General features: G+C 43.5%; 4 protein-coding genes and 1 pseudogene across 7 annotated transcripts; 4 read left to right on the plus strand and 1 right to left on the minus strand.

Annotated features, from left to right (window-relative positions):
- The first annotated feature begins 17,509 nt into the window (after positions 1–17,509).
- Positions 17,510–22,635, plus strand: LOC117716454 (alpha-1,3-mannosyl-glycoprotein 4-beta-N-acetylglucosaminyltransferase-like protein MGAT4E). The gene is made up of 4 exons (XM_034513496.2): positions 17,510–17,785; positions 19,412–19,539; positions 20,333–20,489; positions 21,354–22,635. The coding sequence occupies exons 2-4, from the start codon at positions 19,426–19,428 to the stop codon at positions 22,478–22,480; spliced, it is 1,398 nt and encodes a 465-aa protein (XP_034369387.1). The 5' UTR covers positions 17,510–17,785; positions 19,412–19,425; the 3' UTR covers positions 22,481–22,635.
- Positions 22,636–36,003: 13,368 nt separating this feature from the next.
- Positions 36,004–41,759, plus strand: Cyb5r1 (cytochrome b5 reductase 1). Its single transcript, XM_034513533.2, has 9 exons — positions 36,004–36,153; positions 36,413–36,562; positions 36,707–36,779; positions 37,165–37,271; positions 37,746–37,875; positions 38,744–38,827; positions 39,969–40,054; positions 40,909–41,008; positions 41,326–41,759. The coding sequence occupies exons 1-9, from the start codon at positions 36,139–36,141 to the stop codon at positions 41,496–41,498; spliced, it is 918 nt and encodes a 305-aa protein (XP_034369424.1). The 5' UTR covers positions 36,004–36,138; the 3' UTR covers positions 41,499–41,759.
- A 3,674-nt stretch (positions 41,760–45,433) lies between these two features.
- Adipor1 (adiponectin receptor 1) lies at positions 45,434–64,007 on the plus strand. 2 transcript variants are annotated; one of them, XM_034512966.2, is made up of 8 exons: positions 45,434–45,578; positions 53,114–53,348; positions 55,641–55,757; positions 56,396–56,567; positions 57,568–57,754; positions 59,411–59,598; positions 62,727–62,920; positions 63,206–64,007. In XM_034512966.2, exons 2-8 carry the CDS (start codon positions 53,208–53,210, stop codon positions 63,332–63,334), a joined length of 1,128 nt encoding a protein of 375 aa, XP_034368857.1. In that variant the 5' UTR covers positions 45,434–45,578; positions 53,114–53,207; the 3' UTR covers positions 63,335–64,007. The 2 variants fall into 2 exon arrangements, with proteins under 2 accessions (XP_034368857.1, XP_034368858.1); XM_034512967.3 differs by having other exon boundaries at positions 45,471–45,981.
- A 21,418-nt stretch (positions 64,008–85,425) lies between these two features.
- Positions 85,426–119,814, plus strand: Klhl12 (kelch like family member 12). 3 transcript variants are annotated; one of them, XM_034513154.2, is made up of 12 exons: positions 85,426–85,613; positions 88,557–88,778; positions 94,571–94,724; positions 97,740–97,957; positions 102,990–103,139; positions 106,286–106,400; positions 112,887–112,993; positions 114,246–114,441; positions 116,107–116,265; positions 116,557–116,655; positions 117,918–118,104; positions 118,283–119,814. In XM_034513154.2, the coding sequence occupies exons 1-12, from the start codon at positions 85,440–85,442 to the stop codon at positions 118,407–118,409; spliced, it is 1,908 nt and encodes a 635-aa protein (XP_034369045.1). In that variant the 5' UTR covers positions 85,426–85,439; the 3' UTR covers positions 118,410–119,814. The 3 variants fall into 3 exon arrangements, with proteins under 3 accessions (XP_034369045.1, XP_034369046.1, XP_076797348.1); XM_034513155.2 differs by having other exon boundaries at positions 85,450–85,613; positions 88,557–88,757; XM_076941233.1 differs by lacking the exon at positions 94,571–94,724 and having other exon boundaries at positions 85,470–85,613; positions 88,557–88,757.
- Positions 92,645–93,510, minus strand: LOC117716198 (large ribosomal subunit protein eL6 pseudogene; annotated as a pseudogene).
- Positions 119,815–121,814: the final 2,000 nt, after the last annotated feature.

Below are 121,814 nucleotides of genomic sequence, written 5' to 3' on the forward strand. Positions count from 1 at the left end.
GGTTATGGTAGTGGCTATGGGGACACACTGGGGATGTGGACACAGGCTAATCCCTAGGGCTTACTGACAGCACCACACACACACAAACTTCAATTGATTGCATTAATGATCAAACCCAATTTTACAGGTTCTTTCTCAAAAGATAAAGTGTAAAGTTACCCAAGTTACTATTGTATTTAAATGGAAGTTACTTAACCTAGCTATTAGGGGGAAAGCAAGTCTTTTTCAACCAAGTGGAAAATGTAAGGACAATATGTAAAAAGGAAAAGAATATGTTCTATCTTTCTAGATTATGTCCAGAATACTCCTGGCATTACATTGTAACTTTATTTTGTACTAATAGTAAATATTAACTCATGTGCCTTTTAAGATCCTTTCTTAAAACCCTATACTGGTTCTTTACAGAATCTTTGGTCAGAACAACGTTCTATTGGAGGCAGTCCAGTAACATGAAAATTAAAAGAAGCTCTCTTCAGTGTCTTACTTTTCAAAAGAAAGAATACAGCCAGGAGTGGCGGCACAGGCCTTCAATCCTAGCATCAGCAAGCAGAGGCAAGGGACTTCTCTGAGTTTGAGGAAACCTGCCCTACTGCAGCAAGTCCCAAGCTAGAACTTAACAAGAGCTTTCTCAAAAATAAAAATAAATTTAAACAAAGTATAGATTGTGAAGTTAAACTTGCTTGGGTAAAAATCTATAGGTGCAGAACACATTTGTAAGCCCAGCATTTCTGAGGCAGAGGCAGAAGGTCATGAGCTTAAGGCCAAGCTGGATGAGACCTTGTCTCAAAAAGCCAAGGGCTGGAAGAGGAGACTCAATGGTAGAGTATTTGCTTAGCATATGACCTGGGTTTGAGCCTCAGAACTGAATTTTATTTTAAAGGTTTATTCATTTTATTTATATGAGTACATTGTAGCTGTCAGGCACACCAGAAGAGGGCATCAGATCCCATTACAGATGGTTGTGAGCCACCATGTGAATGCTGGGAATTGAACTCAGGACCTCTGGAAGAGCAACCAATGCTCTTAACCTCTGAGGCATCTCTCCAGCCACTTATTATATATGTAACTTTATCCTTTACCTACATAATGGAAGTAATACCGTCTGCTTGGCAAGATAACTAAATGATCACATCAACTCATAAAAAAAAAACATTTAAAATAGCATACAGCAAGTACCCAGTAAACACCAGCTATTACTGTGGTGGTGGTGGTAGCAATGATAGTTGAGTTGTAGCTGCTGTTATTTTGTTTTGTTTTTTTCAAGACAGAGTTTCTCTGTGCAGCCTTCACTGTCCTAGAACTCACTCTGTAAACCAGGCTGGCCTCAAACTCACAAAAATCCACCAGCCTCTCCCTCTGGAGTGCTAGGATTAAAAGCATGTGCCACCACTATCCAGCCTGTGGCTGCTGTTATTTAAAGATATGGATGTGGACTGAGATGTCTCAGCGGGTGCTTCCCACCCAGCCTGATGACTTTTTGTCTCTACTTTAGGAAGACAGATTACAGTGCAGAGTCACAGCCAAGGCAGCCCGTCCTAGTAGAATAAAAGGCTAAGAGACCAGCCGGTGTTTCTGAAGTCCCTAGCCTGCAAGTGGCAAGATGAGACTTCAGGCAGAAGACTATCTCCCAAGCTCATATCTAAAACCAGTATACTATGTCACCCTTAAAATGAACATTAATAACCTAAAAAAATCAATATACCAAGCAAATATAGGGCCAAACAATGGTGTTTTGGAGAAACTCTGTAAGAGAGAAAACAAATGGGAAGAAAGGTTACTTAATAAATTCCCGTAATGTGTCAAAGCTATGGGCAGAATCTAAGAAGAATTTAACCCTGTGTGAGAATCTAGTGGCATCAGAAAAGTATATTAATTAAATCTAATAAAAGTGCTTGTGACTGGGTTTGTTAGCCTTATTTAAACTATATGATTTTTTTTAAAAAAATTAGTTCATTTAGTTTGATTTCATCTGCTGAATATTACAGTCAGTATAGGCACAGAACCCCCAAGACCAAGTTCTCAGCACAAAGGAAAGAAAATTTTTGGACAGAGGGACAGGGGGCAGGGAATAAGAGACAAAGACAGGAGATAGAGGATGAGGGAGAAGGGGAAGGGAACAAGGGAGAGGTGACAAGGATATTTGACCCAGTGGGGACAAAGGACTGCCTCTGGATAAAGGAAACAAATAAGGCTCTTAGTTAAATGGCAGTTTATAAAGGTACAAGGGGAAACCCTGTGTTAGGATGAGGTGTTTAATTTTAACTGGGCGTGTTAATTAGGTGGCTAAAAAAAGGGGGGCTTTCAGTTGCTGGACTTCAGGTGTTTCTAAGAATTTAGTTTGCTTGTTGTCTTAGGGTTTTCACTGCTGTGAAGAGACACCATGACCATGGCAACTGTTAACTTTGTTTGTTTGTTTGTTTTGGGGTTTTTTGTTTGTTTGTTTTGAGACAGGGTTTCTCTGGAAAGCCCTGGCTGTCCTGGAACTCACTCTTTAGACGAGGCTGGTCTCAGACTCAGAAATCCACCTGTCTCTGCCTCCCAAATGCTGGGATTAAAGGCATGTGCCACCACTGCCGGGCTAGGACTTCAATACTTTGATAGCTGGACCTTGGTAGTAAGCCTCAAAGGAAGGAAGTGGCCAGTGAGAAGCTCCACCTTGGTGGCTAGCTTTAGGAATGTAATCAAACAGGTTTTAGCAAGGCAGAAGGAATCAGGGAGAAGGGCAAGATCTACCAGAGCCATCTTTGTCATGCTCAAGCTGCCCAGAGTCTTCACTTGTGGCAGGAATTTCCTTGCCCAATATATTTAAATATTAGTTCAGTAAGAGGCCTGTGATTGGACAGGGGAAAGGGAGGCAGAGCTAAGAGTTGTGGAGAGAGGGACGTGGAGGAGAGGGGCGAAGATGGAGGCAGACATTAACCAGCGTGGCTTTAACTAGCCATAGGTAGATATGATATCAAAAGGTTAGGATAATCGAGATAACTTGTCTAATCTGTGTGGGCATCCTGTGATTTGAGTATTTGCTGAATCTAACTTGTTAATTGTAAGCTTTAAGAATTTTGATTTTACCATGTTACTAGGTATTGTGATATCTAACCATGAGGTTGGCGGTCATTGCATGGGGCTAGACCTAGTGCCGTGGAGTCTGTGAAGTTGGGTCTGCGAGATGAGAACGCCTAGCTGTGGCCATGTAGCCGCCGATGTTGGGCTCAGCGCCAGAGCAAGCCAGAGCTGGGAACACAGCAAGATCTGGCGCTGCAGGGGCTAGCTAGAGAGAGCAGCCCGATGATGGGACCACACTAAAATAAGAACAAGAAGAGTAGCCTAGTGATGGGGCCTTAGGGATATTGTCTGGGTTTGAACTATTTTCCTTCCTGTTAACAACAACTTACTCTAAGTAAGTTACTTCATCTTACTCTCTAAATATGTAAAACAGACAGAATCATAGTACCCACTTCATTGAGTCATGACAGGTAAGTGAGAAATTATCTGGGAAGTGCTTAAATTAGAATTGGTATTTAGTATGAACTCAGTAAACACCAGCTACAACTACAAGCAGTAGTATAGTATAGTATAGTATAGTATTTAAACTAACACTCTCACAAGAGAATCCTTGGTTAAGTTTTATAACAGGTAATTGATCTGGCAGAATAACAAAGATTATAGGCACCTAAACTTTTAAAATCTTGTCTCTGGGAGATGAAGAAATAGCCAAGCATTTAAGAGCAGGTTCTGTTCCCAGCACCCACATGGTGGCTCACAACTACCCACACACAACTCCAATTTCAGGGGATCTGACACTCTCTCTAACCTCCACCAGACATCAAGAATACACATGGTGTTCAGACCTGCGTGCAGACAAAACATTTGTACACATAAAATAAATCTTTTTCTTTTCATTTAAAATTCCATCTCCGGGCCAGCAAGTCAAGGAAGGGCTGCAACTCAAATATGATCTCTAACCGTAAAAAGTCTTACTTGGACACATGTGTTTGACCTATGACTACTTTCTCCTTTTGTAACTGACCCAGAGAGAGATGGTGTCAGGGTTAGGAGAGCCAGCCGGCAGCTGGCTAATTCATCTCTTCCTCAGTTAGTTATCTGTGGCTACTTTAGCTCTACAAGAGCACAAAGCAACAGCACAAGCTGGCAAGGATGGGGAGCAAGGGGAACACTCCTCCATTGCTGATGGGAGTGCAAACTCGTACAACCACTCTGGAAATCAACTTGGTGTTTTCTAGAAAATTAGGTGTCTAAGGCCAACTTCAACAGCACAGGGTGAGCCGAGGAGAGCCAAGTGTGGAGCTGGCAGTTGAGGTCGTGCTGATGCCGGTGGCCAGCACTTACAGAGCTAAGGAGAAGAGTGGTCATGATCTCCATTCTGCAGCTTTGATATTTGAGTCTTTAAAGTTTAATGTAGTCTCTCCAGAATAGCCTGTCCCTGGGGGTTGTAGGGCGTGTGAGACACTGGAAGTTAAACACCAATTTTGAAAGGCCTTAGATGTATAAACAAGAGCATTGTCCGTAGCCTCCATGGATTGCTCCATCTGACCCAAAATTTGTTCTGCCTGCAAGGAGTGCAGGGATAAAGATGGAGGAGAGACTGAAGGAATGGCCAACCAATGACTGGCCCAACTTGAGGTCCATCCCATGGGCAAGAATGCTGCTCTCTTATGTTTGTAGACAGAAGCCTAGCATAATTTTCCTACAAGAGGCTCCACCTGGCAGCTGACTGAAACAGATACAGAGATCCACAGCCAAACATTAGATGGAGCTCGGGGCGTCTTGTGGAAAAGTTGGGGGAAAGATTGAGGGACCTGGAGGGGAGAGGAACTCCACAGGAAGACCAACAGAGTCAACTAACCTGGACCTTTGGGGCTCCCAGAGACTGAACCACCAACCAAACAGCATACATAAGCTGGACCTAGCTTCCCACCTCCCACCTACCCCGACTCCCCACCCTCTGTAGTGGATGTACACTAGGTCTTCCTGTGGGTCCCCCAACAACTGGAGCAGGGAAGAGGGGCTGTCCCTGACTCTGTTGCCTACCTGTGGATCCTGTTCCCCCAGCTTGGCTATCTTGTCTGGTCTCAGTGGGAAAGGATGCATGTAGTCCGAAGAGATTTGATGTGCCAGGGTTGGGGGATACCCAGGTGGGGTCTCCACCTTCTCAGAGGAGAAGTGGGAAAGAGCCGTGGGAGGGGTGTACCGGGAGAGAGGGGGAGGCCGCAATCAGGATGTAAAGAAAATGAATAAATTAATAAATGGAGAAAAAAAAAAAAAAAAAAAAAAAAAAAAAAAAAAACACAAGACCATAAAAGCCTAGCCTAAAATACTACCGGCTCTTTACAGAAGTGTCTGGGCAGTCTGTACCACGTGGGGGCAGCAGAGCCTCATGAGAGGATTAAAATGTTAGGCCTTCATGAAATCTGACTGCAAAACTAAGCACACCAACAACTACAGAAACATGTTTTTGCCACTAAAAGTTTCTTTTTCTAACTCCCAAGGATATGATATATGGTGCTTCCCACTCCTATCCCTAAACCTGATGCACCACTCCTCCTCCTTCTCCTTGGCAGAGGAGTGTCACAAATTAATTAGAGGCCAACCTGGGCTACTTGGAAGACCCTACCTCAAACAAACAATCAATAGTACAAAGCTTGAAAAGGACGGGTTCCAGCTGGATGGGGGCGTCGCAGACGTTTAATCTCAGCATGTGGGAGGCAGAGCAGGCAGAGAGACTAGCCTGGTCTACAGAGGGAGTTCCAGAACACAGGGCAACACAGAGAAATCCGTCTTGTGATGTGTGTGTGTGTGTGTGTGTGTGTGTGTGTGTGTGTGTGTGTGTGTGTAGAATCCTAAGAGTTGTGTCTTTTCATCTTGTGTTCCTTATAATGTCTTTTTAAATAAACAAGTAAATTTAAGTAAAGAGTTTCTCTACGTTTTGTGAATGGTTAGAGCAAATTGAGAAAAGGTGTGTACCACTACACCAGGGTTTCTTGATTTTTTTGTTTGTTTGGTTGGTTGGTTTTTTTGAGACAGGGTTTCTCTGTGTAGTCCTGGCTGTCCTGGACTCACTCTGTAGACCAGGCTGGCCTCGAACTCAGAAATCCACCTGCCTCTGCCTCCCAAGTGCTGGGATTAAAGGCGTGCGCCACCACTATCCAGCGATTTTTTTTTTAACATGGTCTTGAAACTAGTGCTGTCTTTGAGCCTCTCTATTGTAGTAATTTGGGGGAGGGGCATTTATTTGGTTATTAATAGACTAGTTGGGTTACAATAGCTCAGAACCTGCCCAGCATGGTGCCAGCAGCTTGTTAAAAAAATATGATGTCTCTGTGCCATTACTTGAGACCTAAACAGGATAGAGGAGAGCATACCCCCCTCTCTTTCTCTCTCTGTTTGTTTTCAAGCTGGGATTTCTGTGTGGAGCCCTGGCTGTCCTGGAACTCATTAACCTAGGCTGGCCTGAGTCAGAGATCAGCCTGGCTCTGCCTCCTGAGTACTGGGATTAAAGACATGAGCCACCACCTCTTGTCTGCTTTGAGTCTCAAAGAGATGTTGAACTTAAAATTCTGAATAATGTTGAAACTATTTAAGACTTCAAAGACTCTTGTAGATAAACTAAATGTGATTTTTTTTTTTCATTATAAGATGGCCACGAGCCATTTCAGGGACAAACACAGAATGTTTTGATTTTGAATATGAAATGTCCCCACAGGTTCATGTAGTCAAGCTTTAGTTGCCAGAGGGTAGGCATTGGTGAGGTGGCTGAATCCTGAGAGATCTGGCTTAGCCATTATCACTTGTATGATTAATAAAAATTGATGTTTTTGCCAAGAGGTAGTGGGAAGTAAGTGGGACCTGACTGGAGGAGTTAGGTCAGTGAGCACTTGTCCTTAGGGATTTAGTTTTGTCCTGGCTGCTTCCTTTAGTCCCTTTCTCTGCTTCCTGTCAGCTATGCAGTGAGTACCCTCCATCATGTGAACCCAGAGCATGAGACTCTGTATCACTGTAGGCCCAAGTCAACAGAGCCAACTACCATGAGTAGACCCTCTGAATCCTTGGCCCCAAATAATATTTTCCTCCTTAAAGTTGTTTATGTCAGGTATGTGGTATATCAGCTATATTTACAGCAATATAAATATAATTATTACACCAAGTGACATCATTGGATGAAAATATCATATTTTATTTATGAATTTATCAGTTGATGGAAATTTGAATTGTTTTTTGGGGGGCTGCCCCAGCCCACGGGGCAGTGAACTAGGATCCAGGAGGCCTGGAAAAGAGAACTGAAGGACAGGGGACACAAAGAACGAGCGGCTTGTCTATAGGCTGATCAAACTGGTGATTTTAATTTTTTCACACAGGGGTTATATACACATAAAGGCAGGGTGTGGGGAAGGGGATGACGCAGGAGCGTAGGTGTTCAGGGGGAGTACAGATGTCTTCCAGAACAGAGTGTCGGCTGGGTGAAGAAGCAGGGAACAGGTCGCTATGACTCTGTTCATGATTCACTTGTTTCTTATCTAAGTTGGTACTTTCCACCAAGGCTACCTATCCACAAGGTCTATGACTACCCGTTCTTATCCAGGCTGGTAAATTTCCACCAATGCTGCCTGTTTGCAAGATCTTATAGACATCTATTCTAGGGTCAGTGTTTTTCCACAGAGACCAAGACTTTGTGTTAGCAGGCATGTATGTCTGACTCAGGCCTATTGCTGATTTTAGGCCTTCATAAGGCCTTGTGTATGAGTGAGGCTGCTCCCGACAGGGGGCTATTTTTATTGTCAATAATTTTTTTGAGACAAGTCTCATGTAACCCCGGCTGACCTCAAATTTGCTATATAGCTGAGGGTAGTCTTGAATTCCTGACCCTCCTGCCTCCACTTTCCAAGTATAAGAATTACAGGTCTGCACCCCCATTCTGGGCTGGGCATTGGACTGTTTTGCATAATGCTGCCTGAATATTCATGGAAATTTTGGGGTGATCATACAGTTCCGTTCTCCTGAGTACATACCAGAAGTAAAACTGATGTGGTAATGCTAACATTTGTGTTTGGTTTTGGAGATGGTCTTCCATGGAACTCTGACTGACCTTTAACTCACAAACATCTTGCCTCAGGGTCCCCAGTGCTGGAATGTCAGTCCTGTGCCATGACCTCTGACTTTATCTTTAACTTTTTTGAGTAATTGCCACACTAACTGTCACAGTTGCTGTACCATTTCAAATTCCTCCCAACCATGAAGGCATCAGATTTCCTCCAATCCCCACCAACTCTTGTTACTGTCCGTCTTTCTCATCCTAGCTATCTTAATGGGTGTGAAATCATGTCTCACTGCGGTTTGTTGTACAGGGTCTGGTATGGGTATTTGTTTGTGTCTGTGTACATGGGAAGGGTGTGTGTGTGTGTGCGTGTGTGTGTGAAGGCCAAAAGTCAACTTTGGGTGTGTTTTTTTTTTCTTTTTTCAATCTGTCTCTACCTAATTTTTAAAAGATGTGTTCTCTCACTGAACCTGGAACTTACTGATTCCACTAGGCTGACTGGCAATGAACTTCAGACATTCTCCCATCACACCGTCTCCACCCTCCCTAGCACTCCCTACCAGTCTTCGGTTTTATGTGTGTCCTGGGAATCTAAACACAGATCTTCAGGATGGCATGGCAGGTGCTTCACTGAGTCAGCGACTGTGGCCTTGTTTTCATTTTCCCCGGATGACTGGCCACCATGTTAAATCCAAGAAGCCTCCAGCAGCTGCTTCTCCATTCATTGTTCTGTCAAGGAAATATATTCTGTTTACTCCACCTAGGAAAGCCCCCTCTCACCACTGAAGGCAAATATAAGAGGAGGCCTTTACAGTGTCCCCAGTAGCTGGCACGGTCATCCCCTCCAAGCAAACTGAAGCTGCCCAGCTCTATGGGAAGCTTGAACCCAAGTGCCAAGTCCCCTGTGCCCTGGAGCTAAGGCTGAACCCACTCCTCTCAATAGGAAGCATTGGGAGAGATAAAAAGGACCAAGAAGGGGACAAGAAAAAAAGAGAAGGAAAGTGCAATCAACAAAGAAAGAAGAGGGAGGAAACTAACATTCTGAGCAAATGACTTTAGAAAAGCAATATCATCGACTGCTGAAAGATAACTCATGGCAGAATTAGTTCTTTAAAGGGAGATCGCTCCGGGGGACACTGCAACTGTAGATTCAGAAAGTGACGGGAACTTAGCAACATCACATTTTCTTTTCCGTTTGTTTGTTTGTTTGTTTGTCGAGACAGCATCTCACCATGTAGCCCTGGCTGGCCTGGAATTTACCATGTAGACTAAGCTGGCCTCAAACTCACAGAGACCTGCCTGCATCTGCCTCCCAAGTACTGGAAGTAAAGGTGTGAACCAACATGTCCAGCACCCGCTGTTTTTAGTTGGCAACTAAATGCACATGCTATCCACAGCAGTCCATGACCACTGTGTGTGCGTTTGTGGGGGGGGGGGTACTAATTATTTAGAATGGCATGGAAGATATCAAGGTACTGAGTATTTTTAGGGGAAGAAGAGAGCATGTCTGGGATACAGATGGAGGAATATCCTAGGAAACTGAAGATGACCTGTTTGTGGAGACGGACTTATCTCCCCTTTACTCCTGAGAACTGTCATATTTCGGGAATTCTGTTCCCATCTGACAGAGAGCCTCTTAGTGATGTGACCTCTCTTACCATAAACCTGGATTTCAATCCTTCCTTTTCACTGTGACCCAAGCTGTCCAGCCAGAGCTTAGCAAGTGATGTGACCTCTCTTACCATAAACCTGGATTTCAATCCTTCCTTTTCACTGTGACCCAAGCTGTCCAGCCAGAGCTTAGCAAAAGGTTGTCTCTGACACTGAGACTTTGAGCCTCCTTTGTTATTCTTTTTTTATTTATTTCAAAGTTTATAGTAAGTATATCTCATATTTTAAAGATGAGAGAGGGTGCTAGAAAGATGGCTCAGTGGCTAAGAACATGTACAGCTCTCTCAGGGGACCACAGTTCCAAACCCAGCACCCACTTAGCCACAGGACTGTTGTGGGAATCTTTCTGGACAGGCAATCTAAGACCAGTGAGAGTGGAAGAAAGGTGATGTCACTCCTAGAATAAATTCTTTTACAATGTATCCCTGACCTAAGGGTTATGACAATTGCCTGACCACTTAACTGCTGCTCTCCACTTCTGTAAACAATGTGTGCTTGCTGCAGATGTCAGTAGGTGCCTTTCTGTATACACTGTAACTGCAGGTCTTGCTTAAAAACTCCAACAAATTGAAAATGGAGGCTGGTTCCCCCTGTTCTGCCTGGGATAAACAGGTCACATAGTTTGACTGATTCAGGCTTCACATGTTGTTTTGTTTTTCAGGTACCCCATAACACTACCAGGGGTGATGGGCAAGCCAGGAAGATTTCACAAAAGCCAAAGTGGCAGCCAACAGATTGTTAAGGGCAACCACCCATGGTTTTAGCTATTTCTCCAGGTCATCCTGTTCCTGGTAGTAAGTGAAATTATGCTTGGCAAATAAGCAAGTACCAACAGTGCTTTAAGTAAATCAGTAAATAAATCAGTGTCCAGTAATTGGTCTTTGTTCTACTTCAACAACAACTTGTAACTAAAGTTCTGTGAGGATCCTATGCCTCTGGCCTCCTAAGATGACCAAACTTGTGGACAGATGCCCACATACAGTGCCCCCAGCCCCTTTCACACAGATAATTAGAGATAATAAAAAGAAAAAAAAATTGAACATGATAGCACATGCCTTCAATTCCAGCACTGGAGAGTTAAAGCCTCCTCTGCTCTCTCTTGCTCTTGCCTTCTTGCTTCTACTCTGTCCTCTCACCTGGTGGCCAGCCTCTACTATCTCTCTCTCTCTCTCTCTCTCTCTCTCTCTCTCTCTCTCTCTCTCTTCTCTCTCTCCCTTTCTCTGTCTCTACTACCCTCTCAACTCCCTTCCCCATGCCTTGAATAAACTCTGTTCTATACTATACTATTGTGTGGCTGGTCCCTCAGCATGGGCCTGTGGAGGTACCCCCTTCCCCCATATGTGGCTGCATCTCCATCAAACATATTCCTTCTCTCCTTACCTTTTTATAAACACAACAATAGCTATGATTTTTCTCAGCTACTCAACTGAGAGGACAAAACAGAAGGATGAGAGAAAGTTGGGAATGGTGACAACAGAATCAGAGGGGGTCCAGACTTTAGGTCAATAGCCAGGGATATATTGGAGTAGCTCCATTACCTCATAACACAAGCAAACACTAGAGATACAGAGAACGGACCAGCAGTGAAATCAGCTAGAAGAACCAATGGGAAAGTTGGCAGTGCACACCTGTAATCCCAGCGCCTGGAAGGCAGAGGCAGAAACATCAGGAGTTCAAGACCATCCTCAGCTACATACTGAGTTCTAGTCCAGCCTGGGCTACCTGAGACCCTGTGTCAACAAGTAAACACAAGCAAATAAACTATGGAAAAGTTGAAACTACTTACTACACCTGGAAACAAGAGGCATGCCTGAGATTCAAGTTCAGAAAGGACAAAATGACTTCCTCTCTGCATGGGGATAACTGTGCTCTGATCCCGTTAGTGAATGTAACTAGACTTGAGGAAGAAAGTAGTACTTTGTTGGCAGTTGCTCTGGTGCTGCTATGTATTCAAATGTTAAATTCTGTACCCCAAGATCTGGTTGCTCTTTCATGTACACCAAGTGATGCTATGTAAAGCCTGATCCCTCAATTTAAAGTTAACTGGTTAATAAAGGCTAAAGCCTGTGATTGGGCAATAGGGAAAGAAAGGTGGGACTTAAGGATTGAGTGACAGGTCTGAGAAGAAATGAAAGAAGGAGAGGAGGAGGCTACAATGAGAGGAGTTGCACCATGAGCTCATGGCCAGGATAAACAATAAGCGACAAAGGACATATGGCTGGGATGTAAATTAAAATAGCTCCAAAACCTGTCCAGTCTAGGCTTACAGCTTGCGAATAAAATGCCAGGACCATGTGTCATTTGTATAGGCCAGCTAGAATAAATTACAATACTTAACTAGAGATTAATGCCTCACCGAACCACACCATAAACCCTGATTAAAATCTGTTTTAGACTTATGAGTTACTAGTAGAGGGGTGGAGTAGTGGGCACTCTGGGTGGGATACTGGTTGGAGGAAGAGAGGCTTCTGGTGTCTCTCTCTCTAGAACACTGGGTGATGCTCAGACATACAAAGAAAAACAAAACCTACACAATGTTTTCTTGGCTCCAGAGTCAAAAATGTAAAGGAGTCAGTGTCCTTCCATGACTCTTCAACCACAAATAGCCACTTAAAGGTCCCTGCACATATTCATTCCTGATTCATTACCCAAGTTATCCCTCCTTATCTCCTCAGGGAAGTGTGAATGAGAACCATTCCCTACAATATGCATACAAACACTGAGTGGAAGAGATCCCGGCTTCCTGCCTTAGGTGCGATAGAGACCAGGTGAGGGCAAGCAAGTTCCTTTTAAGTTCAGCCTGATTCCTTACAGAGGTGATTCCTATTCACCGTCTAGTGTAGGAAGAGGTATGTCTGAGTCTCTTTTTAGGATCCTTTGATGGACCCCCCAGCAACCAAGGAGTAGAGGAAGAACAGACATTGAAGCCAAGCATGCTGCATATTTCTGTAAACACAGTACTCCCGAGCAGAAGGAGGGTCTCAGGTTCCAGCCGGGGCTACATAGCAAGACTCTGTCTCAAGGAGAGAAATGCAGGGAAAAGAGAATGGAAGGAGAGAGGGGGGAGAGAGAGAAACCAAACCAAACCAAACAGACAGACAGACAGACAGACAGACACTTAGGAAAGAAACTCAGAAAGCCAAGAATAGGCATTGAGCTTTACTGAGCTTCATCAGATGTTTTTCTCAGCATCAGTTCAGTTCACCACATGAGTTTCCCTCACTTACTTGATTGTGATCTTGTTTATAACCATCTTGGCATTGCCAGGGTAGGTGCTGCTATCTGATTATATGTTCTTGTAATGCTCTGGTTTGCATAAGGAATGTGGCGGTTTCCATAGGAATGGCCCCCATAGACTCATGTTTGAATGTTTAGTGTAACTTTAATTTTTTCAAAACCTATTTTTAATGATGGTTCTTAAACGCTTTAACCTCCCTGTTAGCCCACCACTCAGCAGAGGTAGTGGGCTACAGGGGAAGTGGACCTGGTTAGAAAGGTTCTTTGGAGCAACTCCTGTCTGTGTTGTCTGGAATTCAGCAGTTCTGTTCACAGGTCAGCTCGATCTACTCACTAACACTCCACGGATAGATACACTAGCAGCCCATTTCGGTAGTCAGGATACCAAACACAAATCTGCAGTGGTAGCACCACCCAGCAGAGACAACCAGGCCTCAGCCTCAGCTCAAGTCAGCAGGAGGGACCAGGAGGAACACCAGGAGAAGTTCTCGACTGCGCCTCTCTCAGAGAAGCAAAGATCAGCAAAGATTCGGACCCACAAGTGCTGCACAGTGAGCTCTAAAAGCATGCCTAGCTCAGCCTCCGTCACTGTCCTTTTATACTCTTCTCGGAACATCATGTCCTCCATGGTTTTGCCTCAGCCCATGTTTTGCTTCAGCATGTGTGTCTGTCTCAGCTGCCATCACTCTGCCAATCAGCCGGAATCCACAGAAGTGGCAAGAAACTGCAGCACACCACCAGAAGTTTTTTGGTGCGTCTCTCTCTATGGAGTCCCAGCAAATGTAGCTCAACTACTCAGTGTAAGGTGGACCAAAACATGCGTGTTGTTGTCAAAGAATTTTTTATCGTGTGTTCTTTCACGTGCTTACTTTAGCAAAACATCCTCTCTCTCTCTCTCTCTCTCTGAATTTTTTTTTCTTTTTTCTTTTTTTCAAGACAGGGTTTCTCTGTATAGCCCTGGCTGTCCTGGAACTCACTCTGTAGACCAGGCTGGCCTCAAACTCAGAGATCCACCTATTTCTGCCTTCTGAATGCTGGGATTATAGGCGTAAACCACCATGCCCGGTTTGGTTTGGTTGTTTTATTTTGTGTTTTAGTCTTTTTTTAATTCACTGCCAAGGATTGAAAGCAGGGCCTCCTACACATGCTGGTTAAACTGGGTACCACTGAGCTATATCCCAGCACTTCCACCCTGTTTTGCTTTACTTTTTATTTAAGATAAGGATTCACTGCGTTTTCCAGACTGGCCTGGAACTCGTGACCCTCCTACATGGTTTCTGGTAGCTCCTGCCTTAGGCCACACTCTTTCATTTAGGATTATCAGAATGAGAACACTCCCAATAGGAGTGACTTTGGGTATTTTACTAATATTCTTATTATAGCCTAGCCACAAAACATTTTTATTTAAGTTTTAGAGAGGAGTTTATTATAGGTTTATTTGTGGGGCCTTAAGCAGGCAGAGACCTGTCTCCCGAAGATGGGGTACCCTGACACCTTTATTCTCAGAAGTCTGAGCTCTAAACCCAGGGCTCTATTAATATGCACAATCAGGACAGAAATTTTCTTGTTTTATTTAGTGTGTATATGTGTGTGTGGTATGTGTCCTTGTTCCAGTATTTGTGCACCTGTGCATCAGGTGCCCGTAAACCTGCGGTGAGTGCGGATGTCTATGGAAACTGGAGGCCAACTCTAGGTGTTTTCCTCTATTGGGTTCTTCTTTGTACAGTCATTCCCACCATTCCCACAACGCATTTATTTATTTATTTATTTATTTATTTATTTATTTATATTTGTATGGTGTTTTGTCTGTGTGTATGTCTATACACCACATGCTGCATGCACGGTGCCTATAGAAGTCAGGAAAGGCATCATATCTCCTGGAACTGAAGTTGTAGATAGTTGTGAGCCACCATGTGGGTGCTGAGAATCAAACCTCTTGGTGACAGACCACCTCAAGCTTTTGCCACTCTGATTTACCCTTGAACTGTGAGCCAAAATAAACAATTCCTTTCTTTAATTGCTTTGTTAACTAATTTTGTTCCAGCAGCATGTAAGATAACTAATACAACCATAAATAAATAAATAAAGAGGCTTAGAACCTTAAAGTGCCTTCTATATAAAAATTCAGCCTACACATCTGTAAGAAGAATGCAGAGAAACCAACCACCATTACAACTGTAGAAACTTAAGATTAGTAAAAAGCTCCAATTTCGGTTTTAAACTCAAATATTAACTTCCCCCAGGGACACATCCTGGGAGAAGCACATTTCAAAGACTCAAACAAACATTCCAGGAAGAAAGACCCAAGATAGGCGTTTATGAGCCCTTAACACAGTAAACCTGGGTAAACAGAAGCTACTTAAGCTGACCTTCTTTGTTGTAAAAAGATAAGGTACAAATGTGAATTACTTAGCAACAGGGCCTGGGAATGGCTGTTGAAGTCAGACTTTGTAGTTATTGATTAAGACGTAAAACTGCCCTTATGAGCCCTGTGAATATGGTATAAAAACTGCTCCCAACTTTAATTCAGGGTTCTTCTTGCTGGCATGCAAGGGAACCCTAGTGCACTGGTTTTTATCAATTTATCAATTTATCAATAAACCTCACGTTATTGCAGGGAATGCTATCCGTGAGTGTCTCTGAGGGAGTGTGTCCCCTGGTTTTGAATCTTTAGAGTCCAACACAATCTTGGAGGGGGGAGCAAAGATAGTGTGTATAACAGTAAAGATAAATAATTCAGAGAAACTAAAAAAGACACAGACATATTCAGTTAACATATATTACAAGAATTTAAAGAGTCTTTCCACAGTGGTACTGGAAGAATGGGATATCAGTTAAAAAAACAAACAAACAAAAAACAAAAAAAAACTTCAGCACCTACCTCATTTCATACATGTAAAGTATTTTGAGATGATTATAAGGCTGAAGGTAAAAATGAATCCTTTGAGGAAGGACCAGGAGGAGAAAAGGAAGAGGAGGTAGAAGAAAAGGAAAAGGAGGAAGAAAAAGAAGATGAAGAGGAAGGTAGGAGAAGGATAAGGAGTGTCTTAGCTACTTCTCTACTGCTGTCATAGACACTATGAAGATAGAAGAAAGACTTTGCTGGCCTACCATTGAAATGTCTTACCACTTTAGAGGGTTAGAGTCTATGACCATCACGGTGGAGAGCATGGCAGCAGGTCTACAAGCATGGCACTGGAGCAGTAGCTGAGTGCTCACATCTTGAGACATAACCACAAAGCAGAGACCCTGAGGATTGTAGTGGGATGTCCCCCCTACCCCCAACACCTTCTATACTTGCAATAAAGCTCGGTAACTGAGGTGGAACTAATGTGGGAGGAGCAAAGAGTGGAAAGGAGAAGGAAGGGGAGGGGAGAGAGGGGGAGATGGCAACCATGGAGGCAGACAAATTGGTCGAGGGCAGTCCTGGGTAGCAATTTATATCTAAAGATTAGGTATTGGGTGACAACTCTAATTGTGTGGGCATCTTATTAATTGGGCATTTCCAAATATATAAAATCCTTTGGATAATCTTTAAGCATTAAGAGTCTTCATTCTACTGGAACCGTGAGCATGGCGGGTATCATCTGGGGCTTAGCAGAGAACCATGAGGGTAACGAGGTTGGCCCAAAACCTATGCTTTGGGCCATGGTCTCTATCTCGTGGGGTGCTCTTGGTGGGCAGCCCAGATAGCTAGCAGAGTGGGACCCAGCAGCGGGTTTTCTAAATATTGCCCACAACAGAGGATGGCACCAGTGTTTTGAAACCTCAAAGCCCAACCCCCCCAGTGACACCCCCCTCAAGTGACACACCTCCCCCAACAAGGCCATACCTCCTGATCCTTCCCAAACAGTTCCACCAACAGGGGGCTAAGTATTTGAACATAAACCTATATGGGGCATTCTCATTCAGATTACCACTAGGAAGAAGAAGCAATACTATTGGAAATACAATCTCAGCAGTGAAAAAGAACAGATAAAAAGAAAGAAGGGGCCGGGCAGTGGTGGTGCACGCCTTTAACCCCAGCACTTGGGAGGCAGAGGCAGGCGGATTTCTGAGTTCGAGGCCAGCCTGGTCTACCAAGTGAGTTCCAGGACAGCCAAGGCTATACAGAGAAACCCTGTCTCAAAAAAAAAAAAAAAAACCAAAAAAAAAAAAAAAAAAAAAAAAAAAAAAAGAAAAGAAAGAAGGGGAAACTTCAGGAAGGCCACTGGACACTTCTAAGCACAAAGGAGAACTGGATATTTGAGAACAATTTTACGGTGATCTACCAGGCAGCACAGAGCATCGACTAGCCCATGGAGCCCTCTGATAAGGAAAGGACAGCTCAGCATCCACACTTGTTGACTCAAACTAGCAGGTAATATTCAAATTTCAAGTCACAAGACTGAAGGCTGGTTTTGAAACTATGTTTCCACCTCACCTCAGCAAGTAGGTGCTTGACAAAAGGCAGGATTGACACATGGCACCCATTCAGGCTGAACAATGGTTGTTGGGTGGGGTTTCCTGGGAGGGGTGACTAACTTTAGCAGCCTCAGAGAAGCCACTCTGGGGCTGCATCCCTCGTCATTAAGTTGTTTTCTTCTTGTTTTCAGAGAAAATCCTGTTCCAGTAAAGCTTCAAACAGCATTTTCTACTAGCCAGAAAGACTTCTATGGATATTATACCCAAAATATATTGACAATGTGGTCCTGTTTAGGAATTTCTGGTTTCTTTCAGGTTTCTACGGATCTTAGCAGTCCACAATGAAGAAAGCATACCACGTCCTTTTGTGTTTATTCAAAACCTTGTAATCTACCTAACATAATCGCGGGATCAGGCACAAAAGTAAGTATGGATTTGAGAGATGAGATCTAATTCATATATCACTGACCCCCTACCAGAAGATGTTGGTTTGAATTTAATACTTAACCCTAAATTTCCTTTTCATTAAAAAAAAAAAATATTATTATGGGAACTAGACAGTCTCAGTGGTTAAGAGCATTGGCTGTTCTTCCAGAAGACCCAGGTTTAATTCCCTGCACCCACCCAGTGGCTCACAACCGTCTATAACTACAGTTCCAGGGGATTCAACACTCTCTTCTGGCCTCTGCATGCACCAGACACATGTAGCACACAGACTTACATGCAGGTAAAATGCCTCCGTCTGTGTGTGTGTGTGTGTGTGTAATCACAACCTTCCAGTGACCATGGCCAAGGAATTGAAATTGAATTTGAGATTTAACAGAACTAGAGTGTTGTAGAAATTATTTAAATCCTGGCTCGAGGTTTCTACCCAGCCTTGGCTATTTAAGTTCCCAGACAAAAGACATACACGACCTTCATATTTACAATAAGCTTAAATAGTTGGGCGAATACCTACTCTCCGTGCTGTTAGAATCTATTTTCCTATCATAACCCTGAGTTATTACTTACTGTGTTTCATCTGGGTTACTCTTAACTCCAACTGGCCAGCACTCAGGGTCCTGTCTGTTCTTATGACTCATGGTGACTTCTCCTTCCTCCTCCTCCTGCACTCTCTTTCCTCATAGTCCTCAAGCCCAGAAATTTAAGCCCTGCCTGCATCTCTTCTGCCCAGCCATTGGCTGTTGGCATCTTTATTTACCAATCAGAAATAACTTGGGGGCAGAGTCACTCAGCCTTTTAGGTGGGGACTATTTCTGGGGGCAACCAGTCTAGGGGGCCCCAAATTAGCATTAGAATACAAGCAGTATCAGGCCAGCCCACTACAGTAGAGGACTCTAAGGTAGTGCCCTTCTGTGAAACTTTTATTCCAGATAGCTCACAGAGAAACAAAGACAAACATACTCAGTATTTCTCATCACTATCACAGATGTGCCCAGGATCCAGATGGCAAAATGGGGTTGTTTACATAATGTCCTGGGCACACTAAGCTGCATTGCTGAGGAGGGAAGGAACATCTTGCTCAGGTCATTCCAACCAGGGGTGTAAGTAAACAAAGATATCTGGGAACAGAGTTCACACAGAAGGATCACGTATGGAAGTCAGTCATATAACATGTTACACGTATTTATTTAAGTCTGTGTGTAGACATATGTGGCCGCATGTACAGAATGGAATTGGTTCTCTCCTTCCACCATACAGATCCTAAGGATAGAACTGAGACATTGGGCTTGGTGGCAAGAGCTGCAAACTACTGACCCATCTCTATAGCCTCCTTATTTTCTTCTTGGCAACATAGCCCTTCCAGTTCACCGGGGAGCCAAGAGCAGGAGCTTCACAGAATCAAGCCGTTGCTGGTTGTCTTTTCTGAGATGGCTAAAAGCAGGAGCAGGAGAAAATTTAGGAGGAAAAGATTAAGATAATAATCAGGCATTGGGAAAGCTCTGTCCGGGAAGGGTGGGCTCCGGATGTGGCATGCTAGCGGGGAGGGCACCATGCTCTCTGAGAGGAAACCCTCGGGATCTGCTGCTGCTCATGTTCTTTCCACAGCTGCTGCTGATGCCATGCGAGGCCGCCTGTGGAGGTGCATCAGAGTCCTGACATCCCTAGTCATCCTGGGGTTCTTTCTTCATGAGAATATAGCAGCACGTGAGGAGCAGCAATATAACACATTGCTGGTGAGCTCCAGGGGTAGAGGCTTCACCACCCATCACAGAAAAGGGGGCTTTCCTGCTTGGCCTCTAGGCTCAGCATGTGAACACTAAAAGGAGAGCAGCCGAGGAAGCCAGACAGTGTCACAGAGGGCATTACCTTTGCACTGGCTTGAGAGAGAGAGGATTTGGAGAGGGAAGGAAGAGGAGCAGGTGTTCCAGGCATAAAGAGGAGGTGAAGCACAGCTACCTGTAGAGGAGGTGCTGACCAACAGGACACAGGGGCCTCCTCACTGCACCTGCCACTGGCCAATAATATTCCTGCTCTTTCTCAGATGAGAAACCGGAAGTGACGTCTCCCAGTGTAACCCTCAGCACACACACAGGGTAGCAGAGGCTTTCGGTGGCTTAGTTCTGTGTAGTAAGACTAAACAAGTAAAAGGACTTTCAGGCTGAGCCAGTGTGGGGAAGACCTTAAAAGCAGGGTCAGGCTCTGTCTTTCAGAACTTAGCAGAGGCCTGAGCTCAGTTAGAGCACAGTGCTAGCCTGACCTTGATAAAGCAATGCCAGGTGGGTAGTGGCTTGGCAGGCAGGTCCTCCCTCCCTCTATAGGATTCCAGGGCCATGTGGCAATGGCTAGAAAGCTCTGTGGAGGCTCATGACCAGGTGGGGAGAGCAGCACGCTAAGCTCTGACAGATTGTATGTAATGGTTCCTAGGGCTCGTCCAATCTCCCCTAAAGAGGACATGCCCCCGCCCCAGTTGTCTCCAGGGGATCTAAGAATCACCCCTGGGGCTGATAATATATCACTTGTACTCAGAGTGAAAAGAAGAAAATGATACAGCAGATAGCTCAAGAGGAAATCAGCTCTGAAATCACGAACCATTTGAAATACTTCACAGAGATGCAGAAAAGCGCCCATGTTCTCCAGCATGCCACTTACACAGTTCTGGTGGGAGCCGCTCTCCAGGCAAAGAGTGAGTATGTGGGAGAAGCCATTAGACTTGGCAAAGGCCAGACACAACTGACCTTTCTCTCTCTCTCTCTCTCTCTCTCTCTCTCTCTCTCTCTCTCTCTCTCTCAAAAATGACAGGGTTTCTCTGAGTAGCCCTGCCTATCCTGGAACTCACTTTGTACACCAAGCTGTCCTTGAACTCAGAGACCAGCTTGCTTCTGCCTCCTGAGTGTTTGGCTTAAAGGCACGAGCCACCGCCGCCAGGCTAAGTAAGGTCTTTCATTCAGACAAAGAGAATGGGGTCTGAAGAGCTGAGCTGATCCCACCTGATCCCCCTTGAATATCCAGCAAGACCAAAAGGCCAGAGTAACTCTGTGAGAGAGCCTGGGGTGATACTCTTTCATGCCCAGCTTCTGAGACTGGGAAGATAGATAGAAAAGGAGCCAGGGGTACCCGGGACAGAAGTGGGTAGACAGAAAAGAAGGTAGTGGAAACTTATGGGTCACTGAACTACACAACCCAGTGAACTGGACTAGCCAGCCATGAGGTTTTAAAGGGTCTTGGAGATCTTCTAGTCCAGGGCTGGGTAGTCTGTAGTAATTGAGATAACTCCGAAGGCCAAAGCCAGGCTAAGATAATTTGCTTACACGGCAGTAGCTACATAGTTCCATTCTAAAGAGAACCTTATTGGCATGAAGCTTCTCCCACTGAGCCTTTTCAAAGTATTAAAATGTATAGCTTTGAGAAAGGTATTCAACTCCCATAACCCCAGGAGACGTTATGAGCCTGGCTTGGGAAGTGGCATTTGGTGAGGGGCCGGGAAGAAAGCCCTGGGATCCATCCACCTTACTGAATGAAGTACTGAGGGTGTCTCTGTGTTCCTTAGGGCTGCTGACAGTGGGGATCTCAGTGCAGCATAAAAACAGGACGTACCTCTTGGACACCATTACATCCTTATTCCAAGCTTCTTCAGAACAGGACCTGGAGTATATGCTGATATTGGTCCTCCTGTCAGATACTGACCCCAAATGGCTCAACCAAACAGTTGCTAACATTTCAGGTCTTTTCATGCCTCACATTGAATCTGGGAGGTTGCTGGTGGTCCATGGTCTGCTGGGTGGCTCCAGAGCAAAGAGCAGAAATCATACCTCCCCCTGTGGAAAACTATATTCTAGGCAGAAAACAAGTTTTGCCCTTCTTATGAATTTTGCCCTCAACCTCTCTGAATACTTCCTGTTGCTAGGGGATAATGTACAGAGCACCCCCAGGTTTCTATCTGACATCTTCTGGGTCTTGGAAGCCTGGAACCAGCTCCCTTGGGTGATCCTAGACTTCTCCAGCATGGCAATCTCTGGGAAGGTTTTCCATACTGAGGACCTCTCCCGCCTCGTCTCCTTCCTGCTCCTCTTCCCCAAGGACATTTCCACTCACTTGCTTCTCTCTGAGTTCAGGCTTCTCTTATCTCAAAATGTCCCTATCCGCCTCAATCCCTCCATCTTCTACCGAATGACAAGTGACTCTGAGTTTGAAGACACATGCTTTCCTGTGGAGCAAGACAAAGACTTGGGCGAACCAGACAACCCCACTGCTACTGTCTTTACGGACATGCTCTCACTTTGGAATACGCATGCACCGTATGCCTACATTCTCAATGGTGACAGCTTCTGGGTCTTGGACGCTCTAAAACACAACTACTTGCTGGTGGTTCTAGATAAGCCACAAAAAGTCATCAAGGTAGCAGTGGAGACAGGCTCTAATGAGAATAAGTTGAACTTATTAAAATATGGGCAACTCTTGCTGGGCTACAGCCCCATGGATTACCCCAAACGCTGTGCTCATTATAACTTGGTAGGACCATTGGTGAGAGGTCAGTTGGATCAGATGGTATTCTATGAAGAAGATTCTGTGAAGGAGATTAGTTGTATAAAGTTGCTGGTGACAGCATCTCATGACTACCCCATCAAGATCACGCAGATCAAAGTCTGGACTGAAGTGGAGGAAGAAGAGTATTAGAAGGTTGCATGAGATGTCTCTACAACTGGGTCCAGGAAGGGAGAAATAAATCCATCGAATGACCAAGAATGTCCCTTCCTTGTGAATACAGTGATCATGGAATGTATTCTCCAAAATGAACCCTATGACGGTTGATTCCTGTCAACTTGACACAAAGCTAGGTAAAACTGAGAGGAGGGAACCTCCATAACATTGGCATGTAGGTAAGTAAGTCTGTGGGGCATGTTCTGAATCAGGGATTGATGTCTCAGACAAGTCAAGTGTTCCTAAAGAACATTACAACAGTTTATTCTCTGGCTTCCTAATGTGCACTCACATTACACATATACAAACATACACATACAAACATATGCATACACAAACAACATATACATAAATACACATACACACAAAAATATACACAAACACACACATATAAACATTCATACAAACATCACAAACACACATATATGCAAACACACACACAAACACATCACAAGCACATACACACAAACATATACAAACATACACCCACACAAATACACATACACACAAATATCACAAATACATACATAAACACACACAAATACACATACACACAAATATCACAAATACATACATAAACACACACAAATACACACATACAAACATCACACACTCAAACACACATACATCATATACAAACACAGACAAACACACAAACACATAACAAACACATATACACACATCACAAACATACACAAACACACACAAACACACAAACACATAAACACATATACACACATCACAAACATACACAAACACACACAAACATCACACACTCAAACACACATACATCATATACAAACACAGACAAACACACAAACACATAACAAACACATATACACACATCACAAACATACACAAACACACAAACATCACACACTCAAACACATACATCATATACAAACACAGACAAACACACAAACACATAACAAACACATATACACACATCACAAACATACACAAACACACAAACATCACACACTCAAATACACATACATCATATACAAACACAGACAAACACACAAACACATAACAAACACATATACACACATCACAAACATACACAAACACACACATAGACATACACACAAATACACGTACACATACAAAAACATACACACACATATAAACATATATACAAGCACATCAGAACCACACAAATATATACTCATAAAGACATCACACACACAAGACACATCACAAACACACACACACTCACAAACACACATACACACACAAATATAAACATACATACATACACAAACACACACAAATGCATATAGACACAAACGCATATTCATCACAAACATACATACATCCAAACACATATCACAAACACACACACAACATACATCTCACACACATATATCACACACACATCACAAACACATACATAAACACACACATGAACACACATCACACACACAAGCTGTACTAGGAAGCCAGGTGTCCAAGGGCTATTACATGGAACCCTGTCTTAAAAAAAAAAAAAGATCTAAATAATGTGGTGGTACAAGCCTTTAATCCCAGCACTGGGGAGGCAGAGTCAAGAGGACCTGTTTAAGTTCAAGGCCAGCCTGGTATATAGAGCTTGTTCCAAGACAGCCAGGGCTGCATAGAAAGACTGTCTCAAAAAAGAAAGAGAGAAAGAAAGAAAGAAAGAAAGAAAGAAAGAAAGAAAGAAAGGAAGGAGACAGGAAGGAAGAAGAACGGAAAAAAGAAAGCAGGAAGAAAAGATGACATAATGAATAAAACAGATAAAAAAAACTCAATAAAATGCAAATGAGAGTGTTTTTACATTGTTCACTTTTTTATTTATATAGCGTATTCTGATCATGTTTTCCCTCCCCTCATCTCCTCATTCCCCACTATCCCAGCCTTACAACTCCTCTCTCTCTCTCTCTCTCTCTCTCTCTCTCTCTCTCTCTCTCTCTCTCAATCAAGGAACCAAATAAACAACCCAGAATAAAACAGACAAAAAGAAAAAGCAGAAGAAACACATATACATACACACATATAAAATTCATAAAAACACAAAATCAGAGACCATAACAAATATGCAAAAGACAAGTAAAGACAAAAACTAAACCTTGCTAACCCTCTGGCTTTTTTAGTTTACTTTTTAAATTTAGATTTAGTTTTAGTTTTTGTTTTTGAGACAGGGTCTCTCTGTGTATGCGTTGTAGACCAGACTGGCTTCAAACTCCTAGAGCTCCATCTGCCTGCTTCTGTTTCCAAGTGCTAGGATTAAAGGCATGTGTCTCCACCATGTGGTTTTTTTATTTAGATTTTAAAAAACATTCTTAATCATGTGTCTGCTTGTATGTGTCTGCATATTGGTGTCAGCACATTCTCATGAGTGCATGTCCCAGCAAAGACCTGAGGCCTCAGATCACTCTGGAAAAGAATTAAGAGCATTTGTGAACCTCCTGACATGGCTGCTTGAAAACAGAACCTGAACTTAGGTCCTCTGCAAGAGCAGTCCACACTCTGACCATTGAGCCACCTCCAACTTCCGCCCCATACCCATACCCCACTCCATCCCACCCCCAGGCTGTAAACAACCCTAGAAACTAATGTCTTCTCCAGGGCACAGGGCAGGTTTGTTTATAAAGACCATGACTCCCTCTTCTGAGATTTAGAGGCTACCTCACCAGTGATATTATAGCTCAGGGAGAATTCTCTTTCCTCCCTAGAGAAGATTTGTTTGTTCCCTAACCAGAATAATAAAGGTAATGTCTCCCTGTGAGGCAGACGTTGGGCAAGTTTGACAGTGGTCCCCTTGTAAAATCAGAGCTTAGGTTAGCATGTCTCAGCCATGACGCAGGTCCTCTGTGTGTGTGTAGCATCCACCCAAGGATCAGTGAGTCATTCCTCACTAGACTTCCCCGGGGACTAGAGGGCAAGGGGAAGTGTGGCTACATGAAGTTCAGAATGTCTGCTTCACCAGGGAGGTCTGGCATGTCTGCTAAGCAGCTAGCTCCCTAGTGTTCAGGGAGTGCATTGACTTCTTCTCTTAGCAGCAGAAGCCATTACATTTTCTTTTGTGCATTTTTTTTTCTCAGAGCCCTTTCTTACTTCTTTCATTATTTGCACTGTTCAAGGCACTTAGGACATGTCAGTAAACAGACAGACTCTTACCCCAGGAGCCTGTGCACGGAGGCAGAAGCAGAGGGGGAAGACATATACATGAGTGTATGGCAGACACTGCGGAGGCGTTCTATCAGGAAGATGGACGATAGGCTAAGGTCAGAGAAGGAAGCCAGCCCCAGCACTCTAGGAAGTTCCAGGCCAACCTGGGCTACATGGTGAGTTCTAGGTCACCCAAGGCTACATAGTGAGAGTGTCTCTCTCTCTCTCTCTCTCTCTCTCTCTCTCTCTCTCTCTCTCTCTCTCTTTCTTCCCCCCGCCCCGCCTGTGTGTGTGTGTATGTGTGAAGGTTTTGTAACTACTTTGTTAAATTTATTCTTCAGGAACTAGAAAGGTGGCTCAATAGTTAAGAACACTAACTAGTCTTCAATTCCCAGCAACCACATAGCAGCTCACAACTATCTGTAACTCCAGTTCCAGGGGATCCAATACCCTCACTCAGACATACATGCAGGCAAAACACCAATGCACATAAAATAATTTATTTAAAAGTATGTTTTAAAAAATGTATTCCTCCGTATTTCATGGTATCTGTTGGTATTGATATATTAATTTTACTGGAAAACACCAGAGGGATGGTTCAGTGGTTAAGAGCACCTAGCACTTTTTCGGCAGATACAGGTTAAGTTCTCAGGACCCACATGGTGGCTTACGACCATTTTGAACTCCAGTTACAGGGAATCTGATGCCCTTTGGTGGCCTTTGCAAAACACCCATATGTGGATTGCTGTCTGTATGCAGGTGAGGACAGGCACAAGATAAGGCTAGAGCCTATGACTCTAGTGGATAAAGAAGGCAGACTGAGAGTTTTAGAGCCAGGGGAGATAGGGACACACAGGGAGAAGGAAGGAAGATGGAGGAAGAGAAAAATGAACCTGATCTATGTGGCTTTAAATAGCCACAGCTAGCTATGAATATCATATAAGAGATGGATAATTGCAGGACAATCTGTCTTATCTGGGTAGGCAGTTCATATCAATATCAGTTGGCTTTGAGTTCATTGTGTGGATGTTTTGTGGGTTGGGAATTGACTGATATAAATCTGACTTATAAATTACAAGCCTCTAGAGTTTTGATTTTACTGGGTTATGGGGATGTGGAACAGCTAACCAGAGGGGGTGTCTAACGCGCCCCCCTGGCGCTTTTGCGTCCGCGGAGAAATCACGAGACGCAGAGAACAGGTAGTTACTGTAAACGAGGCTTTTAATCTTTATCACCCACGTGGAGAAACGTGGAGAGACGCGGAAGGAAGGGGGGAGGGGAGAGAGAGAGAGAGAGAGAGAGAGAGAGAGAGAGAGAGAGAGTCAGAGAGCGAGAGCGCTGAGGAAGGGGTCCCCGCTTAAGTGCAGTCTAGAGTGACGTATTCACTTTTGATTGGCTGTTCGCTCACCACCCAATATGCCTCGGGATTGGCAGTGGCTAAGGCACGCCTATCTGCCTAGCAACTGCGCAGCTAAATGTTTACATCTGGCGAAACATGTGGCCAGGGCCAATCTTGGAAATTCAAACGTGTAGCCACTGAAACAGCAGCTCTCTACATCTCTCCCTGTTTAAATTATTAATATGAAACAGCCTTTTGCCGATTAAATGTAGTACCAAATAAGATTCGAACTCAAACCCGATCAAGCAAACTCCATCTTGGGGGGGAGTAAGCGATCAAGAGCTTATAGCCCGAAGATTTTTCCTTACCCTTCCAGGTGCCATGGAAACCAGTCCTCTGGGTGCACGGGCTAAGGAAATATAAAGAGAATTGACACCCATCCCTGTGCAATGGAGTATATATAGCTCCCAGGAGTGCGAGGGCTGTCAACCTATTATCAGGTACCACAATTATTTAGGCAAGAGCTGACTGGACAAGACCTCTCATCTACCCAGTGCAAATGAGCTGAGCTCTTGGGGTGCATAGACTGAGAGTGTGTCTCTGTCATAGGCTATTTTTTAGCCTAGATCGTCAAATTTCAGGGAGGGATGCTTGCTCCAAGGTTTGCAAGTGCTTAGGCTATAAGCTACCTTGTCACTTATATTGCTGGGCTTTGAGCTTACAAACCAACCATTTATGAATACTAATTCACATCATAGAGCTGTATATCAAGCAGGCCTATTCCCGCTCTTTAGAAAGAAAGAAAGAAAGAAAGAAAGAAAGAAAGAAAGAAAGAAAGAAAAGGCAGAAGAAATTTATTTTTAAGAAGTAAAATATCCACGGGAAACAGGCTCCATCCACACTCCATCAAGGCTGGAAATCCGGATTTGCAATGGCTGCTGTATCTGGTCCAATTTCCCATTTCACTTTCCTTTTAAATAAGCAGAAAGATCATGGCTTTAAGTAAATGCATCATTCACAAATCTTAGAGGTGTAACACCTGGATGTGGGGCTGTTGACACAGCTTATTTGAGCCACATCTGTGAGCCCCTTCACATGGGCTAGAGCCAATCAACTCTCTGATTGACCAAAGTCTATTTTAAGTCTCCATAACGATGTACTGAGATGGGCACAAAGGTAGGCACATGCACAACCAAGGCTAGGTCTAGTGATCCATTCTAGCCTTGTGCTAAAAAGCATGTAACATTTTTACAATCCAAGATATCAGAATTATTCTGAAGGTTGGATAACATAAGGAAAAATGAAGGGTCTACACACACCAACACCGGTTGTGCAGATGTATTTTTAAACACCTTATTAAATTTAATGTCATTTAAATGGCTAGAGATATTAAATCTTGTAGCCGAAACATTTTGTACTTTATGAAACATATTTAACAAGACAAAGGCAGATATACCCCTTTTTTAACATTTAAACAGTGACTACAACACATAAATTGTGTTGAAGCAAGATAAACTCAAGAAAATATATATATGATTTTATTTTGGACTTGTATCTCTTTGAAAACATTAAACAGAGGTTTTAAATCCTCTTATGGTAAGCTTAAAATGAGGTTTTAGTCAAATAATATCTCTTAACAACCTTTAAAAATTATTAAGAGTAATTTAAGATTAAAGTAAACTATTTTTCTTTGCATGTACACTCATAGGCCAGAAGATGGCGTTAGATCCTCACCACAAATGGTTGTGAGACACCACGTGGCCGCTGGGAGTTTAGCCTTTATATTTTAAATTAAGTCCAGCCTTAATGGCTGAGTTATTTCTAAAGTCAAATTGACTCAAACATTGAAAGACACTGTCTTTGAATACTTTTTTGAAGTAACAAGTATTTTAAAAATTTTAAAAGCTCGCTATATTGAAGCGATAGCTTGTAGAAAAAATTTTCTTTAGAGAAATCCACTGGTAAAATATAATATACACCAAAGGATTTAACCTCTTATCCTTTTTGTATTAAGGCAACAAAATTTGTACATATATGTAAAATATAAAACATTACCCATTTTCTGAAGCAATTATTTTTTAACAAATATTGTTTCATGGGCTCTTAAACATTATGAATAAATTTATTACCTATAAACCTTTTACCTTTACCAAAAATGTAAAGGAATGGTATAAAAATATTTTTTATGTAAACATTTATTGAAATGGTAGCTGGATAAGACAAGTTAGGTTGTATAAAACTTAAATTTGAACTTTATTTTGGATTAATTTAATAACCAATCTTTTTTGTCTCATGAGAATTTCGGATAAAAGCCAATTTTATTCTCTAATGATTGTAACACATATTAAAGGAATCTAAGGCATCTTATTTTTAACAACTTTGAATATAAGTTATCTTGTTAGGATCTGGTCTTTAGACTCAGAACGAAAACTGCTTCTGGCCGTAGCCTGCGTGTCTTAATTCAAATGTAAATGTACTTAACCTCCCTCTGCCTGCCTGCCTGCCAGTTTAGGCGCAGTTCTGAACTGAGAGATTTTGCTTTTATTTAAAACCTTAAATTTGAACTAAAAACCTCTGGAATAATTTAAGATTTTATTAAATCCCACATCGATATACTCAGCCACAATGGCAGGAGAGTCAGCCGAGATCTTGTAATCCAGCTTCCTTCTTTGTGATCTTCCCCGCTTCTGTAGCTTCTGTAGAAGGTTCCCGCTTCTGTAGCTGCGTCTGCACCACGGGGGGCCAGCGGCTCCAGGCCGCGCTCCGCTGTCTCGAGCGCGCCCGCACTGCCATGTGCCACGGGCCGAATTAGATTGTTTTCGCCTGTGAAAGAAACACAAAAAAGACCCTCTCCCCGGCCGCAAAATGCGCCCAGACAATTTTTTAGGCTTCCCTTCCCACGAGAAGCAGCTACATGTTTCACCGCTGCCGTTGCGCCTGTGCGCGATTCTGTCTCAGTGGCCGCGGCTGTGCGCGGTTTTAAAATCCTTTGTTTCACTATTAAAGGCGTGCGTCGCCACCGCCCGGCTTCCTCTGTCCGCCGGATTCTCTTTTGCACCCACTTTTTCCCACCTGCCGGTGGTTCCATGGACTCTGCAGTAGTCCTAGTTACCTTTGAGCACCCCATTTCTCCAGGCTCCTTGGCCTGCCGCCGGCTTAAACTAACACACTCTGGTTCTGATAGCTTGGAACGGACCTCTCGTGAAACCTTTTGACTTGCCCTAATAGCTGAAAGCAACGCAAACAAGAAGCTAGCTATTGCGGTGGCAATGGGAGAATATCCACCCGCGACGAGGGTTTCTATCCCAAGCATACCTTCCGGAGGTGACCCCGCATCCACAATCTTTTAACCGTCCTCAAAGCTCAGGATTCTTCCACTAACGCGTATAGATTTCTGCCGCGTGGGAAAACCGCGCGTGGAATCACCCGGGTTTCGGCACCAGATCTAAGGCGCCCCCCTGGCGCTTTTGCGTCCGCGGAGAAATCACGAGACGCAGAGAACAGGTAGTTACTGTAAACGAGGCTTTTAATCTTTATCACCCACGTGGAGAAACGTGGAGAGACGCGGAAGGAAGGGAGGGAGGGAGAGACAGAGAGAGAGAGAGAGAGAGAGAGAGAGAGAGAGAGAGAGAGCGAGAGCGCTGAGGAAGGGGTCCCCGCTTAAGTGCAGTCTAGAGTGACGTATTCACTTTTGATTGGCTGTTCGCTCACCACCCAATATGCCTCGGGATTGGCAGTGGCTAAGGCACGCCTATCTGCCTAACAACTGCGCAGCTAAATGTTTACATCTGGCGAAACATGTGGCCAGGGCCAATCTTGGAAATGCAAACGTGTAGCCACTGAAACAGCAGCTCTCTACAGGGGTGGATGGCTGAGAACGTGAGTAGGATCCTCCACGGGAGAACAGTGAGTTGAGCATGGAGAGCCTGATGGTGGGAAAGCCGCATTACTAGATCATAGCCAGTACTAGAATAGCTGCACTTTTCTTTATATTCCATGCGGCACCATACACATGAAATGAAAAGAAATCTTTTAGAAAAGATAAATCATTGGAGCTAGAGAGATGTCTCAGTGGTTAAAGGCACTAGCTTCTCTTCCAAAGAACCCAGACTTTGATTCCCAGCATCCATGTGGCAGTTCAGAACTGTCTATAACTCCAGTCCTAGGGGATCTGGTGCCCTCTTCTGACCACCCTGGGCATTGTATACATGAGTTGCACAGACATACATGAAGACAAAAAACCCCATACCCACAACAATAAATAATAATTAAATTTAAAGATAAACTATTACTATAACAATATCTTATGCTGCCAGCAAAATGAGTTGTTTTGTATTTTTTAAATTGGCAGATATAATTACGTGTTTATCTTATACAAAATAAAGTATACATATATGTATATATACACACATACATATATAGAATTGAATAACTATCTCACTAACATATGCATTACACACAAAGTTACTATCTATAAAGAACAAAAGATTGAGATTATAAAGTAAAAAAAAAAAACAAGGAAGCTTTGGAGGTGACAAAATTAGTCCTATATCTTGATTGTGGTAATTATGCAAATCAATACATGCTCTAAAATTCATACAACTATACATCAAAAGCTTACTTTAATGCATAACAACTTACAAAATAAAATTAGCAATTATTGGCAATTATTTTATTGTAACAGTGGTATTATGGCTCTTTTTAAGAATTTATCTTTTCAAGGTATACACTAAAATATTTAAGGATATATATACATATATACATATATATATAAACATAGAGTTTGCTTAAAACTAATACTGGAAAGAGCCAGGCAGTGGTCACACACGCCTTTAATCTCAGCATTGGGGAGGCAGAGGAAGGCAGATTTCTGAGCACAAGGGTAACCTGGTCTACAAAGTGAGTTTTAAGATAGCCAGGGACACACAGAAAAACAATCAAACAGACAAATAAACTAGAAGGTCTGAGCAAATTGGACTGCTCAATGGAAAAGTGCTTGTGTTCAGATCACCTGCAGCCATGGGACAAGATGGGTGTGGTAGTGTGTACCTACTATTTCAGCTTTAGGAAGGGAAGTTGAGAAGATCCTGAGGCTTATAAGCCAGCTGGTACAGGCAATCAATGAGCTCCAGGTTCAGTGACTGACCTTCATCCCCAAAAGTATGGAAGATGTTGGGTATAGCAGTAAACTCAGGAATTTTAATCCCAGCACTCAGGAAGCAGAGGTGCATGGATCTCTGAGTTTGAGGCCAGCCTAGTCTATACAGTGAGTTCCGGAACAGCCAGAGCAACTTAAAGAGATCCTATCTCAAACATAAGTGATTAAGTAAATGAAATATGATAGAGTATAGAAGAGGATACCTGATGTCAAACTCTGGCCTCCAACGGGCATGTGCACGCGTGCTCACGAGCACACACACACCCACACACACACACCTCAGAGTAGAAAAGTGTTTGGGGAGACATATATTAAAAAAAAAAAAAAAAAAAAAAAACACAAGCCTGGTCCTGAGTTAACAATTGCTGAAGTTTCATGATTGATATAAGAAACTTTGTTACACTATCCTACTTTGGAATATATTATGTAATTTGCATAGAGAAATACATTTTAAGAGAGTGTAGAGCTGCTAGCCTTCTAGATCAGACCCCTGTATATGCTAGGAGACTTTTTTTTTTTTTTGACACTTAGTGGATCTTGGCAAATTATTTGTTTATCTTCCATTTCATTCAATCTGGTCATAAGTGGAGAATATTACCGATACAGTATCCATCTTGTGGCTTATTGTCCTGGAAGATGTGAAAAGCAGGTCCTTGGGATGTTGCACCTGCTCAGTAAGTGTCAACTGCTTTGTCATTGTTACTTTTCCCAGTCTCTAGACCATGTCTTAGCACAACCAGGATTTCTTTTTTTGTACCCTATGATGCCCCAACAGGACTTGTGTATCTAATTCTCTATTGAAGACCATGAAACACATCCTCCGTAGTCCACTTCTTCCTCATATTACACTTTATGTTCTATTTTCCCCTTTATGTGTAGGAGGCTGGAGAGATGATTCAAGGGTTAAGAATGCCTGCTCTTTTTGCTTAGGACCTGAGTCTGATTCTTAACACCACATCCTGTGATTCACAACTGCTTAGAACTCCACCTCCAGGGGACCCAGTGCCACCTGTATTACATTCACATACACATACGTAAAAAATTTTTTTTTAAATATTTAAAGCTGTGTATGGCAGCTGGGCAGGGTGGTGCACTCCTTTAATCCCGGCACTTGGGAGGCAGAGACAGGCGGATTTCTGAGTTCGAGGCCAGCCTGATCTACAGAGTGAGTTCCAGGACAGCCAGGGCTACACAGAGAAACCCTATCTCGAAAAACAAAAAAAAAACAAAAACAAACAAAAACAAACAAACAAAAAGCTGTGTGTGGTGGCAATCTTACAATCTCAGAACCAGGGAAGGTGATATAATGTGAGTTACGAGGACTCACTGGCTAGTCAGTCTGGCCTAATCAGGATGTCTTGGTCAGTGAAAGACCTTGACTCAAAGAACAAGGTGGACTTTTGAGGAGCAATATTACAGACTGACCTCTCACCCCCATGGGTATATATATATCTATGTACAAATGTGAGCACATAGAAATACACACACACAGGGTGGGGGTAGGGATTAAGCTAGATAAAAATCCAGAAATACATCTCTTCTTTCAGAGGAGTAAAGAGCAAATGACTGAGTCCCAGAAAGGTGGAATTTATCTTCTTGGATGGTATCGTGGGGACCACAGACTCTGAGCCCAGAAAGACCTTCAGGTCACACAGCAGCCTCTTTCCACCATGCCTAATGGGCCTCATTTTTAGAACTAAACGGCACAGTCAGTGTTGTGGATATTTTAGGTAAGTGGGGGGTGGTTCATGAGGTGCTGAGTCAAACCATTCTTTAAGCCAGTAGGATGGGGTGGGGGTAGTGAAGTAAAGCTTCAGTTCACCCTTCCATACTACATAAGTGGTTTCTTTTTAAGGCTCCTTCAGAGGAGGAAGAGAAGGGGAGCAGAGGTACACCACCAGAGCAGTGACCTGCAGAATGACCTGTGGGGTATACAGCTGTTAATATGTGACATTAGGCTGCAACGCCTGAAAGCCATGGCGGCTGGGCATGTTTTTGTCAGCCCTCTGTGGTTATGGTCTACTTATCTGAAAGGCTTTTCCTGTCTATGTGACATGACAGTTGAGACCACACAGTATCCAGGTTAAGCCAGTCTCACATACCTGGTCCTGTGGTTCCTGGAGATGAACTCTAATTGTGTGCCCTGTAAGTATTCCCTCCTGCCACATTCCACCCAGTAGAAGGAGGAGAACCTAGAACCTGACAGAACCAGGCAGTAGAAAGGTCAGCGGGTATGGCTTCTTAGCTTCAGCAAGGTGGGGGAAGCTCCAGAACATAATCCCTCGGGTCTCTCAAAACAGAAAGGAAGAAGGATGGTTGTGGTGGTGCACACCAGTAGGATATGCTGAAGAGGCAGAGGCAAGAGGCTCATGAATTCATGGCCAGGTGACTTACAACCATCTGCAACTCCGGTTCTTCTGACCTCTTTGGGCACAAGGTATACACATACATACATACATACATACACACACACACACACACACACACACACACACACACAGGCAAGGCATTCACACACATAAAATAGAGAATAATTTAAAATTAAAAAAGAAAGGAAGAGATCTGTGCCCCTCCCACTTTCTTTTTTTTTCATTTTATTTTATTTACATTTAAGATGCCATCCCCTTTCCCCATTTCCCCTCCCTAGAAAACCCCTGTCCCAAGCCCCCTTTTCCTTTTTGCTTTTATACAATTTTTAAAAAATGTTAATCAAAGGATTTATAAGTTTGGTAATGCTCAGCCCCTCCCACTTTCAACCTTCTGTACATTGATGGGCAACTAACCACACCCTATCACAATCTGACTTTCTCTTAGATGGTGTTCTAGCTGCTCTGAAAATTCTGACAAGAATGTGGCCAGATCTGAGTTACATTTTCAGCTAGCCCAGAAAAAGAAAACAAAGTCTTTCTTAGATCACTCACAGTTGTCTGAAAACCAAGGTGCCATGTATGGACCTTTCATCCACCACTGTATCTCAAATAGGAAATATCCCTCTGTTTGGGAAGTGTGTGCGAGACAGCATAGTCATCTTGGCAAACGTGTGGTCCCGGTGGCTTATGTCTATTACTTCCAGTTTCCGTATCCATAATGGAGTTGCTGGCTTCTGAGCTCTAGTAGTAGCTGTTATCTATTTACTGTTTTGCTCTTTGAAAGGCATTACACTAAATAAGAGAACACCTCACTAGGGCTCAGAATAACCCAAGGAGCCAAGGATTATGATGTATATTCGCCTATTGATAAGCAAATGCAGAGGAACGGAGTAAGTTGTCTGTCTCAGGTCACAAGGTCACTAAGGACTAGAGACATTCTTGTGTAGTGCTATTGTAGTTCTATGTATGTGCACCATGTGTGTGTAGTGCCTGAGGATGCCAGAAGAGGGCACTAGAACCCCTAGAACTTGAGTGCCCATCTCAAGTGGCTATATAGGTGCTGGGAACCGAGCCAGGCTCCTCCACAAGAGCAGTAAGCTCTCTACGAAGCCATCTCTCCAACCACTCTGACTGATTCTGATGAACTAATACTGTAAGCAAAATCAGTTGTTTTGTTTGACTAGGAAATGAAGTTGTCCTGACACTCTTCCTGAAAGAGACATTGCTAGGCATTGCAATTGTCTGGCAAAGCAGCATGCTGGGAAAAAACAAGAACTGCCATCTGAAAGCTTCCTGTTATATTTTAAGTTCAGCACTCCACTTTCCGTGAGACTCTCAAACTGGCTAGAAGATTTCTCATCACGCTAATTAGCCTGGCTCCATGTCAGACAAAACTGTCATCCTTTGGGGTAGGTCTAAGAGGCAGAGAGGAGAAAGAAAGAGTTGGGACTGCCAAGATACCCACGCTCTTGGACCACCTAGTCTGCAGGGAAGAGGCGGGGCACAGTCCCGCTAGTCCTGCCTCGGTCAGACCCTCCTCCATAGACCACGCCCCGGAGAGCTCCGCCCCCGGGCCCGCCCCGCGGCGCATTGTGGGATCTGTCCGCCCCACCGGAGCGGTACGCGGCGCTAGGTCATGGGGATCCAGCCGGTAAGACCCTCGTTCTGTGCCCTGAGCCCGGAGTCACCACCTCAGCTGGTTCTGGGCAGTCTGCCCTATGGGGCTGTGCTATACCCACCTTGGATGCTGGAGTCTCGCTGCACCGGTTACGATCTGGGTTCGCTGCTCCGCCCGCTTCTGCGGTTTTGGCATGCTTTCTCGCTGGAGCTCAGGATCCCCACCCCTGCTCCCGCACCCACTCCCTGGCTCTTCCTAAGCGTGGCGATCACGCTTCCTCCTCTATCCACAGAGCCCGGTCTTGCTAGCCTCTCTGGGGGTGGGGCTGCTTACTCTGCTCGGCCTGGCTCTGGGTACCTACTTGGTTCGAAGATCCCGCCGGCCGCAGGTTACTCTTCAGGACCCGGATGAGAAGTACCTGCTGAGATTGCTAGACAAGACGGTAAGTTGTGAAGAAGGGGGCTAGGGTGGAGAGTGGACCGAAGTTCTCCTAGTTTGAGGGCTAGCATTCAAGGTGGTTGGATTGCTCCAAGAGACTTGGCAGGCCAGACCTGCTTGATGAAACATCTTGTCATCTATCCTCTAGACAGTGAGCCACAACACCAGGAGGTTCCGCTTTGCCCTGCCCACCGCCCACCACATTCTGGGGCTGCCTGTGGGTAAGGAAAAGGGAGTGGGCTTCTCTCCTTGGCATCCTGTGAGGGCGAGTCACTGCTAAGATGTTTTGCCTGTTGCCCTTCCTCAATCCTTCAGCCTGTTGAGGGGCCACTCCTTTAGGGTGTGGCTTCTGTGCCCCTAGGCATCTCTAACCTCCAGTCATTTTCCCTCTTTCCTTAAAACTTACTATAACCTGACTCATATCCCAGAAAACACTAAATTTCTTCCCATTATGCAAATCCTCTGCTCACCTGCTGCTGCTAAGGTCCTGACAGTAGATGACAGATGAGGGAGTTTCAAAGGTGGGAGGAGGCAAGAGATACTGCTGAGGCATCCTCTCTGTGGGACAGTTATGTGAACCCACATAACTCTCCCCATGGTTCCCAGGGAAGCACGTCTACCTCTCTGCCCGAATTGATGGCAGTCTGGTCATCAGGCCTTACACTCCTGTCACCAGTGATGAAGACCAGGGCTATGTAGACCTTGTCATCAAGGTAAGTGTATGGAAAGGAAATCTCGGGGCTGGGTTGTTGGGTAAAGTATTTGCCATACAAGTCTCAGTTTGGACCCATGCAAAAGTTGAAATCTCAGCATGCCTCTCCTGGAAATGGGTACCTGAGAATTACCAGAAACTCAGTTTGGGGGAAGCTAACCTTTCAAGAACAAGAAAGATCCTGTCTCAAACAAGATGAAAGACACAGACCAACATCTGAGGTTGTGGATGAGCACACACACATATTACATACATGTACACATGCATGCATACATGTGCATACACACACACCAAAGGAAAAGGAATCTAGAGACTCTGGGATTTTTAGAAGGTTCCTAGATTCCTCTGACAATCGGAAGTAATGAATTCTTTGTGGGTCTAAGGGAAGGGAGAAAAGATTTTTGGGTGTAATAAGTTCTGATTTGGTTTTCATTACATCTCAAATGTGGCATTTTCTTCCTTCCTGCCTCATCAGGTTTATCTGAAAGGTGTGCACCCCAAATTTCCTGAAGGAGGGAAGATGTCTCAGTACCTGGATAGCTTAAAGATTGGGGATGTGGTGGAGTTCCGGGGGCCCAGTGGGTTGCTCAGTTATGCTGGGAAAGGTGAGTATCTGTCCTTTCCTTCCTTCTCCTGTTCCTACAGTTCCAGGTCCCCAGGCCCAGTCCCATCCTCAACCTCCCTGTCCCATCCCCCACCAAAATCTGCATTTGTGCATGGGTGTACCTGTGCAAAGTCCCCTGAAGCACCCATGCTACAGAAAAGCTGGGTTTCACCTTGTGGCGATTACCAAAGTAAACCTATGCCTCTCCTTCCTCCACCTAAGATTCTTCCCTTTGGCTAAAAACCAAAAGAGAAAGCTTTTTGACTGTTCCCAAGGAAACAACTGGGTACTGTGCCTTGTCTCTGGTGATGCTCTGAACCACTAGGGAAACAAAATTCACCCTGGCCCCAAGCCTACCACCCTTGCCAGGGAGCAATCCTCTGCCACAGGTCTTTGTTCCACACACCTCCCTTACCCTCCCTGGCTCTGACTCTTCCAGGCTGTGTGGGATCACTGGGCTTTTTTGTTTGTTTGTTTGTTTGTTTGTCTTTGTTTTTCGAGACAGGGTTTCTCTATGTAGCCCTGGCTATCCTGAAACTCACTTTATAGACCAGTCTGGCCTCAAACTCAGAAATCCACCTGGCTCTGCCTCCCAAGTGCTGGGATTAAAGGTGTGCGCCACCACTGCCCAGTGACCACTGGCCTCTTAGGTGTGGCTTCTGTGCCCCCACTGTGTCCAAGCAGACAGCCCAGCGCCATTGTCCTTTCTGAGTAATTGTCCAGGTCTGTTTAACCTCCACCCAAGCTGAAGTCCCAAGATCAGATTTCATAGCAGCTGCTAAAACAGCCTAGGGCATGCTTTCCTCCTGTTTGTTTACTTAGTTCCTGTTTTGAATTGACTCTAACTCTTGACTTGTTAAAATTCCCAGGGAATTTTAACATTCAGCCTAACAAAAAATCTCCACCTGAACTGCGAGTGGCGAAGAAACTGGGAATGATTGCTGGTGGGACAGGTCTGTATGGCTTGAGGGACATTTTTGCTTAGCACTCTTGGGGTTTGCGCTGCAGGTTCCTTCTCAGGTTTAGTAATAGAAGACAAGTCGTTAATCTAGGGACCAGCACTGCCTACACTTCCCCTATAGCTGAAATTGTAAAGAAGTAGACAGAACAGAAACAAAAATTCACCCATAGAAGGAGAGCAGTAAATCAGGAGGATCTCCCTCAAACTGAGTGGATTTAATGACTTTGAGAGAGTCAACCAAGTATGAATAACTGAGAAGGAAAAAGCCAGGCCTGGTGGTGCAGGCCTGTAGTTCTGGGGATTGGAGTTTGAAGCGGGAAGACCACAAGTTTAGAGTCAGCCTGGGCTGCATACATAAATATTCTAACCAAGCCTGGACAGTTTAGTGAGCACAATGGGAGAGCACCTACCTAGCATGTTCAATCCTCGATAGCACAGAAGAAAAAGAATACTATATATAGCAGGACTATCTGTTAGATACCTACTACCCTGTAAATAGGTATGTGAAATGTGAGCCTTTCCCATCTGCAAATGAGGGAATGGAGATTCCTAGCTAGTGCTTTGGTTTCTATAGGGTTATTTAATTAGTAAAGGCCACAGGCAGGATTCAAACTTGATTCTGCCTGATTCTGAAGAACATGCTCTTACTCTCTCTAAGCAGTGTTCCAGAACTCAGAAGGAACGTTAAGAATATATGTGTGACTTTGTTTTGGTTTGTTTTTTTTTTTTTGTTTGTTTGTTTGTTTTTGAGGCAGGATCTTGTTATGTAGCTCTGGTTGGCTCAGAACTCTGTCCTCACAGAAATATGACAGCTTTTGCGTCCCAAGTGCTAGAAATTAAAGGCATGCATCATCAGGCCGAATCTATAATGTTTGAGAGCCTACCTCCAAGGGACCCTCAGAGCAAGTGCCTTAGATGAACTCTTTAGAAGGAATTCTACACTGTCTTCTTATGTGACTCTTAAGGTTCAGAAAAGTTGGTCCTGGTGAACATGCAGGCGGGGGTCAGAGGATTGGCTACAGCAGAACACACACAGTGTGATGATAAACTCTGAGGTGACAGGATTGGTCAGTGAAGGAGCGCGACACAGAGAGAAAGCATAGTACATCTCACTATGGGGTATCCTCATGCAGGAATCACCCCAATGCTGCAGCTGATCCGGGCCATCTTGAAAGTCCCTGAAGATCCAACCCAGTGCTTTCTTCTTTTTGCCAACCAGGTTGGTTTGCTTTTCTGAGAGCCAGCACTTCGAGTTGGCTGTGTGAATAGATGGGCTGAGACAGACAGAACTGGCTCAGCGCCTATTCTAGCATCTATCTAGAAGCCCCTCTGTGAATCCAGGATCCTTTATCACAATAAAGAATGAGGGGGATCAAGGAGAGGACCAGGATTTGGTTTCTAGCCCCCACAATGGCAGCTTACACCTTTCTTTAACTCCAGTTACAAGAGATCTGCCACTCTCTTCTGGGCTCCAGGAGCAATAGACACTCATGCAATGCATTTATATACACGCAGGCAAAACACTCGTAAAATAAAAGTGAGTAAAGTAGAGGGGCTGGAGAGATGGCTCAGCTCTTAAGATCACTGAGTGCTCTTCCAGAGGTCCTGAGTTTAGTTCCCAGCAACCACATGGTGGCTCACAACCATCTGTAATGGGATCGATGCCCTCTTCTGATGTGTCTGAAGACAGGGATAGTGTACTTACTTAAAACAAATGAATGAATCTTTAAAACAAAAAAAAAAAAAGTGAAGAAGGAGAAAGGAAGGACCTAGTGTTAAGCCTCAGAAGCGAGAGAAGATGGAGGTGTCTCACGCTTACCGTAGGCCCTTGGACCTTCATGGGCAAATATTAAATATTCCTTTATAATGTGAATGAAGAATGTAATGTGAATAAAATGAAGGCCACTTCCTGGTCCTCAGCACCCTAAACATACTGCAAGTCTGGCCTCTCCCTAGAACTTGAGCATGCCTTTGGTATTCCTTTCCTTCTCTGTTGAAAGGTTGTCATAGCAAAAGACTTTGCTGGTATGGACCTGAGGGTTCTAAGTTTCTGCTTCCCCATTTGCATTTCAGACTGAAAAGGACATAATCCTACGAGAGGACCTAGAGGAACTGCAGGCCCAATACCCTAATCGCTTTAAGCTCTGGTTCACTCTGGACTATCCTCCCAAAGGTATCTTGCCATTTCTAAATATCTAGATAGTCCCTCATTATCAAAATCAAGGCCTTGCCCCTCTGTGAGTTCTGGTTTCAGCAAAACAGATCCCCCTGACATTGCCAGAATTCCAAATCCAGGTGCACAAATTGATCCTGCTGCATCAGGATCCTGTTTTCAGGTGGGTGGCAGGGATGCGGCTGTAGTTGCTATTCCAGCCTGAGGCCTTCTCAGGGTCCCTTCCGGGTCTTCCCAAGAGTCTGTCCTGCAGGCAGCACACTCCCTTGCTGCTATAGCCCCGAAGCACATGTCGTATTCTCTTCCCTATCCTCCAGACTGGACATACAGCAAGGGCTTTGTTACTGCTGACATGATCCAGGAGCACCTGCCCGCCCCAGCAGAAGATGTCCTGCTGCTGCTCTGCGGGCCACCACCTATGGTCCAGCTGGCCTGCCACCCTAACCTGGATAAGCTGGGCTATTCACAAAAGATGCGATTCACCTACTGAGCATTGAGAAGCCGCCCTAACTGATCTCATGTGTGCAGTTGTCCCTAGTCAATTCTTGAACGCCAAGAGGCCTAGGATCTTTGCTGAGAGCATCAGCCTTTGTCATCCCAGAATCTGGATGCTTGCAGAAACAACACTCCCTCAGCTATGGTAGATGCAGGTCAAAGCTAAATCACTCCCTCGAAGCTTCCTTTAGCCTAATCTCCTTACAATAAAAGGTCCAGATGAGGCTCAAGGAGCAGTCTCTAGGGCCAGAAAGAAGGGAGCATGTACATTTGTTATAAGGCTGCCTAGATTTTGAGAGCATCATGGGCACCTCTGTGTCTGTGAGGAAATGAATGGCCTGGGCAATACATTTTGCTCCATATTCAGCACCTCATCCACTACTTGTATGAGTACAGATTGAGTGGGCTTATAGACACAGTTCTACAGAAACTGTAGGAAAGGAATTATTTTCCTGAATTCTAAACCTCAGAGAAAGGAGGCTGACATACGTGTGTGTGTATGTGTGTGTGTGTGTGTGTCAGCCCCTGCCCAAGCTGGAGTGAAATGGTTACCCACAACTTAAGATTGCTGCTTATATAAGGAGTATCTATCTGGCTGTTCAAATAAATGGAGCTGAGGCCCTGATGATCTCAAGGAGTCATTGTGCCTGGGGTCCTTGTCTCCTAATGCCTAAGGACATTGGAAGGGAAGGGCTCCCAGCACAGAATCTCCTGGGTGTTTTGAAGAGCTTCTTAGGAGTTGTGCCATATGCTGAAATGTGAGCTGTCACCAGACCCAGGGCTCGTTTCTGCAGCTGTTCTGCAGAGCCAGAGCCCAACTCCTCCCTGGAGGCTTTAGAGGTAGAGAGAAGAAAACACAGTTAGAGGGGGGCTTTTAAAGTATGGATATATCCCTCCCTGTGGTCCCATAACTTGGTCAGTCTTCCCCTTTCTGTTTACCCTTCTTCACATTATTCATCCTTCAGGATACTGGGCATACAAAACAAAGAGTTGCCTTTCCATTTGGAAGGGATGTCTTTAAAAAGTAACCTGACATCACCAGCTCTGAACAGATTTGGTGACTGGACCGAGTTGGCCTCTGTCATGCCCATGAGTCCTAAATAGCTATCTAAGTTAGAGAACTCCTGATCCAGTCTACTCAGTTCTCCCAGGATAGGACTGAAAGGCGTGGCTTCCTTGTTGGTCTCATTGGGAGAAAACAATGCTTTGGATTCATTAGGAAGATCTTTTTGGTTTTACTTTTCATCTTATTTTGTATGCATGGGTGTTTTGCCTGCATGCATGTCTATGCACCACATACATGCAGTACTCGAGAATGCCAGAAGATGGCATCAGATCCCATGGATCTTCAGTTACAGGCATTGGAAAACTGCCATGTGGGCACTGAGAATTGAACACTGGACCTCTGCAAGAGCAGCCAGTGATCTTAACTGCTGAGCCATCTCTCCAGGCTCTCAACATTTTTTTTTTTTTGTTTGTATTTGTTTTTGTATGGAGCTGCGTTTCTGTCTCTGGAGTCCCTGACAGAAGGTTTATGGGACCCTCAGAATTCATACACACACACCCCAGTGACAACTGAACAGGTTCTTCAGTAAATTCTCTTGGGTGTCAGTCCATTTAATATTAATCTTGATCAACTGGTATGTGTAAGCCACTGCTCTGACCTACCTTACCCTCAGGGAAGAAATTCTTAGGATTGTTGAACTTGCTGAAGCATCCCAGCAGAGACTGTCCTGTATTGGATGCTTACTAGTCCTTGTTTTGTGAAGAAATGATTGCACACATTTATTAAGGATCTATCATGTGGGCAAGCATGTATCCTGAAGTAACCAGCATGTGTCCTGAAGGATAGCTGGTATTAGGCTTTCTCTCCCAAACCCCTTTAGTCTAAGATCACAGCACACAGTGATCAACACCACTGCAGAGCTGGGTCCTAGGACACTAGGGGCCTGATAGGAAGGGCCTGAGAAAGAGGAAGAATTTACATCGTTAGCAGACTTGGATTTTGCCCACATTGCACAATATAATATGCTAATCCTGTGAGTTGAAGACTAAGGATGTGTGAGAAGTGCTGCTGGTCAGTGGTTGGCAGAGCCTGAAGCTAAATTTAGAATTATCTGCAGCCAAAGCCAAAACAAACCTAGAACTGAGCATTGTAAACTGCTTGGATCTTTTGGAAACCTGTGAGGGAGGAGGACCAGGGTGCAAACGCCATCGGGATGAGAGAGAAGTAGAGATTTACTGAGGTCCAAGACACCAAAGGAAGATGGAAGAAGATGAGACCCTGAGAGTAGCGTAAAGCCAGCTTGCCAAGGGCCATGCTGTGGGTGGCGGTGGTGCACACATGGCCCTGTCAGTGTGAGGCCAGCCTGGTCTACAGAGTTCCAGGAGAGCAAGCTCTATCCAGAGAAACTGTCTCCAAGAAACAAACAACCAAAAAGATTTTTTAAAAGCTAAAATAGCCAGGCGGTGGTGGCGCACGCCTTTAATCCCAGCACTTGGGGGGAGGCAGATTTCTGAGTTCGAGGCCAGCCTGGTCTACAGAGTGAGTTCCAGGACAGCCAGGGCTACACAGAGAAACCCTGTCTCGAACCCCCCCCCCAAAAAAAATATATAAATAAATAAATAAATAAATAAAAAGCTAAAATAATTTCAATTAAAACTTTTTTAAAAGGGGGGAGGGTATGCGGAAGAAATGTGAGCTCAGTCAGAAGTTTCCAGGCTTTGTACAGCAGGTAATATATTAGTAATAGCTAGTTGTTAGGAAGCACTAACCGTTTGCCAGGCATCATGCAGACATTGCCATGGACTGTCCTTAATCATGACAGACCTGATGAAGTAGCACTATTTCCCTTCACTTCCAGATTAAGTCATGATTTGGAAGGATTCAGTAATGTATACAGATGAGCTGGGTAGGAAAGGAAACGATCTACAGGCATTCACAGCCCATGTTTTTACCCAGAACAAAGGTGACTTCACTCTCCTGCGGCATCCATCTTGTATGGTTCAGCTCCAGCAGCGAAGCACACTCTAGACTGTCCTGTAAGATGTGCTCTCTGGGTCACATGGGAACATGGGCTGGTGCAGAAAACTGTCAAGCTAAGCTTGTTTAAAACAACTTCTCCCTTACTGATAAATAACAGGAACCAAAAGTCAAATCCAGTTGAGTGCTAGATTCATAGTAGTCGTTACATAAATAGCATACCAAAGAGAGGGAGGGATTAGCAGATGAGTTTCGGAGCTGTGTATGGTAGCACACGTTTGCAATCCCAGCATTCCAGAGGCTGAGACAGGATGGCCCCCAGTACAAGGCTAACCTGGGTTGCAAATTAAATCCGTTCTCAAACAAAAATAAAAGTATGGATTGTCGTTGTTGGCACACACCTTTAATCCTGGCACTTGAGAGGCAGGAGGCGAATCTCAGTTTGAGGCCTGCCCGGTCTACAGAGCGAGTTCCAGGACAGCCAGGGATACACAGAGAAACCCTGTCTTGGAAAAAAGGGGAAAAAGTGTTTCGGTACTAGAGCTATAGTGGCTTGTAGAATTCCCAGTACCGAGAGAAGAAAAAAAGTGTTTCAGTACTAGAAATACAGTGGCTTGCCTAGAGGTACAATTCCCAGTAGTCAGAAAAGGGGGTGGGGAGGAGTGTTTCGGAGCTGAAAAGCGAGGCCATGTGGTGGGAAATTCTGCTTTCCTTCCCAGCGTCTGATCTAATTCTCCCGGCTCCCTTTTCCATCACGCGCCCAGTGTACGCCTGGAGAAGAGGCTTTTTCAGTCCACCAGTGTGAGGCCAAGCTGGGACAGCCAGAGCCAGCGATTGGTCAGATCAGAGGCGAGGCGGGGCGAGCGCGAGCGCGCCCAGATGATTGGCACGCGCAGGAATGCCTGGATCGGAGGGGGCGAGGTAGCGCCGGGAAGGTGACGCGGCTGCGGAGGTGACGCCGTGCGGTCGCGCGGCCCTTCCGGCGCGGGCAGGGCGCTGAAGATCGGGCGCCCCTCGGCCACAGGCCGCCTCCAGCGCCGCGGGATGTAGCGCCCGGGCCCGCGGCTCCCAGCAGAGGCAGCCAGCCAGGCCGTAAGTGTCCTGGGGTGGGCGGGGCGCGGGTCCTGCAGGTTCCGGAGGGGACAGCGCGGGAGTGGCCCGCCCCTGGATCTCCGCTCGCCGCCCGGCCCTCCGAAAGGTCCTCCGTAAACATTTCCGGCCCCTCCCACCGCGCACCGTCTGGGTTCGGGGGGCTGCTCGCGGCCGTCGGGACTCGGCAGTCCGCGAGTGTGTCTCCGCAGCCGCGCGGGAGACGGCTGTGTTGCAGCCTTGCTGGCGATCCCCGAAGTTGAGCCTGCGAGTTGGGTGCGGGAGCACCGGCCCTGGGTGGCCGGGAACCCTAAGGCTCCCCACCGCGATCGGCTGGTCAGACGTGACGGGGCTCCCTCCTGGATAGGGTCGGCGGGGAGGTTGATGGAGAGTCGACAGGCCTAAGGTAATACTCAGCTAGAATGTAAACAAGATGCCGAAGTGTTGGGAAGGACCAGATTTTTCAGAAATCTAGGGTTGATGGATGCTGGCTTGTTTGAGAATTTGGATCTTGCACTTGGTTTTAAGAAAGTGGCTCGCCGTCAATTTCTGGCGCTTCGTAGCTGAAGAAGAAGCTGAACGAATTTCAGTCTACATAGTTTCAGATGTCAGCGGAGCACTAAGAGACCATGGGATCTGCTATAATAATCAGATTGTTTACCTCGAGTATTTAGCCGACGGACCAGAAAAAAACAGCAATTGCAGTTGTGTGGTAAATCAAACGAAGATGGCAATGGGTGTTTCTTTTCCAAACCGAAGTCATGCTAGGATGTACTCTACTTTTTTTCTTTTGATAGTTCAGGGCAGGTTGCGATGGTGCAGTCGCTGTTCCTGGGAGTTTATAGCATCAGTACACTGCCAGGAACTCAGGATGGAGCTAAGTGGATTACAATGTCAGGGTTCCCGGCCTGCAGCCACTGCATTTCTTTATTACAGAAGTAGTTTCTGTGTAAATTTTTTTGTGAAAGATTTTTAAGAAGTCAGTGTTAAAAAGCTGGTGTTATCAGTAAAGCTTTGGACACTGGTGTGGATCTTCAAACACTGCACTTAACTCGCACAGGAGAATCTCGAGCTGATGTGTTCACAGTAGCCCAGAAACGAGATTTCTAAGGACGAAGTAAATAAGTGATTTTATCTGCTTGAAAGAGAAAATCCAGCCGGGCAGTGGTGGCGCACGCCTTTAATCCCAGCACTTGGGAGGCAGAGGCAGGCGGATTTCTGAGTTCGAGGCCAGCCTGGACTACAGAGTGAGTTCCAGGACAGCCAGGGCTACACAGAGAAACCCTGTCTCGAAAAACAAAAAAAAGAAAGAGAAAATCCTAGGAAGCAGCCTTAATTTCGTAGCCCCACCCCCCAGCACCCCTTCCCCCCTGCCATGGACAGACTACAGCACTTTAAAATGATAGGCTAAGTTGTATCACTTCAGAGTGACCCCATTTTTTTTAAGCTTCCAGATGGAAAATGCATTGTTCACTGCTCTGGGTCACCATGCTACCATGTAAACACGTTTACACAGCTGTGCCCCTGGAATGCCCTGCCTCAGATGTCCATACCTATCAAATCTTAAGGTAGATCTATGAAGCCTTCTAGATCATTTCGACTGAAGTGAAGCTTTTCTCCGGCCCTCCAGCACCTGTTAGCTCTTAGCATCATAATGATGCTATTAGAAAACAAATTATCCCCCCTAGGTGGTAGGGGCGCACACTTTTAATCTTTAATCTCAGCACTTGGAAGGGAGAGGCAGGTGGATCTCTGAGTTTGAAGCCAGTCTGGTCTACAGAGTAAGTTCCAGGACAGCCAGGGCTACACAGAGAAACCCTGTGTGTGTGTGTGTGTGGGGGGGGGGGGGGGTGAAGCAGAAAAGGAGGAAGAGGAGGAGAAAGAAAAGAAATTATTCAATAAACACCCTTAAGATTTTTTAAAAATGTGTTCAACTGTTTGGTCTGTATGTGCATGCCTGTTGCCCACTGAAGATGGGTTGGCTTCCTCAAAACAGCTCATGTGAATGCTAGGTATTAAAGCAGGATCCCCTGGAAAAGCAGCCAGTGTTTTTAGCCATTCGGCCAACACTCCAGCAGCCCTCAGCAGCCCCCTTTTGGTTGTTGTTTTGTTTTTTTTCTAGACAGAATTTCTCTGGGTAGGCCTACCTGTCCTGGAATTCTGTAGATCAGGCTGGTCTAGAACTCAGAGATTCACCTGCCTCCGCCTCCCAAATGCTAGGATCAAAGGCATCCGCAACCACGGAAAGCACTGCCCAGCTTAGCAACACCTTCTTAAGGACATCACCAACCATTCCAAGCTTCTTACCCTGCTTTGCCTTCTCCCTGTAGCAACAGCCAGAACTGCACGTTTTATAGTACTCAATAGATGCTCTCAGATGAAAGGACAGAATTTACCCTGTTGTAGGCAGGTACATTTGTTCCCTGCTTCTGTAGGAAGTAATGTAAAGCCAAGTTGAAGCTCTCTGACACACCCGGCTACATTATCCTGCCGTCTGCTTGGCACTGTGAGGAGCTGTGTGGTCACCTTCACATCTAGGAGCTTTCTTGAGTAATATGGTGCTTTTTTTGTTTGGTACTGGTCTTCGTCAAACTTGTTACATTTTGTCTTTAATGTTTCTTTGTCCCCAGTCTGCCCATCAGACAGTTCTTACCATTCTGAACTTCGCCCCATTCGGCTGCTTAGAAATGGGGGTATGACTAATGTTTATATTTGTAGCAAACTTTATAACTCTGCAAATTGAATCGCAAAGATACTCTCTAGTCAAACCAGTTTTAAGCAAGTATCTACCAGTTTCCTTGTGCTTCAGGGAGACTTTGGAGCTGCACGGTTTAAAGTGAGTTTGGGGATAAATAGTTTTAAAGTGAATTTGGGGGTACACAGTTTACTGTGAGTGCTATACTGTGCAACTATATTGACCAAATATTTGTAATGTGCTTGGTTTTTTTTAAAGCAGCTTGCAGGGCATGAGACATACCTGTAAGCCCAGCATTTGGGAGTCTGAGGCAGTAGGATGATTACCAGAGTTTCTAGACCAATTTAGGTTACTTAGGATACCCCAAGCCAGGCAGGACAGCATAGCAGTACCCTGTCTCAAAAAGAGCTGAGGTAATGACATGAAAAATCCATCCTGTTTGTCCTCTTCTTCCTCCTCCTCTTCCTCCTCCTCCTTTCTGTGGGTCTGGCCATAGGGACGTTTGCCTGCCTGTGAGATTAAAAAGACCTATTCTCTTCTGTTGAGATAGGAGAGCCTCAAAGGAAGTTAGATTGTGATTTGTCTCCCCTCAGAATCTGAGGCAGTGACACTTGGTTTCAAGTAAAGTAGTGTGGGAATGTCAAACATAGACCTTTGCCTTGACTCATTTTTCCCCAGTGGAGCAATGAAATCAACCTCCTAACAGGCTGGGTAGAGGAGAAAATGGGTCTTTGTCTGGACTGCTAGGCTGGTCTTTACAATAATGAGAATCCAGCTGCATAGATAGACCCCCAAACTCACCCACACACTCTTTAAAGTGCCTGGAACCTTAGATCAAATCTAGAAGCTCTTCGTCTTAGACTCCAGGGAAAGTATGTGTCATAGCCTGGAAAACTTGGAAACTGCTTCAGAGAATAAATTATCTTCAAACCTCTAAGGGCAACTCTCCAGCTAATTGGCTGGTGATTAAAACTCAACTTTTTCTCCAAGTTTGGTGCAGGATTATCTTATTCGTAGGAACCCAAATGCCCCTCCTTCTCCACAGCTTTAGTGTATAACAGCTTACACTTATCCAGCTGGGAAGCTTAGTGGTAAAAGTTTATTAGCTTGAGTAGAAGAAATCCCAACAAAAATGCCCTCTTGAGTTTGGCCCAGTTATATTTGCTGTGCTGGGTGTGGCCCATTTAAGAGAAAAGATGTTTCCTCTGAAATGCATAAGGATTTAGAGGCAGGCACAGAGTGTAATGGTGTCTCTTAGAATCAGTCTCACACCTTAGGGCTTTGTGTTGATTTAAATGAGCAGCCTAAGATGGTTGTAATTTCCGGTTGGTGAGTGGTCCACGATATAGAAGTGATATTTTCAGGCCTAATGTTACTGCTCTTTTCTTTGCCAGGTTCCTCTCTCTTCTTTTCCTGTCTCAACTTTCTGGTCAGTTAAAGAAACTAACAAAAATACCAACTTGGATTCTGTTTCTGGTCTTTGAACTCTTATTGTACAACCTGAAGTTTGTGCCATCCTTGTGCCTCTGGTAGAATATTTAAACAGTGTGTGACCATTCTGTTTAGAGTTCTCTTCCTGCACGGTCCTGCCGGAGCAGTGAGATCATGTCACAAGTTAACTTACCCGTCTAATTTATTCCAAAGACAGGAACAGAACGTGTTCCGATTCTGTGTTGCAGAGGGCCTTATAGAACTAACTGCATCGTTAAGTATTCAGTGAATGAGTTGGCTTTACTCTGGGGGAAAGGATGAGAGAAAGCCCCACGGTGGAAAAAAGGGGCACCAACCTTGACCAGTTAGGCATGGTGATAAATCATGCTTGCTGGCTGGCATGTGCCCCATTCAGTCACTTTGAAATCCAGATTCAGACCAAAACTGTGGGTCTGAGGCATTTAGGATGAACATACTCTTGTGCTCCAGAACTTGAGTGCCTGTGTGTAGTCTTTCCCCTGTTGCCTGCTTTGAGTAACTGGAAGTTTAGTGTGCCTTTCTTGTTAGACTTCTCAAAGATGACCAAAGCTCTTTGCTTACATGTTTGTTTGTTGCTCAGTGTTATGAATTAATCTCTGTGAACTGTTTATTCAGTAAGACTTCCTTTTGAGGAAGGATGTTTTGAGATCAGCTGTTAAGATTTCCCAATATCGCTTCTCACGTGAGTTGCTTATCCGCTGGGCTTTCCAGGGGCCTCCAGTTTCCTGTTCTTCTTGAGCTCAAGAGTTGAGTGTGACTGTGTGTGTTGGCAAATGTCTTGTCCCAGTCTTGCGCACTAAAAGGAGGAGGAACTGGCTGTGTAGACATAAAGGTATACTAGGTAATGAGTTATTGTTTATGTCTCTCTGGGAATTAGACTTGACTCAGCTCTGTGTGTGTGTGAGTGTGTGAGTGTGTGTGTGTGTGTGTGTGTGAGAGAGAGAGAGAGAGAGAGAGAGAGAGAGAGAGAGAAGCATAGGATGATGCATGACTTGTATGAGGATTGCCTTCACCTGAGGGAAGATTAAGATATTAAGTTAGGCATCTTCAGAACCAATAGAAGGCAGGTAGGCAGCAGGCAGGTAGGTAGGTAGGTTGGTATGAACATTTGTTCGGGGAATTAGCCCACATGAGAGTGTGGAGATTAACTCCTAAAATAGACCATCTACAGGGTAGAGAACTAGGGAATCCAGTGGCGTGATTACCAACTGAAGGATGAATGACTGAGAACCTGGAGGCTCTCGGTGCTTACCTTAGAGTCCAAAGGCCAGAGATCCTGGAGTTCTGGATGTCTATAAGAGGATTTTATCATTTGTTTGTTTGAGGCAGGGTATATCACTGTATAGCTCTGGTGGGCCTAGAACTTTCTATGTAAATCAAGCTGGTTTGAATTCACCAAGATCCACCTGCCTCTGCCTCCTGAGTGCTGGGTTAAAGGTGTGCATTACCACACACCCTCAGTTCACTTTTCTTCTGTCTCGTTCTCCCTGTGGGGCAGTCAGTCAGCTAACGCTCACTCTCATGGATGAGAGCAGCTCTTCCTCACTCAGCTCACTAAATCAAATGCCAACTTCTTCCTGAAACCCCATACCCCAGAGAATGCTTTACCAACTATCTGGATGCCCCTTAATCCAGTCACTGATCCCTGAGATTAGCCATAACCTACATAGACCTAATTATAATCCCTGGGAGGGAATTGAGATTACTCTTGGGTAAAAACTAGTACAGATGCCAAAGGTGTTTGTTTACATGGTGAGCTGCCGCGGTGAAGCAGTGTGTCTTTAGGGAGTAGTCATGTTTACATCCCAACATGAAAGAGTCAGTCTCCTAAGTTTAAATGTCCCTCTTGACATACAACACGCTGTGCTGTCTCTGCATTGCCCTGTGGTCATCCTCTGGCTAGGGCTGTTGCTATGAGTAACAGAGGCCTGTTTCTGGAAGAGAGAAGACGCACATAGTGGAGGTGTTTGGAAACGTCCTTTTCTTCATACCTCCCTGAAGCCTAATTTGAAACTATTACATAAAAAAGTCCAATGCAGAAAATCCTAGAATGTTTGAGAATGTTCTGGGAAGACTGAATTCTGATTTTTCCTAAAGGCTCTTGCATGCCTGTATCTAGTTTATAAAAAGGTAATTTGAGTTAGGTTTATGGGCTTTGGTGGTTGGGACGCCCGAGCCGGTGATTAGGGATGTGTGTGGCAAGGGGCAGACTTGGGGAGCCTCCTTGTCTCCAGCTTCCTGCTTCCAGGTAAGTCATTGCTTGCTGTGAGGAGTGTAATGAAGGCTTGTTATTAGAGCCTTGAGCCCAGGCCCTAACCCTGAAAACACGAGCAGATTTGCAGAGGAAATAACCAGTGGGCATACCCAGCCTTTTCCCGTGCAAGCTGCTTGTCATGTCTGTGTAGATAAAGGCCAAATGAGTACAGTTGACATCTAATTCATTCCTAAGCCTGCATGCTCTTTCAGTATTGTAGCCAGATGGGGACTTCACTTAAAAAAGAAAAAAGGTAGACGTGGTGGTATGTACCTTTGATCTCAGCACTCTGGAGGCAGAGGCAGCTGTATTTCTTGAGTTTGAAATCAGGCTCATGGCCGGGCGGTGGTGGCACACACCTTTAATCCCAGCGCTTGGGAGGCAGAGGCAGGGGGATTTCTGAGTTCGAGGCCAGCCTGGACTACAGAGTGAGCCAGGACAGCCAGGGCTACACAGAGAAACCCTGTCTCGAAAAACCAAAAAAAAAAAAAAAGAAAGAAAGAAAAAGAAATCAGGCTCATCTACATAGCAAGTTCCAGGCCAACTGGAGCTACAGAGTGAGGTGGTCTCAACTTCCCACTCCCTCCCCCCACAAAGAAAATAGATTTATTGAGTGTAATGCAATGAAACAGCCAGTAAGACTTAAGCATAGCCTACAGCTAGTCTTGGTGTTTTCCATGTCAATTGCAGGTCTAGGCCTTTCAGGGGGAAAATGGGTTTGAGGAGTAGTAGGCATTACTGTTCTCACTAATGGGCTCTATTCCTGTGGGAGAGTCTTTTCAGAGACGTACCCATTTTATGATGTTGATAGTTTGGTACAGTAACAATAGAACCTGTGAAGGCGGAAAACTAGGTGTTATTTTTTTTTATATTTATATATAATGAGATCATATATATATATGAGATTATATATAAGATTATATGCTTGTATATGAGATTTTATATATGTATATAGGTGAGATTAAAGAGTTTCTGGTGAAGCATAATATTCTAAAGAAGACAGTAGACTTTATTTAAACAGTGAGCTGGCCTCTACAGTTAGAGGCAGGGTAAGCGATATGTCACATTCAGCGCAGCATTACAGGAGTGAGTCCAGTGCTGTCGTGTTTGTATTTCCAGTGTCCACCATCACAGGAAGATCTCTGCCCTCTGGGGCTGAGAGACCCCAACCTTTCCTCAAGCTGAAGCTGCAAGGCACTGAAGTACTAGCCAGATGTCTTCCCACAAAGGATCTGCTGTGGCACAGGGCAATGGGGCTCCATCTAGTAACAGAGAGGCTGACACGGTGGAGCTGGCTGAGCTGGGACCCCTGCTGGAGGAGAAGGGCAAGCGGGCAGCCACCAGCCCAGCCAAGGTAAGCTGTTTTCCAGAGTTGTTCCCTTGACCAGTGCCCTACTGATCCTCTTCAGTCTGTTGGTTACTTCTGTTGCTTCAGTCTGTCTCCCCTTACTTCCATTACCCGTAGTACCCTGGGAATAGTTCTGTGCCAGTCTTTATTGTGCTTGTCTTTATTTTTGTCTCTGAGCTTTGAGAGTTAATTTCCCAAAAGAGCACCCAGAACTTTTGTAAACTCAGTGTCCAGCAGAAGAACTGCAGTAAAATAATCATTAAATGGACATGAGTTATAATAGACAAGTTCTTTCCACTGTGACAAGTGGAGATCTCTCAGGTAAAAGATTGTAGAAGTTACCAGTGCAGAGCTCATATGGAGGCTCCCCCATCACACCCACATCCCTGCACCATGAAGGAGGGAAGGAGCGGGAGAAGAACAGCTCTCCTCCCTCTGGAGGAGTAAGGGGAAGACCAAGTAGCACCCAGCCAGAATGCAGCCATGTTCTTTATGGGAAGGCTGGGGCGTGTCCTTTAAGGGAGCTGGATCTAAAACTGCAATAACATTGCCACCCTGAATGAACCTTTGTTTCTAAGGAGAAGAGAGAATGAGTAGGTGTTGGGGTGGGCAAGCTAAAGTTTCACCATAAACTCTTAAGAGGGATTAGAGGGCTCAGGGTCTTACACGAGAGAGACTGTAAACACGGCTCGGAGAAAGGGAGCCAGCAGACTTCCGTCTATGTTCTGGAACCCTGGATCAGAGACAGCCCTGTGTTGCTGTCTCTGTCTCTTTAAGGCACGTACTTTCTTGGGGGCTGGGTATGGTAACATATGCTATTAATCGCAAAATTTGATAGGCTGAGGTAGGAGGATTGCAAATTTGAGCCTAGCCTGGGCTATATAGACCTTTTCTCTAAAACAACATCAGCAATAAAAATTGCTGTGCTTAGCTGGGTATGGTGGCAAATGTCCTTAATTCCAACATACATACATACATACATACATACATACATACATACATACATAGGACTCAACTACTGCTTTGAGTAGACCAGTTCAAAGGACCCACATGCCTGGGAATTGCCGGCCGTGGGTGGGAAATGATTAACATTTTGATTTTTAAAGGAAATATGTATCTTATGAGGAGAGAGAGAGACAGACAGACAGACAGACAGACATGCATATAGCACATGCAACAACAGGTTAGAAGAGGGTATCAGATCCCTCAGGTCCGGAGCTGCAGGCAGATGTGAGCTCCATGCTGCTGCTGTGAAATGAACCTGGGTCTTCTGCAAGAGCAGCTGTTTTATTTGTTGTTGTTTTATGCAGCTCTGACTGGCCCAGAACTTAGTAACTTACCAAGTAGACTAGACTGGTCTCAGAATCCCAATGATCCTCCTGTCTGTCTCCCAGTGAAGGGATTAAAATAGATGCCATCATGGTTGGCCACAGTTGCCAGGATTGCAACCCCAGAGTAAATGATTGGAGAGTGACAAGTAAGATTGCCACAGTCATCACTAAGTCTGTCATTTTGTTTAGTTTTGAAAGTTAGTGGACTGGGCTGAGTGTGATGGTGCAGACTTTGAATCCCAGCTCTCAGGAGGCAGAGGCAGGTGGATCTTCTTGGTTTGAGGGCCCAGTCTGGTCTATGTGATGAATTCCAAGCCAGCGAGAGGTACACGGGGAGACCCTGGGGCGGGGGGTAGGGTGGGGGGTGAAAGGGAAGGAGAGAAACAGACAGAATGAATTACTAGTAGACTGGAAGACTGTTTGGGAATTTGGAGAAAGTTGAGGACTACTTGTCCTCAAAAGAGAATGGGGGCTGGCAAGAGGTCTCGGTGAGTTAAAGGTGCTTGCTGTCAAAGTCTGATGAGCTGAATGTGATCCCTAGAACCTACAAAGTAGAAGGAAAGAACCAACTTCCTTAAGCTGTTTTGACGTGCTCATGCACACACATAAAGTAAAATTTTTAAAAATGTTTTAAGATTTCAGGCACATAACATCTAAGGCAACATGTACCTGTAATGAAATTTAAATAAGTGAGAAGAAACTAAATTTAAAAAATACCTAGGCCTAGTGCACTGAGCCTGTGTTCTTCCAGTGCTAATCTGGTCTGCCTCCTGTGTGCCAAACTGAACTTTCACTCCAGCGTAGACAAAGTAAGACTCTCAGACAACTGTAACGAGCTCAGTAAGTATCGTGCGTGGGAGTGGAGGTCCAGCTCTCAGAAGAGGCTGTGTAGTGTGCTGTGAGTTTGGATCTCCTCAGAAATGATTAGTTTAGGAGATGATGTGTAGATTGATGCTTGTTTTCTTAGGCTGAAGAAGAACAGACATGCCCAGTGCCTCAAGAAGAGGAGGAGGAGGTGCGGGTACTGACACTTCCTCTGCAGGCTCACCATGCCATGGAGAAGATGGAGGAGTTTGTATATAAGGTGTGGCCTAGAGCGGGAAAGGGAGGGGGTGGGGGGCCGGGGGCCGGCCTGTCTGGGATGTTTCTACCTGGCAAGCCTACCTGGTGTTGAAGGACACTTGCTTGATGACCTGAGTTCAATCCCTTGATCCTCATGGTAAAAAAAAAAAGTAATTCCCACAAGTTGTGAGAACTTTCTGATTTTCACCTGCATACTGTTACACGTGTATGCCCACACATACACATATAAAATAAATAAATATAACTTTTAAAATGAAGAAGAAAGAATTCCTACTTTACAAAGATGCAGAATTAGTACAGTAAGAACTTGAGAAAAGTAAACAGGGACAGAGGGGCAGGAGCCAGAAGACTCTAGAAAAACATCAGAGGAAAGATTTGTGTTTATGAAAAACATGCTTATGATTCCTTTGTCTTCTCTCATACTAATTTTGAAAATTCAAGGAGCATAAAGGAGGTTTCTCATAAAGTGGCCATATCAGCCAATCCCCTGGAGGCCCCACTTTCCTATTTTTGGTATCTCCAAGTCCATCCACCTGAAGCCTGAGTGACAACCTCCTAGGCCCGCTCTTCTTCAGTGCGTTTTTCCCAGGAAAGCTACTTTTCACTGCAGCCCATCTGAAGGCATTGTGTGTGTTGTAGGTCTGGGAGGGACGCTGGAGGGTCATCCCGTACGATGTGCTTCCTGACTGGCTGAAAGACAATGACTACCTGCTACATGGCCACAGACCACCTATGCCCTCCTTTCGGGCTTGCTTCAAGAGCATCTTCCGCATCCACACAGAAACTGGCAACATCTGGACACATCTGCTTGGTGAGTGATTTGGATGAGGAAAAAATGGAGTTTGTAGTGATGAGTGCTGTACCACTGAGCAGCATTCTAGTCTTGGGTTGCTGTTGGTGATGCACACCTGTAATTCCAGCACTTGGATCTCTGTGAGTTCAAGGCCAACCGGGTTTACACAGGAGTTCCAGGCTAACCAAAGACAAATAAACAAGGAATTCCAATATTATTTGCTAAGGAATTTGTCCATGGGGAGAGAATAAAATTTCTCTGAATAATTGATATCAGGAGTCTGACCTTTTAGGTCACCGTTCACCTTCCCTGACAGTTGATTGCTGGTCTTTACCACAGGGCAGAGGGCCCAGAACACGAGGGAATGGCACTGCTCCTCGTGGGCTTTGGATTCCTGCTGGAGCATCCTGTGTAGTGGGAACTCCTGTTTCCTGCTTTCTAACTTGCCACCATTTCACAGAATAGTATTTTTGTGGACTGAGAATGTGAGCTTGCTGACCTCCAAGAAGCCCTGGCTTTGCTTCCTAGCACTGAGTAAACTGGGCATGGTGGCACATGCCTGCAATCTCAGGAGGTGGAGGCAGGAAGGTGAGAAGTTCAGGGTCACCCTAGGTACATAGGGGTTGGAGGCCAGCCAGGAATTCATAAGACCCTGTCCCAAAAATAAAAATGTTGGGGTTGGAGAAATTAGCTTAGTGGTTGAGAGAACTGGTTGTTCTTCCAGAGGATCCAGGTTCAATTCCCAGCATGCATGTGGCTTTCACAACTCTAAGTCCGGTTTCAGGGTATTTGAGACTCTCACACAGGCATATATGCATACATGCAGACAAAACACAGATATACATAAAATAAAAACAAGTAAGTTATTTAAGAGATAATAAAACTGTCTTGGTTTGTTTGGTTTGCTGATGGCAGTTCTCCTAGCTAATTCCCCTGTTTACTGATAGAAACAGTGGCTGCCTCAGGGTAGACAGTCCATGTTTCCTCATGGGTTGTTTTTCCTTTTTGTCTTGTGCAGGTTTTGTGCTATTTCTCTTTCTGGGAATCTTGACCATGCTCAGACCAAATATGTACTTCATGGCTCCCCTACAGGAGAAGGTGGTCTTTGGGATGTTCTTCCTGGGTGCAGTGCTCTGCCTCAGCTTCTCCTGGCTCTTCCACACCGTCTATTGTCATTCAGAAAAGGTCTCTAGGACTTTTTCCAAGTAAGTTGAAAGGCCAGCCATAGCAGAGACCACGTGCATTATTGTCACATCTTGTCCTAGGACTGAGCAGGCACTTGGAGCTGCTGGACCTCTTAACAGAACCTGTTGTGCCCAAGGAAATGAAGTTTTCTCTTCTGTTGTTAGAGTAAGATGATGAAGTTTTTCTTATAAAAACTAAAACTTCATGATAAACGTCCCACGACCTCCTCAGCAGATGGAAACCAATTCTGGGATATATTTTCTGCAGAAACAATAATGTCTTTTGTGAAACTTGAGGTGCTGATGGATTGCTTTCAAGACCATGTACCTAATACTAGCTTATCTATCTATTGACTGGGGCTGAGTGGTATGTGGCAGGCAGTCTGGGCTTTGGACTGTTCGTGCTCTGACCCCACGCAAAGCTTATCTTGTTGGCCAGACGGCGCTAGAAGCATCAGCTATCTGTCAGGCGCAGTCCATGGCCCTAGCTCAGCATGGGGCTCTGTTTACTTGGGTAGTGGTTGTTCCTGCTTTCTTAGTGATAGTGGTAGATTATTTTATTTCTCCCAGTAACTCCAGTAATGAGAGTACATTTTTATTATTTAGTGTGTCAGTTTCAAGAAGGGCGGGATGCACTTGTGTTCTAAGCTACTCAATAGGCTGAGACAGGAGGACCACTTGAGCTCAGAGATTTGAGGCAAGCCTGAACAATATAGCAAGAACCTGTCTAAAATCATAAAGGAGAAAATAGGTTACCAGACCTGACATTTATAATCTCAGCCTCAGGGGGCCAAGGCAGGAAAATTACTGCGACTTTCAGGCTAGCCCAGGCTACATAGTTAATTTCAGATCAGCCTGAGATAGAGAGTAAGGCTCTCTCCAAAAAAAAAAAGGAGAGGTTGGTCAGATGACTCAGTGGATAAAAAACGCTACCACCCAGGTTCAGTCCCGGGACCCACATGGTAGAAAGCAAGAACCAACTCTGACCTCCATACTCAGGCGATAGTGAACATACAGATAAACAGTTTGAAGGAGGGAGTCATTAAGAACAGGACAAACAAAAGTAATTCTTATGTGGAGCATGGTGGCATGTGACTGTAATTCCAGCACTCAGGAGGCAGAGGCAGGAGAATGAACTAAAACTGGAGACCACTTTAGGATACCTAATGAGTTTAAGGCCTTTTAGCGGGACCTTGTCTCACAAACAAACAAAAATCCCCTAATGGCGCTCCTAATCCATGGGTTTTATTTTTAGAACTCCATCAGATTGGGGAAACAATCCAGAGCCTGAGTGTCATGTTCTAAAAGTGTCTGATGTAGCCCAGGCTGGACTTGAGTTTGCTCTGTACCCTTGAACTCCCCAACTTTTGTCTCCACTATCCAAGTGATGGAATTACAGGTATGCGACACACACCTGTCCTTAGAGGTTTTTTTTTTGGTCTGGAACTCACAGAGATCTGCCTACCTCTGCCTCCCTAGTGCTAGGATTAGAGACATGTGCCACCACCCCCCAGCTCTTAGAGAATTATTGGAAAGCAAAATGTCCTCAACTTTGTGGAGTTTGAGTACAGGATAGATAATAGGGACTGTTGTCTGGGAGCAGGTGAAAGACAGTTAACTGGGTAATGAGCCACAGGTCTCTCCTGTTCACGTGTGTGATCTGTGGCTTCTTTTTAGACTGGACTATTCAGGGATTGCTCTACTGATCATGGGGAGCTTCGTCCCCTGGCTCTACTACTCCTTCTACTGCTCCCCACAGCCACGGCTCATCTACCTCTCCATCGTCTGTGTCCTGGGCATCTCTGCCATCATTGTGGCACAGTGGGACCGGTTTGCCACTCCTAAGCACCGGCAGACAAGAGCAGGTGAGTAGGAACATGCTTGGTGTTAAATGCCTCTAGTGCGGGGGTCCTCAACCTTTTTAACGCTGTGTCCCCTTAATGCAGCTCCTCATGCTGTGCTCATCTGTGCTCATCCAACTGTGACATTTTCATTGTTGCCTCATAACTGCAATTTTGCTACTGTTAGGAATCATAATATAAATATCTGTGATTTCTGGTCGTCTTAGGAGACCCCTGTGAAAAGGTGGTTCAACCTTACAAAGGGTCTAGACCCACAGGTTGAGAACCTCTGCTTTGATTCCAGTTACTCAGGAGATTAATGTGACTGGATCAAGTTCAAGGCCAGCCAGGTGACCCTGTCTCGACGTAAAAGATAAAAGGGCTGGACGTAATAGTTCAAGGACGAGTGTTTGCCTCTTGCCTAGTATGTGCAAGACCTGGGGTTCAATCCCTGACACTAGCAGAGTGGGGAGGAGAAAAGGGAAGGGGGCTGAGCAGGCGGGAAGACAGTGTTGAAAGGCTCAGGAGTATTGGATCATGCTCTGAATGAACTCAACTCTAGGTTTTAGTTCACAGAATCCACACAAACTGATTTATGTTTAAAACTCAAAAAGTGGCATAAATTTTCAAAGCTGTTTTCCCTTGGTATTTCAGTGCTAATGGGTCAGGTCATGATACAGCTTGTCAGTTAGCTTTAAGTGTATCTATGCTTTGATGCTTTAAAAATATAGCAAGCACAGTCGTTCTAGTGACCGAATCCTAAGCACTAAGACAAGGGACTAAAAGTGAGCGTTCCCAAGCCAGGCGTGGTGATTTACGCTTGTCGTCCAGTACTTCAGGAAGATTGCGTATGTTCCAAGGCATCAAGGGCAATATACAGAATAAAACCCCATCTCAAAACAAACAGAAATAAAAAACCTTCACACCCTGGCACGTTCTACCAGGAGTGGAATACCTGGTTTGATGAGTAAAATACTTTGAGCATAAAGATTAGTAGCAACGAATATGATAGCATTTAGACAGCTTCCTTCATGTTGACTCTTCTAGAGTCTCAAGTTTTTAGTACGTGGAGCAATGCCACAGTTACCACTAGCTTTCAGATGCCTTAACTCCTTTTCTAGTTTTTGTGGATGGGTTTTTGCCCATACATTGTATCTGTGCACCACTTCCATGCCTGGTGCCTGCAGAGGCCAGAGAGGATATTGGACCCCTGGAATATAGATAGCTGTGAGCTGCCTTGTGGGTACTGGGACTGACCCAGGTCCTATCAAAGAGCAGCCAGTGCTCCTAACTGCTGAGCCACCCTTCTTTTTTTGTTTGTTTGGGGGGGTTTTGTTTTGTTTTGTTTTTTGTTTTTCGAGACAGGGTTTTTCTGTGTAGCCCTGGCTGTCCTGGAACTCACTCTGTAGACCAGGCTGGCCTCGAACTCAGAAATCCGCCTGCCTCTGCCTCCCAAGTGCTGGGATTAAAGGCATGCGCCACCACTGCCCGGCGTTTGGGGGGTTTTTTGGTTTGTTTTTTAAAGACAGGGTTTCTCTGTATAGCCCTGGCTGTCCTAGAACTCATTCTGCAGACCAGGCTGGCCTTGAACTTGGAGATCTGCTTTTCTCTGCAAAGTAGAGCAGATAGTTCCCGCCCCCGTGCTGTACAGTGTGGGAACAAGAACTCAGACCTCCTTTGTTACAGATTCCTGTGTCCCTGCAGCTTCAGGCAACTGCTCTTCTGAGTATAGACTTCTATCTATCTGTTCAGATGACCAGATTTCTAGTTCTTCCAGTCTTTCGTGATTTTATTGAGAAGTTTGTACTTGTACACAGTGTACTTTGCTTTTATCTCTTCCCTCCTCCGGCTTCCTTCCAGACCTCCCCTGCCTGGCCCCTTCCAACTTCATGCTGCCCTGTTTTGGTTTTTTTAAACATTGCCCATTAGTCAGTGAGTGCTGCCCGTGTGCACAGGGTGTGGAGCCATCACTGAAGCATGGACAGCCATCCGGTGGCCACTCCCCTCAAAGAACAGTGGCTCACTTTCGCAGTATCCATCAACTGTCCCTAGCTCCTCTGGGATGGGACCTTGTGAACCTCTCCCCAGTCCATGCTGGAATTTTGACTGGCTTGATTCTGTGCAGGTTTTTTAAGGATTTTAAAAACAAAACAAAATGATGAATTATTTATGTGTCTTACTGTGTATCTGTTCATGTGCTCATAGAGGCCAGAAAAGACTGAGATCTCCTGGAACTGAGCTTCAGGGTTGAATGTGTCTTAATATGTATGTGCATGTCCCCATGGAGGCCACAGAGAGTGTGAGACCTCAGGGGTTAAGTATGGCCTAGTGTGTATGTACATGTGCATGTGACCATGGAGGTCACAGAGTATGAGACCTTCTGGAGTTGGAGTTCCAGGCAGGTGTGAGTCGCCCAACCTGGGTGCTGGGAAGTCTCTGGAAGAGCAGCAAACAACACAACACCAAGCTACCAAGCTGTCTCTTCATCTTTTTCTATGATCTTAATGAGAAACCTACTCTTCTGGCTTTGGAGCCACACTAGATCTTGGCTTGGGTCTATACCAAGTTGACCATCAGATGATTTTTAACAAACCGATCTGTCTGTCTGTCTGTCTGTCTGTCTGTCTGTCTATCTATCATGTGTATGTTGTCTGTGTCTGTGGTTTTTCAAATTTTGTATGTTTTGAGAAAGTGTCAGCTGGGCAGTGGTGGTGCACGCCTTTAATCCCAGCACTTGGGAGGCAGAGGCAGGTGGACTTCTGAGTTCGAGGACAGCCAGGGCTACACAGAGAAACCCTGTCTCGAAAAAACAAAAACAAGAGAGAAAGTGTCTTGCTGCTGGCTGACCCAGAACTTGGTATAGACCAGGCTGGCCTGGAACTAAATGAGATCCCTCTGTCTCCTGAGTTCTGGAATTAAAGGAGTACCCCACCATGCTAGCTCCCCGCTTTATTTATTTTATTTGTATATGTGTGAATCTGTGTCTGCCATGTGTGTGGGGGTGCCCACAGAGGTGGAAAGAGGTCCTACATTCCTTTAAACATGTACAGTTCATAAGAAAACGGTTGCTTTTTGTAAACACACAATTCCAGACTTGCAGCGGTGCCTTCATGTAGCTACCTCCTGCTGACAGTCACGTCTGTTCTGTTCAGGAGTGTTCCTGGGACTTGGCTTGAGTGGCGTTGTACCCACCATGCACTTTACTATCGCTGAGGGCTTTGTCAAGGCCACCACAGTGGGCCAGATGGGCTGGTTCTTCCTCATGGCTGTGATGTACATCACCGGAGCTGGCCTTTATGCCGCTCGGATTCCTGAGCGCTTCTTTCCTGGAAAATTTGACATATGGGTAAGAAATGACTCTTAGCCGGGCCTGTGATGGTGAGTGACTGGCCCAGGTCAGAGCTCTGAGTAGAAAGAAGGTGGTAAGAGGTTCGGGTCATGAAACTTGAATGTACGTTTTGTCTGAAGGTAGAGGATGAGCAAGATCAACACTGGTCTTGGGGAGTTTCTTAGAATGCTCTAGAACAAGTATCATTTTTATGATGTAAAGCAGTTTTAAGGAGAAACCAGAAGAGGCAAATGTTTCCTCCAACTCCTCCGTCCTAAAGGTGGAATCTGTTTGTTCCCACAGTTCCAGTCTCATCAGATTTTCCACGTCCTGGTGGTGGCAGCAGCTTTCGTCCACTTCTATGGGGTGTCCAACCTTCAGGAATTCCGTTACGGCCTAGAAGGTGGCTGTACTGACGACTCCCTTCTCTGAGCCTTCCCACCTGAGGGGTGGAGGAGGAACTTCCCAAGTGCTTTTAAAAATAACTTCTTTGCTGAAGTGCGTACGAGGAAGAGTCTGAGTTGTCTGTTTCTAGAAGAAACCTCTTAGAGAAGTCAGTGCCAGCGAGGATCCAGCTCGCTGTCAAAGCCTCGGGGCGGTACACTTCCCATGTGCATTCCCGGCAGTCACCTCAGCAAGGCAACTGCTGCTCCCTCAGATAGGACGTGGGAGCTCATGTTGAGATTTTACCCATTCCTCAGCCATTTTGGGAAAAAAAATTATGAACTGGGATTCTTCAGAAATTCTGTTTTGTTTTTTCTTGAAGAAAATATCCCTCCCTTTCCACCGTCCTTACTTTGTAACCTGGCTGATAACGGGCCATCCATTTTTGTAGCACACTTTTCAGAAACAATTATAACCTGGTCCCATCTTTCTAGGACAAACAAAGCCACGCCTTGATGTAGCCCGGCTAATCATGGAAGTATGTCCAGGCTTCAAGTAACTTGAGTTTAAATCCTTTTTTTTTTTTTCTTGGCAGAGTAATGTAAAATTTAAATGGGGAAGATATTTAATATTTAATACTAAGCTTTAAAAAGAAACCTGCTATCACTGCTATGTATCTTGATGCAAAGACTATGGTGATAATAAAAGAAAGTACAGACAACGCTTGGCATTCAAAGAGTTAACTCTTGTGTTGTCTCAACTGTTTGCACATAACTCCTGAGGCTCAAGGTTTGTGAGAGCTCCAGCTTCTCCTGAGACACAAATCAGAATCATACCGAGACGTGTGTGGTCAGCGAATGACTATAACCAGTTCCTAGCCTCTGATCTCAAATACTGCTTAGTACCATACAGACTCCTGATCGGGAGGATTGCTATGTAGACTGGGGTGGCCCTCAGATGGCAGAGTATGTGCCTAGCACCCACAGAGCCCTGGGTTTCATCATTATTACCACATAAACCAGGCATGGTAGGTCATGCCTATAATACCAACACCAAGGAGGTGGTTACATACATGAGACTGTCTCAGAAAATAAAATCATTGTGCTATCGTAGCATTTTTTGGTTTTTCGAGACAAGGTCTCTTTGTGTAGCATTGGCTGTCTTAGAACTCACTCTGTAGACTAGGCTGGCCTCAAACTCAGCTCCTGCCACCTCCCGAGTGCTGGGATTAAAGGCACATGCCACCACTGTCTGGCTGTATTTATTACAAGAGTCTCTAATATTGAGGTATACCCTAGAGCTTAGTTCTGTTAACACTGTCTTGCTAGTTCTAGAGAATCACTCAGTCACTGCAGTGCTCGATGTAGAAAAACCAGGGAAGGGTTGGCATATACTTGTGATCTCAGAACTGGGGAGTCAGACAGGTAGATCACCATTCCCTACACAGCAGACCTGCCTTCTTGACTACTTTTAGGGTAGAGAACTTGTGGGGGGGGGGGGAGCAGACAGTGCTTGAGGAACAACTCCTGAGGTGGTATTGTCCCGAATGTCCTCCCTCATACACACCCCACCCACCCGCAGAAGCCCACCTTGTTTACTGTGATTGTCTAACTTACTCTTTCATACCTTTGCTAATTTTTACTCTGAACCTGGTTAAGAGGTTCTGTTCTTTGGCTAGTGTAAGCTGCCAGTGACTCAGCAAATAATCAGTTGGGGGAAGAGCCAGGAATTACAGTGAACTGTGTATAACACTGTACAAGCTTTCACCTGAGGACAAAGGATCCTTTGAAGAAACAATTTAGCCCAGCGCGGTGGTGCAGGCCTTTAATCACAGCAAGCCAGAGGCAGAAGGATCTCTGAGTTCTAGGACAGCTAAGATTACAAGGGTTCTGTCTCCAAAACAAAACAAAAAAAGAAACAATTCACCTAGGCCAAGAGACAAAAAAATAAATGTTTTTTTAGTCTCAAGTGGTAACCCAGGAACTAGAAATTAAAAACAAAGGGGCAAAGGTGGCTGTGGAGGTGCGTGCTTCTCATCACAGTGAGGTCCGGTCAGCTAGGGCCAACGCTGTGATCTTGTCTCAAATGAAGAAGACAGAAAAGGAGAAACCTTTTCCCTCCAACCAGATAGGCACAGTCAAGCCTCACATTGGATGTGGAACCAGGGATGGTCTTGAACTCTTGGCACTCCTGCCTCTACCTCCTTAATCCTGGGATTATAGGCATTCACCACACCCTCTAAAAATCATACCCTATCCCAAGTGTCAGTCTCATATTCACCTGTCATTTATATTCTATGAAGTACATTTATTTGCTATTTGTAATATTTGAAATTATCATTTTCAAGGCAGGGTTTCTCTGTGTAGTCCTGGCTATCTTGGACTCACTTTGTAGACCAGGCTGGCCTTGAAGTCACAGAGATCCAAGTTCTGGGATTAAAGGCATGCACCACCATGCCTGGCTTAATATTTTAGTCTAATGGTCAGTTGGATTCTATAACCACAACCTCATGGGGAGTAGCCAGTTCCAATTCTAGGAAACATTAGCCTTTGTTGTACAGATAATTATGACAAGTAATTTGTCCTATTTTGCTATCATCAGATACTGGTTGGGGGAAGCAAATTTACAGTCATATTACAGAAGAAATCAGACCTAGTTGTATTTCTAAATCTTTCCCAACAAAACTATCCTTTCGCCATGTACTAAATATTAGCGACAGAGATACAAATAGGAAACCAGAGTTGTGAGGAATCAGGATTCTATAGATTTTGTGAACACTCTACAATCAGAAAAGAAAACGAGGCTCCTAGTCTACTTTTTCTGTCTATTTCCCATAATACAGGTATTGTTTAGTATTTTTTCAATTCTTGCTAACTGCAGAATGGGGCACCTTGAGGATTTGTTTCATCGGGAAACATGGGCCTTTAAAGTCTTGTAGGTCATGTATTAGCCAGGGTTCTCTAGAGTCACAGAATTTATGGAATTATATTTATATATATGGGATGTCTCTATATTTTGGGAATTTATTGTAATGATTTACAGTGTGTAGTCCTACTAACCCAACAACGGGCAGCTGTGGATGGGAAGTCCAAGAATCTAGCAGTTGCTCAGTCCCACGAGGCTGGTTGTTTCAGCTGGTCTTCTGTAGAAGTAGATTCCAGCAGATGTGCTGGCAAGTAAGTGCAAGCAGGAAAGAAAGAATCTTCCTTCTTCTAATGTCCTTATGTAGGCCTCCAGCAGAAAGTGTGGCCCAGATTAAGGTGTGTACCACTATGCCTGGATCTGGGACTCGATTTGTTCAGGCTGACCTTGAATTTGGAGATCTCCTTGCCTAAATCTCCTGGGATTAAAGGCAAGTACTACCCGCCTGGGTCTAAGTTTTGCATGGCCACTATGCCTCAAGACCTCCATGTCAAGATCCAAGTCAGAAACTTGTGTCTTCTAGCCTCAAGTTCTGGATCACAGGTGTGACCTCCAATTCTGGATTGTAGTTTATTCCAGGTGTAGTCAAGTTATTTCTAGGAATAGCCACCACAGGTCATAACTTGTTTTTTTTTTTTCCTTTTTAAGATTTATTTTTATGTATGTGAGAGAGTGCACAGGTGTATGCCATGCACATATAGTGCCTAGGGAAGCCAGAAAAGGGAGTTGATCCCCTGAAACTGGAGTTACAGATGGTTGAAAACCAGCATGTGGGTGCCAGGAACTCAGGTTCTCCGCAAGAACAGGAAGTGTTCGGAGCCACTGAACTCTAGCTTCAAGTCCCCCTTTTTAAAAAATTTGTTCTTTGTTTGTTGGGTTTTGGTTTGTGGGTGGTTTTGGTGTTTTGTTTTTGTTTCTTTTTGAGACAGGGTCTAACTGCAGCCTTGGCTGGCCTGACACTTGCTATGTAGACCAGACTGGCCTACTTCTGCCTCTCAAATGCTGGGATCAAAGGTTTGTACTACTACTCCTTACAAATTGACTTTCTTTTTCAGTGAATATTTTATCACTGTATCCTGTCTTTCATCATTTTGTTTTGTTTGTGGGGTTTTTTGTTTGTTTTTTGTTGTGGTGGGGTTTTTTTCTTTGTTTTTTTGTTTGTTTTTTTTTTTTTTTTTTTTTTTTTTGTTTTTTTTTTTTTTTTGTTGGGTTTTTTTGTTTGTTTTTTTTTTTTTTTTTTTTTTTTTTTTTTTTTTTTTTTTTTTTTTTTTTTTTGGTTTTTTGAGACAGGGTTTTTCTGTATAGCCTTGGCTGTCCTGGAACTCACTCGGTAGACCAGGCTGGCCTCGAACTCAGAAATCCACCTGCCTCTGCCTCTGCCTCCCAAGTGCTGGGATTAAAGGCGTGCGCCACCACTGCCCAGCGTTTGTTTGTTTTTTTGTTTTTGAGTCAGGGTTTCTCTGTCCTGGACTTTATTTATAGAGCAGGCTGGCCTCAGACATCGGCTTCTACTCCCTAATGCTGGGACTAAAGGCATACACCACCACACTGGGCGTCTAACATAAAATTTTAAAAGTATGCCCTTCATTATTTTTAGCAAATATAGCTTGTTCTAAAACAGACTATTATGCCTCCAAAGAGGTTTGTTTGTTTGTTTCTCTAACATTGAGTCAATTTGACTTTAAAAGAACAAACCTATAGTGTTGCCATTGGAAACTGGTGGTCTTGTAAGGTTTGGATAAAAAGTACCTGGGATGTTGGTGTATCTCTTATTAATAAGAGTCAGTAGAGAAGTGTTCCTGTGATAGGTAAAAGTCTTAGAGGGCTTCCCAGATGATTAATTTGTTATATTTTTAACTGTTTTAATATCAGTAAATCACCGTAATCCATTTGGTTGGAACTAGTTAGTATGTTTTCCCCTTTATCATTAGGGAGATGATTATGTGTTTATTTGGTTGTAGGAAGTTGAATATAAATAGAAATACCTCCTCACACCCCGTGATGTTTCCTTTGGAAGATTCAAAAGAGATCTGTGTTCATTTAAAAACTGGATTTTTCCTGAATTATACTGAATGAGAACTCTTGTATGAAGTTAGTAAAAATTTCCGAATCTTCTAACATGGAGATTTTGTTTTAGTAGGTGATTTAGGGACGCCAAAGCTCTTAAATACAAAAGGTCTTAACTGTGTATGGAAGAATGAGAGAGAAATGTGCAAGCTGTCCCCAGCTTGCCTGACACCCACATGGATGTGTCCCCAGAAGAATCAGGCCATATGTGAAGTGAGAAATAAGACCCGTGCATTGAAGTCCTGCTGTTCTGCAGCACCCGAGGTGTTAACTAGTCACAGGACCCTTCTTATCCAGGCTGGCCAGGTCTCCGCTGTGATGTCTTTCCCAACAGACAGAGTCATCTGAGCTTAGCTGTGGCTCACTTAGGTCCTTGTCTTCTGGAAGTTCACATGACAAATGTCTATAACCAAGTCTGAACTTACAGTTACCATAGTAAACATCCCTTATAACATGTGATGTCTCCCTTTAGGAGAGATGGCTTATGTCTTGGTCCATTTCATAAAATTCCCTTTACAAAGGAAGTAAGTCATGGCTTCCAATGGGGTTGAAACTTAGTAACACAAATGAGAATTTCTTTAGCTAAAGAAGCCAAACACTAGGGCCTGGAGAGATGGCTCAGCAGTTAAGAGCACTGGCTGCTCTTCCAGAGGACAGTGGTTAAGTTCCCAGCACACACATGGCACCTCATAACTGTCTATAATTCCAGTTTTAGGGGAACATCACCCTCACACAGACATATATGTATTCAGAATACCAATATAGAAAATGAATAAATTACTAAAATAAAGCTAAGAGATTTTGTCACTTCTGACAGTTAATTTTGTTGGTGCCATTTGTCTATTTAATCCATCACAGGAATAAGCACAATGAAAATATTTACTCATCTTAGCAGGATTGGCTCAAGTAGCAAAATATCCTTTTAGGATTTCTTTTTAAGCCAGGTGTTTTGATGATGCACAACTTTAATCCTAGCACTAGGGAGGCAGGTGGTTCTTATTTGAGGCCAGCCTGGTCTACACAGCAAGTTTCCAGACAGCCAAGGCTACACAGAGAAACCCTGTCTCAAAAATGTTTTGAAAAGATATATTTTATTTGGGGGTAGGAGGTGATGGTGCACATATGGCACTTGTGCACTTGTGGATATCCCATGTATGTGGGAGCCAGCAGAGGCCAGAAAGGGGAGTGTGGACCCCTTGAAGCTGACGCTGTATGTGGTTGTGAGCTGACACACGGTCAAAACTCAAATCCTTTGGAAGAACAAGCACTCTTAAACACTGAGCCATCTCTCCAGCACCATGAATAATTCTTTGTAATAGAATTTTTCCTACCACTGCAATGGTGGCTTTTCCGGCAAAGGAAGACTTCAACTCAATCTGAAAGCATGCAGACTTAGCATTGGGATCTGTTTTGGCTTTATGTAAAATTTAGATAAAAATCTAATATCATCAGGTATCAAATGTTTCATATAGGAAAGGGGAAAAACAAAACTCTTGTTCTTCAGTCCAGTTTTTAAAATGGAAGTGTTCGGATGTAGGAAGTTGGGCTTTACTTTTGTGGTGGATTGACTAGGAATGGCCCCCAGAGCATCATGGATTTGAATGCTTGGACATTAGAGAGTGGTGCTGCTTGACAGGGATTAAGGAGTGTGGCCTTATTGGAGGAAGCAGTCCGTGGGGGCGGGCTTGGGGCTTCAATATTCAAGCCAGTACCAAAGTCTCCCTGCTGCTTGTAGACCCAGATGTAGAACTCTCTGCTCCTTTAGTACCACATCTGCCTGCACACTGCCATGTTTCCTATCTTGAAAATGGACTGAACCTCTGAACCTGTAAGCTAGCCCCAATTAAATGCTGTCCTTTATAAGAGTTGCCGTGGTCAGGGTGTCTCCTCACAGCAACAGAAACCCTAACTAGCTAACTTTATATCAATATTTTTTATAGACCTAAAAAATTGCTTTTTACCTTTATTTTGAGAGAGAATGTCACTGAATTGATCAGACTGTTCTTCAACTCACTCCGTAGACCAGGCTAACCCTGAGTCAGCCTCAAGAGTAGCTGGGATTACAGTTCTGTACCACCAGAGATTTTATTTTATTTTTTTTAAGTTGGTCCCTCTATATAACACAGGCAGGGCTGAAACTCTCTGTAGACCAGGCTGGCTTTGAATTTATAAAGATCCACCTGCCTCTGTCTCCTAAATGCTGGGGTCATAGCTTTTCTCTCTCACAAATGTTTTTATCTCATACTTTGGCTTTCTAATTTTGCCCTCACCTTTTCTATTATGGAAGAAAAAAAAATCCTTTAGGACAAGAGGAGCTTACACTCAGTTGGTTAAAAACATTTTTTTCTTAATAAAGTTACTATGGTTTTTTGTTGTTTGTTTTGTTTTAAATCTGTATTTGAAACACAGGCAGAAGCATTAAAGTCTGGCATCTCTGGCTCATCCTGTAGTTTTCTTTTTCTCTTTTAGGAAGTTTTCTTGGCAGGAAGATGTGTTTCTATCCTCTTGTAGGAGGTGTTTGGATAAAATCTAATCCTGATTAGATAAGATATAGTTAGGAATGTAAGCACATTAACTCACTGAGCAGCTAATTTTAATGAAACATGAAGGTAGGGGATTATGTTAAACCTGCAGTCACCTTGGATTCCAGGGACATAAAGCCAGGATAGACTGGTTATTGCATGTCAGTTACCTAGGAAGGTGCAGATGCACCCTGACACTAAGACCATCTCCTCAGGTGAAGGACTTCTTAGGGTCTTGCTGCATCAGGCACCAGAGCTCAGAGTGATGGAGACCATGCCTCCCTAAGACTGGCTCAGTATGTGCACCCCTTCACTTTTTTCCATTTTTTTTCTCTACTCAAAATTAAAACATCAGTACTCCAAAAACGGACTTGGGGACCACTGGGCCTCTCCATTTGTCTCTCCCAGCATTGTTGATGACATTTCCTCTTAGATCCTTAGTGTCACCCAAGTCTTTAATTGGTACATTGAGACAGGTGGTCAAGCCTGGGAGGGCTGTCAGACTTGGGTGTTTTGCCCTAAAATTCAGATCACATTACAAGCTAGGTTTTAGACTAAGTTTACATGAGTGAGGAATGACCTATGGTCTACACACACAAGATGAAGTAAAGCCGTTTAAAAAGGAGTGTGAATCTGAATTTATAACAATGAAACCAGTCAAGGTTAGTCAAACTTTAGAGTACGTGGAATCAACAATTCCTGCAGATACCAATAAGAGAGCTCAATACATCAAATCACAGTGTACTCAGTATAAAGGTAGAAACCTTTCTTTGAAGCATGAAGTTTCCAGTGAAACCCATAAAGATCAAAAGCTGGTGTTTGTTGTGTAGACAGAGCTAATCAGGACTAGGGAGATGGCTGGGGGAGGCGTGTGTGCAAGCAGTTCTGATAACCTGAGTTCAAGCCCAAGAGCCAACCAGGTGGCAAGTCATGCCAGTTCTGTTTATGGATTATTAGAGAAAGAATAAAGGAGAGATGATAAAGCAGATGACGATATCATGGGGCAGAGGAGAACAGGGTTGAGAAGTTAGATTCCCACATTTAGCCTAAGTTTGGCACAACTTCTCATTTTTAAAATTCTGATTATTGTGGGGGGGATGGGGATGCCATGGCACAGGTGTGGAGGTCAGAAGGTGACACGTGAGAGTCCATTTTCTCCTACCTCTGACCTTCCCCCTTCCCATGCATTCCCTGACATGGTGCCTGCACGAACACACAAGATGTAGGGGGGCCACCAGAGCTCATTCATGAGAGGAAGATCCCTTTACAAATGGAATTGTTAATTAAAAATCGATGTATTCAGTAAACACATTTGTTAAAGTTTATTTATTTTGTGTGTGAATGCCGTACCTGTGTATATGTATGTGCACCATGTATGTGTAGGAGCCTGTGAAGGTCAGAAGTGGGCATCAGATCTCTTTGAATTGGAGTCAGGCTGCCATGTAGGTGCTGGGAACCAAACTCTGTCTTCTACAAGAGCAATCAGTGTGCTTAACCACTAGGCCATCTCTCCATCCCAGGGTATTTGACTTTATGGGTGTATAGGGTGATCAGAAATTTATCAGCCAACCCCCGAATGCTGATAGGGTTCAAAAACTTCCAAATCAGATTTTTAGCCCAAGTTTTTGTCCAGGGAATTTAGGTAACAGCAGAGTCATTTCTCCCTGTAAGAGAAATCTTTAAAAAGCCAAAAGAACCTTCCCCCCTGATACAGACTTTGGTTCTGTGTATGAATTACTAGTGAAGAGAGTAAAGGAGGCTAAAGCTGAGGCAGAGGACAGGTGCCAGCAGAGACGTCACACTCCTTAGGATTGTCCTTAGTTCAACACAACTTCTAATTTGTTTGTTTTCATTAGGTTTGTTTTCAGACATGGTTTCTTTGTGTAGCCTTAGAACTCTGTGTGTCCTGGAACTTGCTCTGTATACCAGACTGGCCTCGAACTCAGGAGCTTCTGCCTCCTGAAGGCTGGGACTAAAGGCATGCACCAAGACACCTGGGAAAGTCACTGTTCAATTGCTGTGAAGAGACCAAGGCAGTTCTTATAGAAGAATGCATTTAATTGGGGCTTTGCTTACAGTTTCAGGGGCTTAATCTATTATCTTGATGGCAGGGAGGGTGGTGGAGACGCAGTTGAGCAAGCTTGGAGGCCGGGGGACAGCAGGAGAACATTGCTGCTGCTCTCTTCTCCAACTTGGGCCATGCCTCCCACCTCAGCCTCTCCCTCTCGAGAGTTCATAAATAGGTTTGCTATGGCCCTTGCAGCTCGAGAAGTTTCCAGCATCCCTACCCCCACCCCTCACACCCATGCTCCTGCCCCACCCCGGCAGCTGCAGACCCTACTACTGCCTAGACCCAAGAAAAGACAACCTCGAATTGCAACTTTCTTGATGCCTTGTGACTTTTACCAGGTAGGCTAGGTGCCTTGCTATCCGCCCCCACCCCCACCAGGAAACTTATAAGAGCAAGAAACCCCTTTGTTCCCTGGAACTGATGGGTCTGTCTCTCCTTTCAGGGCCCCATTGTGCTGTATGTGGTGTGGTGCTATAACTCTCCTAATCCCTAAAACTGAAGGAATAGAGAGCTGTTTCTCTTTAAGACCCCAGGCATGCTGTCCACGATGGCTCTCAGCCAGTGACACTCTTCCTCTGGCCTGAAGTCTTGCTTCTTTTAAGGCCTTGGCATGGCTGCCTATGACCATGATGCTAAAAATTCTAATAAAACTTACTGGAAGGGCAATTTATCTGGCTTCCTTTCTACAAACCTGTAACATCTTAAAGTTCTAACAACTGGTGTTCTACTCCATCACCCTCTGCCCTACTCACTGGAATCAAGGTTTCTCACACAACCAGGAGCTCACCATTTTTCTGGCTGTGCTGTCCTTAGCTCCTCCCCCTCAGCACTGGGGTTATTGCCAAATATGGCCACACCCAGCTGCTGTTTACTTGATCTTTTTTTTTCTTTCTTTCTCCCCCTAAGTCCCCTGGGGATCCGAACTCAGCTCTTCCCCACCAAGGAATGTCCCCAGCTGCAACCCTCTTCTTACATACCCTCCCTAAAGCTAATGTCTTACTTCAGTTCCAATTAAAGTAGGTTGCACATTTATTAGGATTTCTTCATTGCCTGAGACTTAATTGTTTAGCACTTGCTAAACAATCAAAACTAGTTTGTGAATATCAGATACTCCCCTTGAGGAAAACAAACTAAGCATTTCTTTTAGTATTTGTAGATTGAGTTACCTACCAAAGGCAAGTGTCGCTGAAGTAACAAAGGGTAGTTCCCCCCACCCCCAGCCCCCACCCCCTTTCTGGAACATTTGCTCTTTCCTCAAGTTTGTTTCCTATATCGATTTTCTATCCTGAAGGTTGCAACCTTCTGTATCCGCTGGAGGGGTTTGTGTGTGGGATGGGATTTAAATGCTTGCTTCGGACCTGCAGTTCTCTTGTGTCTTACCCCACGGTGGTTCCTTCCACAGGGGCGTGGGTTTGTCCTACATGTATGCAGCACTGTGAAAGGGTTCAACACTGTCATAACTGTTACAGGTGAGAAAGTAACAGACCACCGTACACAGAAGGCCAGATTAGTTCTTTGGCTTTTCCCAGAGACCAAGAGCAAACCAAAGCCTCAGGAAGACTCTTGGTGCTGCATTTTTAAAGGCAAAGACCACCCAGAAGATCACAATTATATAAACCCTAGCTAGACTTGGGTCAAGGTAGCCTTGGAACATAGTGTTACTTTGGGCAGTTCATTCTCCTCTTTCTTTGACCTTCAAATCCTTGATTTTTATGAAGAAGAAGGTACTGGGTAACTGGGTAACAACCAGTTCATTAAGCAGCCTGATATCTGACCTAGAAGAAGAACAAGATGACCCACAGAGCCTATGAGTAAAGTAGTCAGCCATGGAGCCAGTAAAACCAGCTATGAAACCTGGGATTGTTGGTCTTTTTTTTTTTTTATCAATCATTTACGAGGGCCAACTGTTTATTTGTATGCATGGTCAGGAAATCAGATAATTTCTTATGGACCTATTATTTTTAAACATAGCAAAGCTAGTCAAATTTTGTGTTAAAGTCCAGTCCTGGGAACTTCTTATGGTTAGCCCTATAGGAAGCATTTTGGCTAATTTTACCATGAGTCCAAAGGAAAAAAAAGGGGCTTCATGGTTTCTGTTTCTGTTCGTGTTGAATTTCTAAGTTGTCTACATAAGAAGGCATGCAGGCTCTGGGTTTGTGATGGGGACAGGGCTAGAGAGCTGGTCTCTATCCTTCTCTTGAAGGGAATTCAGAGAGCCTGGTCTGCGTTATATCCATAGACCAGGTGTCTTCCTCTTCAGGCCCTGTTGGTTTCTATACCCAGCTGCAGGGGGTCCACAGGAAGGCACTTGTGACTCAGTGTTGAAATGAGTGTCCAGAGTTTAGCCTACTGTGTTGACTGGTCCTATGACAGAGTGTCTGTCTTAAATTATTTAAAATTGTCTTAGGGACTTTTTGCAGAATCTGTAACTACCACTCTGCCCCAGAATTAGCTTTTACTAGGAGGAGAAAAATTGAAATACAGAGTAGAGAGCATAGCCAATTGAATTAGTATGGCAGGCTTAGGTACAAGGCTCCCCTTTACACAGCATTCCTATATGTCAATTAGGGAGACATTGAGATCAGAGTAATTGTTACTTGCCTCTCTGTTATTGGAGGCTTTTAGGATGAGGGTGCAGATGAGTAATTCACCTTCCCTGTGGATGAGGAAAAGGGTTTTTGTTTGTTTTTATTTGTTTGAGGGTTTTTTTTTGGGGGGACGGGGGTCTGGCCTACAGAGCAGACCAGGGCAGCAGATTTCTGCCATGTCATCTTATTTTCCCTTATCCTATAATGAGGCTAGCATGCAATTTACTCTGATGGGGTTAAGTATCGCATCCAAAGGAAAGTGTACTGCTTGGGCCTGGGGATGTCCTGCCATGGAAGTATATAGTAAATTCAACCCATTTTGCTCAAGTAAGTAATTTTCCATAACCAGTTTTTTAAATTCACCTGATATTGAATATTATTTTATATTAAACAAAATTTAAATTTACTTTAAGCTTGTTTTCAGTTACTTGTTTGAACTGGTCTCTCCATCTAACCTTGTCTCTGTAAGTGAGTTACATTTGTGCTTAACATGACTACAAATACAATTCTGAGCACATAAAAACATTAGGTCATTTACAAGGTCATTAAATCCTATGTCTTATCATTGTTTTAAAGGTTTATAATAAATTAGTAACTCATAAGATTGGAGTTTTATGACTTTTATCTCTGTTAAGATTTTTAAGCCTTAAAAATTACAGGTTTTTTTTTTTTAAGATCTTATTTATTTATTTTATATATATGACATGAACACTATAGCTATCTTCACACACACCAGAAGAGGGCATCAGAACCTATTACAGATGGTTGTGAGCCACCATGTGGTTGCTGGGAATTGAACTCAGGACCTCTGGAAGAGCAGTCAGTGCTCTTAACCTCTGAGCCATCTCTCCAGCCCCAAATTATAGTTTTGAATTGACACTTATTTATTTATTTATTTATTTATTTATTTATTTGGCTTTTCGAGACAGGGTTTCTCTGTGTAGCCCTGGCTGTCCTGGAACTTACTCTGTAGACCAGGCTGGCCTCCAACTCAGAAATCTGCCTGCCTCTGCCTCCCAAGTGCTGGGATTAAAGGCGTGCACCACCACTGCCCGTTGACACTTTTTTAGTATTGAAATAAACTTTAAGCCATAGACACAATCTATGGGGAAACTGGACGTTTTTTGTTATGACTTAATTTCTCCAAATGACTAAAGCTTAATGAAGTTAGCAAAGACATAAGTGATTAGACAACATTTTAATTAGACATATTTTTAAGTCACTCTTGGTTACTATGCATGAATCATTTTAACCTTAGGAATTTATAAATATTAATCATCAAGCATATATCACCCTTAAGTCTCACAAACCCTGTATAGTTCACTGGGTCTGTATAACTCTCTCAGACTGTATAACTCTCTCAGACTGTATAACTCACTGGGACTGTATAACTCACTAAACTGTATGACTTGCTACAACTTGGCTTTTTCTTTTATGGTTCTTCAGTTCTTGACTGTCATATCTTTACTTAAAATATTTTATCATATAAAATTCATCCTTCTCCAAAATATTTGCAGTCTCTTACCAAAAATTATAGGTTCATATTTTATACCCTTTTAAATATTTTATGCCTATTTATTGTTATTGTATTTTATTTTTTAAACAAGATTTGAATTCAGATTTTATACACAGATGTTGTAGCAAACTAAAATTATTTTTACACACACCTTTACTATCAAATTTTTTTGTTTATTTGTTTGGCTGGTTTTGGGGATTTAGAGACAGGGTTTCTCTGTAGCCCTGGCTGTTGCAGAACTCACTCTGTAGACCAGGCTGGCTTCAAACTCACTGAGATCCTCCTGCTTCTGCCTCCCAAGTGCTGGGATTAAAGGTGTGTGCCACCACTGCCTGGCTGCTTGTTGAGACAAGGTCTCACTATGTGGCTCTGGTTGTCCTGTCACTTCAGTAATGTTTTTAATGTGTCTCATCAGCTGATGGAACACAACTCCTTGCAACCCAGGAAGGGGTATATTATCTTGGACTTCAATGTTAGGCTCATCCTGGGATGTCACCTGTGAAGGAGTGTTTTACCTCTCCAGAAGCAGTGAGACCTGGGAGGAGGGAGCAGATAAATGAGGCAGACTAAAGTCTCATGCAATAGTCAGCTTTACTCAGAACACCAGACAGTTTATACTCTCGGGGTTAAGAGAGTTCACCTGAGTAACATTCTCATGTGTTCATGCTGTACACAATCACAAAGTCAAGCTGCATGTGGCAAAAACATGTTTTTCCACAGAGGCAGATAACAACAGCTGAAGTAAGGTCCTGGCAGCAAGCAATGTGTGGGGCTGTTCTTTGCCCAGTAAGAAATGTGGCAACAGGACAGAAACTGAAGGAGGGGCCATCTAGAGACTGCTCCACCTGGGTATCCATCCTGTGTGCAGTCACCAAAGGCAAATGCTGATGTGGATGTCAGGAAGTGCATGCTGACAGGAGCTTGATGTAGCTGTTTCCTTAGAGGTCTGCCAAAGCTTGACATATACAGAGGCGGATGCTCACAGCTAACTATTGAACTGATCAAGGGATTCCCAATGGAGGAGTGAGAGAGAAGACTGAAGGAGCTGAAGGGGTTTGAGGCCTCATGGGGAGAGCTCCCAGGGTCTAAACCACCAGCCTGGGAACACCCATGGCTCCAGCTGTATATGTAGGGGAGGATAGCCTTGTTGGGCATAAGTCGGAGAAGAGGTCATTGGTCTGGTGAAGGCTGGATGCCCCAGTGTGGGGGAATTCGAGGGCGGGTAAGTGGGAGAGGGTGGGTGGGTAGGGGCACATCCTCACAGAAGCAGGAGGAGGGGAATGGGATAGGGGGTTTCTGGGTGTGGGGGGAAAATAAGGAAAGGGAATAACATCTGAAATGTAAATAAAATACCCAATAGAAAAAAGAAAAAGAAATGTGGCCACACTTACGCTGTTTATTGGTGTGCATCTCCTTTGAGGTGGTCTTGGGGCTGCTGCCAGAAGCTGGCATTTCTGGCTACGGTGGAAAGCCCTTTCCACCCTTTCCTGCTCCTCCTGCCATTAAACACTGTAAATGCCGAATTCAACAAACCTTTGAGGGCCATCATCTAGTACCTTATTTGAATATTATTTTAAATAAACTACAAAAGTTATTATACAAAGTTATTATACAAAAAGTTATTATATAAAAGTTATTATACAAAGTCTATCCTTATTCAAAATATCTTAGAGGCCTAATGTTGTCTCCTTAGGAAAATAAAACAAACCTAGAGGTCGGGTGTTGCTCTGTAGTCTAATAAAAAATCATTTTCCACTTGGGTGTGGTGGCGGATGCTTTAATATCCCAACACTTGGAAGGCAGAGGCAGGTGGCTCTCTGTGCGTTTGAAACCAGCCTGGTCTACAGAGCTAGTTGCAGGACCCAGGGTACATAGTGAAACCCTGTTTTGAAAAACAAAAGAAACAAACAAACAAAAAAAAAATTTGCAGGAGCAGAACAAGCAGGAGGTGGGAGAGACTCAGTAAAGGGAGTCATTGTAGGAATAGAGAGACTCAGGGAGGTTGCGGAGCTGTGCTGATAGTCTCAGTCCAAGGACTTCCCTGAAGGGAAAGAGGCGCATTGGAGAGATGCTCCGAATCATAGTGCAGAGGTGTCTCTTGACATATGATGGTGACTCAGAAGGGTATACAGAGGCTGCCTGACACACGGGTGCAACTTTTGTTGAGTAGGTTCCAAGAGAGGCAACAGTCTCCAGCAAACGGACAGACAGGGCAGGCAGCTCCAAGGTGACATGGAGTACATGAGGAGGGGCAAGTGGTTAGCGTAGGTGGAGAAGAGAACATGTCTTTGTGTACATTATCCTGTTCTCAGTGGTTGGGTCATTCAACTGTGGTGGTGACTTGCTTTGCTTAACATTCATGTCTTCAGAGGCTAAACCTTGGGACTGGCCTTCACCTTAAAGAAAAAAAAAAGCCTGAGAATCCGACCTGCAGCAGAAACCAAGCTGCACCCATGTACCAGGAAGGCCCCCACGCCTTGTCCTTGGCCAGCCTAGCAACAGTTAATCAAAGATTAGTCTGATTGTTTCAGATGTACTTTCACACAATTTGTGGTTGTACATGGTCTTGCTTCAGAGTACCCACTTGTTGCTTACATTGTTAGATACTTACTAGGATAGACACCCCCCCCACTCCCCTCACTTACTTCCATTTTCTATAAAAACCTGTCCAGCTGAGGGTTTGAGGCTGCTCTGCCTTCCCTTCCCATTCTGCTGTGTCAGGGTTGGGCTAGAGGAGAGCCCAAGCTCGAGCTTATAATAAAGAGATCCCAATGCTATAATATCGGAAACGTCTCCTTGGTGGTCTTTTGGTATTCACGAGTGCTTCCTGCCATGACAGTCTCAACTTGTCAACCAGGATATCAGTTACCCATGTACATGTCTCTTTCTGTCAAGTAGGATGTCAATTCCCAAAGAGGTGTTGGGAACTTAAAACTTTACTGGACCCTTAATCAAAATGGAAGTCTTATTCCAAATGGCTTCTTATATTGGTGAGGTGTCTCTCTTATGTTGGGGTCCATCCCAGGGCAGCTTATTATACACAGGTGTGCAAAGTGCAGCCCGGTGGTTGTTTCAAGTCCAAGCTTATTGTGGCTAACTATACAACACAGTTCTAACTGACCTCTATTGTAATTGGTTTCCAAGAGCACCAAAGCACAGACTCTAACAGAATATGCAATCAACTTGGGCATGTGAAAGTTTCCGTATAACATTAGTAACAGCACAAAATGGCTATCTAGACAGGCAACAGTTACCTAGGTATGGAGAGCTCTTGGTGCCGATTCTAGGAATTTGGCAAGAATTTGACATTGGGCTAGGACAAGGCTCAAGATGAATACAGCCGAGGAATTGTATTGTATTCCTTGTATCTTGGTCATCTTGACAATCCCTAGACACAGTGACCACTGGATTTTGTTTATTGCTTTGTTTGTTCTTTGACTACTTTGTTTTTGATCTAGAACTGACCCTGTTCTTTGCATGTATCTTGAATGGTATAACAGCAGAATGGAAAAAAAATAAAGCTGCTTCAGCCTCAGCACTGGCTGGAGTTACGTTACAATGTTGTCTGTCTTTTTCGTTTCAGTCCTCACTCCGTCCCTCGAGACCCTGCCGACTGACTGAGCTGGCTTGGTCACTAGGCCTTAACACAGAGGATAACTTGCAGAAGTCAGTTCTCTCTTTTTATCATATGAGTCTCAGGGATGGAACTCAGGTCCTCAGGCTTGGTGGCAAGTCTCTTCACCTGCTGAGCCTACCAAATTTTCTCCCTAGTCCTATATTAGCGACTTCCAACTCAGGTGCCTTCAGAAGGACACTCTTTTTTTTTTTCTGGAGATGAGAGCCAGGATTGTGTTGTAGTAATTATTTTAAAAAGTGGCCGCTGGTCAAGCCGACTATCTAAGCTGCGGTGTCTCTGCCTAGCTCAGCCATGTGGCCAGAGGCCACTTGTGCACTGCAGCTAGAAACGGCCAGCTAGAAACACCAGCCCTACCACCCATGAGATGCCAGCATGGGATATGGCTCTGCCAATCTTCCACACTGTCTCTGCAAGGCTGGGCAGTGCCTGGACCATCCCGCCAACCACACAGGCTTGGTACAGACAAGACTCTAATGCTTAGATTATCCAAAGGCTTATATATTTAGTAATGATCAATAACAAGATAGATATTCTTGCAATCAGAGGTGTAACCCAATACCCAACCTAGATATATCAACTACCTTTGACTGCTACAGACAAGCGAACATCAGCTTCCATTCCCCTCTTGTCTCCTTCTCTCTCCTCTCTTTTCTCCTAGCTCCTCCTCTTACTTCTCCTCTTCCTACCTTACTCCGCCTCTTCCTCTCTTTACTCCTCCCACCTTAGCTCCTCCTACAGATTGGACCTCTGAATTCACAGCATTCTGACTTGCACTTCACCTATTATCACTGGTGGTGGCAACACACACTTTTAATCTTTCCACTTCAAAGGCAGAGTCAGGCAGATCTCTATGAATTCTAGACTAGTCTGTTCTATATAGTGAGTACCATGGCAGCTATGCCTACATAGTGAGAACCTGTCTCAAAAAGAAAAAGTCTCAGATTGATTAAAAATTCCTTGCCTAATTATACTATCTTTCTTTGTTTTTATAAGAACTTCTAACTGGTAACAAGAAACTATGGCCTTCTTTCTCCAACTGTATTTCTTATTAATTAACTTATGCCCTAGATTCCTATTTATTTGTACATGAAATTTACTATGCAAGTAAATGAATTATCATCTTAAGTCCAAAAATAAATACTAAGAATCTGATTCTACCCCTTTCCTATCAATAAATAAAAAAGAAACTAACTATAGGTTAAACTCTATAGGTTGCCTGGGAGAATTTTGCTTGTCAGTTTCATGGAATCTTTCATCACCTAGGACAAACCTCTAGGTGCTCTGGTCTGAGTTTGTTTCTGGAGAGAATTAACTGAGGTGGGAGCGTCCACCTTGAACATAAGAAGCAGCATCCCATGGGCTGGGATCTGTGAGTGAATAAAAAGGAGACAGCAGGTGAAACTCACCATCTGTTTCCTGATACTGATTGAACATGACCAACTACTGCACACTCCTGCTTCCATGCCTTCCTTGCCAGGACTGGGAGCCAGAACAGATCCTTACGTAAATTGCTTTGTCAAGCATTTTTATCAAAGCAATGGAAAAACAAAAAGCAACTAACACACTCTCCATTTTTCTTTTTTAAGGTGTTATGTAGTCTAGGCTGGTCTTGAACTCACCATGTAACAGAAGATGACCTTGAACTTCTCTTCTGCTTCTACCTCTGGAGTGCAGGGATTACAAGCATGTGCCATCATGATCAGTTTATGCCAGTGCTATGGATTAAACCAGAACCCTATGCACCTCTACTAAGCTACACCCACAGCCCATGCATTTTCAGTCAGGGAAAAAAAAATAGAACTTCAGAAATGATGCAGGTTTTTGAGAATGATGGAGTCCTTCACTGATCAACTTCATAACCTAGTAACTTAATTTACTGGACACTTACAGTCATCAGAGATGAACCTGGGACAGTGCTCTAAGTTCATTGTCTAATGCTAATGAAGATTAGTGGTGTAGTGTTATGTGGAAGTATGCAAAGTAGAAGCAGGCTTTATTACCAATTATTGTATAGGGTTGGAGTGGTGGCTTAGAGGTTAAAAGCATTGGCTGCTCTTCCAAAGAGGGGTCCTGAGTTCAATTCCTAGCAACCACGGTGACTAATGAACATCTATAATGAGATCAGTGCCCTCTTCTGGCTTGCAGTCATATATGCAGGCAAAACACTGTATACATAATAAATAAATAGACAAATAAATAAACAAACCTGTAAAAAAAAACCTAACTGCATAAATGTGAGAAATAAAGGAAAAATGAGAAACTAAAGAAAAGTAAAAGAAAGTCCTAAGTGTGGAAGGGGTTTCCAAGACAGGGAGAAGGTACCAAACTTCATTGTCTATAGGGTTTTGTTTTTTCTTATGACAATGGCATAAATTGGACAAAAACTGAGGTAATTTCTATCAAGATTAGTTAATTCAGACTGAAGAGATGGCTCAGCAGGTAAGAGCGCTTGTTCTTGCACAGGACCCAGATTCAATTCTCATCAGCCATAGGGTAGCTCACAACCATCCATATTTCCAGTTCCAGGGGATCTGATACCTTCTCCTTATGTCCTTGGGCACCAGGCATGCACATATACCTGGTGCACAAGCATATATGCAAGTGAAGCATTCATACATAAATCTTAGCTAACCCTCTGGCTATTATGGGCCAAGCCAGTAGAGGGCTCACATACTCTATGCATGTTACCCCAACCCAACCCAACCAGAGAGATGATGCTATTAACTAGCTCCCCACTCTTTTAGGGATGGTTGAAGCTCTCTGTCTCTTAACTTTTGCTGTTAGCTGTTGGTAACCATCTTAGGGTTTTATTACTGTGAAGAGAGAGACAACATGACCATATTAACTCTTATAAAGGAAAACATTTATTTGGGGCTGGCTTACAGCTCAGAGGTTTAGTCCATATCATCATAGTGAGAGCACAGCAGCATCCAGGCAGGCAGACATGGTGCTGGAGAAAGAGCTGAGGGTACTACCTCTTGACCTACAGGTAGCAGAAGACTGTATGCCACAGGAGATAGAGCTTGAATATATGAAACCTCAAGGCCCATCCCCATGGTGACACACTTTCCCCAACAAGGCCATACCTCCTAATTTCCCTATGGCTAAGCATTCAAACATGAGTCTACCCGACCTCCCAGGTGTCTTGCTGGCTGCTAGTTAGACTATGTTTTCTTTGTCCCCACATTTACACAAACAATTCATAGCTTTTCCATTGCCGAGTGTTAGTTCTATCACAGGCATCAAGATGTAGCTGCAGTCTTTTTTGTTTCTCTCATATTGAGCTCCTTGTCTTTGGGGTAGTGTGAGTAGTCTCCTGTGTAGAACCCACTGTTAGCAGCCATCCGTACATTTTAGTCTATGACACTCAGCAACATCAGAAGTAAGAGTATATGAGAGGACAATAGTGTCTCGAATCTATTCCTCAATGATTTAGGGGGACTCAATGGTTTCCCTTCACAGGCCCAGAGCCCTGTCCTTCTAGTTATGTTTAGCTTGTCTGCATCACACCAGCTACAAGCTCTCTTCCTCATTTTCCTCAGTGTTCTAGACTTGGCCAACATTACTCTTAATCCTTTAACATCAGCCTCTCTTTCTATTGTAACCTATGTAACAATTTGCAGTTTTCACCAAGGACCCTTTTCCCTAACAGAAAACAACCTCCTTGCATCCCATCGGAAGCATTAGTAACTAAAATTGCTATGAATTTCTCTCAAAGAAATTCTTGAATTTGTGTGTTTTTCTGCTCATCAGGAAACCATCTGCACAGATGAAAGAAAAAGGGCAAAGATGTTACTAGGGGAAATGCTTACATGTAAAAGCAGAAGTAGTTGGAGAGGCAGTAGATGTTTTGTAATTTTAAGATTTTATGTGCATAAATGGTTTGCCTACATGTATACATGTGCACCATGTATGTACCTGGTGCCCAAGATAGTTAGCTTCTCTTCTAGCTACCCTAAGTTCATCTGCTCTAGAAGTTTTGGGTCTAGATTTGGTGAGGAGGCAGGCATTCCTGCCACGACAGTCTGATGACTACACTACAAAAACTAAACAAAATGTATCTGCATTGATCATTTTAACAAATATTTCCAGAGTGCCCTCAACAGATTTTTCTATCAGTTCTGCACTCTATCCACCATATTTAACTGTCAGGAACAGTTTGGGATCAGGAAAGGAAACACTATGTAAAACCAAGAAGCTGCCCACTTGACTACTTTATTATCCTTAAGAACCAAATCCTGTACAAAGGAAAACTGGATAATCCAATTAGTCATTCATATATGCTGGAACAAGAAACATCTTTCCCTTCTCAGCCACAAGGCAGAAAGTCAAGACCAACAAAAACAAAAGTCCTAAGAACCTCAGCACTAATGAATGACCATGGTGAGTCAGGGCAGTGGAGGTGGCTATGGTGTCTTTTTTGAGAAGGTCCTTTGCAATTTGCCCTACTGCGACGAATTTCTGGTAGCTCAGTCAATCCGCAAATTCCTTTTCCTTGGTTGGAGTGAAGGAAGCAATCGCCTCGTGGTGACAAACCCTGTGGTTATCCGGGATGGGAAAAGTCCTCCCTGTGGTGAAAGGGGGCCCTGATTCCTCACAAACCGACCAGGAGAACTTTGAAATCCAGAGTGTGACGGGAACGCAGCCTACCGCCTGCCATACCGCGTGGGGACCGCCAGCCTCGGGACTTTCTGGCCTCCAGCCCGCTATTCCGCACGTCCACCCTACTCACTTTCTTCTCTTTTTCTGAGCTCTCAGGTATGCTGGACTTCTCGGCTCTGCCCCCTAACGTGACGTAACCCAGGAGAGGCCCGCCCCTCCCGCGGCGTGATGTCATCACCCCGCGCGGTCGCCGAGCTTGGAGTCCAGAGTTTACCACGGAGACTGCTCCGCAGCGGCTGGTCCGGGCGGCAGCGGCGGCGGCGGCGGCGGCGGCGCTCTGGCTGCTCAGCCGCCTGCGAGCCCCGCGCCCAGCACTTCCGCTCGGGCGGCCCGGGAGCCTTGGTGAGTGTGCACGGCCCTGACACACGGCCTTTCCCTTCTGCCATCAGCCGGGGGCGCGGCCTTCCCCCAGCCCTGGTACACCCCCCGAGTCCGGAGGAGACGCGCTGGGGCGCTGCAGGCATAGTGCTGCCTTCTCAGCTTCTCCCGAGCAGCTGCCGCCTACCCTGGGAGAAGGTTTAACCTGGAAGGAAAGAATTCAACCGAGAAACAGTTAAGGGGACGTTTATTTAGCAAAGCTACATACTCCAAAGACTGGGGTGGGCTTCCTCCGAAGGTAGGTAGGAGTAGTGCATTGGGGTTTTAAAGAAGTTTCTTAAGGGTATTAATGAGGTGCAAGGTATATTCGTGCATGGAGGTAAGATAACCCCCGTTCCCTCTGAAATTATACGTGGTCTTCACGCATTCTTCCCCACACCCCCAGCAATTTTGAAAAAAAGCAAGGTGCGCGATGGGGGGTTTGGAAACTGCAACACATTGTAATGAAGCCAGTGCCTTTTGAGAACACAGACTCTTTAACGCGGTTATTGGCAATTTGTAAAGTATCCTTTGTCTTGGTTTCTGCTACAGTGATACATCCCAAATACAGCTTCACAGATTCTGACCATGGGTAGATTTAGTGCAGTCCGAACATAAGCAGAGCCACAGCTACTAAAATACAGTTTCATTTTCCACGATTAACGCATATCTAACTCCTTGTCTACCTAGGTCGCCCTAATACTTGATGGTAACCTTAGTGTTCTCAGGGGAGAACGTTTTTTTCTTTTTCTTTCTTCTTCTTCTTCTTCTTCTTTTTTTTTTTTTTTTTTTTTTTTTTGCCACCTCTTCATTTTAGCCTTCTAGAATGATTCAGAATGGAACCCCTCTATTCACATATTAGCTGTTCTAGAATGTGTCGTTTCCGAAAGGTGAATATATGGTCAAGCTTTGTACTGGAAGGAAGGTTGCTGTCCTGAGGTTACTGTCATTTATGACAAATCTTAAAGTTCAGTAACAGGCTGGGTCCTGTGCTAAGACACCAGGAAATCTTCATAATCTTCAGATACTTACTGAGAATTCAGCAAATCCCCAGTTTCTTGCATCTTACAACTAGAAACTATGTTGACTTAAGCAAACCTTTTAAAAACAAAAAACGTTTTCTTTAGCAAATCATCTCCTTTTTTGTTAAACAGATGTTTCAGAGTTGTTGGAGGGAATGTTCTGAGTGCTTTTGATGTAGCTACTAAACAAAAAAATGACAACTTAGAATCTGTTTTACTCTTAAGAAATTAGGAGTGTGGACTTTGGAAGAATAGTTTCTTTTTCCCTTGGTTCATTTCAGAAAATTTTGCATCCTCAAATAAAAGACTGTTTTCATAAGCACCTCCATTGCATTCCCCAGAAAGTGTTCTGAGGAGGAAAATCTAAGGGAGAATCTGAGGGAGGTGGAGCTCTGTGAGTTCAAGGCCAGCCCAGTCTACAGAATGAGTTCCAGGACAGCCAGGGCTACACAGAGGAACCTTGTCTCACCCCGTCCCCCAAACAACCAAAAACAGAAAACAAAAGAAAATAAAGTAGAAAGAAAGGAAAGGAAATTTAGCAAGTCAGGATGAGCAAACCAGTGCCTATGGTTAAAGTCTGTCCACTCAGAAAAGTATTCCTCACGTTGCCTTTCAAATACATAATTATTCAACTGATGCGCACAAGTGAACTTTGCAATTCTGCTTATTCTCTGATACACATAGGGAATTGGTTCCAGGAATCCATAGATGCCAAAATCTGAGTGTGCTGCTCTTCTTAGTTTGTTTGTTTGTTTGTTTATGGAACTCATTCTGTAGACTAGGGTGAACTACAGCTTACAGCAGTCTACCTCTGTCTCCTGAGTGCTTGGGTTGCAGGGGATACACCACCACACCTGACTCTGAGGTCATGTAGAGTCAAATGCATAGTATTTGCATATACCTCATGCAAATCAAGACAAGTTCTGGATTACTGTACTGTATTTGTACTGGCTAGTTTTATGTCAGCATGACAAGAGCTATGGTCATCTGAGAGGAGGGAACCTTAATTAAGATAATACCTACAGGAAGACTAGGCTGCAAGCAGTCAAGCTGATAGGGCGTTTCTTAAATTAATGATTGGTCTGGGAGGGATTTTCTCACTGTGCCACTTCTGGACTGGAGGCCTCTGTAAGAAAGTAGCTAGCTGATTGGTGGTGATGCACACCTTTAATCCCAGCACTTGGAAGGCAAAGAGAATCAGATCTCTGTTCCAAGCCAACCTGGTCTACAGAGTGAGTTCCAGGACAGCCAGGACTATACAGAGAAACCCTGTCTCAAGAAAACAAAAGAAAGTAGAAAAAGAAAAAGGAAGGAAGGGAAGAAGGAAGGAGGGAGGGAGGGAGGGAGGAAGGGAGGGAGGGAGGGAGGGAAATTGGGCAAGCCATGAGGAGCAAATCAGTAAGCTACCCTGACACTGTCTCTGCATCACCTCCTACCTTCTGGAATATTAGTTCCCACCTCTGCTCCTCTCACTGGATTGTGACTCAAGATATGTAAGCCAGATAAACCCTTTCCTCCCAAGTTGTTTTTTGTTTGGTCAGGCTGTTTTATCACAGCAGTAGTAACACTAAAAAATAGTATTCATTAGGGGAAATGATAAAAATCTGTATATGTTCCAAATCAGCTCTTTAGTTTTTAATATTTTTCTCCTTGCTTGGTTGAATCCAAAGATGTAGAATGTGAAATTTGGAGAAAGAAGAAGTAATCTTTACTGGAGTCAGTGTTGGCCAGATTGTGGTGGTGTCAGGGTCAGAAGTGCATTGTATTTGTGGAAGTTTGTGGTTAAGGAAGCCCTTTTCGTTCCCTAATTTGTAGAGCTAATTGTATGTTTGGTTTCTCACTTCTTCATTATTCTTTTCCCCTTGTAGCTTCATTGACCAAAGACTCCTCTGTTCTTTCTCCGCAGTACTTGATGGGCGGCATTATGGCCCCTAAAGACATAATGACAAACACTCATGCTAAGTCCATCCTCAACTCAATGAACTCCCTCAGGAAGAGCAACACCCTCTGTGATGTGACCTTGAGAGTGGAACAGAAAGACTTCCCTGCCCATCGGATTGTGCTGGCTGCCTGCAGTGATTATTTCTGTGCCATGTTCACTAGTGAGGTAAATGCAAGTCATTGCTACGTAAGTGAAATTCACATTGTAACCTTACAGTCCTCTCATTTCAAGGGACAAAATAGCTTGTGTTGGTGCTTCAGCTATGACATTTGTCTGCCAAGTGGTCACCAGGGTTAATCTTGCTGTTCTGTCTGGCCAGCTCTTTCTTCACTGTCCTGTATGTCTTCTGAAGGGCCTGCTCAATCAAGGGGATGTTTCCAACACACCATTCTTTGGTCAAAAATGTAGGACTCTTCCCTGTTAGAACTTCCAGACAAGTACTCAATAAATAAAATATAAATCTGAAACCAGATATAGTGGCTCACACTTACAGTCTTGACAGCGGGAAGATCACCATAAATTTGAGGCCAGTCTGAGCTACAGAAGAACACCTGTGTAAAAGCACTCAATAATGAAAAAACATAGTCTGGTACACCAGTGAATCTGTATGATGTGTTAGTCAAATAGGTAAGCTCCGAATAAGACATGTGATGGCATGCTCCTTTAAATCATCAATAACTGTGATGGCATGCTCCTTTAAATCATCAGTAATTGTGATGGCATGCTCCTTTAAATCATCAGTAACTGTAGAAAGTGAGTATTTATGCTGCTGATGCAGATTTCAGGGCGGCTTCCAGTGAGGGAAGAGGGGATTCAGTGAAACTGCAGTGTTAGCTTAGCGTGCCACGGTAGCACATGTCTGCACTGCCAGCAATTGGGAGGTGGAAATATGATCAGGAGTTCAAGGCTGGCCTCATGGTGAGACCCTGTCTCAAAACAAGGGCAGGGGACTTAACTGGGTTGGTCTAATGATTGCCCAATATACACAAAGCCACTAGGTTAAGACCATCCTTGCCTATGTACAGAGTTTTAGGCTTTTTGAGGCTATATGAGACATTTTCTCCAAAACCAAATTACTTTAAAAAAAAAAAAAAAAGGAGGGTCAGCAAGATGGTTCAGCAACCTCATGGACCAGATTCCAGTCCCTGAGACCCACATAGTAGACGGAAGGAACCAACTTGAACATGTGCTTGTGCGTGCATGCTCTTGCTCTGTCCATCTGTTTGTTTGGGGTTTGTTTGTTTGTTTGTTTGTTTGTTTTTTCCTTCTCCTGACAGCTTTTCTGTGTAATCTCAGCTGTCCTGGAACTCACCCTGTAGACCAGGCCAGCTCTGAACCCACAGATCTGCCTGCGTCTGCCTCCCAGGTGCTGGGATTAAAGTGATAGACCACCACCTCCTCCCTTAAAAGTTTCTAAAAAGAGAAAGTAAGAATATTTAAACTAGGGCTGGAGAGATGGCTCAGCGGTTAAGAGCACCAACTGCTCTTCCAGAGGTCCTGAGTTCAATTCCCAGCACCCACATGGTGGCTCACAACCATCTGTAATGGGATCTGATGCCCTCTTCTGGTGTGTCTGAAGATAGCGACAGTGTACTCACATGAAATGAATAAATATTTATTATAAATAAAAAGAAAAGAATATTTAAACTAGTCTTTATGAGTATTTTAAGTCTGAGTTGTATGAATGATTATTACATATTTAAACTTAAACTTAGACATATATCTGAATTACTTCATTGTGCTGGCTTTTTGTTTGCTTTTAAGATTTAGAAAAAGTTTCGTGTGTGTGTCTGCATAAATTTTATGTGCATCATGTTCAAACAGGTGCCCTTGGAGTCCAGGGGCATCAGATCCCCAGAGCTAGAGTTCCAATGGTTGTGAGCCACCTGATGTGTGCTGCAAGTGCTTTAACAGTCTCTCCAAGCCTCTGGTATGTGTGCATCTGTTCTTGAGAAAGAATCTTAACGAAATTGGCCTGAAATACTCTATCTTTCTGCCTCAGCCTCTTCAAGTACAGAGGTTATGGGTGTGTGTCAACGTGTCTGGATATGATAAGACTCTTTAAAAAGTGTCTCTAACCACCAGTATTTTCTTTAGTTAGTACCCATCACCATGAGGCTGGAGAGATGATGGCTCAGTGCTTAAGAGCACTGGCTGCTCTTCCAGAGGATCCGGGTTCAATTTCCCAGCACCCACATTATGGTTCACAACCATCTAACTTCAGTTCCAGGAGACTTGACACCCTCACACAGAGATACATGCAGACCAGACTCCAGTGTACATAAGGAAAAAAAAAAAAGTACCTGTCAGTGTAATGAAGAAGTAGCTGCTAGAGCCAGATAAGAGAGGAAGTATGGTAATATCGGCTATATTTGTGGGCCCAGTTATTATACTGCCCTGTTTGTCATTTACCCTAGGGGTAAATATTACCATTTCATTTTACAGATGAAGGGTCTCAACAAATGCCTTGTCAAGGTCACGTCACTTGAGAATACTACACAGAGTAGGCTTTGCCTCTACAGCATGTGACTGAAAAAGTAATTCTTAACTCCCATGCTCAGTCATAAGGTTGGGAGGAGAAACAGAAAGCAGTCAGGCCATCCTGGGTAATCCTGGCTAATTAAAAAAAATATCTTGAATAATACAACAGCACAGCTCTCAAGCCTCTACTGTTCTTCATAATGTCTGCCCCCAAAGCATTGGCATTTAGCTGGGTAGGGAGTGTTAACCAGAAGTGCTGAGCTTGAAATGGACTAAGACTGCCAGCTGCTAATACAGTCCAGCTAAAACAGTACATGTCCTGTTTGCTGTCATCTTGGAGAACGTCTGCCTGCACTGGTTTTCAACATTGAGAAATCTCTGGAATCTTGTGGGGGAGGACCCTCATTTCTTCTCATACATGATTCTTTCTTTCCTTCCTCCTTCTTTCCTTCTTTCTTCCCTCCCTCCCTCCCTCCCTCCCTCCCTCCCTCCCTCCCTCCCTCCCTCCTTTCCTCCCTTCCTTCCTTCCTTCCTTCCTTCCTTTTTTTTTTTCTCTTCTTTTTAAACATTAAACAGGGCTTTTCTGTGCTTGTCCTAGAACTCCCTCTGTAGACCAGGCTAGCCTTGAATTCAGAGATCCATTTTCTGCCTCCAAAATGCTGGAATTAAAAGTGTGTGCACCAACACCTGGTTAGGGATTGATTTGTTATTGTTGTTATTGTTTTCAGAAACAAGGTTTCTCTGTATAACAGAGCCCTGGCTGTCGTGGACTTGATTTGTAGACTAGGCTGGCCTCAAGTTCTGTCTTTGTCCTAGTCTCCCTACTCCCTCTTGTGCAGGGAATAAAGAAGGATTGATTTTTTTTTTTAATTTTTTTTTTAAAGATTTATTTATTTATTTATTATATGTATATGAGTAGACTGTCATTGTCTTCAGACACACCAGAAGAGGGCATTGGATCCTATTACAGCTGGTTGTGAGCCTCCATGTGGTTGCTGGGAATCGAACTCAGGATCTTGGGAAGAGCAGCCAGTGCTCTTAACCGCTGAGCCATCTCTCCAGCCCTGATTTTTTTAAAGAATGTTTTTTGTCATTGTTGTTATGGGCTGATGGAGAAATCAAGTATGACAAAGTCATTTAGTTTATAATGGAAGTACATAAGAGTGATGTAATAGGAGTTTGTGTGTGTGAGCACATGTGGGTATGAGTGTGCTAACCCATGTGAGGGCATGGTGAGCCCAGAGCTTGGCATCACATGTCTGTCTTCCTTAACCGATTCTCCACCTCTCTACCTTGCTTTTTCAGACAAGGTCTCTCACTGAACCCTGAGCTTGTAAGAGAGTCATGGGACCTCCATGTCTCTGTCCCAGGGCTCTGAGGTTTTGCTATTGCATTTGTTTTTTATCTCATTTTTGATATATGATGTCACTGCATAGCCTAGAGCAGCTCTCCATCACTGCAGTCCTCTCGCCCCTCCCCCTAAGCTTAGACAGTGTTAACAGAAGATCTTCATGTTCTTTTTTTTTCTTTCTTTTTAACATATGAAGCTGTTTAATTAGGTTGTAAGCAATTTAGAACACCGGTTTGTGAGGATTCATCCCGTTTGTCAGGGAGACCTGAGATCACAGGTAGCCCTGGAGCTGAGGAACAGCTTTAATCTTTGGCAAAATCTTCGAGTCCATAGTTTTCTGATCAGCCTTTTGCTGCTCTGTAGTCTCCTATTTCTTCTCTGTGTGGAAGATCTCGCCCTCCTGATGCCTGGGCTTGCGCAGCTGCTGCTTCTTGAAGTAAGTGTCAGTCAGGTGTTTGGGGATTTTAGCCTCGATGATATCAACTTTTGTAGAGGTGGCAATGACAAACTTCTGGTGTGTTCTGCGCAGAGGAACTCTTGATGGCAAGAGGTCCAGACACAAGTAACAAGCCACTCCCCAACTGCTTCAGGAAAACCACTCTCTTGCCCCTGTGGTGCCCAGTGAGGATGATCAGGGCAGTCCTGAGAGTGATGCTGGAGTGGCCTTCTCATGTGCTGACTGAAGGGCTTTTTGCCATGGCTCAGCAGCTTCCAAGGCACATCTTCAGTAGGATAATACCTAGGCATTTTTTGAAGCTTCACCACCTGGGTGCCACTGTTCTTGTTCCCACCAACTGTTTTTGTGACAGTAGCAAGGACCGTCTCCTTTTTCTTCTTCTTTTCAACCTTGGTCTTGGCAGCTGAATATTTACTTTTGTACAAGGCCTTTCTGGAATACAAAGCTGATCAGGAGTACATGCCAGTTCATCTAACCAGGACAGGGTTCCGGCTGCAATGGGGCTTCACTTTACTGGGCTTTTTAACCTTAGGGTTACTCTTTTTGGCTGCACCAGCATCACCACCAGACTTCTTGACTGCAGATATCTTCTCCTTCGTATCAGGTTTCTCTGTCTTTTCACCGGCCATATTGCAAGACAGGAAAGAGCTCATGCTCTTTTTCTATCCAGATGTAGTCTGAGGGCAGATGAGAGGAATGTGGTAATCTTGGAGGAGGTTGTAGCTATAAATTTCAGAGTCCTATTCTCATGAAATTTCATTGACTATTTCTATTTTAGCCATACATGGTGGCAAGTGCCTGTAATGCCAGCCCTCAGAAGTCTGAGTGAGAGGGTGGCTGTAAGTTCAAGGACAGCTTGGGCTACAACCTGAAAACCAGGCCAGCCACATAGCATATAGGGTGGTGTGCAGGAGAGGAAAGAAGAGAAGAGAGATGTTTTATCATAAAGGCACATGGACGCTAGTGGTATATTTATGAAACTTTTGTATTCTGTTCTTTAAGACATCTATGTTGGTTTTAATATGGAATCAGGTTAATTTTCTAGAAATTTTGATATTCTATTGTTTACTCCTAGGGATACAGCCAACTGTTCATTTTATTTGAAGATTTACAAATATGTGTCATATTTGCCAGATACAAATCAAATAAAATAGATTATAATTTAAACTTTTCTATAAAATTATTTTATGCTTATGAGTGTTTTGCCTGCATGTATGACTGTTTCAAATGTGTGAGCCTGGTATCTTTGGAGGTCAGAAAATGGCTTGACCACCTGGAACAGGTGTTATGATTGTTGGCTGCAATGGGTGCTGGAATTGAACCCAGGTCCTCTGGAAGAGCAACTAGTACCCTTTTTTGTTTGTGTTTGTTTGTTTGTTTGTTTGTTTGTGAAATAATTTCTCTGTGTAGCCTTGGCAATCCTGGAACTCACTCTGTAGACCAGGATAGCCTCAAACTCAAGAGATCTACTGCCTCTGCCTCCTGAGCACTGGGGTTAAAGGTGCACACCATCACTGCTCAGCAAGCAGAGTATTCTTAACCACTGAGCCATCTCTCCAGCCTCAGATTGTTGTTTTTAAAAGATGTATATTTAATTAGTACCAGTATCCCTTTATACTCTTAGACTTGGATTCTGTCTTTACCTTGTGGAATTAAAAGTACCATCCTTTCCTACTCATGAATTTTCAGCTTTCAGAGAAGGGGAAGCCATATGTTGACATTCAAGGTTTAACTGCTTCTACCATGGAAATCCTGTTGGACTTCGTGTACACAGAAACAGTACATGTGACAGTGGAGAATGTTCAAGAACTGCTCCCTGCAGCCTGTCTTCTCCAGCTGAAAGGTACAGACAATAAAAGGTGTCCTTGTTTATGACACATTAGCCCTGGAAGTGTTTTCTTTGATGTAACATTAATCAAGAGACTTTCAGAGATCAGTCTTGAGGCATGACATTTGAATCTTTGAGCATGGAAGATCAGATATAGTCAAGAGCAATGCAAAAGAATCTCTCCACGTAAGAGTATTTGGGTCTTGTAAAAGAAAACATTTAAACTTTTTATTTTATTTATTTATTTTTTAAAGATTTATTTATTTATTTTATGTGAAGAAGGCATTGAATCCAGTTACAGATGGTTGTGAGCCACCATGTGGTTGCTGGGAATTGAACTCATGACCTCTGGAAGATCAGCCAGTGCTCTTAACCCCTGAGCCATCTCTCCAGCCCACATTTAAACTTTTTAAACTTTTTCCATTTTTGAAAATATGGAAGAGCCAGGTATGGTGGCTAACATCAATAATCCCAGCACTTAAGAGCTTAAGAAGCTAAGACAGGAGGATTGCGTAAGTTTCAAGCCAATTTAGTGTATAAAATGAGACTACATCTTAAAATGAACCAAAGGGGCTGAAGAGATGACTCAGGCTAAGAGCATGGACTGTTCTTCAGAAGAATCTGTGTTTGATTCCCAGCACCTACTGGTGGCTCACAGCTATTTGTAACTCCATTTCCAGGGAACCTAATGCACCAGGCCTGAAAACGGTACACAGGTACACATGCTACCAAAGCACCCTACACATAAACCAATTAAACAGCCAAACAAAGCAGAATGGAAAATAGAGGTATTTCCTTAATGCATACATATAGACATACAATATACATACAACATATATACATACATATATATATATATATATATATATATTTACATGTATATATACATAGTAAAAATTGTCAAGAAACTGATACTATTCATGTCTATGTAGATTCTTTTTACCCTGTCATTTGATGTCTGTGTGCATGGAAAGGCTAAGAGGGCTTTTCCTTATAAACATTTTTGTATCTTTAAGTCTGAATCATGTAAAATATCTTTTTAAGATTTATTTCTGTTTACTTTTATTGTTTATTTTTAATGTGTATATTATTATGCTCAAATGTATGAACTCTGATGGCCACAGAGATTAGAAGAGAGTGTTGGATCCCCTCAAACTGGAGTTACAGGCAGTTGTAGGCTGCATTCTGGGGTCTGGGAACTGATCCTAGATCTTCTTCAAGACTAATAGTGCTTTTAACTGTTGAGCCATCTCTCCAGTCCCCTGGTTTGTTTTTGTATTTGGTTTTTGAAACAGGGTCTTACTATGTAACTGTGGCTATCTGGGAACTTGCTGGTCAGGTTGTCCTCTAACTCAAGGATATCCACCTGGTTCTGCCTCTGAAATGCTGGAATTAAAGGCATGCACCTCTATGCTATGTCTGCTTTAAAAATATCTATTTATACTAGCCAGTGGTGGTACATGTCTTTAATTCCAGCACTCAGGAGACAGAGACAGGTAGATCTCTGTGAGTTGGAGACCTGCCTGATCTACAGAGCTAGTTCTAGGACAGCCAAGGCTTCACAAAGAAACTCTGTCTCAGAAAAATAAAACAAACAAATAAAAAATAATAAAATAAAATTTATCTTATACTTGAGAAGGAGAAACAGCATGGGCTACATAGGTAGACCATATCTCAAAAAAAAAAGTAAATAAAATAAATTTCAAATTGATATATAACTGTTAAAATATAATTTTCACTGCATTAGAGATGATCTCCTTTCCAGTTTCTAATGTATGTGTGTGTGTGTGTTGTATGTCTGTGTGTTTGTGTACTTTTTCTTTGTTTTGGCCTACATTGTGTAGACAAGGCTGGCCCTGAATTGTATCCCAGTTGGTCCTAACTCTGTTTTCTTGCCTCTGCCTCCTGAGTACTATGTTTTCAGTTGTCTAGCCAGTCTGTCTCTTCAACCTCCAATTATATATCCACATAATTGAAACATTCTTACTGTTGTTTGGTTTGGTCTGATTTAGATAAGAGTATCACTGTGTGTAGTCTAAGCTAGCCTTGAGTATATGCTCCTTTGTAGCCTCCTGATAGCTGAAATTACTGTACCTCTATGAAATTACTGCACCATTAATCCCAGCACTCCCAGAAAGAGATGCAGACTAATATTTGTGAATTGAGACCATTCTGGTGCACACCATGAGCTCTAGGCCAGATAGGGCTACATAGTAAGACTCTGCCTCAAAAAACGAAACCAAACCAACAAGAACTGAGTTCATGCACTAACCAACAAGAACTGAGTTCATGCACTGGCCCTTTCCTGTTTTCCAGTTGCAGGGCTTGAACCCAGGGCCTTGCACATGCTGAGATGCTAGACTAGCAATGCTGCTTTTCTATTAAGCTACAATCCAAGATTTTATTCTGAATTTCTCAAAGAATTATGGGATTGTTTTTCTTTACTGGAGTTTTAAAATAAGTTTGACATAGAGGCTAGAGAGATGTCTCTGTGGTTAAGAACACTTGTCCTAACAGAGAACCTGGGTTCAGTCCCCAGCATCACATGATGATTCATTCACAACTGCCTTTAACTCCAGTTCCAAGGGACAAATGTGACCTCCTTGGACACTGTATGCCATGGTGTAGTTACATGTGTGCAGACCTAATACTTACAAAATAAAAACAAGTAAATCTTAACAAAACAACTGTCTAGAGTAAAAAATAAGAACATAGTAAATTAAGTTCTATTTTTAGAATGGTTCCAGAGGTAAGAGTTTGCAGCAATCTGATGGTTCCTGAAACTAGTTCCGACTTGCTACACTCATTTTAAAGACAGAAGCAAGTGTAAAGGGCTTTTAAAGGTGACATAGTACATAAGACAGCTAATGTTTAAATGCTTGGACTATAAATGTTCTAGTGAGTGTGTTAAGGTGTAGAGCCAGGGTTCCTCTGATAACTGTAGAGAAGATGTTAAAATCTAAGAATGGAAGGCCACTTTACACTTGGCCAAGTATCCTGAAGTTTGTTCGATACCTGTGTTTGTCCTAGGTGTGAAACAAGCCTGCTGTGAGTTCTTAGAAAGTCAGTTGGATCCATCTAATTGCCTGGGTATCAGGGATTTTGCTGAAACTCACAATTGCGTTGACTTGATGCAAGCAGCTGAGGTTTTTAGCCAGAAGCATTTTCCTGAAGTGGTGCAGCACGAAGAGTTCATCCTCCTGAGTCAAGGAGAGGTGGAGAAGCTGATCAAGTGTGACGAGATCCAGGTACAGACTGGGCTGGGTGTCACAGTTTCCTTTTTTTTTTTTTTTTGGTTTTTTGGTTTTTTGGTTTTTTGAGACAGGGTTTCTCTGTGTCCCCCTGGCACAGTTTCCTTAAAGTTACAGAGCAGGGTGCAGTGAATGTGTCCATATTATGGCTTCATAATCAGATACCCATATTGGTGCCAAAAGTTTTAATTGATTTGCGTATCTATAAAGAAAGATATTCAGAGAGCCAAGTCCTGTGTGTATGTTCCTCTTGAGTTTTATTTCTCCACTGAAATATTTTACTGAGCATGTGTTCCTCAGCTTATATAAGAGGTGCATTAGAAAGTATTAGAATGGGTTTAATGCTTTGACATGCTATAGGAGAGTTTGCTACCTAAAGAAATTCTGTGACCATCCAGGCATACCAATGTGTATCTGTAATCCCAGTACTCAAGAGGCTGAGATAGGAGGATCACAAGCTTGCCTAGGGAACAGTGAGACCCTGTCTCAAAAAAAAAAAAAAAAAAAACCCCACCATAGGAGTGATGCACTTTGTGTAAACCATCTGGTCTCTGTTCTGATTGGCTATAAAACAGGTATGTATGTTACAAAGTAAAAGGTGTTAAGTATACTTTTATTAAATTTTAGCCAATTTTTTCTTTAACAACTGTTAAATTCTTTCTTTAACAACTGTTGTAAGACAAAACTGATAAGAACAGTTGGTATATTGTTTGCACCTAGACAGAAATTATTCCCCAACTTGACTTTTATACCAGCCTGGAGCGGCACTGTTAGAGGTGCTGATGTGTCAAAGATGTGCTGGTCGTGTTCTCATCCCTGTGGTGCAGGGCCTTGGGAGCCATGGCTACAAAGTGTATTTTTCACATTTAGGAGCCAGTGGTTAGATTAAAAAAAAAAAAAACTCCTTTTTTATATTATTATTGTTGTTGTTATTATTATTATTAAATAATCTATTTTTTGTCTTTTTGAGACAGGGATCTTCAGGCTAGATTTGAACTTAGAAATCTACCTGCCTCCGTCTCCCAGGTGTTGGGATTAAAGGTGTGTGCCACCACACCTGTCATGGCTCCTGATTTGTCTGTGTATGAGAAGACACAGTGATGGTACTAAGTACTGCTGTCTATAGGAAAATAGTACTTAGCATTTACTATTGGTTACTTTGTCAAAGGCTTATTGAGTACTTACAGGAAAAATCCCTATCCTTTGGTGCATCTACTCTCTTTCTCCTTCCCACCTCCTCTTTTGATTCTTTTGTGTTTCCATGTTAGAGTTTGCAATTGGTAAGGCACGGTAGGGAAGTACTGTGTCACTGAACCACCCTGCCCCAGTCTGTCCTGTGGCATCCACCTCATTTGAGCCTCAAATCTGTCTGCAGCTATCAGAAACTGTGGCTCAGAGGTAAACCATCATACCATTGTAGGTAGTAAATGATAGAGCCAGGATTCAGATCCAGGCAAGCAGCTAGATGTGATTCCACATGCCTGTAGCTCCAGTGTATGGGAGGCAGAGCTGTGAAGTTCAGAACCGTCCTAGGCTACTCCTACTGGAGACTAGAAGAAACCCTGACTCCAGAAACCAACAAGAAAGGAAGGGGAAAAATTTAAAAGCTGGGTGTGCTAGCTTGTGCCTGTATGTCCATCATGTAGGCAGAAGATACAATTTAAAACCTTCCTCTGCTACATATTGAGTACCAGACTAACTTGGGCTGTATGAAACCCTTTCTGCAAACAGCAACAGCAACAACAACAAGAAGAAAAGAAAAAAACCAAACAAACCAGAAACAAATCAGGCCACAAATTCCCAAGGCCTTTCCTGCAAACATTAAGCTATGGGTGAGCTCACCACCAGGTTTGCTTCTAACTGCCCTCAGAAGAAGTCAGCACAAAAGTCAGTCATTCTAGACCTGTTGTAGACTCTGGATAAATAAGATAGAACAGAGAGAGAGCAAGTAGCTAGCCATATTCAGCGGCCAAGATAAAAAAGTTTGAGCATTCTCTTATGTTGTTTTCCTTCCTTGTATGTCAAGACTGCCCCCCCATAACAACAGAAGGTGTTTGTTTGTTTGTTTGTTTTTCCCTGTTTTGGAGACCAGCACAAAACTGGAACCAGATGTCTTGACTTCCAGTTGCTACATAGTACTTCCGCTAATAAAACAATAGGAGCCAGGCATGGGTGCTAGTCTGTAACCCTGTAACTGATGGCAAAACAGTGGTAGCAGGATGGAGGGCTCAAGGCCTGTCTGTGTTCTGTGAGACACCATCTCAAACAACAGCATGCTCAGTCCCAGCAGCACTTAAATAGTGGGAAGCAGTGTGTCTTATGATTAAAGCATCACATATGATTAAAACCCATTAAAAACATTAGTACATAGTACACAGGACTGTCCCAAGCATTAATTGGAAATGTCTTGGCTGATACATTTAAAAAAAAAAACCTTTGTGAAGAATATTTATTTTCCCCATTATGAATCATTAGCATTCATAGGCACAGTTAGCATTTTCTCTGAAATTTTAATTTATTTATTTATAGACAAAAGAAAATATTTTTGTTTTTAATTTAGATTTTTCAAGACTGGGTTTCTTTGTGTAGCCCTGACCATCCTGGAACTCTGTAGACCAGGCTGGCCTTGAATTACAGAGATGCCTCTGCTTCCCCAGTATTGGGACAAAAGGTATGTGCCACCATCCATCGCCTGGCTAGAAAACATTTTCTTAATAATAAATACCCTGCATCCTTCCTATCATCTGTCTGTAAGCTGGATCACCTTGAACTCCCACATATTTCTCCAAGACTGCCACAACTGGAGTCTAGCCTGTTGTACAAAGAAGACTAGAACTGATCTTGCAGCTCTTGGCCCTTATAAAATGTTCTACCCATAGTCACCACAACAGTGTTTACAAACATCTCTTTATTTCTGTCCCACTGGAAAAATTCAAATGATATCCAGCTCTTATTAGGATGCCTTCAGCAACTTGGTGCTTACCTCGGACTCTGTCACCACCCACCCTTCTTCCTACCAGGCTGGTCAGCTAAAATGTCCCTATATGCCAGTTCTCTCTGCTCTAGGTCAGTTCTGACCTGTAGAAAATCCTTTCAAGATGGACTAAATTTTCTTGCCTGGTTTGATAGCCCCTAGGCATGTTGCTGTTGGGTGGCTGTTGGAATGTAGCTAGTACTGCTAAGAAGCTGAGCTCTGTTTATTTTCATTAATGACACTGTAGTGACAGTGCAGCTCTAGAGCTTCTGGTGCACTCTTTTTTCTTTTTTTCCTGATGTAGAGTGTTCTTGGGGATTTTGAGATAAGTTCTTATTCTGTATCCCTGGCAGGCCCTGAACTCACTATGTAGGTAATCCTCCTGTTTCTTTTCTTTTCTTTTTTTTTCTTTTTTCTTTTTTCTTTTTTCTTTTTGTTTTTTTTCGAGACAGGGTTTCTCTGTGTAGCTCTGGCTGTCCTGGAACTCACTCTGTAGACCAGGCTGGTCTCGAACTCAGAAATCCGCCTGCCTCTGCCTCCCAATTTTTTTTGTTTTTTTGAGACAGGGTTTCTCTGTGTAGTCCTGGCTGTCCTGAAACTCACTCTGTAGACCAGGCTGGCCTCCAACTCAGAAATCCGCCTGCCTCTGCCTCCCAAGTGCTGGGATTAAAGGCGTGCGCCGGTGCTGGAGAGATGGCTCAGAGGTTAAGAGCACTGGCTGCTCTTCCAGAGGTCCTGAGTTCAATTCCCAGCAACCACATGGTGGCTCATAACCATCTTTAGTGACATCTGGTGCCCTCTTCTGGTCTTCAGTCATATGTGTAGGAGACTGCTGTATATATAATAAATAAATAAATTTGAAAAAAAATAAATAAATAAAAAAAATAAAGGCGTGGGCCACCACCGCCTGGCAATCCTCCTGTTTCAACAACCCTCCAAGTGCCAGAATTATCAGTGTCATCTGACCCTTTGAGTACTCTCTTGTTATTCTTTCGGGTTCATTTACTACTCCTCCATCATCATCCAGACTTTTCCTGACCTAGTCTAAATGAAGAAATTTCCTGTTGTTTTTATCTCATAGCTCTCCTACTTTCCTGCATAATTTTAATCACAACAAAATTATACTCATTGATAGTTGGCAGTACTTATAATCCCAGCACTTGGAAGGATAACACAGGTGGATAAGGTGAAGGCAGAGTCTGCCCTACAGGGACTAGATTTGATTTGTCATCATCAGTGAAGTCAGTACCTGGCACTTAGTAGAAGTTAAGTACATTTATAAAATGACAGAACAAGCCCAAACATTTCTGCTTTGCAAAGTTCCACAGTTCTTTGGGAAAAGGTGTATGAGGTGTATTGGTTGGCTTTCATGCAGTCACAGTCAGTGGTTCAAAAGAAGCGTCAGATTACAAATGCCCAGAGACTGCCAAGAGTACATGGGTCCTGCACCTAGGTGACTGCCTTTGGAAAGTCCTAGGTCTTACAGTGCCTGTTACTTTTCTGGTGGCATACTACATACTTTAGAGGGTGTTTCTTACTTTATCTATTTATCATGTATAATCTAGATCTGAATCTACATGACAAAACAGCACAGAATCTAACACATAGTAGTTATTTAAATGCCGATTGACCATACTTTGGAAACTGTAGTGTTATTTATGATGATAAAGTGAAGTTCTTGCTTTAGAGGCAACTATGAATAAAAATTATTTCAGTTTTAATTAGGGTAACAGATTTCCTCTTCCATGTTTATTTACTAAAGTTGCAGAAATATCCAGACAAAAATTCAAGAATGGATACAATTCTGAAAGGGAGGCCAACATGTGACTCATCATTTATTAAATACTATCTTAGTTCATTTTAAATCGCATGTAATTCTCTTCCTGTATCTGAAAAGCTAGTTTTCCCAGAACCTCCATATTCTGGAAGATGGGAAATAACAGTAATGGAGGGCAGGGAGCACAGAGGAGAATGTGAACATGGCTGCTTTCAGTTTGTGGGGACACCTTTTCACTGGGAAAGTAAAAGTCCGTGATGTGTGATCTACATTAATAGGTGGATTCTGAAGAGCCAGTATTTGAGGCTGTTATCAACTGGGTGAAGCATGCCAAGAAGGAGCGAGAAGAGTCTTTACCTGACCTCTTACAGTATGTTCGGATGCCCCTGCTGACTCCCAGGTACATTACAGATGTAATTGATGCTGAGGTAAGTCACATAAGGCATCTGCCATCTAGAAACTCCACTAACTCCACAGCCTAATTACTCAAAGCCAACAGCTTTAATGTAGGCAGTCTCCTGGTTCCCTTCAGCAGGAATGGTGAGAGAGAGAGAAAGCTAGGAACATTCTAGGCATAAGAAATGTTTATTGCTTGGCAAATTAGGCCTCTGTCACAAATGAAAATCCATAATTTAATTTTGTGCAGTATTATCTTTTTGTTTTATGTACCTCTGGATGTTTTCTAAAAACTGTATACCAGTCTCTGTTAAACATAAACTGTTATAAATTGTTCTGAAAACAAACACACGAGACAAGAGTTGCTGTGTGTTAGACACGCAGGTTTTACTTCTAATAAGTCTGGTTTACTTAGTTTGATGCAGTTGAGCTTTCTGTTGTTTTATAAAAGTATTTCTCTAACTTAAGTTGCAGCCATGTTTTGTAATTCACACACACACACACACACACACACACACACACACACACACACACCCCATACACTGTGTTACATGGACTACTGTGATAAACACCATGACCACAAAGCAGCATGGGAAGGGCAGGGTTTATTTCCTTGCATGTTACAGTCCATCATCAAGGGAACCAAGGGCAGGGGTAGAAGCTGAAGCAGAGACCATGAAGGAACACTGCTTACTGGCTTGTTTCCATTGCTGGCTTAGCTTGCCTTCTGATACAACTAGGGACTACTGCCTGTTGAGGAGTGGTGCCTCCCACATCAGTCACTAATCAGAAATGCCCCCCCTCCCCACATATATCCAATCCCATGGAGTCAGTTCCTCAATTGACAACTGTACTTTGGCATGCACTGGTCTATAACATTTAGGTGAAGCCCAGTAACTGAGTTGCTTCTTGGCCAGGACCTGACCATTTTAGAAGTTAACCATAAAAATAGTTTCTTAGTTGTTTACAAAATTTGCTTGGCCTGTTGTAGTGAGAGCCTGTAATCTCTGGTAGAAGTCGGCAGGCATATCAAGAGTTCAAGGCCAGCCTAGGTTACATGAGACCTTGTCTCAAACAAGCAAACAAATTTGGGACACACACACACACACAAATTAAAAAAAAAATCTGGCTAATTAATGACCCATCTCAAACTCATTTTCCCCTTCTTTCTTAAGACCTTTATTTGTTAGTTTTCTTATTGCTGTGATAAGATACCCCACAAAAGCAACTGAAGGAAGGAAGGAAGGAAGGAAGGAAGGAAGGAAGGAAGGAAGGAAGGAAGGAAGGAAGGAAGAGTGGGTTGGTTTATATTGGCTCAGTTAAAAGTTATAGTTCATCCTGAAGAAGGCATGGCAGAAGGAAACCATGACGCTGTGGGTCACACTGCCATAGTCATGAAGCAGAGAAAGAAAGCTGGCGCTCAGCTGAATGTCTCCTGTTTGTTAGGTTTGGGTCCATAGCCAATGGCACAGTGTGGCCTACAGTAAGGTAGGTCTTACCACGTGAGCTAAATCTTTCAGAACCCCCCTCATGGACACAGCAGTTGGTGTGTTTCCCAAATCAGTCAAGGTGACGATGAAGCTCAGCCCTCACGCCCTTCTGAGTCAGTCTCCATGTGTTTGGTACAGAGATCCAGAGCTAGAATCAGGAGGCTGAGATCCTAAATCAAATACTCCTGTGGGACCCTTAGGGAGACGAACTCAGATGGTTTTTTTGTGAAGCAGCACTTACATTACCCACCTCATACATGGTTGCCAGTATTCATATGCAGAAGCTTTAGAGATGTCTGTACAGCAGTAGTTGCTACTGTTACATACTTTCTTTTCCAATGCATGCTGAACTTCTTGGAGTCAAACTAATAAAGTAGAGGTCATATGAGTTGAAGACCCCAACAGGGAACAGATGGTATGGTCCTAAGGCAGGCTCACTATGCATATATAAAGGAGCTGTTCACAAAGTTACACTTGGAGAAACAGTAAAAGACAGTGGAGACTACAGATCTAGAACAGCCAAGCTGTCACCGGCTCTCAGTCTAGTTGGGCTAAGAAGTGGGTCTCAGAGCCTAAAGGGAAAGAGCAGACCTTGAGAGGAGTCTGCCCGTCAGCAGAACTCATCCCAGCTAGCAGCCATGTAGACACCTTACTGGTGCGGTTTATAGGACTAGAGACCAGAGTACAGAGTGGAGGTAGATGCTAATACAGAGATCTATTTCCTATGTAAGTGTATGTGTATAAACACACATATGCATGCACATGTAGGCCAGAGGTCAGTCTTTGGTGCTGTTTCTCAGACCATCCAACTTGGTTTTTGAGATACAGTCTCTTATTGATTGGCCTAGAGTTTCTGATTGGGCTGGCAACAAGTCCAGGGATCTGCCCATCTATCCACTAGTAGGGACATTACAAGTATAGGCTACCATGTCTAGTTTTTTATGTGGTTTCTTGTGACAGAACTTGGGTCATCATGCTTACATGGCAAGGACTCTACCAAAGTGAGCCATCTCTCCAACCCATCTAGAGCACCACTGGATATAGATGTGGAAGCTGGACTAATGGTGAATGCATGCCTATAACTCGGCACTTGGGAGATGAATGCAGAAACATCAGATGTTGAAAGTTATCCTATGCCCTGTTGTAAGTTTGAAACCAACCTGGGCTATAGAAGAGAAAGGAAGGACGAAACGGGGAAGAAGAAGAGGAGGAGAACAAAGGAAGGAAGGAGAAAGGAGAGAGTGAGCTTTGGGACAGTTGTTTCAGAGAAGACATTTTTCAAAGAGAGAGAGAGAGAATAAGAGAGAGAGAGAGACACAGAGACACAGAGAGAGACAGAGAGAGACAGAGAGAGAGACAGAGAGAGAGAGACAGAGAGAGAGAGAGAATATGAGAGAATGAGAATGAAAATGTGTGTCTTGCCTTTTTGAGACAGTGTCTCCCTGTAGTCATACCTAGAAGTCAGTATGTAGCCCTGAGATGGCCTGAAGTCTCAGGAATCCTTTTATCTCAGCCTGCCAAGTACTGGAGTTGCAGATGTGAAGCCAGCATGCTCAGCTCCCTTAAGATTCATACTAATCCTTAAGTGCTTTTATCTGTGTACATAACATAAATTGCTTCTTTATATGTGTCATTTTGTTACTATAATATTAGAAGTGGCCAGTTTCCTTCTGCCTTCTGTCTTTTAGCCTTTCATCCGCTGTAGTTTACAGTGCAGGGATCTAGTTGATGAAGCAAAGAAGTTTCACCTGAGGCCTGAACTTCGGAGTCAGATGCAAGGACCCAGGACAAGAGCCCGTCTAGGTAAGCTGGTATTCCTGGTAAAACTCGGGGGTGTCTTTCAACTTCCTTTTCAGAGGGTATGATATAGTTGGAAATAACATCTGTAATGCATACAGTAGACTTGTTTCAAACCTGCTTTTAATCTCTTTAGACAAGTAGCTGTCATTTTAAGCTTTTAATTCCTGTAGTTTGAGAGTGTCTTTATGGTACATAACTATTGGAGATTAAGTTAGATAAAGTAGAGAAAAAAAGATTTTACAAATTATCATATATTATGTAACATTAAATTTCTATTTAAGCATTTAAATGAAGGGCCTGGAGCTGGGGATGTAGCCCAGTTGTTAGAATGCTTTCCTAGCCCTGAGTTCAGTCCCCAGCACAGCATGCTTGGGCTATGGTGTTGAATGCCTGTGATTGGGAGGTAGAGGCAGGAAGATTAAGTTCATCCTTGGGCACATACAAAGTCAGAAGCCAGCATGGTCGACTGTGTCAGACAGACAGAGTCCTAAAACTACAGGGCTTTGACAATCACATATCATAGGTAAAATCCTGACCTGTGAGGCCAGAGTTGTGGTACAGATTCTGGTTTGCTACTTACCTTAGACAGGAAGTTTATTCTATCTGCCTCAGATGCTTTATCTGTGAACTGGAAATCAACATAACATCCAGCTCTAAGAAAGTTATGACAATTAAATGAAAAAATCTAGGAAAAGGCTAGGAATGGTTACTGTCATGTACGTGCTACTATGTTAGCAGACAGAGGTTCACATCTAAGCCCTGCCAGTGGCTAATTGGTGATAACAATTTATCGGATCCTAACCAGATATGGTAGCACAGAGCACTAATCTCAGTACTCAGGAGGCCTAGTTAGGTTGATCTCTCTGTGTTCAAGGCCAGCCTGGTCCAAATAGTGAGTTCCAGAGCATCCTGGGCTAAATAGTAGACCCTGTCTCCAATCAATCAATTGATCAGTCAGTCAAAAAATAAATAGTTTTAAAAAACACTTATTTGATCCTATGCTTTTACCCCTAAAATGAGGCTTAGTTTCTTCTCAGTGGGTTGTTGGGAGGATTGAATTGGAACTTAGATAAGATACCTAGCTGACACAGAGTAAATACTTAGCTATTTTTATCTTGGTTTCCATTACTTCTCTGTCAAAAGAGCCTTTCTGCCACTGTGTGAAACTATTTTGTAGATTATCATTTATTTTGTATATATGAGGTGGCGCTTCATTTACTTTTTTTTAAGAGTTATTTTTTATTTTATATGTTTGAGTGTTTGCCTGCTTGCATGTCTGTGTACCACATGTGTACAGTACCCACAGAGGTCAGAAGAGGGTATCAGATCCCCTGGAACTAGAGTTCCCGATTGCTGTGAACCACTATGTGGGTTCTAGGAACAGATTCTTAGCATGCAACCATCTCATCAGCCCCAAATGGTTAATCATTATTTCCTTTTCTTATTTTTGATTTTAGAGTTAATGTATATTAGGATATTGATAATCAAGTTGTCTATTGATAGAGGAATGAGCAGTGGTTTTATTTCCAGTTTTTTTCTTGTTTTGTTTTTAAGATTCCTTTTATTCATGTGTGTTTGTGTTTATATGAGTTTCTGAGGGAACCAGATCTCCTACAGTGGAGTTATAGGCTGTTATGAGCCAGCTCGGTGCTAGAAGCCAAACCTCCTCTGCAAGAATAGTGTGAGCTTTTAACCACTGATCCATCTCTGTGGCCTTCTTTGCTGTTGTTTCTAATGAAATTCTTCCCATTTTAAATATTTTTACTTTGTTTTATAATATGTAAGTGTTTTGCCTCAATGGAGGATGTTTGTGTATCATGGAGGCCAGACGAGGATGTCAGATCCTCATAGAACTGGAGTTGCAGACAGTTGTGAGCTACAAAGTGGGTGCTGGGAATCAAACTTCTTTCCTCTAGAAGAGCAACCAGTGCTCTGAATCACTGAGACATCTCCAGTCCTGCCCACCTCCAGTGTTTATTAGTGTCACCCATACTGTATGCTTAATATTAAAATATATAGAAGCAAAAAATTAAAAATCACCCCAAATTCTACCACACAGAAATATATTTAGAGAAAGAGAAGGAGAGGTATACAACCCAAGTTCTTCCTGTAGAGGAGTGAATGACTAAGTAGATTACAGTACAGCTATACCATGGGTGGTGTGGCACCAAGTGAAACATGGAGTCAAGTGTGCACAGCTGGGGCTTTTCTCCTCTTTTCCTTTCTTTCTTATGTATTGAGCACAGCAGTGGGAGGACATTGCACAGGCCATGGTGTGTCTGTCCAGGCTGGGTGGGAAACGCCTTTATGCCGTTACCTGCTGAGCCAGCTCATTATCCCCAGCTTTTTCTCTGTCTCTGTCTCTGTCTCTGTCTCTGTCTCTTGGTCTCTCTCTCTCTCGCTCTCACGCTCTCACTCGCTCTGTCTGTCTGTCTGTCTGTCTGTCTGTCTGTCTGTCTGTGTCTTTTAAATAGAATCCTGCACTATAGCCCAATCTGACCTAAAGTTCTTAATTCTCTTGCCTCATTCTCTTAAGTAGCTGGACTACAGGCACCGAGCTGTGCTGGCTGGGCATCGAAGGGGAAAAATCCATTTTTGAAAGTGGACAAGTGCTAGGCATAGAGCTCAGGGATGGAAGGCCTGCCTCCAGTGGGAGCCTCCAGTGCTCAGGGATGGGAGGCCTGCCTCCAGTGGGAGCCTCCAGTGCTCAGGGATGGGAGGCCTGCCTCCAATGGGAGCCTCCAGTGCTCAGGGATGGGAGGCCTGCCTCCAGTGGGAGCCTCCAGTGCTCAGTGATGGGAGGCCTGCCTCCAGTGGGAGCCTCCAGTGCTCAATGATGGGAGGCTCAGTGATGGGAGGCCTGCCTCCAGTGGGAGCCTCCAGTGCTCAGGGATGGGATGCCTGCCTCCAGTGGGAGCCTCCAGTGCTCAGTGATGGGATGCCTGCCTCCAGTGGGAGCCTCCAGTGGGAGCCTCCAGTGCTCAGTGATGGGAGGCCTGCCTCCAGTGGGAGCCTCCAGTGCTCAGGGATGGGAGGCCTGCCTCCAGTGGGAGCCTCCAGTGCTCAGTGATGGGAGGCCTGCCTCCAGTGGGAGCCTCCAGTTTGGTCCTCAGCCCTTAAAAGGCAGAGCTCTTGAGTAGTCGTTGGTAGAAGCAGAGACCCACCACACCCAGGCTTTAACAGCATTACCCTACAGGTGTGATGGCAAGGGCAGCTTGGCAGTCTGTTAACTTTACACACCTCAGCATTAGTCCTAAAAACATGCAGTTACCTTTGTTGTCTTAAAAATAACAAGTCTGGGGTCTAGAGCTCAAAGAAAGTAAGTTTCCAGCTTGTATCCATGTAAAGTGGGTGAAGTACTCACTAGGGTACTTTCCAAGACAGAAGGTATAGGGTGTTTTTTTTTGTTGTTGTTTTTGTTTTTTTTTTTACATAATCACATTCATTAATCGATTATTAAACTGAACTAAGGCCAATGGAAATTTTTATGAGCCAGAAAATGCAGAAGTTTCTCTAGAAGTTTGTTGTCTACATTTCTTTAAATATTTTGCAGATAAGAAAACTCTTTTCTGACCTTCAGGACTTAGACTTAGTTTTATGTAACTGATGGCTTTGAAGACATGCTGACATTGTCTTTGACTAGATCAATGTTTATGTTGTAAGGGCACCACCAGCTTACACATCAATCTCGTCAGGCGTCCTGGTGTACACCTGTAATCACAGCTACCCAAGAGGCCAGTGCAGGAAGGATTTTAAGTTTATAATCAGAGTGGTCTACCAAGTAAATTCAGACATTCTGTCTCAAGATGAAAGCTCAGAAATAGCTGGGGAGGTAGTTCAGTGAGAGCACTTGCCTAGCATAGGAGAGATTGGGTTCCGTCCTGAGTAACAACAGTAAGGTAGGGATCCTCTGACACGGTATGAGGGTGCATACTAACTTCACCTGGGGCAGAAGCAGCTGCATCTCTCTGGGTTCTATACCAGCCTGGTCAACATAATAAATTCCAGGCCAGCTAGAACTACATAGAGAGACCTGTTCTCAAAAACAAACAGACAAACAAGGACAGCAACAAAAACGTCCTTCATAGCAGTGCACACCTGATTTCTAGTACCTGAGATGTTGAAGCAGGAAAAAACAATCACAAGTCTGGGGCTGTTCTGAGCTACATCCCTAGACCTTGTCCATCTTCCCCAAAACAGAAGGTGATGTTACTGGTGATTACTGGAATTTACTAAAGCTTACTTTGTCAGCAGTCTTATATTTTGATTGTGAGCCTAGCCTTTAACAGCTAAGCTATCTGTAAAGCCTGAGTAGCAGTCTCTCAAAACAGGATCTGTCCTTGGATAATTATAAAGTCTTTTTTTTTGTTTTGTTTTTGTTTTTTTTTTTCGAGACAGGGTTTCTCTGTGTAGCCCTGGCTGTCCTGGAACTCACTCTGTAGACCAGGCTGGCCTTGAACTCAGAGATCCACCTACTTCTGCCTCCCAACTGCTGGGACTAAAGGCGTGTGCCACCACCGCCCAGCTATGAAGTCCTTTATAATGAAGATTGAGACTCCAGTAAGCTAGAGTCCTAGCTTTGTAAACCCATGAAATCACTAAGTAGGTAGGCATGATGATAAATCACATTCGATTAAAACATGTTGAATGTTTTACAGTAAAAAGGCCTTGAGAGGTAGAAGCAGAAGGATGGTGAGTTTGAGGCTAGCCTGGACTACATGGCAAGACTATCTCAATAAAAAACAAATGTGATCCATATTGACCTCTCTGCCCAAATTCTACTATGAACTTTAGTATTTATGAAACAATTTTGTGTTGACAGGCAGTTGCCATTTTTCTGGGGTTTATAACAAAATCTGTTTCCTGCCTACTACTGTTTCTTTGACCTTTACAAGAAGTGTATTTTTTTGTTCTTTGATTGGTTTTCTTTAGTTCTGAGACAGGCCAGGCTAGCCTCCAACTGATAGAGGTTTGCCTACCGCTGATGTGCTTTGTTTATTGATATTTTTAAATATGGGAATTACATAATGTAACAACGGCTGAAAAAAATCAATAGAAAACTTACTGCATTTTTCTGATCATATCCCTGTAGTGTCATTTACCATGTTTTAGCCAGATGTAATCTGGTACATGCTGAAGTGGGAGGACTCTTGAGTTCAGGAATTAGAAACACAGAGGAACCTGTTCTCACAGAATTGAAAGGGATGGGGGTGAGGGCACAAAACAGAAAGCTTGGCTATCAGGTCTGCTACCGGACTGTATCTGTCTTGTCACATACATGGGGCTGCATTTGCTCTTCAGTTCATGGTCACCTGAGACACTGACACAAGAGGTTGCAAACCCCTAGTTCCTGAATTGTCTGGCTAGTACACCACCAAAGTATTCTTCCCATGACTTATCAGAGTAGATGTCCAGAAGAACTCTGCCAAAGTTTTGCCCTTTGAAGAGAGCCAAGGCCAGAAATAGGCCTTGGGATGGAAAGTTTGATGTGCAGGCTGTTACTTTCTGTAAGAAAATAAAGGACTGTCCTTATTCTCTTTAACATTTATTTTGTGCATTGGGGGTGCACATGTGGACAGTTTGTGTGGGAGTCAGTTCTCCCTTTCTACCATGTTCTAGGGGTTGACCTCAGGTCATCAGGGTTAGCAGCCAATGATCTTAGCTATGGAGCAGTCTTAGGGGCCCAGGACCCTGTTTTCTGGTGACAAGTGCATCTCAGAGATTCAGACTCTGAAAAGTTAAAGCCTCAGAAAGAAGTCCCTTCCTGCAGCAGGGAGGCTGCTCATCACCAGTGTGAGAGCCAGGCCTTGGTTCCCAGCATGTGTCAGGCATGGCAGCACTCACCGGGAGCCCAGTGCTGCAAAGGGCCAGAAGAAGGCCCCGAGTTTGCTGCTGAGTCTGTCCAACCTAACTGCAGAGCTCCGCAGTTCAGTAGACATTGTCTCAATAAACAAGGCAGAGAACAATACCAGACCAGACACACAGAGGGGGGCACACAGGAAATACAAGGCAGAGCCAGTGCCTATACATACACAAGATATACATTCAAATCTATACACACAGACATTCTCAAACACATGGAAACACAAAATAAAAAAATAGATACCTTCCCATTACACAGTTTTATTTTAGATTATTTCTTAGGCAAATACAAAAGCATCCTAGGTAGGCCTGGTGGCACAGGTTTATAAGCTAGCTGTATCAGGGATTGAGACAAGGCTTGCAAGTTCAAGGCCTGCCTGGCTATATAGAGGGAGTTCAAAACTAGCCTAAGCAACTAAGTTAAGACTCAGTCTTGCAATAAAAAGTTTTAAATGTGGTGTAGGAGTGGTTACAGGTAGTGGTATAACACTGAGGCCCTTGATCTAGTATCTAGTGCCTCCAAAAGAAGACAACAGTTTCCTGTTTGAATCTTTCTTCTTATATTTTCCTGTAAACAATCACCTAGCTAGGGTGAAGTAACCTGCCTTTTCCTGCCTTTGTCCTTAGGAGCCAATGAAGTGCTTCTGGTGGTTGGGGGCTTCGGAAGCCAGCAGTCTCCTATTGATGTGGTAGAGAAATATGACCCCAAGACACAGGAGTGGAGCTTTTTGCCAGTAAGTATAGTGGAACCATTTCCAGCAGACTTGAAATGTCATTGGTTCCTGACACTAGCTCATAAATGACGAATTTGAGAGTAGAAAAGCTTCAGAATAGCAAAATGCATGTTCCTTTCAGCCATGCTGTATGGATAGTTAGGTATCCAATAAATGGTTGCTTTGCTTTTCTTTGGATAGTAGTGGTTGTTTCTTGGGTTTTTCCATTTTTATTCTATTGTTTTTGTGTATGTCCACACATGTGGGCATGTCTGTGGCATACCATGTGTGTGGAGGTCAGAGAATAATTTTCAAGGATCAGATGTGGGTTATCAGCATTAACAGCAGACACCTTTACCCAAGAAACCATCTTGCTGGTCCCTTTGTTTGTTTGTTTATTTTGTTTGTTTTGAGACATCTCACTGTGTATTCCTGGCTGGTCTCAAACTTACAGGCTTCCTTACTTCCTGAAACTGTCTTGCTGACACACTATGTAACCCTGGCTAGCCTCAAACTTACAGGCTTTCCTCACCGTCCTGAGGGCCAGGGTTACACATGAGAGTTACTATACTTGGCTTGTTTTTTGAGATAAGGTCTTGCTGTATAGCTCTGGCTGGCCTGATACTCAATGGATAGCCCAGGATGACCTTAAATTTATGACAGTCCTGCTTCAGGCTGACAAATACTGGCATCATAGGCATGTGCCACCACCACACCCAGCTTAGTTTCTGACTGTTTGGATTAGAAGTTCTTATTGTAGAAGTGTCAGTAGCCATATATCAAATTTAGCTGCTGCCACCATTTAGGCTACATAGCTTGTACCACTGGTCATGCTGTACTCGATTGAGCTTGTTATGTTGAGTCTAACTCCTGTTCAACTGAAAAAGTTAAGTTTCCTTTCAGTATTTCAGTACTGTACAACCAAGAATCATTTCTAAGGAAACTTGGAAAACCTTTGGACTATTACCGTTTAGGGTATTCCAGAAATATGGCTACAGGGTTAGCAGTATGCCCGTACTTTTCAGTCTCTTAGCCCAGTGCCTTAGAGAAGACAGTAAAAAGCCATGACGTCTTTTGTAAACGTCACAATGAGACAGAAGCAATTCATTCTGTAGGCAGTCACCATCTAGCCTCTTCAGGATGAACCTTAGCCACAAAGGGGTTTCCGATGGCAGGGAAGAGGCAAAGAAAATTAAAACAGGCAGGATGGGGAAGAAAAGGGGCTAGAGCTTGCTCATCTGAATGGTATTATTCGTCTTCTCTCCCAATCCAGAGTATCACTCGAAAGAGGCGGTATGTGGCCTCAGTTTCCTTACACGACCGGATCTATGTAATTGGTGGCTACGATGGCCGTTCGCGCCTCAGTTCAGTGGAGTGTCTTGACTACACAGCAGATGAAGATGGTGTGTGGTACTCTGTGGCCCCTATGAATGTGCGGCGAGGCCTGGCTGGAGCCACCACACTGGGAGGTAGCTTTGACAACAAATGATGCTTTATATAGCTCTCCTACTGTTTGGTAGGAGCATGACTAAATATCTGAGTTCAAACACTCAGTTTTGCTTTTAGAAATGTCTTTTAGCAGAAACTATTCATTATTTGTAGACATTTCAATACTGACTATAAAGCTGGTGATTCATGTTTCATTGTGCTGTGTGGTAGTGGGCACTGATCCTGGTTTTATAAACTCCATGTGGACAATCTCTAAATGTATTTCTTTTTAGTTGTTTGTTTTGTTTTGTCTTTCAAGACAGGGTTTCTCTGTGGAGCCATGATTGCCCTTAAATTCCCTTTGTAGACCAGGCTGGCCTTGAACTCAAAGATCCACCTGCCTGTGCCTCCGGAGTGCTGAGATTTAAAGTGTGCACCACCACTACCCAGCTCTTTTTTTTTTTTTTTTTTTTTTTTTTTTTAAAGAATTTTTATTTTCTTGAGCTGGAGTTGGCTAAGTTTTTCTGTGCAGCTTACCTTTGTCTCACACTTAGGCTTACAGGCATGAGCTTTAAATGCTTGTTTGTACTGCCTTTCTTCTTTCTGAGACTTAAGTGACATTATTTAAGGGGAAAATGCTCGGAGTACAAAATATACTTTACAAGAATGTGCTTATATAGTATCATACAGTACCATATGCAATTGCTGTACACAGTGGGGTTTTATGTAGTATCATACAGTACCATATACAATTACTGTACACAGTGAGGTTTTATGTAGTATCATACAGTACCATATGCAATTACTGTACACAGTGGGGAATTTATGTAGTATCATACAGTACCATATGCAATTACTGTACACAGTGGGTTTTTATGTAGTATCATATAGTACCATATGCAATTACTGTACACAGTGGGTTTTTATGTAGTATCATATAGTACCATATGCAATTACTGTACACAGTGGGTTTTTATGTAGTATCATACAGTACCATATGCAATTACTGTACACAGTGGGGTTTTATGTAGTATCATACAGTACCATATACAATTACTATACACAGTGGGGTTTTATGTAGTATCATACAGTACCATATGCAATTACTGTACACAGTGGGGAATTTATGTAGTATCATACAGTACCATATGCAATTACTATACACAGTGGGGAATTTATGTAGTATCATACAGTACCATATGCAATTATTGTACACAGTGGGGAATTTATGTAGCATCATACGGTACCATATACAATTACTGTACACAGTGGGGAATTTATGTAGTATCATACAGTACCATATACAATTGCTATACACAGTGGGGAATTTATGTAGTATCATACAGTACCATATGCAATTACTGTACACAGTGGGGTTTTATGTAATATCATACATTACCATATGCAATTACTGTACACAGTGGGGAATTTATGTAATATCATACAGTACCATATACAATTACTGTACATAGTGGGGAATTTCTGAATAATAATAAAAATCAACTTGAAGAAATAGAAGAATTTGTTTGCTTGGGATAAGTTCTGAAATAGCTCAGGCTAGCTAACTTAACTTAGTCTGTAGCCAGGAATGGCCTTAAACTCCTGAACCTCCTTCTGAACCTCCCAAGTGTTATATTCATGTGTACACCCCCTCCTCCCCCACGTTAACAATGGGTAATTTGTCGTTCTTTGTTCACTCTGAGTAGATATGATCTATGTCTCTGGAGGCTTTGATGGGAGCAGGCGTCACACAAGTATGGAGCGCTATGACCCAAACATTGACCAGTGGAGCATGCTGGGAGATATGCAGACAGCGCGAGAGGGCGCAGGACTAGTAGTGGCCAGCGGAATAATCTACTGTCTAGGTATGAGCCTGGGATGGGGCTGGAGAGAGCTTAGTGCTTACCAGACTCTGGAGGACAGAATTAAGTGCATATACTTGCATCAACAAAAATTCTGATTTATCTCAATATATTGTCCATGCATAGGATTATGTTTTTCTTGTAAGCAATATGTAGGATGTTCCATAGTGTCTGACCTGGACCTCTAGAAAAAATAGAGCTGAGAGAGTCAATTGAGTTAGTCACAGAAGGGCAACTAAAATGAACCTGAGAACCTACCTTTCTCTTTGGAATGTTCTCCACTTTGTCTTTCAGGAGGATATGATGGCTTGAATATATTAAATTCAGTTGAGAAATATGATCCCCATACAGGACACTGGACTAACGTTACACCTATGGCCACCAAGCGTTCTGGTAAGACCAAATCTATGACATAATGAAAGTGCTGTCAATCTTGAGGTGCATGGTGATGGTGTAGTTACTGGGTGTGAGATCAGTAGGACAGGAAGTAAGTAGTTCTTACTTCAGCATAGACCCACTATGAATGCGAGTCACAGTCCAGTCTCCTCCACTTCCACCTTCCCTAAAATACTAGGATGAAGGAAGGTAGTTTAAACTTTGAGCTGGATTGTCCATTTGAGGAGAGTGATTTCTTATTCTTTAGTACTTCTTTTTCTATTTTTGAAGTTTGACCACTAGCCTCATTTTGTATGTGTAGTACATGTTAAATAAATGTGTTTGTCCTGTTGAGGTCTGTGTCTTTGCTTTTTGTACTCTTTGGATGTTGATGTTTTGCTGTTTTAAAGACAGGGTTTCTCTGTATAGCCCTGGCTGTCCTGGAACTCACTCTGTAGACCAGGCTGACCTTGAGTTCACAGAGATCCACCTACACCTGCTTCTGCCTCCTGAGTGCTGGGATTAAAGGCATGCTCTGACAAACCTGGATGGACTTTGTTTTGAGGGTCCTACTGTGCAGTCCTGGTCAGTGTACAAGTTGCTATGAGGTGATCCTCCTGCTTCTGGCTTCAAGTTATACCACTACATTGGTGATTTTTTTTTTTTTTTAAAATCTAAGATTTCACTGTATGTAGTATGTAGCTCACATTAACTTTAGACTCCAAGTAATCCCAGGATTACAGATATGTGACATATACCTGGTAATAAAAGGCAATAAGTATTTCATAAAATCTCTAATGCCTAAAAATACTTTCTTTTTAAAATTCTGAGTACTGCACACAGGGTCTTGCATATACTAGGCAAGTACTCTGTCATAGAGGTACATCCCAATAACAGCTAAGAACTCTTAGTGGAATAGACTGTGATGCAAACACCATGCCTCTGACAGAGATCACAGCAGAGCCATGGTCATTCTCCTGTGCTCCTCTCATTTTTACTAACATGTTTCTTCCTGCTTTTTGTGTAGCCAACTGAAGAGAGATAGACTGTGAATTAGTGAAAGCAGAGATGAGACCTTTGTCAGTCTTCTGCTAGAATTTCAGGTGCTAGCCTAAGGGTTTTCCAATGCGTACACTAATATTTGCTGTATTACTCCATTCTAGTGCTTTGACACGTCTGCATCCCTCATCTCTACAATTCAGCCATTATAGACCATGTTTGTTACTGGGTTCAGATGCTAGGCGTATTGCCATTTATTTGCTAATGCTCTTTTTCCCCAGGTGCTGGTGTAGCCCTACTGAATGACCATATTTATGTGGTGGGAGGGTTTGATGGTACAGCCCACCTTTCTTCTGTTGAAGCTTATAACATTCGCACTGATTCCTGGACAACTGTCACAAGTATGACCACGCCACGATGCTATGTAGGGGCCACAGTGCTTCGAGGGAGACTCTATGCAATTGCAGGGTGAGGATTTTGAAAGTGGGCTAGAATCATGTATCCAAGGCAAGAAGCCATTTGGGATGAAGGCGTAATGTGTGTTGTGGGGAACAACCACTGGGGCACTGGGGCACTGGGGCTGCTTTCCTTGTATGTAAAGGGATGAAAACCTCATTTCTTTCTGTTTTTTTTTTTTGCCCGTCAGATACGATGGGAATTCTCTGCTGAGCAGCATTGAGTGTTATGACCCTATCATCGACAGCTGGGAAGTAGTGGCCTCCATGGGAACTCAGCGCTGTGATGCTGGTGTGTGTGTTCTCCGAGAAAAGTAAATGTTATTTGAACACCAGCTGGAGCCAATGACTACTCCAAGGAACAGTTTGTGGGAGAATCAAGGATCCTTTCCAGAATGTTTATTTCTCACTGTGTGCACAGGGTGATTACAGGCACCAGTGCTGTGACGATTGTACTTATTTGATGCACACTCTTCCTTCGCACTGGTAATCTTGCTCAGAAGCATGGGGAACAGGTACTCAAAGGAAGAGAATGCACATTTGGATGTGAGAAACCAGATCATGACTCTGTGGTCTGAGGAGCACTTTCTTACTGTTTCTAACTTACCATGTGCTTGGGAGAATGTATGTTTGTATGTATGTATGTATGTTGTGCCTCATATATTACAGAGAATTAAGGTGAGTACGGCCTGCTAGATGTGGGCAGTGTCCATCCTCGGTGATTGGACGGAATCAGTTTATATAAGCTTGGTAAAAATCAAAATCCTTTTCCCTCTCAGAAGCAAAAGTATCTTTTCTAAGTACAGAGGTAGCCCAAGGCTCCACAGTTCCTTTCTGTAGGAAACCAAGAGATCACTGTTAAAATTTGAGAGGCCAAGAAGGAAGAGTCATGTTGTTCTCACTTAGGGAGACATAGTTGGTACAGAGGTTTGAATAAGTGGCTGGAGCTGAATGGAATGTGAGTGAACCCAGAAGATCACTGAAGTATAAATTGGAAGGCTAGAAAGGACATTATTTGATTCCACGGTCTTTCTAATGTAAAATGTGGTACCATCTTGGCATTGGAGACTGAGAGATTAACAGTGGAAAAAGTTAGAGAAAGAGATGCTGTAAATGTGCAGAGTTCAATATACCTGTGGTAAAGTAGAAATATCTGTGATTTTACAACCGTCTTAGTCCCTGCCAGGGCTCCTATAGCCGTGGCAATATTTGTCTTTAACTAGGTGAAAAGACCATCTTCCTGGTGATCAAGCGTTCCACGTTACTATGCCTCCACACTATTTATTTGGGGATGGGTGGGGTGGCTACAGCCTAGTAGTTCAGGTACCTGATGACTGCCCTATTGTTTTAAGGGCACACTTCCACTAAGGAGTGCTCAATACTGCTGTGTGGTACATTCAGTTCTCTTCCTGCTATAGCTTCTGTGCCTGTCTTTACAGTGTATTTTACTCAATCCTGGAACAAAATAATCAAGGACTATTGAAAATCTTTTGTTTCTGTACCTCTGCCCATATTCCTGAGCTGCCACTCTAGGCACTTGTGTCATATGGTGAAACTCTTGAATTACTGGTATAGCAAATAGGAGACTGTGGCAGCCTAAACTGGCTGCACTTTCCGTTTGCTCTGGAATCCCACTTTTCCTCTTTCCTTGAATTGTGTTTGCTGACAGAGTTAATTTCCTTTGTATTTTTTTAAGAAAACATTAAAAATGGACTGTCTCAAATGGCTGTAAGAGAATTTGTGGGTATTGCTGCCTTCAGCAGATACGTTGAGGGACATCCAGGCTCTTGGTGTGTCATCCAACATGTTTACCTGATGCCTGCCCTGCCAACAAGCTCAGACAGACAGACAGAGCTGGGCAGTGGTGCCTTTAATCCCAGCACTCAGGAGGCAGAGGCAGGTGTGAGTTTGAGGCCAGCCTAGTCTTACAGCGTGAGATCCAGGACAGCCAGGGATACACAGAAAAACCCTGACTTGAAAAACAAAAAGCAAACCAAAAAGATAAAGCAGCAGCCTTGAACAATTTTAGCATACATGAATTTTAGGGTTTTTTGTCACCCTAGTGGTTTTGTGTTTGCTTCAGTTAATGGCATATGATCATACAAATAGCTGTGTACAGGGCTTGCCACACAACTGAGCTCTGGCTGTCCTGAAAACTTGATGTGTAGACCAGGCTGGCATTGATCCTCCTGCCTCTGCCTGCCCAGCGCTGCTATTAAAAGGTGTGCACCACCATACCCAGCTAAAACCACAAGTCTCTTAGTCTCAGAGCCAGAAGAAACAGAACAAGAGGATAAGGCTATTTACTGACTCTGTCTTTAGCAGATGTATTGAACCACCTTATTGAACCACAGCCTGTGAAATGTGGTTCATTTCTCTTAGAGGACCAGGGAAGGTTGGCGGGTAGGAGAGGAAAACACAAGAAAAAGGACTGGTAAGTAGCTTTTGGGCATCAGTGCTGATTTCTGAATTTTGGGCCGTGTTCACAGTTTATGCACTGAAGCCACCAGTAAACACTTACAGAAAACCAGGATATAAAACTCATTGATTATTTTTAAATTTTCACAGCTTTACATACAAAATATGTTCATGAACAGAATTCCATTCATTTGTTCTTTTCTCTTTTAAAAAGAAACGTATGTCAATATGTATTTGTATGCCTATGTGACCTGTACACTCAGTTGTAGGCCTGTGAGGCCAGAAGGCCTGCAGAGCCTTTAGAGCTGGAGTTTTAAGTTTGTGGCCTGCCCAACACCATTGCCTTTAGAAGGCCAGCGTCTGCTCTTAACTGCTGAGCTGTCTTAGCATCCACTTTGTATGATAGAGGCAAAGGATAGCCTCAGCTATTGTTGCTCAGATAGTATCCACCTTGTGATTTTTTTTCTTGTTTTAACTTAGTATGAGGGTAGTATGTGTGTAGTCAGGACAATCCAGTGAAGTCAGCTCGCAGACTTTTATGTGGGTTCCAGGGATCTAACTGCAGTTGCCAGGCTTGTGTATGCCATTGAGTCCCCCCAAATTTCCAAATTTTGTCTCTGCCCATCACTAGGATTACAGGCTAGTGTCACCTTGCCTGCATTGTTCTATTTGTAAAGCAAGCTGTTCACTCAGGATCAATCCGTTTCCTAGCCCTGGGAAACTTTATTTGTGTCATCATCATCTGAGTTCTACACAACTTTGTCATAGTTCAGATCCATTGCTTTATGAGGTATATAAGGTAAATGATATTCTTAACCATTGCACTTTCCCCCCACGTCTACTTTGTCAGCAGTTCTTTCTGAAATTCAGATGTGGTTATTACAGTACTTTAAAAAAATTGTGTATGTATTTATTTATGAATACAATGTTGCTATCTTCAGACACACCAGAGGACATCGGATCCCATTACAGATGATTGCAAGCCACCATGTGTTTGCTGGGAACTGAACTCAGGACCTCTGGAAGAGCAGTCAGTGCTCTTAACTGCTGAGCCACCTCTGCAAGCCCCCAATCACAATACTTAATATAGAGCCAATTATTGGTAAATATTGATGTTTCTATCCCCATAGATTTCCATATCGTGTACCATAAAGTTCAGTTTTCTTTTTTTTTTTTTTTAAGATTTATTTATTTATTTTTATGTATGTGAGTACACTGTAGCTGTCTTCAGACATACCAGATGAGGGCATCAGATCCCATTACAGATGGTTGTGAGCCACCATGTGGTTGCTGGGAAATGAACTC

Source organism: Arvicanthis niloticus, chromosome 10, assembly GCF_011762505.2.
Source record: "Arvicanthis niloticus isolate mArvNil1 chromosome 10, mArvNil1.pat.X, whole genome shotgun sequence".
In the NCBI taxonomy this organism is placed as follows: Eukaryota; Metazoa; Chordata; class Mammalia; order Rodentia; family Muridae; genus Arvicanthis; species Arvicanthis niloticus.

What these genes read in the sequence shown, in the direction of transcription:
- Adipor1 (XM_034512966.2), top strand. Translation starts at nt 53,208, where the DNA reads ATGTCTTCCCACAAAGGATCTGCTGTGGCACAGGGCAATGGGGCTCCA. An exon ending in TGGAGGAGTTTGTATATAAG is followed by an intron (nt 55,758 to 56,395) that starts GTGTGGCCTAGA and finishes TGTGTGTTGTAG; the next exon opens with GTCTGGGAGGGACGCTGGAG. An exon ending in GTCTCTAGGACTTTTTCCAA is followed by an intron (nt 57,755 to 59,410) that starts GTAAGTTGAAAG and finishes GCTTCTTTTTAG; the next exon opens with ACTGGACTATTCAGGGATTG.
- Cyb5r1 (XM_034513533.2), top strand. An exon ending in TTCTTCTTTTTGCCAACCAG is followed by an intron (nt 40,055 to 40,908) that starts GTTGGTTTGCTT and finishes TTTGCATTTCAG; the next exon opens with ACTGAAAAGGACATAATCCT. An exon ending in TCTGGACTATCCTCCCAAAG is followed by an intron (nt 41,009 to 41,325) that starts GTATCTTGCCAT and finishes CCTATCCTCCAG; the next exon opens with ACTGGACATACAGCAAGGGC.
- LOC117716454 (XM_034513496.2), top strand. Translation starts at nt 19,426, where the DNA reads ATGCGAGGCCGCCTGTGGAGGTGCATCAGAGTCCTGACATCCCTAGTC. An exon ending in AGCAATATAACACATTGCTG is followed by an intron (nt 19,540 to 20,332) that starts GTGAGCTCCAGG and finishes ACTTGTACTCAG; the next exon opens with AGTGAAAAGAAGAAAATGAT. An exon ending in AGCCGCTCTCCAGGCAAAGA is followed by an intron (nt 20,490 to 21,353) that starts GTGAGTATGTGG and finishes TGTGTTCCTTAG; the next exon opens with GGCTGCTGACAGTGGGGATC.
- Klhl12 (XM_034513154.2), top strand. Translation starts at nt 85,440, where the DNA reads ATGTCATCACCCCGCGCGGTCGCCGAGCTTGGAGTCCAGAGTTTACCA. An exon ending in CAGGACAAGAGCCCGTCTAG is followed by an intron (nt 106,401 to 112,886) that starts GTAAGCTGGTAT and finishes CTTTGTCCTTAG; the next exon opens with GAGCCAATGAAGTGCTTCTG. An exon ending in AGGAGTGGAGCTTTTTGCCA is followed by an intron (nt 112,994 to 114,245) that starts GTAAGTATAGTG and finishes CTCCCAATCCAG; the next exon opens with AGTATCACTCGAAAGAGGCG.